General features: G+C 40.8%; 2 protein-coding genes and 2 long non-coding RNA genes across 9 annotated transcripts in view; 3 read left to right on the top strand and 1 right to left on the bottom strand.

Annotated features, from left to right (window-relative positions):
* Positions 1-1,946, bottom strand: part of LOC148184719 (uncharacterized) — a 4,491-nt gene extending 2,545 nt beyond the window's left edge. For both annotated transcript variants that reach the window (XR_015772260.1, XR_015772261.1), the window contains exon 1: positions 1,522-1,946. This is a non-coding gene — a long non-coding RNA (uncharacterized LOC148184719). The remainder of the gene's footprint in view (positions 1-1,521) is intronic.
* A 19,925-nt stretch (positions 1,947-21,871) lies between these two features.
* On the top strand, positions 21,872-28,452 carry LOC106628129 (uncharacterized). Its single transcript, XR_001331407.2, has 4 exons — positions 21,872-21,912; positions 22,186-22,426; positions 22,554-22,715; positions 28,024-28,452. It is a non-coding gene; the product is annotated as an uncharacterized LOC106628129 (long non-coding RNA).
* A 6,368-nt stretch (positions 28,453-34,820) lies between these two features.
* On the top strand, positions 34,821-112,520 carry CD2AP (CD2 associated protein). Of its 3 annotated transcripts, XM_014251489.2 has the most exons (18): positions 34,821-35,046; positions 57,182-57,342; positions 73,043-73,196; positions 76,752-76,852; positions 80,880-81,000; positions 83,384-83,568; positions 86,930-87,038; positions 90,380-90,471; positions 92,017-92,121; positions 94,448-94,484; positions 94,849-94,911; positions 98,198-98,357; positions 100,182-100,324; positions 106,388-106,503; positions 107,305-107,391; positions 108,015-108,199; positions 108,944-109,007; positions 110,214-112,520. In XM_014251489.2, exons 1-18 carry the CDS (start codon positions 35,043-35,045, stop codon positions 110,253-110,255), a joined length of 1,929 nt encoding a protein of 642 aa, XP_014106964.2. In that variant the 5' UTR covers positions 34,821-35,042; the 3' UTR covers positions 110,256-112,520. The 3 variants fall into 3 exon arrangements, with proteins under 3 accessions (XP_014106964.2, XP_087909708.1, XP_087909709.1); XM_088053582.1 differs by lacking the exons at positions 34,821-35,046; positions 57,182-57,342 and adding an exon at positions 61,925-62,176; XM_088053583.1 differs by lacking the exons at positions 34,821-35,046; positions 57,182-57,342 and adding an exon at positions 63,207-63,227.
* A 2,038-nt stretch (positions 112,521-114,558) lies between these two features.
* On the top strand, positions 114,559-126,655 carry ADGRF4 (adhesion G protein-coupled receptor F4). 3 transcript variants are annotated; one of them, XM_014251411.2, is made up of 10 exons: positions 114,559-114,646; positions 114,731-114,856; positions 118,122-118,223; positions 118,615-118,651; positions 118,772-118,932; positions 119,929-120,204; positions 120,911-122,275; positions 123,142-123,183; positions 123,263-123,322; positions 125,546-126,655. In XM_014251411.2, exons 3-10 carry the CDS (start codon positions 118,143-118,145, stop codon positions 125,549-125,551), a joined length of 2,028 nt encoding a protein of 675 aa, XP_014106886.2. In that variant the 5' UTR covers positions 114,559-114,646; positions 114,731-114,856; positions 118,122-118,142; the 3' UTR covers positions 125,552-126,655. The 3 variants fall into 3 exon arrangements, with proteins under 3 accessions (XP_014106886.2, XP_087909985.1, XP_087909986.1); XM_088053859.1 differs by lacking the exons at positions 123,142-123,183; positions 123,263-123,322; positions 125,546-126,655 and having other exon boundaries at positions 120,911-122,576; XM_088053860.1 differs by lacking the exons at positions 123,142-123,183; positions 123,263-123,322; positions 125,546-126,655 and having other exon boundaries at positions 114,731-114,981; positions 120,911-122,576.
* The last annotated feature ends 11,535 nt before the right edge of the window (positions 126,656-138,190 follow it).

Here is a 138,190-nt window from a genome sequence, read left to right as displayed (position 1 = left end):
TGATCCAGCTGCCACTTGGAAGCAAAGTAGCTGTCTGGAAAATAGGAATCATTTTTGCACAGAAGGGCTCTTCCACCTCCTCCAGCTGTGCTTGCACTGTCTGCAGTTCCTCCAATGCTTTAGTGACCTGCCCTTTCTAGGAAACTGCAGGCAGGCACAGAGGACACTGTCACAATAATAAAAATATTAGTAATAATAATAATGATGATAATGATTAAGGCAAATAGCTCCTGATTCTGGGACACCCCCTGGCCCAGGCACACCAAATCAACAGGAACAGGCTGGTGAACTATTTTGCCTTTCAGACACCGGGGTTTTGGAGCTAATAACACCCATCCTTTACCAGGGAACTGCTACTCAGAGCCTTAATTTGTGTGATGAATGGTCTCTGCTGGGAACAAAACACTGCTGCAGTTGTAGCTGACAAGTTTGGTACAGACAGGCAGGACCACACTTCTTATCCTCTATATTGTATCTCACAAAATCACAGAGTGTTTTGGGTTGGAAAGAACCTCAGAGATCATCTAAGTCCAAACCCCTGCCATGGGCAGGGAGACCTACCACTAGACCAGGTTGCTCCAAGTCCCATCCAACCTCATCTTGACCACTTCCAGGGCTGGGGCATCTGCAGCCCCCCTGGGGAATTTGTTCCAGTGTCACACCACCCTCACAGCAAAAAATTTCTTTCTTATATCTAACCTAAGTTTCCCCTCTTTCAGTTTGTAACCTAATATGGTTTTACATTTGCTGTGGCAGTTTGGGTGTGCAGCTCAGCCCTTACAGACCATCAGTCCTCTGTCCCCTAACCCGGGGTGAAAACCTTACCCACCATCTGCGTGTGTCCTTCCCAGGGGAAGGGGTAGGATGCTCCACACGTACCTGTCTGGCCTGAGCACAGCCCTGGGGGTCTCCAGCTCCAGGCTCAAGACCAGCTCTGGAGCTGATCTGTGTCATGCTCTTGGGCAAACCCCTGGTACAGGGATCATCATGCCCAATGCCAGTCCCTGAGGGGAGCACAGAGGCTTCATTAGCTGACATTTATGAAAGGCTTTGGGCAGGAAAAGTGTATTCAGTGTTAAAAATGAATGAGCATCAGTAATGCCAAAAATGTGTGTGATAGAGGGAGAGAAAGACAATATTGGAGGACAGAATGCTCAGGGAGCTGGGAGCTGGCCCAGAGAGAGCCACAGAATTCCTAGTGCCCAGGCAGAGGGCATGGCTGCAGCCCTGGCTGTGGCACAGTGTCCTTCAGGGACCAGTGGCCCAACTGGCTTGCCCCACCTTGTCCTGGCACATAGAGCAATGGAATACTCAGTACTCCCCTGGGGAGTAGCAAGCAGGAGATTTTCCTTCCATCATCCCTTCATCCCAGTCCTCAGACTTGTTGGGCTGAAGACACCTCCCTTTCCCTGAGAAATGTGCGGTCCAACAAACTTCTCATGCTTCCCTCCCCACCACTGCCCAGTTTTACATCTCCAAGGCCACACTGAGGAATGACAGTCACACAACAGCAATGGATACCTTGAAATGGGGATACAGCCCTCTGTCCATCCTCTTCATTGAGCAGATCTGCTTATACAGGCTCTGTAACAAAACTGCCGAGGTTGCAGCAGGTCTCTTACAGGGAGCAGTCCTGGGAAACCAGACTCACTCCTTCTCCCTCTTCTCCTAGGAATGAATGGCATCCTTGGTCCAGATGAGGAGGCTGCAATTTCCTTGATTACAGGAGCAGGTCAGCATGGAGACCCCACCAAAGGGAGATGAGCCACACGTCTCTGGGCTTTCCCTGATTTTTGTGGTGACATTGGCTCAGGCTTTGTGCTGAAGAGCTGGGGGTGAGAAGGCATGTGAAGGAGGAGCTGAGAGCATGAACACAGCAATGACTGAGAAGCTGAATTTGCTGACTCACATGGTTTCCCTGCTGCCCTCCAGGGTCCATCTCACACTGCAAGGAACCTGCTAGCATCCCTGTCCATGGCTTTGCTCCCTGGAGCAGCTCCTGTCCCTCCCAGGCAGCTCAGTTCTTGGCCAGCAGGAGCACAGAGGTTCTCTGCAACTCCAGCAGAATTCCCAAAGGCTTGGATGGGAAAGAACCTTATAACCCTTCTCTTCCCCGCTCTCTAGTAGAAAAACATCTTTGATCTCTGGTGTATTGCTACGATATCTCCCTTGTGATGTGTTTCTGTAAGAGGGAAGGAAATGTCCCTTGGTCCCATCCCCAGGTGAAGGTGCAGCTCTCATGCACACATGCTGGAAGTACACTGTGCCTCATGCTCGCGGGGAAATGAGGACACTTCCTCCTCCCTCCCTGAGGAGCACAGCTGAACTGCTTGCAGGGAAAGTGCTGCCAAGCTTCCAGATGAACCACATGTCACTTCCCACGTCCCTGGTGGAGCAGCTCTGACATTGAGTTAACGAGTGCTGCCAGCACACCAGCAGCATTCCTCCTTCTGCATGTTTTTCCAAACCAAATCCTAGCTCTGAGCCCATTTCGCTGGTGACCCACTGCTGCTGCAGGGCAGTGAGGCAGAGCAAATTATGTGAGAACCAGGACAATTATAGCAGGGACCAGGAGAGCCCTTGGAGCGAGACTGATGTTTCACATGGCAGTGGGTGCAGTGGGATCTGCAAAGGTTCATGCTGTAGGATTCAGGCAGGATTGAGTACAAAGTGCAGCCGGACAAGGTTGTGCTGTAATCAGAATTTCTGCTCAAAAGCAGCTTTCCCAATACCAGTTCTGGGTGCAGCCTTTCACAACCACAGCTTTCCCAGCCAGCCAACTCCAATCTAAGGGAGGAAAGAAAGGAAAAGCAATGAAAACTGTTTGATATTTCTTATTCAAGAGAGAGAAAGATTCAGAAGATGGATGTTGGCCACAGGGCTTCACAGACGTCTTCAAATTTCTTTTTTATGATAAATATCACGTGTGACCCTTGGCAAATCAAAAATTTACACTCCATTGGAACATCTCATTTGCTTTCTTGTTTGACACAGAATTATAAGATGTAACCAGCTCCTCCTGTTGAGTCCAACAGCTTGTGTTTGACTAAGGCACAGATTTCCCATCTGTTCTTCAGTCTCAGTCCTTTTTTGCTGCAACATCACACTGAGAGCTGGTACAGATGATCCCCCTAAATCCCTCAAATCCTCTCCTAGACACAGTGAGTCCCCATTCTATAGGCACTGCCTGTGTTTCTTGTTCTCCAGTACATCCCACTGCATGGAGCAATATTCATCCTACGTTGTTGGAAGAGAGACAGGCCATGGTACAACTGCTCTGTCACTGATTACTGATTATCCCACCAGTCTTTCTGCAATCCCCAGCTCTTAAAAGCAATTATATTAATTTTTTTCCCTCAGACTAATGGCAGAGTTGATCAGTACTGGAATTAGCAGCTCTATCTCCAGTTTCCAGTTAAGGAAACGAGAGAATTTTATTTTGCCTGGGACTATCTGCACCATTTCAGGCTGACTGGGTGTTGCAGTGGTTATTGCTTTCAGTAGGTCTGGATCATCCTACACCCTGTAAGGCTCTGACACGTGGCTACAGCCCTGCAGCAGCCCCTCCAGGGGAAGGCCTCAACAAGAGCTCATCTTTAACAGGGAAAAGGGAGGAAGCTTCTGGAAGCAATGACATAGAATGATATGGAAAGTCCTGGACTTTGGCTTAGTTTAAGACCTTGTTTTTTGCTCTTCTGGAAAACTGGCAGAGTGTTCCCTAAAACCAGCACAGTGGTGCCTCCAAGTCTCAGCAACTGGAGGCACAACAGAGAGCAGGTAAGAGAGGGCTGACAGTGCCAGAGCTGACTGGGAAGCCCCATTTCCTTGAAATTATACTGGGATTTACAGAATTATTTTCATGTGGGATTAGAAGGGAACCTCAAACAACATTAAAGAAACTAAAATCCTGCAGTTTTGTTTTGAAAACACTGGATTTTTTTGAAAGCAAATCTGGATTCCAAGATACCTGGCAGCTTTTGGATTAAAATAACAGAATTCCCAGGGGTCTCAGGGCTGCTCAGGGGATGGGCAGCTGCCAGGAGAGACCATGGCAGATGCCTCTGTTCAGTACTACAAGTACATGGAGACTTTCTACTGGTTGCTGGGTTATTTTATTGTAGAGATCCTCAGAATCTGACGTGGGATTTTGAAGAAGGCCAATGATGGAGGTTTTGGGAGGGAAGGAGGACTGGTAGGAAAAGGAATAACCAATTTCATACCCTTCAGTGTATTTAGCCAGGCACACATGAAGTTATCATGATGCTTGCAGAGCACATAGGTGCAGAGAAGGCTGGGAATGAGACTGGTATGGATGAACAAACATTTCATCCCAGTGTGTTTTTATCCCTTTCATTTCTGCACTCATGGGCAGCCAGTCTGAACCACATAAATACTCCCACTTCTTGCTGCTGAGTGTCTCTGAGACATGTCAGGTTCCAATCATCCAACACAACAGGAGCTGCTGTGAGCACAAACCCAAAACCTGCTACCCCTCCTCCTGCTCCTCCACCCTCGCTGTGCACAAGCCCAGGGTATCCATCCCAGTGCTAATTTGAGACTGGGGGCTCCTGCCAGGAGTAAATGTGGCTGGTTAAGCAGAGACAAGGGTTCTACTGCTGAGAAAGCAGCTCCTTACCAGAACTTAAAATCACAGCCATGCACAGCTGTGCTGGTGCTGCTCAGCAATGAAGGAGCTGATGCATTCCCCGCTGCTGATGTGAAGATTATGCTCAAGGAGGGAAATGTTTTAAGGAAAGTGGAGGCTCAGCAGAGCTTTTGATTACAGATTTCAGTCCTTGATTTATAACACAGTGAGGGTCCTGAAACAAATTGACACATGAAGGTTTTTTAGACACAGGCTATTATCCTTCAGGGCTGATTTGAAACAAATCTTGGGGGCTAATTCTAAAATAGTGAACACATTGCACATCAGGGCACAGCAGGCATTAACACGTTAAAGCCTAGTCATAAAACACACCTTTCACTCAGAAATACCTGAGAACTTTGCCTTTTACCAGTCAGCCCAACCCAGGATGGATTTGAGATGCCTTTGTATGCCAGCCTAGGGCCCAGTACAGAGAGCAAGGCTCGTTTTCATTGCTGTGAGTCATGAAGGCATCCTTAGGCAATAGATCCTCCCAAGATTTTAGTGCTCTTCAGGCTGGCCCTTTACAAGGTGTCAAGCATCTTCCTTGTGCAGCCTTTACCCTGTCCTATCCTGCCCAAGCTGTATGAGTAATGATAAAACCCAGCACAGGGGCCAGCCACTGTTTGCTTGGATTTTCAACAAGACTGAGCCTGGGGAGAAGGGCCCCAGCACAGGTTTTGACCAAGGTGTCAGTTTGGAGCCTGCCAAGGCAAGGGGAGAGCAGTGGTTTGCAGCTCAGCTCAGTGGGAAGGAGATGGGAACCAGGAAAAGAGGAAAGGGTGGCTGGAGGGCACATGGAGATGGAAGGGGAGAGAGGCACTGCTGTTCATTCCTAGTTGGCCACTGAAGCACTGCCCTCACACTATGCAGGCTGTCCTGGTTTGAGTTATGGGGTTATTTATTCCTCCTACACCCTGATCCAATGGCAGGAGGATGTCTCCTTCCCTGTGCTCAGTGGTGAGGAAGTGAGGCATGGGAAGGCTGAGGATCTCAGGGAGCAACAGCCCAGGCAACCCCAGCAGCTCAGATTGCTCATATCTTGGGCAACCCTTTTGGAACTACAGGGCTGCTCTAGAGATCTTGGGGCCTTTTGCAAATTTTGTGGTAAGAGCAGAAATGTGAGCAGTCACTGAAGTCCCCTGGTGATGGCTGCAGTGGCTGAGTGGCTTTTCCAAATGATAACTGTATTCAGGGGATGGAGTTCCTGGGATTCATCCTGGAGTCTGGACTCTTGTGACACATCAGCTGCCCAATCCAGCCATGGTGCCTGTCCCTGTTGCTGTCCTACTCTGATGTGACCATCTGCCAAAGCAGAGCAGGTGGGACAGAAGGGAAGGCACCTGGTGCCTCTCTTGCTGTAGTTCACGCTCCACATTTCCGCCAAACTGGTCCCTGAAGTGGTCTGCACTAAGATGCCTGGAGCACAGTCCTGCCCAGTAGCGGTGTGGACACAGGTTCTGCACAGTCAGATCTGTCTGGGAGCTGTAGCTCCAGGGAGCTTGTGGGACTGAGTTGAAAAGCAGGGCAGTGACTCTGTAGATGGATGTAGCTATTTTTATAGTGCATATGAGCTGGAGCTCTTTACATTTCCCTTCCAAATGGTGCCCTGCAGTGCCCATGGGACATCCCCTGGAGAAGCTGACCCTGCTGAATGCAGGGCTCTGGTGGGCAGGTGGGAATACGCAGAGCATGGTTTGTTCTGTGTGCTGGGCAGGCTGTTCCAGCTTCCCTGAAGGAATGGCTTTCAGCCACTGTCAGTCCAAATGAGCATGCTCTTGCCTTGATTTGTCTGGAATTTGTCAAGGGAGCCAAAGCCCAGCATTGCTGAGAGAGAACATTTTTATTTCCATTTTGAAGCATCATCACTTTCAGTTTTATCTTATGAAACTCTTCTTTTCCTCTGACCTTGAGGTTGCATGGTATGATAAGGCTGCATCCATACTGTTACACTTCTACCTTGTAAAGGAATGTGTGCATCCAGTTTGCTGCTGGGGGTGGCTCCTGTGTTGGGTTAAGTCCTGAATCCACCCCAGGAATTGCTTGGACGGAGCTGTGGCCAAATTTGTGTCTAGGGCTGTCCCACCAAGACAAGCGTGCAGACAACTGGGCACCAGTGCCTGTATATTGCACTCACACAGATGGGGCCTTTGTGTCCCTCTTTGGGACCAGGCACGCTGCCACCATGCACGGATCTTCTCTGGCAGCTCAGGGTCAAGGATTTGCCTTTATGGAAATTCAAGTGGGAAAGTTTCTCACTTTCACTTCTCCATGGCTTTTATCTTCATAAACGAAAACACTCAGACATAGAGGAAATAAATAGAAAAGTGTAGGTAGTGGGAGGAAAGGCAGCAGGGTTTAAAAAGGAACAACAAAACATTGATAGCAGGGTTGTAGTACCAGTTTGAGGCTGAGGTTCCAGCTGAGAAATGCTTTGCACAGGCAGAACAACGTGTGTCTCTTGGGGATGCAAGGGCTTTGAAGGGGCTCAGCATGGATAAAGGGGGGATCTTTTCAGCCCAGATCCAATGACATGACCAAGCCCCCCATTCACAGGCAACCTCCTTCAAGTCAGCTTCAATCCTCTGAGTCAAAATTTTCTTTGCCTCTTCAGTGTAGAAATGGTGCCATCCCCTGCCTAAGCAACTTCAGAGACCTTTTTTAATCATACCCTGTGTGGTGAGGGAGAGAACAAAAAACACTTTTACAGTGTAGTACCAGATTCCTGAAGGGCAAAGGGGTCCAGGAAGGCTGGTCATTCTTCAGTGAGGAAATCCTAAAAGTGCAGGAGCATGCTGTCCCCATGTAACGAAGATGAGCTGGTGGAGGAGAAGACTGTCCTGCCTGAAAAGATAGCTTTGGCTGGAACTCAGGGGAAAAAAAGAGTTTACCAGCTTGGGAAGAAAGGGTAGGCAACTCAGGAGGACTACAAGGATGTTATGAGGTTATGCAGGGAGAAAATTACAAGGGCCAAAGCCCAACCAGAAATTAATCTGGCTACTGCTGTAATAGACAATACAAAATGTTTCTGTAAATATATTCACAACAAAAAGAGGGCTAAGGAGAATCTCTGTCCTTTATTGGATCCAGGGAACATGTACTGGGAAAGGCTGAGGTACTTAATGCCTTCCTTACCTCAGTCTTTAAGTCTTTTAAGACCAGTTGTTCTCCAGACAGCCAGGCCCTGAGCTGGAAAACAGAGGAGCAGAATGAAGCCCCCCAAATCCAAGGGGAAATGGTCAGTGATTGTGATCTGGTACACCATTTAGACAAATAGGAGTCTCTGGGGCTGGATAGGGTCACTACTCCTGCAGGTATTTAAAAGATGTGTAAAAAAGATGTGGCACTTGGAGACATGGTTTAGTGCTGGCCTTGGCAGTGCTGGGTTAAAGGTTGGACTTGATGACCTTAAGGGTTTTTTTCAACCTAAATGATTCTATGATTCTAATTTTCGAGAACAAGCTCACTTTGTTTAGATAGCAGGTAAAGCTGCAGCCCCTTTTGCCAGCCTGGATGCTGCTGTGTAGGTAAAAATCTGTTTACATAATTTAAACAACCCAGGCATTTGTCACCCTTGACAAATCTCCCTGATATCTCCATAGCAATCTGCTCTAGCTGGAAAGGATGCACTTTTCCCTGACTGCTCCAAGCCTGTGCCGTTCCATAGGAGTGCTTTTGGCTTGCATCCCCAACCTAAATGTGTTCTCTATGAAATGCAATTTTTGACTCTGCACCGTCACAGGAGACAAACGCCAGTAAATTGAGTCGCCAGATAGGAAAAAGTCAAGCAGATTGGACCTCTAGAGGCTTCCAGCATTAGGCACGGGAAGGGATGATACAAGCCTCTGTTCCGAGCTGTATTTTCCGCAGTGGCGGATGGCAGCTGCTGGCTTAACCCGCTCAGTGCCCGAGGGTGTGCTGTGGGCAGCTGCGGTGCCTCCAGCGCTCCCGGGGATGCGATGAGCGGCTGAGGAGCCCGGGATGCTGCAGGCAGCAGGGCAGGGCTGCCGGAGCTGCTGTGCTGAGGTACCCACCCTGCCAGAGCCACCAGCGCTCAGCTAAGGACCTGGGAGCAAAGCTGAGATGGGCACTGATGGAATGACTCTGCTCATCCTGGGCTCCGGAGCCAGCAGGGTGGGATGGGCATCAGTTAGAAAAGAGTAAGGTCAGGTAGGGAAAGATGCCAGGGAGAGCGGTGGTTAGGCAAAACCCGTGGGTTTTTGCAGGTTTTGGGGCACCTCCAGGCAGAAAGCAGGAGCTGCATCCCGCCCATCCTGAGCCTCAGCTGGGCACAGCTCAGCGCTTAACCAGGCAGCACCAAGGCTTGCAGAGCCATCTACTGACAGAGCGATGCAGCTCAAGAAGGGATTTATTTATTTTTTTTTCTCTCTCTCCTGTAGGTTTTTTCCAGCTTTGTCCATGCAGTTGAGGGTTTTTTTTTTGCAATACAGTCCATGGGCAGCACAGACGGTGTGGTCTGGCTCCTGCACACAGCTCAGCACAGGAGCTGTTTTACTCTGCCAGCTTGATACCTGCTCTTCTCTCTAAGAAATGTTCCAACATTGCCCCATCTTTAGCTATGGATCTGTTGTGCAGGACAGAGAAGGAAGAAATGAAACATAATTTGAAGCATCCTTGGAAGCCAGGGGACAGATCCTTCCCCCTTGAACAGGAGCTCTGCTTGGAATCACAGCACTGTGAAATAATACATAATGTGAACACTGGCCTGGAAGATGCTCGAGGACACAGCAGCATCTGGAGCAAGAGGGACAGGCTGAAGAGAGCTGTGCTGAGGCCATGGGGCTGCAGTCCCTGAGTTACCAATGAGGCAGGGGCACATCTGCTCTAACAAAGTTTCTTCCCATGCCTTTTCTCGGGGCAGTTTTTATCTGCTGTAAATGTACAAAGCTCCAGCACTTCTATTTTGCATCGGATCATACGGATGGCTGCCTTCTCTCTGATAGACGCAGAAACAAACCTCTTCTGCCTGACCTGGGTCTGCAAAACAGATTGTGTGCTCATTCCATGACAATGCCCACTTCTTTAGTTGTGTGCAAACAGCAGGCTTCAGAAGCAGCGTAATTCTCCTTTGCAAAATGCTCTGTGCCTTTGGGGTAGAAATGCACCTTTCCTTTGAAGCTATAAACAAGTGCTGTGATTCTTGGGTTTGCAGGGTGGATGCTCCACAGAAGCTAGAAAGAGCTGCTTCTGTAGCAAAATGTGGACATTAGGATGGAGTTTGAGAGGATCATAGAATGCTTTGGGTTGGAAGGAATCTTTAAAGATCACTTTATTCCAACCACACTGCCATTAAATTTTTCACTGGATCAGGTTTCTCAAAGTCCTGTTGAAGCTGACCTTAGGGTGACTGTCGCTCTCCTGACTGCTGTAGTTGGTGCTCATCTTGTCCAACAATGGGTGGCTCATCTCCTCCCTGCTCCCACCCTGGCTCACACTGTTGTTTCCAGCTGTTTGTGACACCAATCCACTGCATCTATCTGTATCTAAGAGCCTCTTTCCCAGCAGGAGCTGGACTTGCTTTTGCAGTTTGGAGGACCCCTGGCAATTCAATTTGTGACACTTTGGCAGAGGTGAAATGAAATCAGAAATAAAGACGAAAAAAATAGCAACTAAGCTAAAAACATCATGATAGCCATTTCCCTAGGAAAAACAGAGGGGGAAGATGAAAGCTTTTTAAAGGAAGGTGGAAGAAGAAAGCTTTAAAAAGGAAGGTGAGAGAGCTGAGTGTTTGTGCTATTTTTGGCTTGCCCAGAGTGGTACAGGGTGGAAGGCTGCTGCTGGCTTATTAGAATGTGCAGAAAAGGTGAAACTGGGTCATGATACTCCTGACACAAAGACTCTGTCCATGGCACAGGGCACATGTCTGGCCTCTTTGCCCTGAGCCTGGCTTTCCTGCTGGCATATTTACACTTCTGGGGACAGGGGCTGAGATGCATTGAACAAATATTTCAGTTCTGTGTCTGCACAGAATATTGATAGGAATGGGCAGGTGCTATGTATTGCATAAATACTAAATATGTTAATTCTCTCAAAAAAACCCAACCATGCATGAAATAGCATGTTACATACTCCAAAAATGAGCCTCTACTTTGTCCATTATATTGAAATGCACCTTCATTTGTGTATCATCAGTGCATTTCAAGACCAAAGTGCGAAAAATGCCCTTTATGTATTTGTTACTTACTTATAACATTTTATTTGTTTGATTATAAGGATTTTTTTTATGACCCAAGAGCAAACCTGGGCTGAAACATGGTATTTCTGGAGTATTTTCATTAAGGCAGCTGTGGCTGGAGTGCTTTTTTTGCCTGACTGATGTGAGACATCTGTCTTTTGCACCACATTCCCTGTAAGACTTTATTGTCTTATTTGGTGTTACATTGAAGAATGTTTGCAAGTCAGAGACATTCTTCAGTGCTGTGTAACAGCAGTGTGACAGTGCTGTTCTCAGCCTGCTGCCAGTGCAAGACACCCACAGGGACGCGGTGCTGCAGATAGAGAGGTGCCCTTCCTTGCTGGATGATAAGAACAGTCCTTCGTTCCTTTCTGGGAAGACCTGCATGGCTTAGGAGAAGAGGGAGATGGTAACAAAATAGGCTCAGGAAAGCATTGGGGCAAATCAGACAGCAGATCATGGAATCGTTTAGGCTGGAAAGGACCCTTGAGATCTAATCCAACCACTGACCTAACACACCAAGCCCACTACTGAAGCGTGTCCCTGAGTGCCATGTTCTACACATCCTTTAAATACCTCCAAGGAATGGTGGCTCCACCACTTCCCTGCTCTGAGCTGGGCCAGTCATCTTCATCTACTTTGCACCAACTTGGTCAGAATTCTGAATGCAGACTTGTTTTCTGTTTTCACTTGACATCTTTCCCAGAACTGCTGCATGTCAAAGACATCAGGTGACAAACCCTTGGCAGGTCCACCTGCTTCCCTCCAGCCCTGCTGAGACCTCCCTGCACTCCCAGGAAAACATCTCTGAAAAACATCTCTGAAAAACTGCCAGCGAGCATTGCAGGCTGGGTCACTGTAGGCTGCTGTGACATTTGCAGCCTCCTGTCTCTGCTTTGTCCCTGACAGAATGCAGTGGAGAGCACCAAGATCACATGAAGGTAGCACTGGTCAGTGTGGGAACCACACTGAGGAGAAGGACATCTCTTCAAACAACCTCCTACACGTTTGTTTTCAGCCAGCCTTGCTCAGCTTTCGTCTTAGGTCCATCTTCTCCATCTAAAATCCTTTTTGAATGAGTGCTATGACCAAGACACCAAGGAAAAAGATGGAGGTTTTTTTGCCAAATGCTCCTTTCCCTAGGGGACTTCTTGTGCGATCTTAAGTGTGACCTGGTTTGGGATGTGTTTTTTGGAGTAATGTGACATCATCTTAGGCAATGAGCAGACTGAACTTTGTGGACCAACCCTCCTGCTGGATGTGCAAAAATGGCCAAGTGCCCTCTTAAGTGGGGCTGTGATCCCATGGAAATAATTTTTGGCATAAGGCTAACTCTGTGCCTTTAGTTTTGCTTGGAGAGCTTTCCTAATATTTACACCTAGGAAAGGATGCACAGAGAGAAGCACATCCCTCTAGGGAGCAATGCTGGAAGGCAAATTATTCATGCATTTACTTAACACAGGATCTTTCCTACACTATAGTAACTTTAATATTCCTACAAGAAATTTCCCATTTAAAACATCAGGTTCTGTAAAATCTCCATGGTTAATTAAGGGTTGTGCATGCCAGTGTTAATTATACTATGTTAGATTATAGTTAAAAAGGGTTTAATTTCAAAAATTATGTAATTAGCGCAATTTAATCTTTGGCATGACTTCATTAAATCATTATGAATAGGAAAAGTATTTGAAAATTAAAAAAGAATAATATTTTTAATGCTCTTTTGAGGTTCATTGGCTTCCAGCTTTTCTTGACTGTTTTACCAGAACATATATGTTAGAAAGATTTCAAAATTTCCATAAACTTGTAAAAGTGAATTTCTATGTATGAATCATAGCCCAAGTCATCCTGAACTGCTGCCATAGGTAGATGAGTAATAGGTGCTTTTTTTTAATATCATCTAATCACTAAACCAAGAATTTTACCAGTGTGTTTTCTGTATGACAGGACTGTCCAATATATGGCTGAAGAACAACCTATGCAGGCTTTTTGCAATATATATTTGGTAAAAAATTTCAAATTAAGAATGAGTCTTGCGAAATTTCACTTTGGTCACTGAGGAAAAACTAGGACAAGGTTTTATATTTTTTAAAAAAATATTTTCTTGAAATAGTTTTCTCCCCTTTTACATTATACAGTAAAGTATTTTAAGCATACTGCTGAAATGAACCCAAATACACACCTGCCAACAGCTCCTGCTGTAACACAGGGGGCTGAAATGCTGCTTTAATCTCAACATTGACTAGTTTTTTTTCCAGTGGTCACACAGAGTCAATTCATCTTTTATTAGTTCTGCTTTCTTCAGTATGTCAAGCATTAGTTGTATAATTCCCCATGAACTTTTCTCCACTACAGAGTGGCTTTCCAGAAATATAGGTCTAGCATGGTTCTTCACATGTCCAAACTTCACCTTTCTGTATCTGCCTAAATTAGATCAGCTTTATTCTTCCTCTCTAGCAACTTTCCTATACAGGCTATTTCCTTTGTTTGCTGACAAAGTTTATTCAGTTTATTCTGAAAGAGACATGTCCATTCATGGCCCCTCCCTGAATTACTAGAGAACATGTAAAACTTTAGTGATTTTCAGGGTCAGCTTGTATGTAGACAAAGCCCAAGATCTGCTGAAAAGACTGTTCCTTGCTTCATGAACATCTTATGCAGATAAGGAGAGCACAGATGCCTTGTATAATGCAGTAAACACCTTATTTACAGAAATGGTGATTGAATAGTTCAGAATTCAAAGTCAGCTCAGATCAGAGCTCTTGCTAAAGCTGAAGCTCAGCAATCCTGTAAACTCTGAGTGTTGCACGCCCTAGATGAGCTTCATGTAGGGATATGTTTCTGCCAGAGAGGAGGGACAGTCCCAGAGACACGGCTTTGTGATCCTGATCCACAGAGCAGCTGCAGGAAAACACAGCTCAGCTACTCCCATCAGACATCTCAGAGCATGAGTGGAGAAGAAGCTGGAGAGTGGAGTTTGGGCATGGGGATCCCACGGTTCTCCTCCTCCTTCTGCATCATTTCCCTGGTTCAGGAGGTTCTCAGTGTCAGCATGAGGAAACACTCCTTCTTCTCTGGGGTGAATTCAAGGAGGGGCTGCATGGTGGGAATGGATCAAGCTTTGCCTGTGATTAACAGAACTCCAGGCTTGGAAAATGCTGAAATTTTCATGTTCTGAGTCATGTTTGATTCTGAAAAGCACAGGGATTTATTTCTGCCAGGTGATGAAAAACTGGCAGTTAAAGGGTTAACCTGGACACCCCTGAGATGTTTCATTACAGAGATGCCAAGCAGGTGGGAAATGACTCCGGGTTAGCAGTGAATCCTGCAAGCAGAGATGAGGAATCACTTTTCTTGGCTCAGCCCATGCAGAGGTGCTACAGACCCAGGAACAGAGCAGTTCACCCCCAAGCAGAGACAGACCATATGCACAGACCCAGCACCACAAGTTATTACTTATTTTTTAACTTTTTCTGTTGGTTTTAAGGTTTTTTTGTTTGTTTGGGTATTTTTTTGTGAAACATTAGAGTACTTACATTTTATCTTCTGCCATATTTATTTAGTAATGATGCATCCAAAAAGGAAAGGAACTATCAGCTGGTGTTCTTTAGCTCAAACAATATATTTCTTGTAAAACCTCACAAGCAATTCATATCTGATTAAAGTTGGGCAAAACACTTTTCCCCCCTAACTTCAGACCTGCCTTTCTATTATGCTTCTCATGAAGGAAAATGTTTGTTGTGAACAATAAAAGGAAAGTCCCACTTTCCTGTGAATAGCTGTAACATCAAACCTCAGGCTTTCATATAATGGGTTCCTGTTCTCTCCCTGGACTGAAGGGCAGCCTAAGTGAAACATTCCCAAGAAGAAATGTGGAAAAAAATCCCCTAGAAACAATAAAAAAAATTCCAAATAACCAAACACTCGGACTTTGTCTTGTGCCAAATCTCTCTGCTTTGCTTTTAACCTGTCTGCCAACAAATGCTCAGATTATCCCAGAGCAAGACACAGGATCCTTTTTCCTGCACCACGGCTTTCACAGGGAAAGCAGAGACCAAGCAGATGCAAAAATAAAAAGGAGTAGAATTTCTCTGTAAAATGCAAGAGGACAAAGATATGTAATGTAGATGTGAAAGAGATGGATGACTCATTGACTAAAAGGGAAGACGCAGCCATTTTTACCATCAGGTAAAGATTAATTAAATCATGTTCTGAATGGGGGCACTGATGGGGACTCCCTCTGTGCCTCTTCAACTCACTGTATCATTTTGTCTCTTCCTGCCAGGCAGGAAGAAAGAACTTTACCTGCATTGCTGAGCTGTGAGAGATCAGTTAATGATTGAAGAGGATTTTGAAGATGGGAAGTGTGCGGCAATAAAACTGGTAAATACCAGGTGGCTCAAGCTTTGCCCTCAGCTCACAAAGGCAGTCAAGCATCTGGACTTTTACATTTTCATTCTATTTGGAACATGCTCAGTTTGTGCTCTGAATCACACTTAGAGAAATGTTGCAAAAAACTACTGTCAAAACTCTTAATTCTGTTTAAATAAAAACATATTAAACCGTAGAAATAAGAAATATCAGAGAAAAACAGCATTATGGAAACACTTCAGAACTGTCAAAAATACTGTTTCCTGGCTAGTGTGGGAAACATTCAGAAAATACTCAGAAAATATTTGAGTTTGGGTTTATCCAACCTTTGCTAGAGCAGCTGTTTAATCATACAGTTAGGTTTCGGGTATTCAAACAGAATAAAATGTGCTTTCAGTGGTCAAATTGTTCCTCTTTTGCATGTCTATTTATAAAAATGAAGCAATATAATTACAAAAATATCTGTGGTATTTTAGTTAAAATGTCTTTGCTTACTGTTATCTGTCAGAGAAAAGCTAAGCCACCGCCCTGCATGACAGAAGTCCTGAATCAAATGGGTTTGGGCATGATGAATTCTTACGGCTACTATAAACATAGGGACAAAAATGAAGAGCAGAATAAGATACAACAAGGAACTGGAATGAAAAATAAGATAAGGATGTTCTCCAAAGATATGAAAGATAAGTTTGTCTAACGTGATGGGAAAGGAGAAATAATAATGGGTGACAGGTTTAAGGCCTTTTTCCCTTCAGTAGTTGCTTTAAAAAAGGAAGTTTATTTAAAATGGTTAAGTAGCTGTTGTGAGCAGGATGAGATGTTAGTGATCCTCCCAGAGAAGGCAGTAAGGACAGATGAGGTTCCAGGGTGGAACAGGAGAAGAACAATCAGGGTGACGCTTTCAGAAAAGAAGGAAGGGAGGTGCATTGAATTGTCATTAATCAACCTGATTGCATTTTCTGAAAAAAATAACAGAACAGTGTTTGTAAGATGCAGGAAACAGCTAAATAAGAAAAGTCAAGGCAGGTTTGCAGATAATCAATTCCACCAGTAAGATGCTGAAATATCCTTGCCTGTCTAGATAGCACTGACAAGGCTGCAGTCCTTGGTTTGGGAAAAATAATTCAGAAATGATAAGCCAACTAATCCATTTCTAGAAACTTCTAGACATTTCTAGAAAAGAGAGCAGCTGGAAAATATTTTAGCAACCCTTAAACACAAAATGACTCCTGAAAAGAGGAAAAGGTTTGTTCTTCTTGTGCACTTTGAAAGGAGATAGAATAATCAAATTACAGAAATTACACTTGCACTGATATTTTGAAGTCCCAAGTGACTGAAATGTTCCAGCTTGCATTTGCTGCAGTAAATTCTGTCCTCTCTTGCACTGCAAACAGTCCTGTCCCGCAGTAAGTGGTCTGTTTACACTAAATGCTCTCCTTTGTGGGAAGTTGATCTGGCAAAAATCATTGTTATACCTCAAACAGTGAGTCACTGAGCTTCCTCTGTAGAGGACAAATGAAATAACTCTCACAGTCATCCAAATAATCCCTGCAGATCATGAATTCAGATGGTTGGAAATCCTTGCAGACAATCATTATAAAATTTCCTTCCTCTGTACAGAGGCTCCTTCTGAATAATAAATAAATAAATAGAGTGCAAGAGAACCAGGGTAACCATACGGTGCTGCTCCTGGTCAAAGAATATTTGCCTACGATATTTTTAATTTGAACCTATGTACAAGAGGGTGGAAGATGGCAGAAACAGGGGCAGTTGCCTGGAAATCTGAAGATCTTTTCTTCCTTTCCCCAGCAGGTTCCTAAGACAGACCTGCAAGGCAGATGGTAGCAGCAGACAGTTCAGGAGAAGTCACAAAGCCCAGATTCCCCGTGGGCTGAATGGAGAAGTTTCCAGACCAATGTTGGCATGGTGGCCACTAGCAGGATGCTCACAAGGGTAGGAGCTCCCTGAAGGTCTCTCCTTGCTTTTTGCCAAATTTTGGCTTTACAGATTCTCATAAAAAAGCCAGCAGGCAATTCCTGCAGGGGCTCTGGCCCCAAAGAAGCTTCCCAGTCATGCCATAGATGTTTATGGGTCCGTAGGGGCCTTCCCTTAACAGAGGTGGAGGTGGAGTCTTTGCTGAGACAATCTTGCTAGAGTACAGTACAGTGGGGATTCAAAGCATTTCAGGAAAAACTGCAGCTGTAATATGTAGTCTTCCTCCTGGGCAAGAGATATGGGCAGTGGGGTTCCTACAAAAGGTAGGCATTGCCCCTGGCTATGCATGTGGGATCACAACATTGTGTATTGTGTATGTTACACAACTGGAATGAATCAGACCAGCCAAGGGTTGCCCAGTTTCTAAATTCTAAGCAGCCCTTGGCCAAAAATGAAGTCCAGAGAGGTTTAATCCAGACCAGTGTTTACTGCAAAATATGTAAACATTCACATGTACCATGTTCCCACTGAAAATGCTAAAAGCTCCAAAGCAGGCTGTGTGCTTCAGATGTTTTCAGTGCTAGTGAATGATTTTTTAAGCATCAGAATTTTAACTGAGCTTGCTGTGATATGGAGCCCCTGCCAGTTAATTTTAAGTTGTGCTTTTGTGAACAGAAATGTACCATTCTGATGCAGCATGTGTGCAGTGTAGATATGGGGCAATTATTGCTATGGCCTCCTGCCATATCACCATATTATTATCCCTTGAGAGGGAAACAATGTTGATTTATGCTTTGCTTGAGTTCTTTATTTTGGTTATTTTTTCCTGCCTGGTTATTTTTAGTTCAAAATTGTTCCAAATTATGTCAAGGACACGAGAAGTTGAACTAAAACCATCGGAAGTGCTGCTGTCTGTGAGGGATGTTTCTGTGAGCAACAAAAGCCAGCAATATGTTCCATTGCATAACCCTAAAGAAATCTTTAGAAAGCAAAGTGCTGCCTCTGTTATCTCCTGATAGTCTCAAATCCAACCCGTCCTGGTGTGAAGAAGCTGGCTGTCAATTTTAGCAGCTGCAGGATCACAGGCTCTGATGTGAAACAGCCACTTTCAAGAAAAAACATGTGTCTGTGTAAGGACATAAGTTAGCTGGCACAGTCCCTCCACTTCCACTCCTTTTGAAGAATACACATTATTTAAACCCTGACATCACTTGCAGGTTTATATCCTCTGCTCAAGACATTTTACATCTCCCTGGGCTATTTGCTTTCGGAGACAGACCCATGGTGTTTCCCAGAAATTAATAAACAAATTCACAAGCTCTTTTTCTGGCATGGGAAACAGCAGTATGGATGAATGCTCCACTGATAAGGTTTTAATGTTGAGTTGTCAGAGGTACAGGTACCTGACAGCTCTTGAATATTAATAATGGAGCACAGCTTTCTCTGTTCCCGTCTGCCTGCTCTGAAGAGACAACTGTGTTTCCTTCCCTTTAATGAATGTGTGTTGTAATAACAGCTTGCAAATATTTTACCCCTGGAAGCAATTACTGAGTTTGTTTTAAAAGCTGAGCTAACACTGAAGACATGTTTACTCTCCAAGTAGACACCCTGTATTTGAGCTATTACATTTCTTGTTACTATTTTTAAACCAGTGTTCTGCAGTTGTGAATGCAAGTTGCTTCATCTGCTACAGCAAATACCCTAATTTGTTAATAAATTAGCAAAAGGGGAATTGAGGGAGAGGTTCAAGCAAAACAATGTGTTGAGAAATCACCTCAATTCCAAATTCAATTAGAAGTGTGTGATGCTGCCAGACTTGTGGAAGCCATAATGAGCTGTGTAATGCTCGCAGCCCCTCTGCTCCCCTCCCTCTGAATGCTTCTCCACTCCCTGGTGCCTGCAGCTCCTGCCCCATTGCTTTTTGTCTCCTGTGAGAAAACAATGGCAGCAGCCACGGGCAGGGCTGGGACATGTTGGCCTCCACTGTCACTTCCTAAATCCTTTCTATACCACTGTAAACCTTTATCTCAAACAATCTGTACAGATTAGGGCCAATCTCCATTAGTCTGCTCTTGGAGTAGCCTCAGACGATTTTCTTCTTGGTTAATAATTGCCATGTCAACTAATTACTAATTTAGTGGAGACCACCTTTGGAAGTGATCAGGAGGTTGGCAGGAGTCTGAGTCACAGAGTCAAATTCAAGGCAAGTTGTACTTTTCTGAATATGAGGGAGCTCAGGAAGATGCAAACTGGACAAGTGAAGTTACAATTTTTCTGTGTTATTTTTCCTTCCTTTCCTGGAGGGAAGCTTGGTGTCAAAATCCGTCTCTAGCAATTCATAAATGTAGGCAGTGTATCACACATCTTGTGTTCATGGCTCTCTGTGTAAAAACTAACAACACACCTTTGAGAAGAAGGAGGCAGCATTATATCCACAATGGGTCACACTGAATTTTGGGAAGGGTATCCCATTTCCCCTCAAAAATACTGTACTACAACACCAGCACAGTGTGGGAGGCATCAGAGCCACCTCCTTTCTGCCACCACCATGACACATTCAAGGTCAGGTTGAATGGGGCTTTCAGCAACGTGATGTAGTTCAGGATGTCCCTGCTCAATGCAGGGGCCATGGACTTCAAAGCTCCCTTACAACCTAAATATCTCTAAGAATTTATGGTGTTATTTCGACTCAGTGCAGCCCTCTACCCCCATCTTTCCTTTGCTCCTTCCCCTTGTACCTCCACTGATCATTTTTGCTCCATTGCTTGTCTCCTTTTGGCATTTTGGTGAAGAGAGGAAAAAGGACAACAGACGGAAAATTTCTGCTCCTCCTGTCCCTGGGAGCAGAAAGCCAGTCAACACAGACCTGGTTCTGCTTCCTTCCTATACAGAGGAGTTTAGGATTCCATCACACAGTGAGAGTACAAAACTGCCTCATTGTCCCAAAAAGCAATGTAAGAATCTAAAACAATTTTTTGCACAATCAAAGTTGATGAGATGTCTTCCCACCAAATTCACAAGCAGCAGGACCAAGTCTGTACAATTAAAATGGAGCTCAAACATCAAAGGCAGGAAAAGAAAGGGCACAGCATGAGCTCATGGGATTGTTTACTATGCAACTGTGCTCTCCATATTTTTAAACCTTTTGCTTGAATTTCATTTTCCTTTGAACTCCAGACATGTTAAGGCCCACTAAAATACATGATGTTTTCTAACAAACTACAATGCAGATTAGATCAATTCTTTAATCTCATGTTTTCCTCTTGAATGCTGCAATCAACCATTTTATGCTCAGTTGGATATAAAATTAACTCAGGCTCTTTAGCTTTATTTCAGAATGTTCTGTAACACACTGCAACAGTTCTGTATTCTAAACTTTCTAATTTTGCTGAGAATATGCCAGGGTCTTCCCATCGATAAAGGTGAACATAGCCCAGATCTAAACAGAAGGTTCACAGTTACTTTATCGTGAAAAAATTGGGTGAGGTGGAAGCACACAACATTTTGATGGATATTAAAGAGAGGCCACAATCACAGTCCCTTTTGTCCAGGGAAAATGAACAACGTGGAGTATGCTAGTGAATTTGAATAAATAACTTCAAAAGAAAAGGCAGCTCCAGAGAACATGTTAAAGTTCTGAAAATCCCAACAATAAAACCACAACTGGCAATGTTACTTTTTTAACATTTGCAGTTACTACTCCAGCTACTCTCTGCCAGTGACTGTCTCTCCTACAGGCAAGTTTTTTTCCTTGAGCACATGGATGGTAACAGTCAGAGAGCTCTCTTCTGTTAAAAAAGGTCTCAAAAGTATTGGAAAGCTTGTGAACAGGTCCTTGTGATACTGGAAGGGAGACAGACCTTTATGTAATTTACAGGAAGTGCTTTTAGCAACTTTATGACTACAATTTCTATAAATATCTGTTGTAGAAAAAACACAAGAACACAAAGAAGCTTTCTCAGAAAAACAATGAACTGTTATAGGCTGACTGCGCTTTGCAAAAACTATGTTCAGAAGCTTTGGTTTATATTTTGAAGAAGTAACCTGCAGCCTTCAGATCCTACTGGGCTAAGCTACATTTTTCTAGAATCTGCCTGTTGCTAGATTTCTCTCCTTCCATTAAGTCCTTTTGATTCTCTACCTGGGCTGGACTAGCATTGTTTTCTTGTAATTCTTGGAATAAAATTTGATCCTGGGCAGAATTGTGGACCATATAATTTCCCATATTTAGGACTTTTGGGAGCAGGTTTTTTGGGGACAGGTGTTTCACAGTACTTAATGCAGCTGCAGCCTTTTTCCAACAGCCAAGTAAACCATAAAAGTGTTCTCAGCTTTTCTACAATATTTCTGGAGGGCCCTGGATGGCAGCCATAGGGGATGGCTTTGATTATCAGTGAAGGACTGTTGGGAAGATTGGTTTGAGTCCCAGCCCAGACACCTGAGATTTCTTTTCCAATCACGTTAAAGAATCACTGTGAATAAAATGATGGAAATTTGTTAAAGGTGGAGAAATAGGATGTAATGACCAGGATTACTTGTCCTATTAAGCAATATTAAGCAATTAACAAAGTAAATATTATTAAGCAATAAACAAAGTAAAACAATTTGAAGTCCCCTTCTGTAATTCAAGGGTTTGTGTCTCCAGTACTAACACCCCACTGGGCAGACTCTATGCCTGGTCTCTCCTCCCAGGATAAAAAAAGCTGATGACTCAATTCTGAGCAACCCTTCAGCCAACCCGAGCTCCTTCTCTCTTTTGGCTCCTCTAGTAAGTAGTCCCTTTTTGACCATTATTCCTCTTCTTCAATCATTTCTACCCCAAGACCCAATTTCCCCCAAGACCCTCCTTACTATAATTCCTTCTCTCTCTTGTTTATTATGTATTTTCATGTCCTAAAGCTACAAGCTGTGAAAGATCAGACCAGTCACTCCAGGCCTGTTTTGGCTTGCTGAATTGGCTGAGGTTTTTCTTGTGTTATAGTAATTGTGTAATTTCCTCCCCTTTCTCATGTTTTTTTACTATCTTTATTTTTTTCAACAGAAATTCTCCAAATATGAAGAACTTAAATGAAAATCCAACATTTTCCAGATGGCTTCCTCAAACACAATAATTAATCCATTTCCCTAGGTGCCTTGCCTGCTTCCAGACTCCAGCTGTTTACTCCCTCTATCCAGGCTGCCATCCTTTTAGAGCTTTCTGAGTGGAGTTCCCTCCTGTAGACCTCAGGCTTTTGTCTCCAAGGCTCAGCTCAGATCTATCTGATACAAATCCTTTGTGTGAGGTAAGCTTCCTCTCCAACATTTGTGCTCATTTCCTGGAGAAGGACTTTTTTTCCCTGGTCTGTGTTTGCTGTGTGGGCTACAAGTCCTTATCAGCCTTTTCCTCCCTCTGATCTCCTGTCTTTTCAGCTTTTCTGGTTTCCATCTGTGCCTGGAGCTACTTTGCCTTCCCAGACCATGGAACTGTCTATTCTCCTGCTCTGGTATTGCCTCACTGCTGCTTGGATCAAGCTGTGCTCCCATGTGCAGACTGTCTGAGATTGGGAGTAGAAGTTACTTTATGAAAACCAGGTGACTTATAAAATTAGACAGTCAAAAATACAGGCAGTTATAACACATTTGTGACTGCTATAACCTCTTTGGGGAATGACTTGAGAGGGTTTTTAAGGCAGCAGGTGAATATCTGGTGCTTCAAAGACAAGTATCATCCTGAAGCTTATTACAAAAATCATCAGCATTTCCTACAAATGGCAAGATACGCAGAACAGACATCTGCATTAGATATCAACTCCTTTGTAAATGGTTTTGCAGAAAGAAATTAAAATGGATACGCAGTTTAAACAAATGTGAATAGTGTATGTGGAGGCGAAGAGGAAAAGGAGAAAAATGGTATGGGCAAAGGGAGATTAAGCTGTTGAAAAAAACCCCAAATACACATGAAAGGCGAAACAGCAGAGGAATAAGAGACTGAGGACTGCATAGGGCAGTGCTGTTGTACTGACAAAAATAAGCAAGTAGAAGGAATAAAAATCTTCTCATTTTCTAAGAAAAGAAGTTACCATGTAAAAATGACATAATGGCTTTTGTTTTGTTTTTTTTTCTCCCTCCCTACCTCCTTGAAAATGCAGCCTAGGAGAATGTGATTACTACATCACATGCATCCATTTCCTAATGGAAGTTACAGTGCTGTTGCCAGATACTGCCATGACTCTCATCCCACTACAACTTTTTTCAAGGACCTTGTAGAGCAAAACTCCAGAGTGTAGTAAAATTAGACACATTTTGTGTCTCTTTCCTGTCTTTGGTAGGGGTGAAATTCAACCCTCTGCATATTTTATGTGTCTTGTAATAACACCCACTCCTTTATTGCAGAAGAGGTACTCTGTTGTCCTCCTGTGACACCTCCTTGGGATTGCAGCTGGAAGATGTGTCACTGGGACTTGCCTTTGCTCCCTTGCTCTGAACCAGACACTTATGGCAGGTGCTGGATTGGCGATGTCACAGAAATAGATACTCTTGACCACAGCTTGCACAAGTGGATACAATTTAAGTGTCTGGCTTGTGTATAGCAGGTATCACTGCTGCCTGAGCAAGGAGGTTAATCAGCAGCTGTCAATCAGCACTGTTCCAGCTCTCCTGGGCTGGGGTGGTAACTCAGTGCTGTGGGACCACAGCCAAAGCCGAGAGATTTCAGTTCTTGATTTCACCTGTTGTGGTTTTTTTTCTTTTAGAGCAGGAGGGAGTTGTAGTCATTACTGCAGGTCTGTGCCTCTAGCTGCTCCTTTAAGGATGCCCTTCTGGCAATCTGAAGACTGTCCTTCCTGGGAAAAAGAAACAGAGGGAAAGTGGGATTGTGATAGCACTTTATTAAACCCAGTCTGATGAGGAGCAGCTGAGGGAGCTTGGGATGCTAAACCTGGAAAGAGGGAGGCAGAAGGGGGACCTTCTCGTTCTCTACATCTCCCTGACAGGAGGTTGTAGCCAGATGGGGGGGTGTTTTGTCCTCTCAAGTAAAAAGTGACAGGACAAAAGAAAATGGCCTCAGGTTGCATTGGGGAGGTTTAGATTGGATATTGAGAAAAAAATTCTTCCCAGAAAGGATGTCAAGCATTGAACAGGCTGCCCAGGCGAGGGGTTGTGTCACCATCCCTGGGGATATTTAAAGGATGAGTGAGTGTGGCCCTTGTGGACATGGTTTAGTGGTTGTGTGAACTTGGCAGTGCTGGGTGAAGGGTTGGACTCGATGATCTCAGAGGTCTTTTCCAACCTAAACAATTCCATCCATCCATTCTATGACTTCAGACTGCAGACTGCCCAGCTTGTTGAGATCTTTGCCATGACTGCTGTCACCAGGACTCAGATTTGGCACTGCTAATCTTGCTCTGGACCTGTGTTCTGTGTTGGAGTTACTCCTGGATGTTTGGATGTCAAAGGCAAAATGGGAATAGTGAAAGCCACGTCGTGCATCCTATCAGCCTATAAAGGCACACAAATGCCTGTGCCCTTTGTTTTCCATGAGCTGGCAAAAACTTGACCGTTTTGTCCAGAACTTCTAAAAGTGAATATGTACAGCACACACACACATATAAATATACATTCTATATGTGTGTATGTTATTACATGAACTTAGGGAAATAATGTAACCAAGTCCTTTTTCCTGCTACTAAAGCAAATCACTGAATAATAATCCATTATATAGAAGGAACAAGCTTCATCCTGAAAGCCATTAAAGTCACTTCTCTCCAAACTCCTGTATGAATGTTGTTCCAGAATATCATGGCAGTGTTTTGCCATAATACCTCTTTTCTAATTTCCAGTCTAAGCACATCCACCATCATTTTGTGTGTATTGACTCTGAACAGTGCTGCTTGTAAGCTTTAGTCATGAACTAAATCTAATTCTGCATTGTCCAAACTGCATTGTTGATTTTGTTTGCAAGGAAAACAGGTTTAGCAGTACCTAAAGGCAAAACTAACACAGAGATACTGCAAAAGGAATTTGTATGATGGCATTTGCTTTATCAGACTTCAGTCACCAAAGTCTAAGGTGGTTGTGTGTTTTCCCTCCACAATCACCAGAAAGATGCTGGCACCTCTCCAGGGTTTTTATCACTCAGGCACATATTTCATGATCTGAAGAACTATTTCCCATCAGTGTCTGCTTCTTTCTTTCACAGAAGTGAATCTGTATCAGCAGAGTAGCTGAAGTATGTACCTAAAAGCAGATGAAATTAACCTCTCTTCACTGTTGATCCTAAAATCTAAAAGAATATTCCAGTCAATGACACTTGGATTTTTCACTCATTGAGAGGAAAAGGGATCACAGAGAAATCACCTGATATGTCAGAGAACTGTTTTTAAAGAACTAAACTCCCTTAATCTGGTCTTTATTGACATGTTATGAGACAAACACTGAAAGAAAAACATGGAATGTTTAAACCGTTTTTCTTTCCCCAGAAGCAAGTGGCCTTTAGAATATTCATTACACAAATTGCTCTAATTACAAATTGGAACAAGAATAAGTTTTGGAATTCTGATTTCACATGACAGAGTGCTGATACTATGGTGTTAAAAATGGCTGAAATAGGAAATTTCCTCCCTTCGATCCTAGGTTGCTCTCTGCCCTTATATCAGACCAATTCCATCTTCTAGGAGCTCACTCTGAAATAATATGATCCTTTAGCAGACTAGTGTGTTTAAACAAAACTATTGTTCTCCCTCTTGTTTGTGACAAAAGGTAATGAATGGAGACTGGGAGTTCCTGAGTACAGCAAGAGCTCTGGGATAACTATTCACATGAACTTCTGAAAAAGAAAGAATTTGATGTGAAGGGCCAAGGCATAAAGACAAATTAGATAGAAGAAGAGATGCTGATTTTCCAGTCTGGGCTGGAAATAACACAGATGGAGAAGTGAACAAGAATAGTAAACATTGTGTCTGCAAACTGTTCTCTGAGTACGTGTTTTTGGGAGAATGCCAGCTAAAGGTTCAACTTTTGGTAGGATAAGTATGTGTTACCCATGCCCAAATTTGTGGGTAATCAACTCAAAAATCAGCTGATGAGTTAGTTAAATGTTGCTTCCTTAGAAAAAACACTCAGGTTTGCAAATACCTTTGATAATACAATTTTGGCAACTCGGGGACATGCTGGAGCACGTTCCCCTTCTCTGTTGCACATCCCCCCTGCATTTTCCAATGGGCAAATGCAAGTCCAAAAATGCAACTAACTATTCTGTATTAACTTGATGGTGTTTTCCTCTGCACACAAAAAAATTGCAGTTCTTTGCATATTTATCAGGAGAAGTAGCAATAATCTCAGCTCACCATCCCACTTAGAATGGGAATTCAGAAACATTTTACTTGTCAGGCCATAAATACCATCTTCTGTTTGTGTCTCTAACTTCATTGGCTCTGAAAGCAGAACAGGAGCTGCTTTTCCTCTTTCAGGCTGAGATTTTGGTAACAGTTAAAGCGGGAATACAGAGTCAAAATGTACACTTGTAGCCAATGAGTGAAAAAGAAAATTCATATTCTGCTGCTTTTGTGGGAATACACTGTGGTGAAATGAATAATCCCCAGTACTTTAACTTCCTAGAAGGGAAAATATAAGGCAATCAGGTGCTTCTTAAGTGCTCAGTCTGTTGTGCTGTTGGCTCAGTTTGCTGCCCTTCTAGAAAACCTGATGTGTATTCTTGGCAGCAGGCATCAGTGTCTCGAGGGAGAGGATATACAAGCCTGCAGGAATGTAGATAAACATCTAAGTTCTTACTATACATAACAACAACAAAAAATAACCAGTGAAAGCTTTCAAAGTGCTGCCAAGGGGCCCTTCTTCATAGTCACAAGTACCTTACTAAGAGGAGAGCTTACACTTCTAATTGAAAATATTTCATATTTAATAGATTCAATCATAATTCTGACTTTTTTGACAACAGCAAAAAGAATAGTCTATAGGGTTTTATTTTTCTGGGGCCAAGTAGGGAGAGATGTGTGTCCTTTCTAGCACTGGGCAATGTTTTCATTGTAGAAATGTCTAATGGTTTTGTCGGTTGTTATTTACATAATAATTTTCAGAACCAAAAATGCAGGAAACATTTTTTGGTAAAGTTCAGTAGCTTGCTGGAAACAATTATACACCACACAGAAGCATCTACTGACTCTAGAAGCACATACAGTTCATCTGGTAAAACTGAAGGTGAGGGTGTGTGACTGTCAGGGGAAATAGTGTTTTATTATAGAATTTTCTAACAGTGGTATTTGGTCAACTCTGGCAATTCCACAGACGTGCAGAATGACTGCCCTTTGGGAATGCTATTTATAAACTCCAAAGGGGCTGAACAGCACTCACAAAAAGGCTGCCAGTTTCAAGAAAATTAACGACAATCTGACATTGTTGGACGATGAAGAGAGAAGAGGCTTTGTGCTGAGCTTAAGGCATGAAGTGTGTTTGCACTGCTTTGTCTTGGCCTCTCTGTGAAAGCCTGGGGTATTGATGGGATCACCCTGCTCATGGCACTGTCAGCTTAGGCAAATCAATACAGAAAAATGTAAACTTACAGGTAACTTCACATCCCTTTCTCCTAAAGGCTCTCAAGAGAAAACTGTGCCTTTGTGTCCTGGAGCCTTCAGGGTATGTCTTTGCTGTACTTCCATTAAAAAACAATCCACAACAAAACCACAAGACGCACCCCCAAGACAATCACACCCAAAATAGTACCCTGAGTGCAAGTAGTTTGTGCAGAGTTTCTGCACCTAATCCAGGCTTTTGGTGACAGACTGGTTTTATTTGGAATTTTAAAAATTCCAGTTAGACATAGGTCAACTACAAGTCCACACTGATCTAAAGACTAACAATTTCCTGCTTTAAATCTTCCTGCCAGGTATGGAAACTGAACTTAACTAAGCACAACCATCAGATGAGCACCAGAATTGGCACAGGATTGAGAGAGCCAGAAAGAGAAGTTCAGGGTCAAACAGTGACACATTCCAGCTGCTGTGCCAGTGCCTCAGCTGCTGTTGGCAGCCACACTGCCAGCACAAAGGGCCTGTACGGGTATCCGTGACTGTCACTGAATAAAAAAAGCACTTTCAGTTGATTCCATCATCCTGCCTGTGGCACAGGAATGCAGGCATATATATAACATGTGTGCACTTACTGTGATATGAGTATTTCTGTATCAAATGTTTTAATAAAACTCACTGACTTTTGAGCAAACTTTGTATCTTCTGGTCATTTCAAGTTGGACTACACTGCTGTTACTGACCGAGTGAGGGGAAAACTACATTGCTAATTCTGTATGTTTTGTGTGAAGTCATCTCTGCAGAAAAAAGGCTCTGTATCCTGCTCCTAGAGCATGTGTGAGAACTGTTACAACAAGAAGCAGCTTCCCCTTTTATTTTGGAAAGACAAAATGGCTGAAGGCCACAGCTGTTGATTTATTCAGATGCCGAAGGAAACCATTAGCCCATTGGACCCTGAAGATGAGATTCCTTTGTGCTAAACGTTAATATAAGGAAATCCCAAACCGGGGCTGCCAAAGGGACATAATACAAATGCAAAATGCCAAATGCACCTAGAAAGGAAGGAGGTAGATGGCTGTTTATTAGAGAAGAGGGAAAAAAAGCCAGTGAGAAACAAAGTTTTCTTTTTTTCTCTTTCTTCCTAAGTACAGTGTGATGCACAAACTGTGAGATGAAAACTCTCCTGTGTTTAAATCAAACAGAATATCTTTGAAACACACAGTTCTACCAATGGTTGTACCGTTAATGACTGCATGTCCATGTGAACTGGTTTTTATCAGCATAATGCTGCTCCACACATTCCCTGCTGTTTGCAGCTTTGTTTTAATTAGTTGTAATAGCCCAGTATAAATGAATTGCATCCACAGAAGAGAGGTCACAGAAAAAACATAATAGCTGTCATCAGGGTAGGCAACTCCTCTTTCAGACTGCTGCTGTAATGGCCTCATGGCAGAAACATGATTAATCATTGCTGGTACTTAGCCTGAATTTCACAAACATCTCCCTCTCTGCCAGTTCTTTTCTTTCAAGATTCAACAGTTCCAAGTACTTTATTTCGTACCTGTGCAGAAGTGACATTTCTAATACTTCATTCAGAACTTTAAAAATGTTTAGTACAGGACAAGCTGTCATCTACAACAATGGTTAAATCAAATGGAGTCCTATTTAGTGGATGTATTTTTATATGTCACAATGAGGCCACAGAATTGAAACCTGTCCTGGCTCCCTGTCTTGTTCTCAGCCCAGCAAAATGGAGTTTTGGCATGTGGCAAAGAAATGACAGGAGGAAAAGGAACAGTACTCTCTAGTCAAGTGTGAACTGAATATAGCAAAGAGAACATCATTGACTGAGGAGGTTGATAATAATGGAGGAAATAGACCAAGAGTGGTTGAAACAAAGAACAGAGGAATTTGTTTCCGCTGGCTGATGTTCCTCCACTTTTCCAACTAAGATTTTAACCAATAAAAAACAAACCACGTTTGTGCTGTTGCCATGACAGCTTCCAGTCAAAGACAAATCAAATCAGGATAAACTTCAGCGTTCATATAATTTCCCTCATTTTGGTTGGTTGCTTGCTTAATAAGTGAGAATGCAAAATATGATTGGTTTACAAAGTCATTTGCAGTTATTTGCACAGCAGTTCTCATAGAGTTCTTACAGATCAGCATTGACCCACATTCCATGGTTTCAAAAATATGGCACGTGATTCTTTCAACACCCTGAAAAACAGCCCCACCAATTCCTTAGTGTCACTGGCTGTATTCTGGGGATCTTTGCTGTGTCCAGCTGGTTACAGTTTTTCATCCTCCTTTAGCAGTCAGCTGCACGATGGCCTGTGACCAGTTGCTCTTGGCCTGGCTGGAGGGAGCTGTGCGGTATCCAAAGGGTCCAGCCTGTGACCCAGTGTAGCTGCTAAGGTGTCCCTAATGGAGTGTCTGCAGTGGGTAGGAAGAACAGGAAAAACAAAGTTTGCTTTGCTTCTTTGAATAATGATAGAATCTGAAAATCATTTAAGTTGGTAAAGACCCCCAAGGTCATTGAGTCCAACCTTTGATTGTGCGTCACCATGCCAACTAAGCCAAAGCACTGGGTGCTGCATCCAGTCTTCCTTGGAGATTTCCAGGGATGGTGATGCCACAACCTCCCTGGCAGCCCATTCCAGGGCCAGACAGCCCTTTCACTGATGAAATTCTTCCTCATGTCAGTCTGAACATCCTCTGGCACAGCTTGAGGCCATTTCCTCTTGGTCTGCCTACCCCCCACCTGGCTGTCCCCTCCCGTCAGGGAGTTGTGCAGAGCCAGAAGGTCCCACCTGAGCCTCCTTTTCTTCAGGCTGAGTTTCCCCAGCTCCTCCCTCAGCTGCTCCTCATCAGAGCTGTGCTCCAGACCCTTCCCCAGCTCCATCCCCTCTTCTAGACACGCTCCATGCAACCACCTCCACAACAGGTAAAAAATATCCAAAAACCAGTTCAATATTATTATGCAGGCTTCTTTTTTCCCCTTGCTTGAAAATCTGCATTTTGACACAATTTTTATTTACAAATGAACTGCTCTGTGGTTTTATATTTTCTCCCTTATTTTTTAAAATAAGAGTCCTGCCTCCTTCTGTGGAATAAACAGATTCACTCTTCACTGACTGTGCAGTGAAGGGAAAAGTACTGTATGTGTTGAATGAGTATTTTCCCAGTTTGTATGTTTTAAAATGAAATATATCTGCTGCTGCTTCAAACCAGCAGAGGGAGTGTGCTCATCCAAATAATTTTTAAACTTTTCAACACAATCCTATTTTTTCAGTACTTTTGTTACCTGGCGGGAACTGCTGCTGAAAAGAAAAGGTGAAACTTTACCATCCAGATTGTTTAACTCCTTCGTGATAGAGGCTGCTTGCTTCCAGTCAATTTTTATGGATATAATTGTGCAAGAAGTTGCTGCAATCAAAAATGCATTAGAGAATTAAAAGCATAAAAAAATCAGCTCAGCTGGAATGTTTGGGAGCAAACTATTTGGTTAAAGGGGAATGTACAATTATTACAATGCATGTGCCACTCAAATGTGCATGAAACCACTGTGTGGTAACAGTTGACACAGGTTTTTTTGGAAAAAAAAGTCAGTTCCTTTATTTTTACACTCTAGAGAGAAGCTTTAAAATTCCTGGTTTAGGTTTCTTTATTTGGAAATACTGGAGTAATTTTAAGATGACCACAGTGGCAAAAAAGGTCAAGTGAAAAGTTCACTGTAACAATACCAGGGAAAAATTCTCATTATTACTAGTTTTTTTGTGAGAGAAAAGAAATCAGCTCCAGTGGTGACAAATTGTATCATTCTTATCTTGTGTTATAAACCTGCATAGCTGGAACTATACAATGATCTGTCTTGTAAAATGAAATTATACCAGTTACTGACGTTAACAGTGGATATTATCTTGATCTGCAAGTATGTCACAACTCTTCCTCTCTCAAAAGCTAAGTAGAAATCCAGATATTCTATTTGGCTCAATCATAAAACACTTAAAATGCTAATCTTTCATTTTAAAAAGTTTTGTTGAACAAATCTGTGAGACGATTGTGTTATTTTTGGGAACCTAATTGGATTTGAAAATACTCTGAAACAAAAATGCACTTTTATAATAACACAGAGTATCAATTCTCTACACCTTGAACTGAAAGGAGGGTCTGAATAAAAAGCAAGAGCCACTGTTCCTTGTATATCTGCCCGAATATGAGTAAAACTATTTTTAAAGGACTACATAAATACCAATTATTGACTAATATCCAGGGGAAAATGGCTTATTTAATTTTTCAGCTTTTACTGAAATGGAAAACGAGGAAGGAACTCATTGTAGGTGATCTAGAAGGTAATTTTTGGTAAATAAGCATTTAGCACATGCCACCAGACATAGAGCATAGAGAAAAGCAATGAAGTAGTCACGTGATTTTGTGATTTAACAGTTGAGTGAAAATAGTCAATAGCCTGGCACAGATGTATTTTCTTTACATGTATTACAATTGCCCACTCACATGAGAATGCTAAATATGGGTCCTGATGCTGCTCTGAGTCACACATGAGCACACTTGCACTTTTGCAAACCTCAGTGCTGTGAAGTCTTTTCAAACTCAACAAAGCGTGGGGCAGACACAATTGCCAGGGCCACACACCTCACGGGCCACAGCCCAGCTTTAGACAGAAAGCTGCTCAGGCTGCAGGTGATGGATTCAGCATCATCACAGGCAGACACCCACAGGGAAAGAGACTCGGGCTCAGCAGCCACAGGGGCTCGCTCCTCTCTGCCTCACTGGTACTGGAAGGAGGATGGAGACTGAAGCACAGGACCAGCGGATGCTGGTGCATTATCACTGGAGCAGATGGGCTTTGAATAAAACTCAGTTTTTTTACTCAGACTGCTAAGAAGCTTTGAGCCAGCCCTGGCCAGAGTTATCAAGGCATGTTGAAATAAAACAGAATTTCACAAAGCCATTTTTTTATCTGTCCACGATATAAGAACCAAGAACCAGGGCTTTGCTCTCCAGCCTGTTCTAGGATGAAGGGAGGGGCAAAGGCAGCTTTATGTCAGCATGAGTGAATATGAACTGCAATAAAATTTGGCCAGCTTCCAGAAAGAAGCTTCCAGAAAGAAGGCTATATGGTATTCCTTCAATGCTCTGTAAAAATGTACACTATTGATATTTATTTCTCACCTCTTGTTTATGCACAATTAGCTTAGTGGCAGAGTTTGAAAAAGTAAAAACTGCTACAATCAGATAAAATTTATAATTCCCCTTATCCTTTATCATTCTTTTTTTAGCACATAGCTTTACAAAGGAAGGGGAAAAAAGTGATACTTTAGACAGATGAGGATAATTAATTCTCACGGAAGTTATTTTCTGAATTTTTATTGGAAGCGATTTCAAACTCTAAGGCTGATGTTTCCTTTCTGTCCCAAACCTCCTCTTCTTGTTAACTACTTTAAACCTGGGGTGCAGGAGGGTTGTAGTTTTATAAAAAATAAATTCTCCTTTAAAGGGTAGTATCGTGGGGCCATTTATCAACAAAACATAGCACCTGCATCAAGGAATTTCTGACTATGACTTGTACATTCCCAGTTCTGCAGTTGAAAAAAATTGAAGCACCTGCCTCAAAGTATGGTGAAGCAGATAAAATACTATAATAAAATGTGATATATACTTGTTCATACACTCAGACTCCATGTTTTGTCTTTGGTGCTCATGATCTGACTCATTTTCCCTTTCTGTGCCATGAGAAAGATGCTAAGCAAAAGCTGACTCCTGGAAATACTTGACATTCTTTTCAGGCTAATTTTGTCCTGAGCTTGGCTGAAACAGCTCATTTGGAACCACTCATAAAAGGATGTCTGCAACAAGGAAGAGGGAATATTTTCATTTCAGAGAGCCCTGCTGTGTTATATTCCCTGATTTTCATCAAAACCAGACCATGTTTACTTGTCCTTTTGGCCTCAGGGTCAGGGTTTTCTCTTTAAATTGCTTCAGTTCTAAGTAGTTGTTTCATTCATTCCTGAGTTTCCCACAAAAACCTTAACAGGGGCAGCCCGCTATAGCTTGAAGCACTTTCCGACATGCATCTGAAGTAAAACCCCACCCAACAGAAAAGACCCCTACCCTATAAACTCTTCAAAAGCAGTGTACAAGCCCACAAACACATGCATGATGTTAATGACATTGGCCAAGGGGATGGTTAGGTTGGAAAAGATCTCTCAGATCATCCAGTCCAACCTGTGACCAGACAGCACCATGTCAGCTAGACCCTGGCACTAAGTGCTACATCCAGTCTTTGCTGAACATCCCTGCAGGGATGGTGTCTCTGAGCTGCCCATTCCAGTGTGCAGTCACCCTCCAACCTGAGCCCCCTCAGCTCCCTCAGCCTTTCCTCACCTGTTCCTGGTGTGAACAGAAGAAAGGCTGAGGGGGCTGAGGCTGTTCAGCCTCGAGGGGAGCCCCAGCTGAGAGGGGCCCTCATCCCTGGGTGTCCCTGTGAGCAGGGAGGGCTCAGAGCAGGGCCCAGGCTCTGCTCCATGGGGATCCAGCAATGGCACCAGAGGAATGGGCAGGGTTTGATCCCAGTAAGTTCCACCTGAACAGGAGGCAGAACTTCTTCCCTGTGCAGTGACCAAGCACTGAACAGATTGCCCAGAGTGTGGAGTCTCCCTCACTGGAGATATTCCAGAACTGTGGACACAATCCCATGCCGTGTGCTCTGGGTAATTCTGCTTGAGCAGGAAGGTGGAACCACTGTGGTCCCTTCCGGGCTTGACCTATTCTGTGATTGCATGAAGGAGGCTGTGAGGGATGTGAGGGATGTGAAGGGGGTGATGAGGGGAGTGATGAGGAAGTGGATGAAGGGGCTGTGAGGGGCGGTGAGTTATGAGAGAGCTGTGAGGAGGCTGCCTGGAGAGTGATGAGGGAGCTGTGAGGGGGTTATGAGGAGGGGGTTTGATGAGGGCGGTGAAGAGAGGAAAGCTGAGGGGGATGCTGAGGGTGTGGCGAGAGGGCGGTACCGGGGCGGTCCCTGCCCTGAGGGGCGGGTCGGGGGCGGGGCCATGTTGGTGACGTCATCACAGCCTGGCAACGGCTTGGGGGCGGGGGCGGTGGCGGCGCGCGGCTCTCGCGGGACTTGGCGCCCCCCGCCGTGGGCGGGGCGGAGCCGCTGGTGCCTGAGTTCGGCTGAGGCGGCAGCAGGAGCAGCGGGACGCGACGGGCGAGCGGCCCCTTTGCTCCGGGCCGCCTGCGGCTTGGAGCCGCCCCTTCCACGCCTGTAGCGCCACGGATGGAGCCGCAGTGTCCGGTTTGAGCGCGTCGGCGAGACCCGGAGCCGCTCCGCCGAGCCTGGGCGGGCGGGCGCAGTATGGGTGAGTGCGTCGGGGAGGGCGGCGGGACCAGCTCCCTCTTCCCACTTCTTCGGGGGCGCCTTCGCCGCCCTTTGTTTGAGGGGAGGGCTCGGACCCGTGGGCCCCAGGGAGCCCCCGAGGTGCCCGGGGCGGGAGCGGTGCCGGTACGCAGGGGCCGGTGGAGGAGTTGCCGGGCCGGCGAGTGCGGCAGGTGCTCGGTGAGCGCTCCCTCCTGGAGAGGCCAGGGCCGCTCCGTCCCGCCCGGCCGGTCCCGGGGGCTGCGGAGGGGCCCGGGCTGGGAGGAGGCGCGGGGAGTTCCATGGGTTTCGGTGGGGAGAGCGAGGTGTACAGCAATGCCTGATGCTGCTTGGACGAGTGGCTTGGTGAAGCATAAAACTTTCTGGTTAAATCCAGCCCTTTCGCCTTTTTTGTAAAATTTTTTTCCACTGAACGTCAATTTGAGCTACGTCTTCGCTCATTTCCCCACCAAGGCGAGAAGCACTCACTGTATTTTAAAGAGAGGGAGCGTAGAACTACTGGAAGCGTTCCTGTGTTCAGGATGTGCCAGTTCACGTTCACACGGGGAACAGTAAGTTGTGATGGATCTAATTTTTAGTGTAAGCGTCGGTATAGGGAAGTATGAACGAGTGACTTGGACACCACTCTTGAGACCCCTCTACTTATAGCGACTTCCCTTTTATAGAGACTTTGGACCTCGCTGGAGTCGAAAGCGGTGCGCGGATCATTTTGTCTGTCTCCGGTGCTTCCACCCTGCTGTGCTGTGTAACACTGGTGTACTCCTGGAGGGTGTGTGCAGGGGCGCGGGTGGCAGTGGCTTCAGTGCCCTGTGTGCTTATGCTGTTGTGTGCAAACATGCTCCATCAGAACGGGAGTAAAGCTTTTGAAGTGGAAGGATACCTCGGTTTTGGATAGCTTTTCTGCCTCCCTGTTGTGCATAAAAATGAAGAAGTGCACGGGTTGCAGATCAAACGTGCAGTTGTGAAGCAAGAAGCACTCCTCCTGGCTGGTGTTCTGCTAATTATCAAGATAGGCTTTCTGTGGGTTCATCTCAGTGGAAGCTCTCATATGGAGTCAAAGCAGACTTTAAGTAATTTTAAATGAAATATGAAAATATAAAATGAAATTAGTGGTTTAAATTCTGGTAGAAACTAAACATCTCACTTTTCGAGGCTTTCTGTGATTATTCAGAATAGGTAAGATTTGATCTTCATTTCTTTTCGGGCTGCATTGTTTCATTTGGAAGTGAGAAATGTCGGCCCAGGTCATTGTAGTGGCCTGTGATGGTAGTTCCAAAAGCATAAAGGCTTAGTGTGCTAATTAAACGTATTGAACTCAGGCTGTAATGCTGAAATGACAAATACCTCAGGATTGACATATGGTAGGTTTGGGTTATTAAAATCCTTAGTATACTCAATTAGTATAGTTAGGAATACTGTATAAGGGCTGAGTCCAGTTTATGATTGTATATGATTATTCTATGACATAGTTTTATGTATTTTTGTCCTTAAGTTTCCTTTTCTAAAGGAAATCCTCTTCTGATGACCATAATGAGCATGTTATTACTGTTCTAGATATGAGTGAACTGAGTGGGTGCACACATTGTCAAGTATTGCTGTTGTGTGGGTTATTTGTTAACATAACAATTTGTATGTATGTGGAGTTACAGAGCAGTTCCTGCCAGCATGGTGGCCAAGCTCTAGAAAGGATTGTATGATAATCCCAGAGCCTTTTAAAACAGATTTTCTCTGAAGGTTTTGTCCTTTATTCAGATTTCCAAGTATTTCTTTCATGTGGTCAAAAGGAATGTACAATAGAACATCACTAAAAATAAGAGTGGAAAAAGAAGTAACCGTAGCTTGCTCTGTACTCACTGTAATTAGTAGTTGCCTCACAATTTACCTTCAGAATACATTAGCTGATTATTTTAGTACTGGCGTCATGGTAGAGCTGGCTCTTGATAATAGATTGTCTTCTATGTCAACTTGTGGAAGAGATTTTACATATAAGAGATAGCTTAGAGGGGAGTGTTGAGGTATCTTTGATGAACTCAAGGATTTTTGAGATTTATGAAGTAAGAACAGCCAGTATGACTCTGGAGGAACCAAAAAGAGAAGGGCAGAAGTACAGAATGCCTTGGAAAACAAGTTCTTTCATGTTCTTCTGGAAATTCATGTTTCAAGAGCATATGTCATTCAGATGTCTGAAGGATAGGGAGGGGGATGTGATCAGAGGTGAGACACACAAGACCATATAAAGTTATTGGTAATGTCCAGTGACATCCTTGAGCCCTGTCATTATAATTCTCTGCCTTCTGCACCAGATTAATGATGTGTTTATGACTCTAGAAACAGCTTGATAAACAGATTAAAAGGAAAAAATATATTCAGATGTTCTAGGTAGAAAAGATTTTATTTGATTGAGTTGTCTTTTACTGTTTTGGGTTGATAGTAACTTGGAGAGATTAGCTTCCAGCTAATTGTCATATAGCTTTATAACTAGGGAGGAAATATTCCAGAAGCAGCTGATAAATTGCCACAGTAGAACACTCCAATCCACTGAACATCTGTCAGTATCTTCTTAGCTATATGCATGCCCCCAACTTTTTGCTTCCAAAAAATTTGTGCAGACTTTGATTTGTGGTTATATATTAGTATATATATTAGTATAGTTAGTATATTTGAATTTTCTGCATGTGAGCTTCAGAAAAATTTATAATTTTGGAATGCTTTAAGAAGCCACATAGACTTCTTCATTGCCAACAGAGTAAGTATAAATATTTTTGGTCTACAGAGTAAGTTCATTGAACATTAAACTTGTGTGATGCCTATTCCTAACTTCATGTTGGCAACAAAAACAATCTAGAAGGTTTTTGTAAGCAGACTTAATACTTTTAACATATTGTCATGGAGACTGTGACAGTTTCAGTATTCACCAGTAGTATTCCAAGAACCTCTTTAACATTACTTCAGCATTTGTTCTTCAATTCAAAAACAAACAAAAAACCCTTACAGAATAATTCCCCCACCAAAACCCAAAAATTTACTCTATACACCCCCAAACAAATGGGATAGCATAGATGAAGAGTCCTGCTGCTGGTATTTTTACCAAGAAATATGTAAGGTGGGATGTGCAGTTGAGCTTCAGTCAGACTTTATTGTAAAGTGACAGTCAGAAGTTCAAGTTCTTGTTAAACCCTTCTGTACTCAGGTACTTGATGAGCCTGATGTTGACCAACTGTACTTGTGGTGATCAGCAAAGTGCTTTCTCACTACCATTTTCTTTATTGTAGACAAAACTATATGGGAGTGTGATGTAAAATTGACTGGGAGTTACTTGCCTAAGCTACTGGGAAACCAAATTGAAGTAAGATCCTGACTTTGGGTCAAGACAGTAGAAATTGTATCAAAAGGTGCTAGAGATTCTGTCAGCTCAGCTGCTGCCTTTTTTGTTTTTTGGGTTTTTTTCCCCCAAGAAGTTAAGAACTGCTGTGCTGAGAGTCCTGACTGTGGAGACAGGTAGGGAGGAAAAGCATAGGTGAAGCAGTGAAGCAGGTTTGTTGTGGAAAGTTCCTTTTTTTTTTTTTTTTTTTTTTTTTTTTTTTTTTTTTTTTTTTTTCCTTTTAATAAAAACCCCTGGTCTGGCAGTTAGTGATTTATGAACTTTCTCAGAGGTGTTTGTGGTTTCACCAGATCGCTTTTTATAGATAGTTCAAGTCCGTGGTTGTCCCTCCCTAAGGGGCTCAAAAAACCCCTGTGGTTTTTGCCAACCACCACTGTCTGTGACAGTGGGAGTCCTTGTTTAACATATATAGGAATGCATGGGGGAAATACATCCCTTCAGTGTGAGTTTTTTTGCCCCAAAACTGCTCCTTGTTCTGCCAGACTCCTTTGTATTTTGAGAAATGGTGGGTGATTATTTGATGGCTTCATACTGAGAGTCCCTACATCTAGTTTGTGCCAGTCATTCCAGGTGCTGGTCACCTTTACTGGATAGTTATTTAGTATTGATTGTGTTTTCATCTTGTTGAAAAGAATTTTTCATGTTCTTTAAGAGTTAACTTCATGTAGGGGTGCAGTTATATTTGCTGTCTTGGCTTCTTCTTTCAGTTTCTTTTTTCTAGCAGTTCTTAAGAGCTTTAATTTCAGCTAGGTAGGACCTTGCCCTTGAATTATCCTCACCTTCACTGGCTTTCTCCATTATCTGCCTGTGCTTGTTTTTTTTTCCCTGAGTGGGTTTTTATTGCATAAACACAGGAAGTGTGTGGTTGGGCATGCTGCGCTGTGTGGGGCTAAGTGAGGCGGCTGCCTGCTCTGTCCCACTCTGGCTGTCACAGCTCTGCTCTTCCCGTTCATTGTGCTTCCCTGGAGATGCTGTTACATATAACTGCTGGTCTGGTAGTTCCTTAACCTGGCTTGATAAAAATAATTTGTTAGGAAAGAGCAGCAATGAAAATGTTTAAAGTGACTAAAATCATCTTGACTGAATTGGTGGGTCAGTCAGGTGAAATTTGTTGCTAGTGGGTCTGGGATGTAGCAATTTTTAGCAGCTGTGATTGCTACCTGGGCACTTAAAAGGTGTCTCTAGTCCTTGGCAGGTGTTTAACTTTTTTCTTCTACTCCTTTTAAAGTTGGTATTTGTTTGTCTTTTTTTAAACTGGCATCTTGTATTTTGTAAGGTAGCTAAATTCCATTCAGCTTTTTCTTTCCTGATACTTTTAATTTCCATGATGTTGCTTTTTGTTTCTGTTCTGAATTGTGTGAATATACTAATGATCTAAATGCCCAGTGTTTGGTGGAGGTGATGCCTGAGCCTTTGCTGTCCCTTACTTTGGATGTGGGGTGGTGAGAAACAGATTTCTCCAATGCAGTGGTGGTGGAAGTATAGCCCTGCTTGAGCATCACCCATGGCTGTCCTGGTGCACTGGTGACAGCAGGACTGAAACACTAAAACTGCCTTTCCAGTTGCCTCTTTTCTGGTCCAAACTCTTGGCACATTAATAAGTTTCCTTTTACCCTAAATTATTCCCTGTTTCCCAGCATAAATTTAAGACTTCATTTCAACAGCACTGCTATTTACTTTCTCTGAGTAATACCAACAAGAGTTTTTGGGTGGGATTGTGTTTTACTTCATTACTTCCATGTAGAATTGACTTTCTTCCAATACAATCAGAATTAAATACTTCTTTTTCGGAAACAATACATTGTAGATATTTTTGAACAAAAATTTAAGTCTAGCCAGAGTCCTAAGTCAGACTGAAGGAAAAACCACAGTATGTGTCTGTCTGCCAAATGAGTTAAGTCTTTCCACTTTCAGGGTGATGTTCACTGTAGAGAGTATAATATGAGGTAATTTAGAATATTAAAGTTCACTTTTTTAAAAGGAATATTTATTGCCTATAATATGCTTACGACCCTGAGATTGGCTCAGCTCATCAGAACCTGGTGCTGAAAACACCAAGGTTATGAGTTTAGTCCCTGTATGGGTCATTTATTTAAGACTTGGACTCAATGATCCTTGTGGGTCCCTTCCAACTCAGAACATTCTGTGAAATCTGGATTAGGCCAGGATTGCTTTCAGCAGAATAAATTAGAATATAATATTTTGAATAATTTAAAAAATTAAGCATTTTCCTTTAATTTCAGCAGTTTGCTCAGTGCTGACCTGTGGTGTTACAGGTGAGGGCTGTAGCTGCTCTGCACTTAGTGCTGAAGAGCTTTGTGATTGCAAATTGAGTTTAAACTTAACATTATTGTTAAAGAACTCAAAATGAATGTTATTGCTTTCATTGTTTTAACTAGATAAAGTGTTGCTTTAAATTATTTAAATGGTTTAAGATTGCACTGTTTCTTAACAGTAAGTAAATCACTGTAAACATGATAACTTTTTGTCATTTACAGGCAAATGGTTTTGAAATTAAGCAGTACTAGGCAATCTCATTATTTTTGCTTCTGCAGCAACTGTGAATAGATTTTTGTGGATGGGAGTTATTAATGATTTTTACTTTAATTTTAAATAAGGCAATTTTACTAGAGTTCCTGGAAACTTGCCTTACTATTTAAAGAAGACTTATGTCATCAGTTCTGCCTCTTTGATAAAATTTCTAAGTGGTTGGCTATTGTCAAATTTTTTTGACTGTGGATATAGTTTGATCTTTTTAAGCTGGCACTGAAGTTAAGTCTGAGTCTTTGCTTACCTCTGGCTGATTAGCATTGTCCTCTTCCCTTGCTTGTATAAACCAAATAATCTGAAACTTCCCTGTCTTCCTGAGTCAGCTTTCAGTCAGGCTGGCTGTTCAAAAACTGAGACTGAGCTCATGGCTGCAGGAGGAGGATGAGGATGCTACTGATGCTGATATCAGCTGCAGTACACTTTCAGCAGTTGTCAGCTTGGCCCCTATAGAAATTGTTTGTCTTTGGTTTTGGCTCTTCAATTGTGGCTTAATTGGTAACATAGCAGTATACCTTCATTCCTCTTAGTGTAGTTTTATTTCCCCAAGTTGCACTGTTTCTTCATTTTTCAGGAAATATTTAAAAGCAAACTTGTCAGAATGTTTCTAGTTGTTTCTTCTCAATGCATCTTTGACACTTAGAAAGAACAGTGTCCATCTTTGCTGCTTAAAGAAATAAAACCATGGTTTCATGAAGTGAAAGAGAATCTCATCACTTAACTCTGAACTTGTACCTTGAGCTATGAACAGATTTGTTTTAAGGCTGCTTTGCATATAATCTCCCTTGTCCCAAAGTCACGTGGTGGGTGCAGTTCCAGGCTGTGCTTCAGAGATAACTCCAGGCGGCTGCTGGAAGGGGCCCTAGCTGTGCAGTGCCTATATCTGGTTTGCCCTGGCTCCCGTGGCTGTGAGCCCTGCTGGGAGCTGATGAGCTGGCTGGTGGGGACAAACCCCTGTGCCAGCTTTGCCATCACAACAGCAAGCTGGATGGCCTCACTGGGGCTGCATCCTTACCTCTGGGCAAGAGAGTGGATGGAACTGAATTCCTGGAGTCAGGGAATGTAGAGTATTTTTCCTTTTCCATTGTAACCTGCAGTTACTTTACGCTAGATCTACGCTAAGATTTCAGAAGTTTCTTCTGAGCGTCTGTATTAATTGTTTTTCCTAAGTGTTCATGATCCACCAAACTTATTTAGCAGCATTCTTTTTCTGTATCTTTAAAGGGGTATTTTTATCCCTCGCAATCCATTTTAAGCCAGCCATTAAATATTGTTTTTAAGCTCTAACTCTAATTTGAAATTTATTTATTAATTTAATAATACCTTTAAAGAGAAAACAGTTTCTAAGCAGCTAGAACCTGTTACTGAGATGCCTTTTGTATTTCTGTAGGTGTTGGTTTTGGTTGTTCTCAATAATGTGTATGTCTTGAGAAGAGGGCTGAGCACAATATGTAAAAATATGCATCTGTTCTTCTGTATCCTGATTTTTGCAGGTGGGCTGGACTTGCCATCACTTCCCATCACTTAAATGCTTTTATGGAGTTTGGCTTATGTAGCACTATCATAAAACAGTAAATGCAACATTAAGTAGAATAAGCCTGTCTAAAACTTGAGGTAAATCACACTGCTATTTGCACTCATTTTAACATCTAAATGTTTCTGTCAGGAAAGTCATTAATTGCTAGACCAAACTGCCAGGAGAATGCTAAATCCATCATTTCTTGGTATGGTCAATCCCTGGATAATGCAGATATCAGTGTGTTCTTTAATCTCCCCTTTTGGCAGGTTTAATGATCATGTGTCCATCCAATGATCTAGTTCAAGACACTGGCCACGGTTGAATCCAGCTGGAAGAGAACCAGCTGGCAGATTTGGCAGCAAACTAGACTGACACACCCTGGAGCAACACAGCTGTGGGACCAGCACAGGGAAGAGGTAATAAAACGAGAATGAGTAGAGAGAGACCGTGCAGGGTCTTTCCCCTTTAGCCTCAGGTTGTTGGGAGTCACTGTAAAACTCTGGTCTCTGTAAGTGACTAAAGCAGTTCCTGAAAAGCAGAGCCTGTTTCCCTTTCCTAAGAGGTTAAGTGAAGAATATTCTTAAGAGGTTTTGGTACAAGACTTGACAAAATTAGCAGGATTTCCAAGCGGCATGAGTGTCTGCAGGGTGGGCCATGGGCTTTTCGTTTGAAACCCCAGTGTCCCAAACAACATTTTTGCTGTGTTCAGCTGAGTTGGTGCTGTTCTGAAGCCAGGTGGAATGAGATGCTGTGCTGCAAGTGGGGCAGTGGAAGTGCTGAGGTGAGCAAGGCTTTTGAAGCTATGAGGATAAAAGCAAATATGTTAATCCCATGTTAATCCCAATGTTACGGCATGCTGTCGTGGATATGGTAGTTAAGGAGGCAGCAGTTTTTCTTGAAAAGTGCAAGCAGCAGAATGTAGCCTTTTAATTAAGGATAAATTACCGTGAACTGTGCTGTTTTGCTCTTTAAAATCAAACACAAGTCTTCTTTGCCTGACCCACAGGTTACTGGAGATACATCTCATCCTTCAGCACAGGGAAGGAGACTGTCTGTGAAGTGGAAGATTATAATAAAAACTTCTTTATAAGAAGCCTAAGTATAACAGGGTTTGCTTTTACAGCCTACCAGTATCTGAATAAGGATGCGGTGCAAGGAAGTAGGGGAATTGCAGACAACCTCAGCTGATACCCTTGGCAGCTTGAGGAGAGCTTGAAGGCATTTCTTAAATCATGGTGTCTGTAGGGCTATATGTATAAATTAAGTGTGAGGTTGTCAAGTGAAAGCACAATTAAGAGTGTATAAAATTGCTTCCTCTTGTTTTCATGTGCTCATCACCTTACTAGATGCTTATTTTGTGGGAATAGCTTGCTCTTTCAGTCTTAGTGCTTCATCCTTAATGAGGGAGAACTCTAAGGCACATGTATGTATTATAATGTAAATGGCTTCTAATATGTAAGTTGTCGGAGAAAACCTGCCCTGCTAGATAGACAGAAAGCCTCAGGCTGGATGAACAGCAGATGAAATAGAGCTGTTTATGAAACAGGAGATGTGCTGTCGGTAGAATAAGACACAGCCTGCCATCTCCATGCAGTAAGGAGACTGTACTGATTTCCCATCAACACCGAGTTGCTGGGTCCTGCTGTTTGCTGCTGTATCCTGGATTTTCAGTTCTGAGCAGCAACTGAAGTGGTGACTCTTGGCCTTGGTGTTTGAAAAAGCCAAGGTTGTATTGCTGGCTCTTCTCTCCTGATTTCACTTTTTTTTGTGTGTATGTAGCTGGGTCCCCGGGATTATGCCTGTAGCTGTGAATATGTGGGAACAATCAAGAGTATTTCCTTTGTGTTTCTGAAATCCCAACTACTCCTTCAAGTGACTGTGTTGAGAACAGTTGAGGTGAGAGTTGGCTTTCTATGAACTTGCCTTTGGGTGCTTTGTTTCCTGATGGCAGCAACTGCTATCCCTTGCCCCAGGCTGCTTTCCATAAACTCTGGTAAGGCCTCTGATCCCTTCTCAAATTCTTCAAATACCAATCGTGGTGCTATTATCAATTAGCTCTGCAAGATGAAGCACATGCTGTAGCTGCTTCCAAGCTGCATATTTGGTGATCAGCCAGCCAACAGGTTAAAAGGGCAAGTGTTGGGGCAGTCCTGAAGTGTTTTCCTTGGGAAGAGCTGAGATTTGAGTACTTCAGTGCTGGCTCTGCAAAAAACCCTAAAAATAAAAAATATACAGCTCTTATTTTAGAGGTACTGCCCTTCTGGCATGTTTCAGCCAAATGGGTGTACAGGTGAAGAATTATTTGGAGTGAAGCAGGAGGACAGGCAGGTAGGGATGCTCGCATATTGCTGATTTCTTCAAATGGTCAAGATTATGACCAGTACCTAAAGAAAAACTCCACAGTTAATGTGGTGGGGGATGATTGATGTGCTGCAGTAGTAATGGACTGGACTACCTTACTGTCTACCAGGGGGCACGAGCAGGATAGTAGCCAGGAGGTCATGGGAGGTGGTTGGTCCCTACTCCCTGGCACAGGACAGTCTCTAAAATAGAGACAGGCACAGGACTGTCTCTAAAATACTGTGTCCAGTTTTGCTCCTCTATCCCCTCAAATGCAGTGGGAATGCCACTGAACTGGAGAGTTGAGGGTGGTTGGGAGAGTGGTGCGTATGGTGTGCAAGAAGTAGGTGTAGCCTGGAGAGGAGAACAACCTACTCTCCTTGGAGGCACAGTGAAAAATTGTGAACCAATGCCTGAAGGTTAGGACAGTGGTAATTCCTACTGAATATAATGTGGAAAAATTATTATGAGGATACAGTATCAGAAAAGGTGCTTGGGGTGGTTGTTTTATCTCTTTCAAGACTTGTAACATTTAGCTGGCCAAAGCCTTGAACAACCTGATTTGACTTTGAAATTAATCTTGCTCTGACCAGTTTGGAATAAATAACCTCTGGAGTCCTTTGAAATGCCATTTTCCTGTGAATGGAAGTGTTGCAAACCATGCAGATGGAAATAATGATCTTAATAAGAATTACTTCAATCCTTCTAAATACCTGTAAAAATAGATATTTAAAGGACTTGATCTCTGAACTTTTAGAACATGATTGACTAAATGAAACAGTTTTTCCTCCTTTAAAACTGTCTGATTGAGATTGTAGGGTACCCTTGAGTGTTTGCTGTTTTGACTGGCTTTTGTAAGAATCCATAAGGATTTCTTTCTGTGCTCTTCCCTCAGAGGTTCAGTTTGTCTTGACTAAAATGTCCACACGAAAATGTAAATGAACTTTATGTCACAATTAGTATGCCCTGACAGCATGCAGTCAGATACAAACACTTGTTCCTGTTGTAATGCTAAGCATATTTTGTGGTTTTTGCAAGATTCCAATCTGGGACCATTCAGACTCTTGCATCATGTCTGTTTTTACAGATGAAGGGAACACTTTGTGCATGCTCCAAATAATGCTTATAAGTTCCTGTAAATTTATTTCAAAGCCAGATTCTTGCCATGTTTGCACAAGTACTAATTGTCATTCAGAATTAGAGATGTGCCAAATTGTAGGCTGTCTATCAAAGCATTTCTGCATTTCTTTGGCGTGTAAAAGGAGTTTTCATTTAAACCTGAGAGGCTTTCAGAAATTTTCCTATTTTCATAACTCTTGAATTCATAACCTGGGGCTATGATCATGATGTCCTTTTTGGCTAGGAGAATCCTGGAAAAAAAATCTGCTGGAGGAGGAGCTGAAGCTTTTGTAGTAGTGTGGAGTCCTGATAGAAGAAAGGAAACTTCAAATAGAATTTTTTATTTTTCAAGGGAATGACTTTGTAAAAAGAGTTCTTAGATAAAAGCTTGAAGCTCTTTTGCTTGTGAGCTAATTATCTAGTGAAGGCTTTAAGGGAGCACCTATAAACACAGTGTTGACCTCATGGTACTTTCACTGCTTAATTTGGTGCTTTGGGTTTGAACAAAACATAAATGAGGTATGATTCTTTTGTTCTTCAGTGCTTTTTGGCATGGCTTTGTTTTAGCAGAATTTGTAATTCGGTGTTTTGTGACTCACCTTGAATGTTTTGCCAAATAGATGTTATAAAATTAACTTAAGGGAAGGAACAGAGGAAGAGGCATAAATCTATATATGGAATAATGTCTGAGTCATGGCATTAGAAAATGTGGTGTTTTTTAAAAAAATACATTCCCCTGTGACCTCAAAGATCTCTGGTTTTCTCTGCATTGTGAATTAGTAGCATTTTTTCACTTCTGCTTGTGGAGACATTTGCTGCCTTTCCTGCGGGTGTCACCTCTCATTTCCAGGCTGGTTTCTTGCTCTCAGCTCTGCTCAGACTGAGGGAAATAGCACGTAGCACAAACCATCACTTTCTGCTTCATGTCATTTCCCAGGTGAAACGTTTTGACCTCCTCTATCCTTACAAGGTATTAAATAGCTGGAGGTGGTTGAGGTTTTATTCTAATACTTCCTGTTTAATGTCTTGTGCTGTAAATGGAAGAGCCCAGCAATTCTACTTATGGAAGTGAAGGGGTAAATTAAATCCACAATTGTAACATTTATTAAATTTATGACTGACTTTAAGGGAAGTATTTCTGATAATATTGGAGGAAACATGATGGGGTACTTCTAGAGTTGATAAATCTACAGTGAAGTATTCTTAAAATGTTTTTCTTCCCATCTGGTTGGAAGTCTACCATCTACATGGCAGCCTGTCATCTACAGAATGCAGCTGTAAAATTATGAGGGGATGTGTGAAGACAATTTGCTTTAGGTAAGTGAAAACTGACAAACATTCAATTTTCAGGTGTATTTTATCTTACACAGTATTAAGTGCTGTAATGCACTTCAAAAAATTACAGCAGCCTGGAGTAGGAAAATGAGGCATATGTGGTTTGTGTCTTTCAGGGCAGGGTTTCTGCTATACTGTTTAGTTTCCTTCTCAAAGTCTCTTGCTAATTGCACCCAAGCCAGCACAAGAAAGTGACGTTTGAGGTGGTTGCTGTTAGAATGTAGTAAGTTTCTCATTAATTGAAATAATTTAGGAGGAAAAGCCTACATTTTTAACTGTTTTCAACTGTTTGTTTCCCTAATTATTTCAGGCATTCTTACTGGGCTGTAAAATTCAACACAAACTTTTTATTAAAAATGCGTGGTGAGTCATATCTTGGAGAATGCACCATTGCCTTACCCAATCTAAAAATGCCAGGCGGATCTAGGGCGGCTTCCAGATGGACGAGTTCTGTGCTGACAGAACCAAATCTCCTGGCTTCAGACTGTCTCAAGGGTAGACTGCTATTTTTGTTTTTATTATCCTTTTTTTTTTTTTTAGGCAAGCTATGGATGTAGAGGAATTGTTGCTTTAAGTAGAAAATATTTGTGCTAGAACTGGGTGATGCAGCACACAGCAAGTTACAAAAGAAGTAAGGAAAAATAGCAGATACTGCAGGGTGGACAGAAAAAAAAGGAAAAAGAAACTTTATTTAAGTTGCCTTGTCACAGACTTGAGACACTGACCCAGGCTGCTCAGAAGCAAGCTGCAGATCTCTCAGAGAAGCTGCAGATGTGTCATCCCTTGAAGTGTTCAAGGCCAGGCTGATGGGGCTTGGAGCAACTAGGTCTGGGGGAAGTGTCCCTGCCCATTGATGATCTTTAAAGGTCCCTTGCAACTCAAGCTATCCTGTGATTCAGGCACAAATATCTTTTATGATGTTTTTTCTTTATAGACCATACAAATAAATGAACTAATCCCTGTCATTAGTGTGTTCTTTTTCAGAGATATCCTGTACCTTTCACAGATTTCTTATAATCCACAAGATCTCTCATATCACTCATGGAAGCTTCTTACTTACACTTGTGATTTTACCTTTACAGCTGACAGGAAATTCTGCAGAAGCTGGCCAAACTGAAATTAGTTTCAGCTACTAAACACTCCTCCCAAAAATATCTTCTTACTGCTATGCCACTGACATCTGAATCACGAACTCTCAGACAGTACAATCCCCAGCCATCTCCAGGTGCTGTCTAACCATCTGCAGCAGCAGGAGCTCTTTCCTGAAGTCTAATCTAAATTTCTTCTCTGTCAGTTTAGAACCAGTGCCCCCAGTCCTGTCACTACAGACCCTGGGAAAAAGTAGATACTGAAAGGATGCAATAAGGTACCTATTATCATTAGAAAGTAGAAAATGTGGTGAGACCCCATACTTCAGGAAAATAACAGAACTGCCTTTGTGCCATCTTATTCCTTCCTCTCTTGCAATGGTAGTTTTTTCCCCTTTAAGCTCATAGTACTTAATCAATGTGGGAAACTGACAGTAGCTGGGCTGTTGTTGCTCTAGTGTGTGGAAGTAAAGGCTTATGTGAGATATTGGATATTGTGAGAGTTTCAAAGTTGCTTTGTTGCCATTTGTTGGTTTGCTTGTTGTTGTTTTTCTCCGTGGTGGGTGTTTATTCTGACTTCAGTCTTTTTTTTCCTAAAAACTATCTTTATAGCAGTTTAAAGTATCCTCAGTGTAAGCACTGGAGAGTACTTAGGAAGTTTTTAACAGGTCTTTTAAACTATCAGATATCCAGTTGCCTTTTGGTAGTGACTTGGGATAGTTTAATTATTCCAGAAGAATGATATATTTTCTTGGTAACAGTGCAGTGAATTTTTTGATTGAGAAGACTCTTATATTTAAATTCCTGAGTTTTTTTAGTATCTGATAGAGGAATGGGAGCTGCAGCTGAAAGACTGAATTGCCCAGGCACAGCACTTTGTCGTGGGGTGTATCAGGCACAGCATTGCCAGCCAGACAAGGGAGGGGATTGTCCTTCTCTGCTCTATGCTGAGATGGCCTCACCTTGAATATTCTGCAATTGTGGATAAACAGTGGAAATAAGATACTGAACTATTGAAGAGGATCCAAATGAGGGTAATCAAGATGGTGAAGGCTCTGGAGAGGAAATCCATATGAGGTCATTTGGCTTATTCAGCCTGGAGAAAGAAGAGACTGAAGGGAGACCTCATTGTGGCCTACAGCTTCCTCATGAGGTGAAGAGGGAGGGCAGACATGGACCTCTGCTCTGGGGAGACCAGAATGGCCTGAAGTAGTTGTCAGAGGAGGTTAAGGTTGGATAATAGAAAAAGTTTCTTCAAGTAGAGAGTGGCTGGGCACTGGAACAGGCTCCCCAGGGAAGTGGTCACAGCAGCAGCCTGACAGAGTTCAAGAAGTGTTTGGACGATGCTCTCAGGTACAGGGTGTGACTCTTGGGGATGGTCCTGTGCAGGGCCAGAAGTTGGACACAATGATCTTTGCGGGTCCCTTCCAACTCAGCCTGTTCTGTGATGAATTTGATGTTGGCTCAGATGGGGGATGGTGCTCTGACTGGTCAGCCTATGTGCTAAGGAAGTGGAAAGGGGCTTATTGGGAATTTAGCCTGACTGCAAGAGAGTGTGTGGTTGCCCTCACTCATCTAATGCTGCTTTGAACTTGCTGAGCCTTCTGAGATGGGGTGTGTTGAATAGAGTGAAAGCTCATACTCACTTCGACATGAAGTTGCTTTAAACAGAGCAAATACTGTTATCATCCAAACTGAGTCGCCAGTGGGTGACAGCAGGGTGTTTGTAGTGCTTCCAGACAACTGGGTGGACATAGCTGAGCTTGTTTTGTGTAGAACCAGCTTGGGTCCAACACTGTGTTTGTATGTATTAGAGGCATCTTTAGTGCTTGAAAGGATTGTCTGTTTGCCCAGCAACATGAACTAATAAATTGTACAGATTTAAGTTCTCTGTCTTTGAAATAATCCATGACTGGAATAATCAGTTTACAGCAAATTGGGAATTAATTGTGTATGCTTAAAAGAACATGTATATAGAATGGCATGAAAGTCTTTCTATTTCATTGGCATTATGTTGTATTATTATAAACTAATGAAAGAATATTCATGGCTCTGGGCATTTTGCTTTAAATAAGACCATAAGTAAATATTTGAATAAATGAAGTCAGCATTATCTTAAACTGTAGAGAACCTCCTCTGCAACATCCCTTCCTTGTGGCAGCAGAGTTTGCTTGGCTGGCACACGGGATCAAAGCTTCAGGAGCGGGAGGAGGTGCGAGTGCTGTGGTACGGAGCTGTTTGGCTGGACTGGAGCTGGAATGACTGGTGTGGTTCCCTTGGGAGGAGGCACAGGTAGAAATGGCTCTGCCATGTGTCACTGCCACTCCAGGGGCCTTCAGGAGGCTCTTCTGAGCTGCTGTGAAGGTAAAACATCTCATTGGTGAGGTTCAGTGCTTGCAGTAGCCCTTGTGATGCAACTGTTTACAAGTCCTCCACGTGAAATGTGAACGTGATGGCTCTGCATGGCTCAGCTCAGTGAAATGTCTGCTCTTCTGTGTGGTGTGGCTCAAAATCAGTGACTGTACTGTTAAATATGTGTGTATTGCATGGTCTCCATTAGCTAATTACACTTGCTCAGTTTCTTAATAGCATGGAACTGCATCCTTACCATGAGAGTTGACAGAACTTGTATCAAAAATGTGTTGTGTTAGGATGTGGTTTCATGGCAGATATTGGCTTTGAGCAAAGCAGTAAGTGGTGAGGGGCAAGCTGAATGGATCTGTAGGGGGAAATTTCTTGTGTGAGAGACCATATTCAGGTTTCAAGTTTTGGACATTTTTATATCATTGTAGTTTTAGTCTTGTCCTATGGGCATAATGCCTGTTAAAGATTAATGTGTATTAAGTGCTTTCTTAGGTTTAGTTTCAGTGAAAATTCCAGATTACTTTGTGAGACTGTTCCACACTGAACTGAACACCACAAATGAGGGTGGTTGGGAGCTTCACTGAGCAGTGTGATCTGGACTGTAACAGGGATGTAGAGGTTGACCTAAAGTGGGTTTGAAGCAGTCCTTGTCTGATCCTGCAGTGAGACATCTTAAGGAAATAAACTTGCAGAAAGTTGTCACTACAAGCTTTCTCTTGGGCTGTTTTCTTTACCTGATTCACTTGTATTTTAAATAACTACTAATTTAAGCAGAGAGCAGGGGGAAAGGACTGGTGAATGCACACAGAAGAAAGCATGGGATCACAACATCCTCGAGTTAAGATGTCTTGGAAATACAGCTTTGTGGGTTTCCTACTCACTGTTGATGTAGCTTTATTGGGCGCCATAAGAAGGAAGTAAGAAATGCTGAGTATTTCCATCTGTTCAAGGTTCAGTCCCTTGTCTGCTTTTCAGTTGGATGGTTATTGGGGTGTGAAAGGAGGGGAGGGACTTTTGCACAAGACTAGTGCTCAGAGTGGTTTCCCTGATAGTGGGAAATGCAAGATGCTCCCCTATTCAGACTGAGGAAGAGCAAACCTACATGTGTACCCCAAAGGAATACTTGGATCTTTGGGGAACTGGTTATTATGGTAATTTGTAAACAGGAGTGTGAAACAGGTGCAGAGCCTGGAGGAAGCCTGGCTGCAGAGCAGTGGGAGCTCCTAGCCAGGAGGGATTTGTCTTTGGTTCTCAAACCCTGGTGCGCACCTTGTGTATGTGTCTTTACAGGAGAGCTTTCTAGACAAAACTCACAGTTTTGGGAGCAAGAACTAGATTATTAAGAGCAGTGGGAAGTCTGTCAGGCCTTTCTATTTAAGCATCTGGGTTGTCATCAGTGACTCAGATCAGGGTGACAGGAAATTATATGGTATTGTAGTGGAAAGAAAACATCCTTATAACCACTACTTATGTTTAACACTTACAAAGGTGTTTTCATAGTTCAGCACTGAAGCTACTTTTTCAGTGTTAAGGTCTGTCTTAAGTGGCTGAACATATTGTATTATATTAGTATTAAACCAGCTGGAATTCCTATAGCTCATAAATGGTAGAAACATTTTTGTGGGAATGCAGTTGTAAGGATCATTCTCCTTAAGGTCAGCACCTGATTTTGAAATAGTTGTGAAGAAAAGTATGGTAGGTTAAAAGGGTAAGATTGTGTCCTCTGGGGTCTTCCTAGTGGCAACTTGGTCTGCTATAAAATGAAATAGCTTTGTAATTCTATTCATACATAATAACAAAATGGTTAGGCTTTGTTTTATAGGAGACTAAACTTTGAAGGTTTTACATGATTAATGTACCAGTGGAAATAACAGTACTAATGAAGTTTGTTTTAGGCATCTAGCATCTATTGTCATAAATTGGAAAAGCAAAAGGTCCGTTTCTAATGTAACTGCAGATCTGCTGGCAAGGTACTTCTGGAGGTCACACGACTTTCCAGGGTTGTTGTTCCAGTAAATGACTTTGAACTGGCCTGAAACCTGCCTGAAGAGACCTTTGTGGAGGACTGCAGCAATTCTTGCTGCTTCCCGTTGGACTCTGTCCTTCCAGGCCTGAGCAAGTTTCAGCAAGTCTTCCCAGTATATGCAAGGATTTCAGGTATCTGATGAATCCCTCTCCCCTCTTTAAAAAAAATATATAAGCTATTAAAGTGTGTTTTTCATGGGATTTATTTTAAATCTGGTTTGTCTTTTTTTGGCTACTACAGAAAGGTCACTGGGTTCTGACAGTATTGTAGTACCCTAAACAAAGTACTAAGAATGTGAAATTGTGCTCTTTGCTGGATGAGTGTCTCTTTCTATTGAAGATACAGGCGTGCTATAATTTTGATATATTTTCCACTCTTTTTTTAATTTATGTTTTGATTTCTGCTTTAGGGCTACCAGAGGGCCTTAGTTACCTCTAATAGGCAACTTCAGAAAGAGTTTGAGTAGCTGAAAGCATCCTTTGTTTACAATGAGAGAAGATGGGTATAATATGGCCATGCTTGTTGGGAGACTTGGCCTCTTCCTTGGCACTGGGCTGTGGTTGGCAGAAGAGCTGGTTGTGGAAGGTTTTGAGAAGTGGGGAGTCCAGCTATGCCAGCAGTGACTGAATGTGTGGTGCAGGGAGTGTTCCTGCTTTGGCTGACAGTGGGAGCTGTTTTGTCAAAGAGGTGCTAGGTAGGACAGTTTGTCTGTGTTATGGGGAATAACGTAGTCTGTAGCTGCTGACTGGCATTGATGTGTTCGGTCTGTTTTATCACAGAATCTGTCAGGTTGGAAAAGAGCTCTGAGATCATCAAATCCAGCCTGTGACCACCATCATGTCCACCAGACTATGGCACTAAGTGCCACATCCAGTCTCCCCTTAAACACCTCCCTGGGCTGTCAATTCCAGTATCTGATCACTCTTTTCACCCTTTTGTGAAGAATTTCTTCCTAACATCCAACCTAATTGTTTCATTCTTGTTTTGTTAGTGAGGTTGTTGTCTTACTAAAAAGCAAGAGCTGAGCAGACCCTTCCCCCAGAGCCATTTTCCTCCAGAGATGTCCTGTCAACATTTTTTTTTTTTCTGTTGATTTTAATCAGTTAGTTGCCCCTGAAAATGGGTCAGAACCCTCAAAAAACACCATCTGGAAGGTTCTCTAAGTATGTTGGAAAGCTATCATGGCTGGATGAGACAGTGTGTTTATATATGTTTAAATGGCATTTGTTTGATTTCATTTTGTCCCACTGCATCTTGTGTTTTCATTGGGCACTGCTTGGTCTTTTCCACACCCTGATTGATGAGATATCTCTGAGTCTTTTTCCAGCTTTTTCAGCCTTTCCTTGTATGAAGATACTGTGAAAACTCAGGAGGAAATTGTCTCCCCCTCTCAGGTGAACTTTGGTGTTTCTGGATGTGCTAGAAAAGCACAGTAAACCTCACAGTGTACCTGCTTAAGCCTAAGATTGTTTTTCATTTGAGACTTGATCATTAAGGACTTTAAGCTACAGATAATTCATCTGAGTGGGGTTTGAAATGGCAAAAGCAGTGTAAAAAAAAAAGCAGAGGGGAGATAGCTGGTTTTGACAGCTTGTGTTGCGGAGGAGTTCTGCTGCATCTTCTACCAGTTGAGAAGTTTTTAAAAAAAATTTAGACCAGCTTATATTACTGAAATCCACCTCCTGACTGATTGCAGTGTATCTGTTCTTGAGAAAAGCTTTTAAGTGAGAACCTGAAGTGTTCAGAATGAGTACAAGCATTAAGAAGTATAATCAGTAAACTAATGTAATTTCATGTAAGTGTTATTGTAAGGAGTTGTGATTCCTTAAAAACATTTTCTGTCATTGCTGGACTCTGCTTTTACTTGGGTAAATATTATACTTCAGGATGTTTCAGAGATTTATTTAATCTGGACTGTTTAGGCAGTATGGAGGTTTCTTGCGCATCACCTGGATGATTCAACTAGTGCTACTTGCTTGTATTTAAAAGCAAAACTTCTGAGTGTTCTTCTTGAGGATCACATAGTAGCAATACATGGGACGTGTAGCTCCTTGCTGTTCCTCTGCTATCATATGAAAAAAAATCTGTGGGATGAAACTATTTTAACACTGCCCATGGTCCCTTCCACTTTACAGATGAGGCAACAGAATTCATATCTGGTTTGTCTATGTATCCATGAGAGCGAGGGTGGCTTTGGGTATCACTGACAAATACAAGAGGAAATTCAGCACTTAAATTTCAAGTGTAAGAAGCTGATGTCTGTTTACTGCTATTTGTCTTTGGAACATAAAGACATATGGATGATGACTGGGAGGTTCTTCCGGTTCTCTGTTTTTTGTTGGCATGACAGAGTCAATGTTTTATAGTCTGGAAAGGTGACCAGATGAATGTGCTGTATATTTCAAACACAAATACAGAAAAGTTCTCCCAAGGTAATAAATAAGCTTTCAATAGAATTGGTTCATGTTGACACAGTGTGAGTGTGATTATCTACTGCTGCTGTGGAAAAAGGACCAGGTGTTCAGTAGTTCAAGTCACTGCTATGAGCATTTGCCATGACTGACAGTCTGTTGTGATCAATTTTCCATGTTTAGCTTTGTAAAGCTGTCCTATAGTGTGTATTTTGAAATATGCTACCTGCTAATGTACTTCAAAACAGTGTATCATGAGAGAAGTATGTGTCATGGAAATTTCTTACATTTTTCTACATTTATAAGTTTCCAGAATAGCTGGGTTGAATTGGTTGGAAGATGATGTTTTCATTTCCAGACTCTTAAGTGATGAATGGCTGTTGTCTTTATGATTTGTGACTGCCAGAATTTCCTGTATGTTTGGCAATATTTTATGTCAGCTACTCAAGAGACAATTCTGTGCAGAAGCAAGACAGAACTATTCTGCTTGCTGCAGGCAGAAATGGGGGAATATGATGCTTTGAAACAAACATAGAGAGTACATTTGGCAGAAATAAAAGTCTCCAGTACAAAAAGTGTGTGCTAGAAGTTCCAGGTGCGTAACATAGGTAACTCTTGTGATGTCTTCTGTTCATAAAGAAGAAAATTATTTCTTTTGTTAAAGGAAAAAAGCAAAATTAAGTCTTTCTGTATGCACCTGTTCCTTTGTTAACAGGTGCATACAGAAAATAGTTTGCCAGACATATCATTCAAGCATCTATTGCATCTGTGGCACCATCACATAGTTCTGTTTTTTACTAAGGGTTTTCTGGCTTCATCCATAGGCAGCAGAGGGATAAAGGCTTAATTGCAATCACTGCAGCTGCTCTTGTGATTAAAACTGCCCACAGATTGGAATTACACATTGGTTTAATGCAGCTGTAAGTTCAATGACAAATAATACTTCTTCCCATTTGATTCTTTTGTTTTTTAATTAATTGTTGGGTATTATTGTGCACTGATAAAATAAATTAACCTGGGAAAGAAACTTCTACAACCATTCAGGATTTTCTGTCTTTAACCTTGTTGTGCTCTTCTGCATTGTGATCTGCAGAGGAGAGGGAGGTTTCAGTGAGAACAGCATTTTAACATTTGGCAGTGCCTGGATATTTGACTGAATTTGATGAGAGGGAAGATTATTTGATTGCTGCAGGATTCTGGAAATTTCAGGCATGAACAGAGTTTCTTGATGAACAAGTGGGTCTTTATTGCCAAACAAGCCTTAAGCTGTCAGTGAGCAACTCTCGTGGATCTTGTGCAACAGATTGACAAGTATGTGAATACACTGCTGAGCTTCACTGAGTAAACTTAAGTGTATTAAAAGTAAAGCTCACTTGCTTATTCTACTTCATACAAACCAAATTACTCTGAGAGAAGGTGCTTTTAACATCTCTGTAATTTAAGTTGTATGATACTGTCAATCACACACTTTCTGGCTATATTGCATTTTTTGGATCAAACCTGCAGAAATTAATGTGCAGCAGTTAATTTTTTTGCAAACATAGTAACAGGCTGAAGTGTGCGAATTAACAAAGCATTACTGTACACACAGTGTCTGATCCTTGCCCCTACTGGGCACTGAGTGAGAAATACTTGCCCTGTGGTCAGTGATTCATAATTGGTAAATCTTCAGCTGGAACTTGGTGGGGGGAAAAAAAAAACATTGCCAGCAATTCCTTCCACCGGACATGAACAAAAATCTGCCAACCACCACCAAAATATGACCCAGTGTCATATTCCTAAATTTATTTTATTCTAATAGCTGACTATGCAATTGTTTCTTCCTCCCAAAAATACATGGGACTGTCACAAATGAGCACTGCTGTGAGGGAAATGCCTTTTGTTAGCAGTCACTGTTAGGTTTGTCTTTTGAACATGCATAACTTTCAAGTTGCATTTCCCAGTCTGGGTTGTACTCATTGTGCATGGTTTTTTTTTTCCTTTTTAGTGGACTATATTGTGGAATATGACTATGATGCAGTGCATGATGATGAGTTAACAATCCGAGTTGGGGAAGTCATCAGGAATGTGAAAAAACTGGAAGAAGAAGGATGGTTGGAAGGGGAGTTAAATGGCAGAAGGGGCATGTTCCCTGACAATTTTGTGAAGGTGAGTATTCTGCACTGGCTTGATTTTACTGTGATGGTGTGGCTGGGTCATTGTTACTGAAATAGTCAGAATACACAACAGTTGTATTTGTAACAGGATGATTTTTTTTTTTTTTTAATAGGAACACATTCAAGGTGCTGACAATTTTTTTATATGCTTTTGAAGGTTTTTTTTAAATTTAAGTTCTGCTGTCTGTTCTTACTTTAGCATTTCTTTTGGTCTGTACCCTTGCATTATGTGTTCTGTGTCACTGTCTTCTGCAGTGCACCAAGTTGTCTGTGGCCATGGTTACCTGCTTTAGTGGGATGAACTTACTTAAAAAACAAGAATATAAAAAACCCTAAACCTACCTCTACAGAAGACATCCAGTCATGAGAGGGTTGGGAAAGTGGGGTCACAGGTCAGTCAGCTCATCTATAATGAGAAGCTGCATCCTCAGGCTGTGCTGATGTGTATTCTTCAGCCTGGATCAAGCTGCTTTATTTAAAGGGGCAATTCTCCTTTATCCTGGACTCTGCTGCTGGCACTGCCTTTTTTGTGACTCTGCGAACTCCTTGGTATAACACTTCCATATAGTCCAAGTGAATGTAGATACTTCCGCCTCTTTTACTTATTTAAATTAATTCTTTGCAAACCAGAATTATCCAGTGTATTTTATGGTGATACTTTCATGTTGTAAAACCCAAGGGGACATTGGTCCAGTGCCATAAACACTTTTTTACACTTGCTTATTTTAAATTTGACAAATTTTCTGAAAAATTGAAAAAGCAAAATTATTCTTTTCAGTTGTGTGACATTTTCAAGTTATTGGCAGTTAGTTTGAAGTAATTTTTGGGTTTTGAGTCCTGTATAAATAGTAAATTGACCTCAAGTGGTGTTTTGATTGTTGTGCTGCTGTTCTTAATTAGCCCTCAAGTGCTGTGTAGGAAGAAAGAATCAGACTCTGCTCTTTGCTGGTTTGTGTGTCATCAGTTTGTCCTGCTGAAGAGCAAAGATGGGTCAGATATGACATGTTTCTGTGTTAATTACCATACTTATTGGTGCTTTCCTGCCCTTCTGCAGCTGTGGCTTTTATAAACTTTGTTTAAAATTATTTCCATCCTGGCATCTCAGCTGCAGGTATTTCTAACTTTCCGGCTGTTCATATGCACATGGCATGGTTGGATGTCCTGAATTACAGGGGGCAGTCAGTTTTCTAGAAGGCCTAGGCATTTAGAGAAGTGGAAGGGAAGTTGTGTAGAAGAAAATTATCACTTTTGTTTCATGACAACAGGGGTGGCTTGCCTTCTTGGTGCTGGAGCTGAGTTCAGTTATGAGGCTGATCTTGGGAACTTTTCTTCAAGAAGGTGTGTTTAGGCTGGAAGGCTGTTGTGCAGTGGTGAGATCATGGGAAAGCATTGATTGTTAAAAAAGTGAAAGTTGTGTGCTTTCTTCATGGTTAATTTGATTATAATTTCTTTGTAAAAGTTAATTTACAGGTAGTGATAGTTTTGAGAGACTGTTTCTGGGAATGCTGTTGCAGAAGAGTGTTTTGGTGGTTTTTGTTAGTTTTTTGTACCTCCTCACAGACCATTCTCATTTGCCACTGTAGTAGGTTGTTGGATCATGCTGCAGGATCTATGGGATGCTGCTCTGACCAGTCTGCTCCAAGTACCAAGTCTCAGCAACTAAACTCAAATGCCCCTTCTTAGCCCGGTGTGCTGTTAACACCTGCAAGGTGTGGGTGACCTGCTGGAGGGAGGTGGAAATAAGCTCAAACAGGGCTGGACTTTGGCCCTGTGATCAGGAAAGTCCCTCAAGAAATGGATTTATTTTTTTGCTGCTGAGAGCAACCCTCCACCATTGGGAGTGATAAGAACAGTGAGGATACTGACAAGAGAAGAGTGTTGTTACTTCTCATGACACACATGAAAGGGAAGGAACACAAAACTCTGGAAGAGGACAAAAATGTGACCAGAGAGCACAAATTGCTGTGGACAGTACTAAGGGTTGCACCAAGTTTTACATATTTGGTTGCAAAATTCTGGGACTGTTCTTAAATATTTATTACTTCCTCAAAGGATCATCTTACTCTCCTGTTATAATTCCATGCATTAAATGAGGATCTGGCCTGAATGCATTATGTGGTTAAATTTGTGGTAGCTTTTTGGTGACATATATATACACACTGGTTTGTTAAGGAATGAACTGAGTCCAGGATATAGCCTCTCCATGCAGACTATGGATGGTAAATTATAATCTGTGCTGATCTGGAAAAGATTAAAATTTGAAACTGAAAGTGCATATGTTATCCACTAGATTTGCCTTCATGTGTAAAATTTAAAAACAGTAAATATGACAGATGAAACTTGGTGACGATAAACATGTTTTCTTGTTCAAATGTTATATGTTATTAGAGAAGATAAATTATTTTTTTAAAAATAAATGAAAGCATTTGATTTTCATCAACTGTAAGATAATTGGGAGGAAGGTTCTAATTCTAGTTTGTTTTTGCTAATTTTGTTAGTTTGTCTCTTCTTCATCCTGTGTGAGGGCAGGAAAAGAGCTTGTTGCCTTGGTGCCAGCTGCACAAGGCTGCTTCTTGCCTGTTTGAAGGACAAGAAAAATTTGGACGGAAGGATTATTTCTGCGTGCTGCCTGAATATGTTGTATGCCCCAGATTCAGACTCTATCCTCACTGCTAAAGCAGATCAGTCCCCTTCTGTTCCCCCCTTCTGGGCTCTGCCCATACGTTGGATTTACTGACATTTTATGCCACTTCTCATGCTTTGACAAATGCATCTTTCTGTTTGAAGTATGACTAAGTGCTGTCAACTTAATTTTGGGCTGTTAAAACAGGAAATAGCTTTTTGATCGTCTTCCTTTTATTTCTCAAGTCTTCTGAACACTGTAAAATAATTTTAAATTGCGATAGTAGGTCTGTTTCATGTAGTGGTAGCAGTTGGGTCTTTGCTGTCAGAAGTGCAGCAGAGGAAGCTGATACTGTGTTTTTAATTTGGTTAATTTGTTTTTTGGTGTGGGTGAGCTAAGCACTATGTGACTTTGAAACACTCCTACAAAGAAGGGAATTTATGGAAGCTTCCTGTGGATACTGATAGAATGCTGATGCTTGGTACCTTATAACATCATCTAGTAACTTTTTGGTTGGGTTTTACTGGCTTCTACCCAAGGCTTTTGCATATTGATGGGGAGATCTGGGAGCATAATCAGGGCTTGGTGATGTCTGGTTCCTCGTGCCAGCTGGGGACAGGATGTTTTCTGTGAGCCCACCACTTGATGGGTTAATGAGCAGTCTGAGATTGTCTGTCCCAAAAGGTGAAGTTCTTGGTGCTGACTTGCATCATTTTGCTTTAAAAGAAAGAGAGCTGGTAGTCTCAGCTGAGGGCAACCCCATAAAGGCTCTGAAACATCCTCAGATACTACAGTGCAGTGCCACTGCATGGGGTGGGGAGTGGGAGGTGTTGTAAAGATTGGGTGGGAACTCGATGTGTGGGTTGTCCAAAGCAATCCTAAAACCAGAAGATGGTGGTAAATGTACAGTTGAAGACAAGTAGGTTAAAAAAAAAAGTGCAAGCAATTACACTGCCTACTTGTGAAGCTCATTTCCTTGAATTCACTTTTCAGTGCTGTAGCTTCTTAAGGATGTTCTGCCTCTATTGCAGAGCTGGATTTTGGAGTGCACAGGTTTCCAGTGTTACTAGCAAAACCTGGTGTGAAGTTCCTGTTTGAACTGTGTGCATATCCTCTTTGAAAGGAGTTGAATTAGAGTTCTTGTTTCTGACATTGTTATTGCCATTTATGTGCTTCTTCTTGTATGGGCAATTTAAAATAAACAACTTCATGAATTTCTGAAATGAATTAGCAATGGAACCTAGCAGACTTTTATTGTTTTCTTTGAGAGCAGCTTTTCCTTTCTAAAATCCATCACAGTGAAAAACGTGCACGTATTTGTTTGTTTCCAGTGTGATTTAGAGAAGTGCAGTAATGCTGTTTGATGTAATGTGTGAGATTTTTGGAGATCTTAAGGTGTGTGAAATGTGGAAGAGTTTTTGGTTTTGGGCTGGGGTTTATTTCTGTTTGCTTCTAGACTTTATATAATATACAGGAACAGTTCTCTGAAAGTAAAGATTAAGAGTCCAGGCCTTCCCTCCTTCAGGAAATCATCCCAACCTCCCTCTTTCTCTGACCCAATGAATCTTAACTCCTTTTTTTTGCATTTACTTTGACAAGATATGGACTAAGATTCATTTTTGTTGATTTATTCATTTTGAGTAGTTCTATTCACTCTCCAGACACCTGTTGATAACTGAAAGTGATGATTTGGTATTCATCCTTCTGCTTATTTTCTTAAGGTTTTTGTCCCTACATAGCTGAGTTTTTTTAAGAACTGAAGTTCCTGGTTTTATTTCATTTATTGCTATCAGTTTTGTAAATAGCTGTATTGTGAGTAATAGGCTTTACATGGTAGTAAAACCAGTTTGATCATAAGCTCAAGGCAGTAACTCGGATGAGGGAGGAGCAGTGGATAGATTAATTAGTAGCTTTCTTCTGTCAAGGCAGAGAAGTTTGCCAGCGGGCTCTGGGGACATTCTGGTGAGCGAGCTGGACACTTCTCTGAGCAAGTTTGGGACATGCAGCCCCTCAGCCTTGGAGCTGGTGCAGGGACAGCTTCCTGCCTGCACAGGTGTGAGCAGCTGCTGCAGCTCTAGCGCCCAGCCTGGATCCTCTCCAGGTTAACACGTGAACTTTGCTCACTGTGACATTTTTCTTCCTTCCCCTAAATAAAAAAACCTGCAACACTGAGCGTGTTCGAACAAATATGTCCTTGGAAGTGGTAAGCTTGTTTTATTTTCTGTATGTTCTTAACATCAAATGTTGTAAACAGACTTCGTGTTTCAGGGTGGTGAATGGAAACAGCATGAATTTAGAAGTTATGCTTGCAATATGATTTTGAGAGTTTATTTAGTATATGGTGTAAATTCTTGGTTTAAGAATTGTTTGTGTAATAAAATTTCTTGGGGTTGGTTTAGCTCGTGTCCCCTTCTGTAGTATAGGGAGATGCTTAGAGATTGCAGACAACTACTGTGCTTGCAGAAAGAGTTCCTTTTTAAAAGGATGATTTGTTTCTAGGTGGTTCTGTCTGTTCAACTTCCTGGTCCGTGTGTTTGTGGAAACAAAACACAGCCCAAGCCTCTTTTCTTCCCTTTTCATCACCCCTGGAGGAACACTTTAGAGTATTAGCAAAGCTGACCTACCTTCTTAAGCCTGTCTTTTCTGCCTATGTCCTGTGTTCTCACTGGAGGGATGCTGTTGTACACAAGTGTGCTTTGAGCCAGGGAGAGAAGTTTTGGCTGAAAGCTCCTTCAAGCGTAGCATCTTCCTTATTTCCTTTTCAAAAACTGTAAGTTGACCTCATCCAGAACTTTAAACAGGAATCATGGAGTTGTGAGGGATTGTGACAAAACAGACTCTTCTAGATTAGTTCCAATCTGGGCATGATTAAAAAGTGTAGTAACATTAGTTAAAAAAGCAAATTAATAAATAAACTTTTAAACAATGTATATAGGTTAAGCCATACTCATTAGTTTGGAATAAGTAGGATGTATTTAAGGAATAGAATAAAATGCCTATTTCCCAAATGCTGGTGTCTGCTCCTTGAAGTATTCTGTCCAAAATCTTTGCATCCAGGTAAGGCTTGGAGAAAACAAGATATACAGTAATTTATCAGTCCTGTTGACCAAATTACATTTCAGTTTATACAGCCTTTTCCTTTGCTTTATTATTGTTTTGAAGGAACTGTCCCCACTAGCAGTGGGTTGTGCAAGGAGGTGACGCAGAGTGCTCGGAGCAGCGCTGCTTCCCAAGCAGCATAGGCAGCCCTGCTGGTAAGAAGGTGATGTTTGCTTCAAAGCTGGCAGTTCTTGTTTCTCAGAAGCAAAGATTACATGCAAGATTGAAAGCCATATTAAGTAATTTTGGTTTCAGTGCTGAGTATATGAGAGAAGCGCTCTTTGTCTTCAGGCAAGAAGTGAAGCTGAGCATTCAGGCAGGTGCTTTAAGACCTGTTGCCAATGCTATGGTGCCACCCATTGTTCCTGCCGATTTTAATTCGGGCTTTTGGGGGAAATAGAGCCATTGGAGGAGAGTGTTGTATCAGGGGGTACCTTGTGCAGCCTGAGCTGCACCTGCTAATTGCATCCATTGGCACATGTCTGGGATTTGTGAGAATGGTGATGATGATTCCTGTGCTTGTGGGGTGAGAGACAAGTCTCTGCTCTCCAGCTGTTTTGGCCTGAATAAACAAGGAAACAGTTTTTTTCTAACTGGAATGTTGGTAATTGGCTTGGGTGGGCCTTGCTTATGATGGGGAAACTATTATTTCTAAAAGCAATAGTAAAGAAGATTAAATCAACTGAAATCATTGACATATAACCAATGGCGCTGATATGTCAACATTTTCACTGTCTTTGAGCTCACCACGATTTATTCTTATTCCTGTGACTTTTCCAGTTTAATCACTGGATTGACTGCTTGGATTCAGACCAGCTGGGTCCTGACCCTGTGAAGTCCCTCTGTGCTGTGACTGTATCTGGCATGAAGAGGGGGCATCTGGAGGTGTATTTGATTTAGCACTCTGGAGCTGCTGTTGCTGACACAGCTGGGCCCACACAGCCATTTGTGGGCACCTGTGTGTCAGGTTGTCTTTTCAGCTGTCACCACGTCCACACAGGAATTTCCTTTGTCAGTGTTGGTTGGGGATGTGTGAATTATTTCATATTCCGAGGCAGTATAAGCATCTTGTTTGGAAAGAAAGAGCATGCAAGTGAGTTGACTATTTGAAATACTTATCTTGATAGACTGTTAGATCTGAAATGTCACAGATGCTTTCCTCAAAACTATTTAACTGCAGGAAATTCGTTGAAATGATGTGGCCCTTTCTCTGTTCAGAGTGAGCACCTGTGCTTTAAGATGTTGAAAAAAATCACCTGAGAAGATTTCACTTTGCATTCTCAAACTATTGTTTCACTGTAAGAGTGAAAATTTGTGGCATTGTTAAGTCTTTGGTGGCTGAATATGAACACGGAATGGGGAAAGCGCTGGTGGTTCTTGCAATATTTAGTATCTTTTCAAATATGGAATATTATATATGTTGATACTGTGTTGTCAAGAGCATGAGAGAAATGGAAAAAGCTTCTAAGTTTTGACTCAGTGGCAGCAATGGTATGGAACTTTAGGGAACTTAAGGTGCTGTTCTGAAGTACAGCAGGATAAAGTGATTAATGATCTGTGTGAATACTGCTTAATATGCTAATTATTCCCTCTGATTTGAATTATCCATGTTTGTTGATCGTACCTGTGCTTCTTGCTTTTCTAAATGCCATATCAGCATGTGATGTTGCTCTGTGGTAACTGCACACTCCTGGGTAGTCCCAGAGCTTCTCTGATAGAGTGTAATGGTTTGTGTGGAAGCAGCAGGTTTATACATGTCCTTATTCCTGTAATCACATGAAGCAGTCTGCTCCTTTGTCTGTCCTTATTTAGTTGTTACACTTGATTTGTGTGTAATTTTATAGCTTCCTCTCCAAGCACAGGAGCAAGGCAACCGTTCCCTGCCTGGAGGCTTCAAACAGGGTGTGCTCCATCAGAAGGTGTTTGCAACCACCAGAGTAAACTGCACAAAGCATTGCTGGTGTCTCAGGCAGCAGGGACTGTGTGGGCTTGTGCAGGAACATGACTTTTAAATTTAGTCTTTCCCTGTATACAAAAGTCTAAAACAGAGCTATAAATATGCACCCTGGAATTAGCATATGTAGTATAGACCAGAGAGATCAGTTGTCCAGGTGCTGTTTGCTGTAATGTTTGTTACAGCTTGGGAGGCTCTGGCTGCACGTTCCAGCCATGTAATTGTAGTCCTTTGCCATATGTCTCATAAATCAATGTTTGTGTCCACCCAACAGAGTTAATATTAAATCTCTTCTTTTGCTTTTTTATGAGGTGAAGTAATCTAAATGAATTTGAACCTCAAACTTTCACAAGGGTAGTTCATCTCTGTCCTGTCATCTCTTAACATTTGCACCATTTGTGAATTTTTTTGGTAGCTCATCATTTTGGAGGGGGAAGTTAGCTCATCTCTACTGTAGTGCTTTCAGTATTGAGTTTCAGATGTATGTGTTCCTTGAACACTGGCTTGATTCTGTGAGCTGATCTGAAATTTTCTTGTGGTAAATATTTTCTAGATTTAACAATCTTTTTTGATGCACTTCACTTGGTAAAAATATATTTTGGTGTATGTATGTGAATTCATTAGCTTTGCACTTGGTGTAATAAGCTTCTGAATTCTTTGAAACTGATGGTGATAAGCATGTTACATAGATGTTTTCAAAACAGGAGCAGAAAGCAAGATGCTTTTTCAGTTAAAAATGTTATTTAATGTATGAATCTTAAAGGTAACACTTCATATTTAAACCTTTTCTAATCTACAGTGAGATTCCAGATTTATAATTTTTTATATTATTTGACAATCTCTTAAGCATTTACTTTTGTGTCCTAGGCAAGACTTGTGAAGGGATGTGGATGTGTCAGTGTTTTAACTTGTGGCCATGAGTGAAGTGCTGCAGGTTTCACAGGGAATGCAAAGAAATGGTGCTTTGGAAAAAGGATTCAGGGAAGAAGAAAGCTGAGTGTGGCAGAGTGGATGCATCAAGACAGGATGATGGTGAGAAGGAACAAGGGATGTTCCGAGTTAAACATCAAAGTGAACCTGTAGTGGTTACTGGATCCCACATTTCTCTGGACCAGCAGTAGAGGCAATTAACTGGAGAAAGGAAAAAAATGTCTTCCTGCCTTCCCCTGTGGGGGAAGCTGATAAAACACATGCTGTGGGAGCTGGAGCTCTGTCTTGCCCTCTGCCATGTGTGATTCCTGCTTTCATTGATATGAAGCACTATTTTGTGGCTGGTGGTTGCCAGGACATTAGCTGTTATTCTGTAAAACAATTACAAGAAATAGAATTAAATTAAATATATATGTATTAAAAAATATAATAGAGAAGAAATGCAATCAGCATTTTAAAATGGTTTTATCTGGCTATGAACATGGCAACACCATAAAATATTCTTAAGCTATTATTTTCAGAAGTATTTTAAAATGAACTTTTTTCTTAATTAAATGGTTAGGAAACATTGATGTAAAGATCTGTGCTTCCTCTAGTTACTCCTGTTAATTTAGGATTCCTTGCTCTGCTGTTGGTAGACCTGGTGAGCTGACTACTGAGCTTTCCTGCATCTGGGCTTTCATGTTTTGTTTGAGGGCTCTTGTGTTTTGCCAATATTGACAAGACTTTGTGTCAGATTCTGTTTTGACACTTGCTTGGTGCAAAGTTTGTGTATCCAATTCTCCACGACAAAATTGAATTATTTTGTATATAAAAACTATATGCATGTCTTTTTATAATCTGTATCAAATTCTGAAACTTCAAGCCTGCTTCTACATTACCTCCCTAGAGTGTTCCTTGTGTAGGAAAGTTCAGCTCTTTGTTCTTGACCTTCAAGTATCACAATTATTCAGTGACTCAGGTTTTAGTTTGTAAATCTGCAGCAGTTAATTTTTTATGCTTCCTGGAGATCCCACTTACTCCACATGTTGCATATTGTGAGGAAGAAGTGGTACCTTGCCTGATTGATGATTGTTTTCCTCCCACACAAGGAGACAATACAGATCTTTTAATCATACTTAGCATAGATTGCCAAATGTGTAAAAATGCTGTTAACTCGTTAAACCGTGTTATGAGATGTGGGTGTGGTTTTATGGAAAGCAGCAAGTCAGACTATGAAGGGGCAAAGGCAGGGAGTGATGCTGCCTTGCTGTTGATTCAGCCTGACTGTGGGTCAGCATTTAAACACAGTGATTCGCTGTTAAGCATTCCCTACTTCAAGCATAAATTGAGCCCCCAAAAATCAACCCTTGACATGTGTTACACTCTCCAGGAGGTAAGTTGTCTTGCAAAACAAAGGTTATCCATCTTGTCTGTTCTTGAGATGGTAGCTGCTTTCATCTTTAGGTGATTTGTTTTTATTTTCAAAAATAATGTTTAATCTTCTGGAGAGTCAGGGGCAGCCTCTGACCTCTCTCTCCCAGTCATGCTCTTCTCTTGGGAGGTGGAGCCTGCTCTGATCTCCTGAATGCTCCAGGGAAGGAGCTCAGCAGCTTCTCAGCTATTTTGGTCCATGGATTTTCTTGATGTTTCCCTTTAGTTCATGTAATGAGACAGATAGGAATAGCTGCACATTACTCATCTTTCTTTCATTGCCTTTATTAAATATTGTGCCTCTGGGCACCTACATTGAGGATGAGAAATCATGTTTTCTACTCAAGGAAGAGACTCAGGAAAAATGAAAGGGTGTGGGATATCTAAGATTTAAGGTGACTGGAGCTGTTAAGGCTGCCATATGCCTGCCTCTCTTTTGCTGTTACTAAAACTGTAAATGTGGTGTCTATATAATTAGTTATGTGAAGATATTTATGCTCCAGGAACTGAAGTTTCATTGCCCTTGAACAGGTTATGGATGACAATTACCTCCTCTGTAGGCAGCTGTACAGATTTTTATATGTGTTTATATACAGTCACACTTCTATGTGTTTTTTTTTTTTTCAGGAATGGGATTTTGCAGGCTGTGAACTTGTATAAACAGAACTATTGCCTGCTTCCAATCCCTCCCTCTCCCCTAAAATGACAGGTTCAATTCTGAGCTACTTATTTTCTACTCAGTAAAACATGAATCATTGACTTAATTTGCCAGTCCATGGGTTCTTTATTGCTCTGATGGGGAAGAAAAGAGACAAGATAATTGTATGTGTAGGCTCAGACATTTATCTTTGTGTGTTCTTTATCTCAGCCTTTTTAGAGATTGAGACCATTATCTGCTGCTTGAGGTCTTGCTTTAAAATGTACTCAGCTACTAAGAGTAATGCACATCATTTTTTCACAAACTGGTGTTACAGTGGAATTAATATAAGAAGTCTAAAGATGATTGTGTAATGGCACATATAGGAGGAGATGGCAGCTGAAGCCTTAATATTTATACTTGAAGAATCTAACTAAGGATTTAGATTTCCTGGATAATGAACTTCCCTGTGCCCTGTAATTCAGAAATAGACTTCGTATTTCTAACTCCTGGCCTTTCAGATGCTCTGACCTGCTTTCTGCATCTCCACTGCCTGGCTGATTAGAGTGCTCTTGGCTTCTGGCGAGGGAAGTGGGGAGGATCCAGCTGTCCCCGCTGGAGCCGTGGGTGGGCGAGCAGCTGATGGAGGGGAGGCTGCTCCTGCTCTCCTCAGAAGTAGGTCAAGAGCACCCGCTTATTTTAACAGCATCATGAGGCTGTGCATGCATTTACATGTGTTGCATTTGTGTCTGCATCTAAAGAATAGTTCTTGCATGCACTTAAACGATTTTGAGATTTTTATTTTTAAACATACATATTTCCTTGAGGGGTTATTAGACTGTGACAGATGCAATTAAAGCAAAAACTGCTTTTTCTTTTTCTTTTTTTTTTCTAGTTAAATTTATGTACTTTTCGTTTGCCTATCAGGCTGCAGTGAGTTTGTAAGTGTTGCAAAATACACATTTAGTGGAGATTGTGAAAACTTCAGACCTTTGACTATTGCTGTAGTTCACAGAACAAGTGGGCGCTTGCTTCCCAGCGGAGTGTGTTTTACACCAAGAGACAGTCTCTATTGACCTTGTACTGCCAAGTCATAAATTCATAAAATCTGTGCTGCTCATGGAAACACTGACAAGCCTTGAACTGCAGTGGACTGACAGAATAAGAATAATAAAATTTCCAGCTGCAGTTAATGTCAGAGTTTAATTTTGGTTTTGCTGGCTGGCAGTGGCCTCATGGTAGAACAAATGAAGTGTCCTGGAGCTTTTTGTTGATATTGTCACAACACAGATTCTCTCTGATAATTTGGATATATGAGTCTGACCTAAAACCAACCCACCAAAAACAAAGAAGGAAAACTGCCTTGTGAAACCCATGGGCAGGAGTCTTGGGCATGTTCAGGTTGGATATAGGGCCTCAGAGGTGAGACCCATGGGCAGTGCCATTTTCCAACCACTGAAGTGCAAGCAAGCTGTTTGGAAGAGATGTAAGAATTGTAAACTCTTATTAATGTTATTAATGGGGCATGAATTAACATTTGCATCAATAACTATCAGTTTTGAGATATCCAATCTGTCTTTGTGTAGAAATTACTTCCTTTGTGAAAGGAGTAGTAAGGATGATGCCCAGGATGAAGGTGCTGGCAGGGGTGATGGGTGTATATGTCAGAGGATCCTGATGTGTGCTTTTGAAAATGAATCTTGGAGAACTTCCTTACTGTTAGAAGACTGATGTGAACTACAGGGTTGTGGCATAGTGGGCCACATGCAGGTGTGGACACCAGAGATTCCTGAATTTGCTAGAGCTTGGTTTAATTTTAATATGATTTATAATGCCACAAGGAAGGATAATTAATGTTGCAATTCTTCTTTAGCAATGAGAACAAAAAAAATAGTTCTTGCTTTACAAGAATGTTACAAAGGGTAGAGAAGGTTAAATATGAAAAAAGCAGTTGCTGGCCCATTTAGGCATTTCTTACTGATGCCTTCTGTAGTTCTTTGTCAAAACGAGATTTATTCCTTGCATTTAGTCTAGATTTATTCATAGATTTATTCTGCTGTGGCAGAACTCTCTCATGTGTTTGGTTTTTTTTTCCTTGTTGCAAAGCAGCTCCATGTGATGCTCCAGTGCTGCTTTCTGACAGATAAAGTAAAACATCATTGTCTGCTCTGATTCAAAACTGGCTGGTACCAGTCCTGTAGCCACATCTGCTCATTGCAGATCTGACAGATTTGCATCCTCTTGGCTTTTGTGTGTCTTGGATTAGGATGATTTCTCTTAACTGTGTATTGAAGTGTTCACAGCTTTCCTATCCTGGCTGTGGTAGGAAGGTACAGAGAGTACCTTCCTGGTGCTACTGCACTCTCCCACTGGCTGTTCTTTTTGATGTCTGCTGAGAAAAATCTTCATCAGTTAATCTTCAGCCATTGAATCGGGAAGCAAGATTTTCTGCATATAATGACTGTACACAGAATTATTTTAGATCCTGTTTTTTAAATGTAATTCCACTATACTTCCTGCTAAAATTTGCCATTGCCTCATGTTAGACCTCTGAGTATTTTCTACCTGTCACTATTTCAGGTGGAGACTGAAGCCTGGCAAGAAAGCCGCTCAAGCATTCCTCTTTTTGGTTTTGGCTCTTTAGTCTTCTGTCTGAAATAGTTTCCTATTATTTATAACCCATCCATTATTTTGCTGCTTTTGGTGCTGGACTTGGAAGCATATTGTCTGTTTAATTCAAATTACTGATTTAGCTGGTGTTTATCTCACACCATTTTCTAGCATTTTGAAGTGGTGTGTGGTTTTTGTTCTTTTTTCTTTCAATAAATAAATTAAAAAAAGAAGAAAAAATTCATGTTTTTGACCAAACTGCCATGTGGGTCTTCTCCACTGTGTTTTTGCATCTCTGTGCTTTTGCAAAGCAATTGAAGCAGCTGCTTCTGAAGTCTTGTGAAAAGTGCAGACCTTGGGAAGGAGCCTGGAGCTGACTCCTCATTGGAAAGTGTTACAATTGAGAAATCTGGGGAAGTACTAGTTCCTGGAGTGGCTTGGAGATTATGGAGCCTGTTTGAAATGTTTAACAAAAAAATTATAATTTTAAAAATCCAGGGGCAGGCAGAAGCACTCTAGGCAGATTTTCAAGTACCAGTCTGTTTTTAAGGTGAGCAGAATGGCCTTGTCAGCAAGGCAGCTAAAAAGGTGTTTTGGAGGTGACAAACTTTTCAGCTGTAGCCAAATTTAATTGCTTATGGTTCTGTCAGACTTGTAAGTAACAGGCCAAAAAACAGCCGTAGGCCTGAGAATGACAAAATCTTTGAAATGTGAAATGTCTGCTCAAATGGGAGGTAGACAGGATGCTGTTCTATTCAAGAGGGGTTAGTTTTTTGTTTGTTTTTGTGGTTTTTTGAACTTGGAAGATGGGATAGATTTCAGCAGAGCTAAGATCTCCAGGGCAGAAGTTACTGTGGAGGAAGGAGAGTAACAGCAGGAACTACTCGACTACTTTTTAAAAAGCCTTTTTTATGTAATGTAGATGAGTGGGAGGAAAAATCCTGCTGTCCTTAGTCTTGCTCTGTTCTTTTGAGAAATAGGAAGATAGTTTGGTCTGTTTAACTTGAGGTTCATAGTACATTCGAAAGCACCAGTGGCTGTTCAGACCTGCTGAGTTTCCCAGCTGGACAGCTATAAGTAAGAAAGCTGGGCTTTAATGGTCCAAAAAGCACCAGACAGACAGGTCCTGGGGAATATGTTTCTCATATTTTTGGCATTTTATCAATGTGTGTGCTTTGTTGTCTTGAAGCTCATGTTCAAGAGTTCACATGAGTAAGTGTATATATATGCCTTGCCAATTCTGTTTTCAAGTATTAAATATTTTATTGCAGCTAGAGCTGCAATAGCTCATGGATCTGTTAACCAGTGGCTACTGATGGTGGATACAAGAATTATTCTGAAGTGGATCACAAAAAGCTGCAAGTACTTACGGCTGTTTGCATCCCCAAGAATGCTGTGGAGGCAGACAGGACCGTGGGTGCAGAAAGGGATTAGACAGCTCCAGCTGCAGGCACAGGAGGGAGAGTAGGTGATCCATCTCCCTGATGGAACCCTCATGGGTGTTCTGGGAATGTGGGAGGATCTGAGCTGCAGGAGCTCTAAAGAGCATCTGGGATTTTGGCTGCTGGAAGCTGTGTCTGCAATTGATGGGCCATTGATCCGACTTAATGGGTTTGTTCTTGTGCAAAGTGATGATTTCCTTCTTTCAGAATATCTGTTCTCCAGTGGAATCCCATTTAATGAGCTGATGCAGTAGAGTGACTGTTGCTGCTTGGCTTTTTTGTCAAGAACTGGTGCTTTCTTCTTTATTGGCTTTTCAGTCTTGTTTGGCACAATGAATTTCATGCTAGTATTCTAATTTAGAAAGATTAGAAGAGTGGAAGACATTAACCAGAAAAATGGTATGTCTGTTATTTTCCTCTTGAATCTTTCCCTTCACTTGCTCCCATTTGTTTCTTGGAGCTCACTTTCTTTTCTACTCATATCTTTCAGCAGTCCAATTGCATCTCTCATCTATAAACACCTTGGAGCTTTCTGGGGCAGAGATGATCACCTGATACAGTTTTATATACAAAAATATTTTAGTACCCTCCCCTGTGGTCTGTTGTTGAAGTAGTATTTATATTTTTAAAAACATTTCCAAATACGAGCTGTTACATAAAAGTTGTAATGTGAGACTTCTGGGCTCAAAGCTCCTTTTCTGAGATTTAGAGTAGATGGCTAAAATGCTACCCCTGTTTCTGATTTTTTTTCAGCACATTACCTATTTACTAGTATGGAAAAGTTTACTTGTATGGAAAGGTCAAGTTTATTACAGCCTTGGGTGTGTTTAGTTGTAGGATGAAGTCCATTATTTTTGAGTATATGTCATTATACCACGAAAGGTAAGTACTTGAAATGTGTTAGTCTGTGGAGCACCTGTTTAAAACCACTGACCTCTTGGGTGATATAAGTGGCCTGTGAGTGTTTTAAATCTCTTGTTTCAGGAAGTTAAGAAGGATGTAGAGCCCAAGAATGATGCTGTGCCACTCAGGAGGGAGAAATCTGGCAATGTGGCCAGCCTTGTGCAGCGTATGAGCAGCTATGGGCTTCCAGCAGGAGGATTTCAGCCTCATCCCCCGTCCAAAGGCTTCAAGAAGAGTATGTGGTCTTTCCAATTCCTTCAATTGTGCATACTGCTGACATGCGTTTTTCAAATAAACATGAACTATTTAATTCATTACTTAGTTTTAAGGTTACATGGAAAATTAGAAACAGAGGAGGAAAAGCTGATTCTAAGACAAATTTTGATCCTGTATTTATAGGCAGAAAGCTTAAATGTAGCTTTTAACACCAGTAATAGGGATGAATTTTCCTGTGAGCAGGATTTAGACTCCTTCTAGGTATCAGAGAGCTCCGTAACTTCATTTGAGTATTGTATTATCAGGTACCTGAATGGAGAGCTATAGGCCTGTTTATGATAATAAAAAATTTTCCTGTGAAAAGAACATTTGAAAGATGAAAACATCAGGTTTTGCTACAAATTCAGGGTTCTGACAAGGAAACACTGTGTAGTTCAGATTCCTTCTGATAGACTTGCTTCTGGTGTGAAGTAGGGTGCAGTTGGGGGTGTTAACAAAAAGTGGAAGTTTTCCTTTCGTTGTAACAGTGACCCTCAAGATGGCAAGGAGTTTAGCACTGGTGCTTCTGTATCTGTGTTTTCTATGTTATAATGCCAGATTTTATATCAAGGTGACTATAAAGCCTAAAGCAGAAAACTTACCTTTCCCTGCATCCAGAAAATGGGTTTGTGATTTGTATTTGGACACACCAATCTCTTATAAGATACTGCTTTAAATTTCTGTGGCTTCCTCTGTCTTACAAGGTTTTGAAGGCATTTATGTTTAAGCTTGCTTTTTGGAAAAGAATTCAGAACTTACTGGTTCTGGCATGTTTATGCTTTGAGGTTTTGCCTATAAAAGAAGAGCCACTAGTAGTCTTTTAAAACCCTGAAATGGGACCACCACCTTTACAGATTTGTTGAGACTTTGTTCCGGGAAGCTACGGGTTCAGAATCACTTTTTAGTGACTGATCTGTGTGTGTATGTTGGTGACAGCGTGTAGGTGTCTGTCAGATGTTTACACAGCAAGCTTTGGGAAAATCCAACCTGAAAGATTAATGCTGTTCCTAGATAAATACAGCCAGACTCTAAAAGGGAATCAATGTGATCCTTATGGGTCTTCCCAACTGGAGATACTCTAGGATTCTGTGAACATGATCTGATACCAGTTCAGCTGTCAGCTATGGTTCTGGTCACCCTAACCCTGGAATGTTCCCATATTTTCCATGTCACATTCTCATGCTGGTGGCTGTTAATCACTACAGGCCAGGGTAGAAGGTACAGCTTGGTCTCAAACTCTGCAGAGCTCTGGCTACTCATCCTTCTGGAGAAGATTATATTCAAGCAGTTCCCGTTAGGCACACAGCTGTTTACCTGCTGCAGTGACAGTCTCTGCATTTCCATTTCACTTGCTGTTCTCTTTTTCCTGGAAGACTGTTTAAACAGCTCCTGCAGATCCTGTTTGCTCTGTGCCTGGGCAATCACTTGCTTTCCAGAGCGTAGTTGTCTTTGTGTTTCTGGTTTTTCACTTGCTGAAATGAGGTTTACAGTGTTAAAAACAGTTAAGTTTCGTTCATCCGGCTCTCCCCGAATTCAGGTATTTTTGTGTCAGGTGGGTGGTAAGCTGCAGGCAGAATTTGAATGTCTGTCAGTTAGATGTCTGCCTTTGTTCAGCAGAAGGAAAATACAGAAGGCGTGCTAAGTGAAGGCAACAAAGAGCTAAATTTGGTTTGCCCTATACGAAACAAACAAAACCTGAAGCCAGACAAGTTGTTTTGGAAAGGGACAGAATTGCCTTCAGGCTGCCAGCCCATCAGTCCTACAGCAGCACATGAAGCTGGAGTGCTGTTCTCTGCAATGTTCGGTTCCCTTCCTAGATTATTCTAAGATTTTCAAAAGTGGGAGGCAGTACATCCTAAACTGTGTCACTGGAAACAGACCTCAGAGGAGAGGGAAGTTTCTGGATGTGAAATGCATCCATGGGTTTCTCTCCCATTTAGATCTAATTACACTATGAAAAAGAACACTGAGATCAGATTTACACCAAATGGCAGTGACTTTTTAATTTGCCTTTTTTTGGTATCAGTTAATCTCCTACAAAGCAGAAGCCTTGAAAGCACTGCAGGAGGCAGTAAAGGCCATTGAACCATTTATTGCAATTGTTCTTAACTGAACAATCCCTCTGGGGTCATGCATGAGTTGATAAAAGCATGAGTGGAGGTAAAAGCAGGGTGTATTATGTAGGCAATTATGTGTTATTAGAAATAACCCATGAAGCTCCATGTTTCTGGTTTATTTGTTTCTTGAATAAATCATACATCAGCGTGTAGAAAATTCTTGATTTGGTAAGCACACTCTCAGAAATTTTAGATGCTGAATATTACTCTGATGCCTGGCCTGTTTTGTAGTAAGGATGTTGGGTGTGGTTTTCTAAATGCCTTGCTCTGGACTTTGAACATTGCTATAAAAAGACAAGGATCAAGCTTGGAGGCAGTATCTGTGTTTTGAAATGTTTCCACACAGCCAGTCTTAATTGCTAAAGGTTGAGTGTCAAAGGAGTACAAAGTATAAGAGAGAGCATGGAAATCACACAGCTCCTGTAAGCTTAGGCTTTACCACTTCAAGCTTTTGATTGATATTTTCATTTAAACTGTGGCAGATTGTTTTTGAGGAGGATAGGGAGCATATATGGGTCATAGCTCGAGATAATAATTGACTTCAAAAGCCTGCTGACTGCTCTGTTGTGGAAAAGGTCTGAAGGCATGGCCTCTTGTTTGAAGGAGAAGTGCATAAATCGTCTGGGTTCAGCAGCAGCAGCAGCAGCAGCACTCCAGGATATGTGCAGTGATTAGGCAGTGTGGGTTCACACCACTGTGGCTGCAGGGCTTGGGTTGTCAGAAGCCACTTCAATGCTCTCTCCTCTCAGGATGTCATTTTGCCTTTTTAATGCCTGTAGAGCTTTAATGATATAAGGCAAACAGCTAAAGACTGCACTTGATTTTAATCTTGCTTTTGTCAAAGACTGCTAATTGACAGTTTGAATTACTAGATGCCATATTGGCACAGAGAAAAAGGAGGGATTTTTTTTAAATTCACACTTAAAAATGAGTTCAGTTTTGAAATATGAGCCCAGCAAACATTGGCATTACCTCAGAGCTGTGGTTAGCAAGGTCCTTGTTAGAGGCCAGAAGAGCTGTAAGCTCTCCAGCATGGTGCATAACAAAACATGCTCCTGCTTTCAGGATTATTTAAGGACTGGAGGCTCAAACTTGCACATTTTCTTTCAAGTAGGTGCTAACTGGCAGTGATTGACATTCCTGCAGATTTTGGTTGGGGAATAGCTTGAGAAATTGCTGTAGTGGGGATTTACCTGGCTTGCTTGTGTCAACATGCTTTTTATAGCAGGTTGATAATTAATATAGTGTTCATTTGTCAAAACTATGGCTCCCTAGCCTAAGGTGACTCAAGCAAACCACAAAAACCAGGATCAAAACCTACATAGCTTTTTGGGATGGTTTTTGGGTCTTCAGGAACAGAGGAAAGATGAGTTCTCCTTTAATGAGTGTTCTTACTTTTGGTGTTTCTCTTGAATCAGGGTCCAAGAAGCGACAATGCAAAGTGCTGTTCGAGTACCTCCCTCAGAATGAGGATGAGCTGGAACTCAAGCTGGGGGATGTGATTGACATCATTGATGAGGTAAGCTGTTCTACAGAGCAGGCCATTCATGTGCTGAGATTCAAACTACTTTTTTGGCTGTTTAATTGTATTACAAGCATGTTGGGAAAATAGCATGTGAGGTAGTGTTTTTGCAGCTAAAGTTAATTATTTAGGAGTTTTTTCTCTCAGGATCTAATACTAAAACAATGAATACTAGGTGTTTGAAAGAAATATTTGATCATCACAGTAATAAATTGTGGTCTGTTACACAGATTCATTATTTGAAGGCATTTTGCAGTTCTCTGCCCTTGTGTGATCCTTGGCTTTAGGATGTTTGTGGTAAAACTGTTGGACTAATTTCTTTAGGCTGACAAACTCCAGTTTTGGACAAACTCCAAATTGGTATAGGTGAAAAACGTTATTTGACTTGATTTGTCAGTTTCAAGCTCTCTTGTAAACTCATTGAGTTGGAGTGGTGGTTTCTTACCTTAACATACCCATGTGCTTCCTTTGTATCTGTTACATTCAATAGCAGTTGTGGGAAGCTTGTATGTGTCAGAGGAGGGTCTCTTCCAAATGTGAAATCTGTCCAGGAAGCTGTGGAGAAGATCAGAATGATTGTGGAAGAAACCCTTTTAGAACTGGGTGGAAAACTTCTGCACAGCAGGCTCTGACCTTCACTGGTGCCATCTCTTCCTCCCTGAGGCTCTGAGGAAGGGGAGTGAAGCTTGCTTTCTAGCCATGTGTTATTGGTGGTGCTTTTTAAGTAGTTCTGTGAGACTGCTTTTCCGGTGTATGACCCTCTTTGGAAGACAGTGCTAACCTCTGAGGGAGGGCTCCTCATTTTCCTAGCAAAGAAAAAACTGTGCCCTTAGATGCATTTGCACTAATACTTACAGAATTCAATATCTGGGAGGAAACGGAGCAAGTGACTTGCAAAACCTGCTCACTAAACTCAGTTTCATAAATACCTTTGTGCATGGGTGTTTTTAGAGGAATGTTCCTGGGTAATCTCAGCAGTTTAACTTGTAGATGGTGCCTGCACTGGCAGCTGTGACTGGATGGTCCAGTGGAAGCACTCATGAAGGAGCACTTGCAGTGAACTGTTGTGGGAGCTGCTGTTTTGGTTGCACCTGTCAGCATCTGGAATTACTTTCACAGGGGTGCGTGGTATCATGTATCAGAGATGGCCAAGTAGCCAAACAGAATAAAAAGATCAGAGCATTTCCTCATCTAGTTTCTTAAGGAAGTGTGGATTATATTTTATTACTTAGATTTTTTTTGTTAGTCACCATGCATTAAAAAATCCTTTTTTAATGATTTGGAAATATGTTTTTGTAGTACCCAGTCTTTGCTACTTACATTAAAACTCTTAACGAATTTTTATGAAAATGCTACCTGGTAGAAAAATATTGCAGCTTACTATGGTCACAGAGCTGTTTGCACACTGTTCATGGTGATGTAGAAGAGACCTGACAGGTGTAGACTACGTCTGTCTGCTTCACAAAACTGTACTGATGGGACCAGAAATGTAAAGAATAGTGGAAAATACTGTCCACTGGTTGTGCAATATGCTGGGATAACTTGTCTTATGTAACTTGTTCTCACTGCTATGAGATGGTTTGCTTCTGTTTATATATAAAAGGTGCTGTTTCTGTACATGCAGATGACTTTTAACAAGGAAAGACTGGTCACCTCTTTCTGTGGGGAAAATAAGGTAAAATCAGCTCTGTGAGGGGATCAGCTCTGTTATTTACTTGAGAACAATTCAGTATTTAGCCATTGAGTGGTTTTTGTAAATTGAGTAGATACAAATGACACCACTGGTCATGAAAGTAAAGGTGGCGGCAAATGGGTTCAGAAATGAAATGATTGACATGAAAGAGAGCAGAAGTTACTTTTTGGGAAGAAAATCGTGCTATGTGCTGGCTGAATCCACGGGGCTTTTTGTTTATAGAACGTCATGTAGGTTTTACACATGAAGAACATGCAGAGGGTGCACGTGATGACTGTGTCATTGCTCTAAAACCTTTGTTTCTCCTTTATATCATCCCCTCTCTCCTGTAAGGAGCAGCACTAAATAGCAGATTTATTTTTGTAGTATTATATTTTTAATATTTGCATACTGCTTTTTCAAGTGAAATAAAATTTCTTATAACATCATTAGGGAAGTTTTTAGTAAAAAAACAAAAAACAAACCAGATTGGTAAAGCTGCTTATTTTAGCCTTCCTTCCCATTTTTTCTTTGGAAGTCTGAGTTTTTCATAGAAAGAAGTCGATGGGATTCACACTGAAAAAAAAGTTCTGGTGTGTATACCAGGGCTGTACCTCCCTCTTGTGGAAATTGGATCATATGATAATATTTTGGAATGGAAGAAAAGGGTTATGAAACTGGCATCTGTGTTGTTTCTGCTAACAGATGTGAAGATGTCCTCCTCCAAAGTATGCAGAACTTCTTTAGTCTGTGTCTTAATGCTGATGAAAGAAACCTTTTTGGGCAATACAGTTTGTGTATAATCAGGGGTTTATATAATGGCAGTATGGGGAGGAGGCTAACAGGAGCGTGCTCAAGAAATTTTGGATTTGTTCCTGAGTGCTTCTGAGTTGGCATCACTTTGCTGTAAAGTGCTTTGCTGACCACATCTCTTGGCAGAAAAATAAATGGATGCTCAAGTTGCTTTCCGTATTGTAACCATTAAAAGTCCCTTTTTCATGGCTCCTGAGTGAGTGGTGTGTGTGAGTCAAGGCATTTGTATTTTAGTTTTCTGTTATGTGTTCCATAAAGCCTGAGGTGCCAGAGCCTGGGCAGCACTTGCCAGTAATCTGTGCTTAAAATTTGTTTCAGAGAACCAGTCTTGAGTTTGAACCATCCACAATAAAGCTGTATTTTTGTATGAGGATGCCTTTAAAAACAAGTGCTCCTTTCATTGCCTGTGTCTGCAGCTGCCAGGTTCTGCTTGGGCTCTGCTTGCCTGGAGGTAGGCTGGCATTTAAAAACTGTGCCTGTGTGTCAGGCATAGTGACCTACAAAGCCAGGCTAAAAAAAGATTATGCAAACAGCTGCTGCTTGGTTTGTTTTTTTCTTTTCCTCTTGCTTTCCTTTCTTAAAAACAGCTTTCTAGCCTCAAAACAGGACAACATAAACTGTTCTGAAAATTTATCTTGATTATAGTTTTTAACTAGTGCTCATCAGATAGGCTGAATTTATTTAAGACGTTTTGAAAACTGTTCATAAATTGTAAGAGCACAATTCTTAGTCCTTTGGCATCATTATACCCCATCACCTCTTCCTACCTAGCTTTTGCTTGTTCTGCTTTAGTCCATGTGGTGTATTCCTGATAAACTTTACAATATATTTCTAGCCTTAGGACTGCTGTGTGCCACCACAAAATCCTCATGGACTCAGTGGCGTTGGTCAGCTCTGATGGGCAGGTCCCTGCCCCTGTGGTGCATGTAAGGACAGGCTTTGCTGTTCAGTCTCCTGCTAGAAGGAGTGGACAGTTTAGCTTTGCATTACTCTGAGGTCCTTAAGGACTTTCCTCTGTTCTACCCAACATTATCTGTAAAAAATTTCTTTGAAACTTGTCTTTTGATCAAAATTGTGTGAGTCCCTGAGGATATAAAGCCAGTCAGGGCAGGACTGGTGGAAATTGGACAAGACAGAGGAAAAGATAGATGGACAGCAAGTTCACATAAAAATTTCCATGGAGACACAGACTCAACTTTTCATCTGTATTTTATGAACAATTTAATACTTTCTTGTTGTGTTAAATGTGCAATGCCTCTTATTCTGTCTTGAGGAAGTTGATGAACATTTTGCTGCTTTTCATGATTAACTGGCATGGGGGTGATCTCCCGTTCCAGGATCATTGCTGTAGTGATACAAGTAACATTAAATTGTTTTCTTGCTCTTCTCTTTGGCAAATGCTTCTACGTCTTTGATAGGTTTCTTTATAAAGAAATCATGATCATTTGAACTTTCCCCAAAGTTGGTTGTAGAGTTTGTATGGAATTGGCAGCAATTTTCTTTTACTCCATTGGTAATGTGCAAAATATTTCTATACAGGTAGAAGAAGGATGGTGGAGTGGAATACTGAATGGCAAGGCAGGGATGTTTCCTTCCAACTTTGTGAAAGAACTGGAATCAACGGATGATGGAGAAACACAGGATGCTCTGGATGACACAGGTAGTGTTCTGTTTGTTGCAAACTCTTAGCAAAGTAATTTTTGATTTCTGGTATAATTGAAATATTACAGTTAAAAACAACGAAGTTGTTTCCGTTTCTTTCTAGAAAGTGTTGATGCTGAGTATGAAAATACTTGTCTGCTCCCATTTCACTCATAATAAAATTGCAAGGTCTTAATCTTGCAAACGTGTGTTCTACACTTTATCACAAGAAATTTTATCATATTCAAAGATGATATTTTTTAGAATTGGGTATACAATTATTCTTTTGTTTGGTAGCTTTTTTCAGTCTTACTCTCATAGACATGAACTCCCTAAAACAGAAAATTTAAGTATGCAATCAAGTCATTTGAGAATCAAAACAATGTGGAGAGCCTCAACTTAAAATGAGTCCAGGGAAGGAGACCCTTATGGTTCTGATGCCTCTATGCCTAGATTATATTTTGATCTAACAATAAGATTTTTTTAAGGCAGAATTGACATTTGACCTTTTTATTTACAGAATTTACGTTTGTCCTTTTCTGGCTATGACTATGTAGCTGGGGCAGAAGCAGATGCTCTGTGGCTGAACGGTAGCTGAGTGGTACCAGGCAGGTCTGTGCTTTATAGGCAATTACTCTGTTCCCTCGAAAATGCACTTCAGAAACATTTCAGTCTCTGAAGATCCGTTTGAAGGGGACTTGTAATATGGTATTGCTGAAACAGGAATGTTTTTTTGGAACATCATAGCAGGAGTTAATTGATTTTTAAAAGACGGCAGTGTAATGTTCAAGGAAAACAGGGGAGGTTTTTTTTGTTTGGGTTTTTTTGTTTTTTTTTTGTTTGTTTTTTTGTTTTACCTTGTGGTAATGTGCACCCTCATTTACATGATGTCTGGTACTGATTGCTTCAAACAAGGGCTTGCTCAGACACAGGAAAGAGCCTGGCTTGGAATTTTTTTCTGGAAATCTTGGAAATCGCAGTAGCATAAAACAAGAGTTTGACTTGAGCAGTCCCAAATAGTTCAGTGGCTGTTTCCTTAGAGGTTGGGTTCCCTGAGTTTAGTGGGGTCTGGTGCAGTGAATTTACAAATGGGTATGTGTTGGCCTTAATTAGTGAATACTGAGATCAATGACACTGCACAGTAATTTGAAGTAATTGTATTTTCTGTCAGTACCTAACAAGTTGATGTGTTCAGCCCCTCATCCCCCAGGGGTTATATTTAATACTCAGTACTTTCACAGTCAGGGTCTGGAGTATCTTTTGGTTCCCTCCTTACCCTTGGGAAACAGTAACTTCCTCTTTCATCACTGTGGTCATTCAAAGGCACAGCCTGGACTTTGCCCACCAATGGGATGTATAGCTATGCTTTTGAGATACCTGAGGGGATATAACTAAATAAAGAGCATCTGGGTAGACAAAAGGTGAGCAGCTGAAGTCAAGAGCAACTTAGCTTCATGGTACCATCAAAATATCTTAGACTTTTGACAGAAGGAAGTGGCTTTAATCTTTATTGCAGTTCATAGGCCTGCATGGGCTGGAAAAAACTTGACCCAAAGGCTAAAAGATGCCATTTTGACTTTGGTTTGTAAAAGCTGTTTTCACATGAATCCTGGAATTCTGCATGCAAGAATTGCTTGCCTATGTATACTGATCTGTGGGCTTTAACAGATCTAACCATAATTTAAAAACTTAAAGAACTTAAAAAAAAAAATAGTTGCAAAGCTCTTAACAACAAAATTGTTATTCTTTGAAATACATTTCTGGGGGTGGATAAGTGCTGTTCCTCAAAACTGAAAGATTAAAAGAATTTTAAATAGCTGAATTATCCAGCAATGTTTAATTTCCAACGTCTATATCTGGTTTGAATGCTTGGAGTGCTTTGAGCAATAGGAAGATGTCACTTTGGTTGCTTGAGGGGCATCACTCTGCCACTGAAATACACTGTTTTCCTGTGGCAGTTGAAACATGTTTGGATTCATTATGGACTTTTATTGATTATCACTTTCTGTGGCTGTTGCTGTTCAAATGAGAAGCTTTTAAACGTTGGTCTAAAATACCATTTTCAGAGAGTGCGTAAGCAGTGTTTCATAAAACTAATGGAAAACACTGACGTTAACAGGCTGTGGAGCCTGAGTGCTAATTGAAATAGTACGAATATTAGTGAGCTGTTGACTCAGTTGCCAGAATAATCAGGGAAAAACTGGTGTAATTTAAGTTGGTCTTACATTAAATATAAAATGAGAACAAATGTGAGGTGTTACAGCTACAGTGGTGCTCCTAGAAAAGCTATTTATCAGGAGCAGTGCACAAAGCTGTGCTGCTCCCACTTTTTTTTTTCCCAGAAGAGCAAATAAATAATTTCAGCTTTTAAAATAGCTTTCTCTTTCTTATTTTATTTTCAGAGCCCGTTTTCAATAGTCCTACCTCACCTGTGACCTCTCCAGGAAATGGGAGTGAACCTGCACTGGGACCAGCACAGCCAAAGAAAATCCGAGGTGTTGGGTTTGGAGATATCTTTAAGGAAGGCTCAGTGAAACTTAAAACAAGATTATCCAGTAATGAATCAGAAGATAAAAAGCAAGATAAGGTTTGTAGTGGTATATATTGTTCTTTTGGGGTTTCCTTTAAAAATAATTTAGGAGATGTGGAATCTGACCGTTATTCTCTCTTAGGACTCCTGCCTATAAAACAAAACAAATCCCCTCAAATGTGTTTCACAGTAAGTTGTATTTAACACCGATTCCAAAAGGTGTATTCAAATGTCTTGGTATTTAAACCATTAGAGGCTGAGAACCAAGCTTATACGTAAATTGTCATTTCAGAGTCACATGGTAAAAGACAAAATGACATCTTGAACACATCTGCAGTGTGAGGTCAGACTTTATATAAAGTCTGGGAGAAGATTAAATCTACTTATTCAAGTTAAACTTGTCTTTTAAAACAAGGAATATTTTGGCATTTCTTTGTGTTTTGGCTTATTTGGGTTTTTTCCCTCAAGTTTTGGCAGATGTTGAGATTGCTGTTCTAGGTGTCAACTGTCATTACCTTCAGTGAGTGCTGCCAAGCTTCTGGCTTCATAAATTACTGTTGTGTAAGCCTGTAAGCCTGAAAAATGCAGTTCTAGGATTTTGCATTTTCTTTCCCCCATTTTTTTTATGAGTGAGAGTGAAAAGGAGCACTTTTATTCTTTGTTGTTTGGATTTTATTTTGATCTCAACTCAAGAGCGCTCTTACCTGTTGGAAGCACAGCAGTGATGCTCAGTCCTTTTGCTTGAACTTATTATTCCAAGAGCTTATATATGGATTTTCAGGTGTTAATAAATTAAAGGTAGCTGAGATAGTCCAGAATTTCAGTTTTGACTCAGGTGATCAAGAAAACTTTTAAGCCTTTGTCCATTTCAATTTTTGTTTGTGGGTTATGGTCATTAATGATGTTTTGGTGAGTGTTTTGTTTTCCTCTGCCATGGTAATTAATAATTGTAATGGTGTAGGGCAAAAAGTGAGGTGAGTCCCTGGGAGGAGGGAGGGTCAGAGGCTTCCTTGAGCATGTTTTCCCTCAATAGCAATGCTCAGAGTAATGGCATGGTGTGTGTAGTGTTTGTTTCTGGTCTGGCACCAGATGATTTGGAGAAGTTGCAAGTGTGTTGCCTTCTGTGTGTTGCTGGGAGAATGTTGCCTTCTAAAGAAGGTGTTTAGAAAAGGAGATCAGTGGCAGACCTTACTGCAACCTTTCAATATATAGATTGAGAGAAACTTCTTACTGTGGTCTGTAATGACACGACAAGGGGCAATGGCTTAAACTGAAAGGGGGGGGATGAGGAAGAAAAGAGGGGAGATGAGGAAGTTGTTCTTCATAGTGAGGGAGGTGGGGTGCTGGAACAGGTTGCCCACACAGGTTATGGTTACCGCATCTTTGGAATTGTTCAAGGCCAGACTGGATGGGGCTTTGAGCAGCCTGGTGCTATGGGAGGTGTCCGTGCTCATGGCAGGGAGTTGGACTTGGATGGTCATGGATGGTCCCTTCCAGCTCAAACCTTTCTATGAGTCTGTGAAGTGACATGGATTCTCCTCATTCCTCTCCTTTGTCCCTTGATGTGGCAGTCTGTGATCACTGCATCTTCATGTGAATGCTGTTAGAGTAGGTTTTCAGCACCTAGCTTCCAGCTTGCTTTCTTGTCATGAGATTGATCATTCAAAAAAGTGCTTCCCTAGTGTCTACCTTGTCACTTGGGAATATAAAGAACCTATCCAAAATTGTGCTATTGATATGACGTCTGCTCAGACCTTTTGAATTGTTCTAATTGACTGTGTATAAGCAATAAAATATGCTGGTGCTGTGCAATTTTGGTTGGCCTGTCTGGAAAGGTCTTGTAGGTCTTTTCTCATCAAGAGAAGAAGTGAAGTGAGAAAACAGTTTTGCATAGCTTAATGTCAGAAAAATAAACAATTTAGTTTAGCACTTAATATTCCACTTACACTTCTTGCCAAAGTCATCCCAAGATGGACAGACTTAAAGAACAGCATGGAGAGCCCAAGGGAAATAATTCTCATGAAGCTCTTGTGAAAATATATGGCTTCCTTGGATTTGTGTTTAACTTGCTTTGGAGTTAGCTGATTAAATGCTTGGAGAGCACTGTCAGTCTTTTAAGACAGTAAGGAAAAAAAAAAGCAAGCTGTGTAGAGGAGAGAGGGCTCTCTTCCTTTGGAAGATTCAGACTGTTCTGAATTCAGCACAAGAAGGCTGAACACTGATGGATCTGAAGGGCCCAAGAGTGTATATGCTGCTGCAGGAGATCTTTCCAGCTCTCTCAGCATCCTGCCTGAGCTGAGGCTATTTATACCCTGTCTGCCTAAACTTCCTCTCTTACTTCTAATTGCATCTCATATTGGAAGGGGGAAATGCAGAGAACTATTTCCATGTTGGAGGTGTTTAATCTCAGAGGAGAGTTATTTTAGTGCTTCCTTCATATACCATTCTGGAGAGAGCTAAATTGCATAGGTACTGCAGGAACATCTCAAGTGACCTTGGCTTCTTCTATGGTATGTCAGAGGCATCAAGCACCAGCCTACAGGCATTGTCTGATTCTGAGGAGAGTAATTCCAGATTCTCTGACAGTAGAAGATGTGCAGAGTTGAACTGTAGATGAAAATGAGCCGAGTAACTAAAGGCAGTGGGATTTTTCACATCAATTGTGCTGTTAGGGCTGCTCAGGTAAGTACTGACTGTAAGATCATATTCCGTATATGTAGCTCTTTGGATGTGAAGAAGTTGATGCAGCTGAAGCTGTCGGAATCTGCCGGGCAGATCAGAAAGTTTGAGGTGAAAAATGAAATATTCTGTAATTTATTTTGGTTAGGTGTTAACTCTGAAACTTGTGGCAATGCCTCTGTTTTTTCATTTAGGAGAAGTCTCTAGTGACACTTAACCTGTTTTGTACAAATTGGTGAGAGTGAAGGGAAGCTGGGATAGGTTTTCATTTTCTCTTTCATTTGTCTGAGTAGTTAAAAACTGCTTGTCTGAGGTGGTGTATGGCTGCTGAATATCCCTGCCTTATTCCAGTGCAAAGTAAGCATTGCCAGCGAGTTACTCTGAGCAGAGTTGTTAAATAACTGCTTCTATTATGTGCTGTAGGAGGCAATATTCAGGCTAATGGGAGAGTAACACCTGGAACTGCTAAATACAATTGCTAAAGTATATTTGGCCATATCCTGAGATCAGCTTCCAGTTTGAAAGATGTGCTCTGTCTTTAATCAGTAGACAAACTCTAATTGCAGTGTCTGTAATGAAGTAAATACAGTAAGCTAAGTGCTTAGTGGGAAAGCTCATTAAATCTCTTGGAGATGATAATTTTCATCATCTCAGCTAATGAAAAATTGTGTTCTGTAGCCTAATCAAAAACACAACTCTGAAGAATTTTTGTTAACAAACTCCTTTTCTTTTCATACAGCCATTACCTAACCATCCCCCTGGAACAAAGTTAATTCATTTTCCTAGTATAACAAAAACTGAATGCTCACCTGAAGTAATAAAACCAGAAGCTGAAAGTAAACCAAAAGGTAAGGTTGATGGATATTTACATCTATTACTTGGCAGTCCTTTCCTATGAACTATTTTATTATCAATTTGTTTTTTGTGTTAAAATCTAAAATGTCTGTGTGTACTGGAGTTTTATGTAATGTTCTGTACCTTTGAGGAGTTGTGCAAGTGCAAAAAAATATAAAGAAATTATTGCTTATATTTCTGTAGAAAAAGAATTAAAAAATTTTGTAGGGTTGGCTCCCAGAACAAAATAAGGCTGGGGTTTTTTTTTTGTTGCAAGAGTCTTTTTTGCATTAATTTTCTGTTGATGGGTTGAAAGGGATTTACTTTCTGCCTAGTTTGATTCTGATGGGATGCTGGAGATGTATTCCCATGGAATAGTGTCCCAGCACAATTTCTGTCCCCAAGTTTCACATGTTCCTTTGTAGGCTCAGGATTTTCTCTGGAGGTGGCAGTGTGCATCAGAAAGTTGCTGTTTATGTTTCGTTGTGTTGTCTGTTCCCTTGACAATCCAGTTTCATTGTGTTTCTGTTTATACTATTTTTTTCTTTTTTATTATTTCTTATGAATTGGACTTAATTTAGCTGCCAAATTGCAGTTTTATCAAGAGAGATATTTTTAAGCCAACCCAAAACATCTTGTGGGAGTGCCAACCCCATATGAAAAGCTGAGTTTATGTGATGTGTGGACTGCTCATTTCCCAGGTTCCAGAGCAGGCTTTTTGTCAACTTCCGTATTGTAATTTTAAGTATATTTTTGTTTTATGTGGAAATACCTTATTTTGGTGTGTTGTTTTTTTATGGAATACATAATTTGCAGAAATAAGAGAACTGAGACATCTTGTTTTTACACCATTCCAGTCCTATTGCTCTAAGAACCAGCAAGACAATGTGCAGCCCTGACTGTTGTGAAATTTGACTTGTCTAAAACTTTGCATAAAAATTAACTGCCTAGAAAAAATCCCAACATTCAGTGCTGGCACCCAAAATGTTCACTATTTAGTTCCTTTTATAGTTCAGGTGCATCTCATGATAAAGGTGTGGAACTTGGACTAATCTTCTAGGCTTTCTGAGTCTCTTTCCCAGAAGAACAAATATATCAGAGAGGAACTTAAATATGAGAGTAATGGAAGCTGTAGGGGAATATCAATAGGTGATACCTATAGGCACCAGATAAGAAAATCTTAAGCCTTAGGAAGAAAGCTTGTTTTTCCTCCTTAGTGTTTTATTTAAATAGAAACTACACTATGGTCTATATGTCTCACCCTCAGTTTTTAAAGACCAGGTTTTAAAATAAACTGTGTTCATCTGTTAGCAGATAAACACAGATCTCTGAAATGCTTTGGCTGGGGTGGCTTATTTTGCAGTGAGGTTCTTCTTTTGGAAGCTTGTTTTGGCCTCTGGTACAAGTATGTAAAAATACTTTCTTTAAAAAGTGAAATAATCACAATTTGGCCTCTCTTTCCCCCAATTATGTTAGGATACATTATCTATGATTCCTGCTACTCTATTGCTAGCCTTGAGACTTTGGGAAAGACTAAGTTATTTTTAAAACATTTACTGAAATTTAAATGCTGCAAAGTTTAACTGCAGTCTTTCTTAAACTTACTGGCAGAATACCAGGCTCACAAAATAAGATACTAAAGGGGAAATTGTACAAACTCCTCTCATATGTTCGGGTTTCTTGGTGGTGCTGATGCTGGGGATCACAGCCTGGCACATGGGGACCTGGGCTCCCTGTCTCCACACTTCTGGGAGCTGGAGCAGCGTGAAGTATCCCCTTTCTGGCACTGCTTTTTGTCTGCTCTGGTCTATGTGAGGAGGGGAGGTAAAGGCCAACTCCCCAGGCAGTAAGGAAATACATCTGTTTCCACAGAATCAGGATGTAGTGAAATGTATTACAGTCACTCACTGATAAAATCCTCAAATTTTGTAGTGTACCTGTTGAATTTTTTTTTAGAGTCATGAATTTTAGGCTTTGGACCTCAATTTAAGCATTCATCTCTTTGACGTGGTTCTTGGGTTTCTGTAATTATTCATGAACCCCAATGTATCAGGCTGTGGCTGAACATTTTTGATTACTAGATAAGACATTGAAAAAATGCAAGTTCTTGTATCTAAGATTGCTCATGTGGTTACAAGTCTATGTACATACATACCTATATCTCTCTATATTATCTCTTTAAGCTTGTCATACTTTGGCATTTAATATAGTGGTTATCACTAGTTTTTATTTGTGAATACAATTTGTGCATTTTTAAACTAAAGATGTCTGTTGATTAAACAAAATACAGCAACAGCAAAAAGGTTTGACTGTAACTGATTTATTCTCTTACTGCCTGGCAAAAGCTGTCATTAAAAATCACAGATGATTCTGTGGTTCTGTCACTTGTTCTGCTGCTCTAACGGGAGGCTGAAGCAGCTGCTCATTGTGGTGGCAGTGCCAAACACCTGATAGGTTATGGCAGCACCTAAAGAGTCCTTTTTGTGCTTCCTCTTTCTTAGTGTGTCACATACAGAAATCCAACCTTTTTATCTGCTAAATTATTTTAAATGTGCTGGGGTTAAAAAGTCTATGTTTATGTAATTTGGCCTTTCTCATGGTTTATTGTACTAGTGTGAGAAAGGAAAAAAAATGCTCTTGCTTTTTCATTTCTTACCACAATTTAAAATGGATTAGTATTGAACTCTACTAAAGGAAAGAAAAGAATTATTCTTTCTGCTTTTGCAGAAGGGGCTGTGGCCGAGTTGATGGCTCAGATGAACTCTGATTTCGGGTGTTTAGCCAAGCAATGCTTTTGCTAAAGTTACTTTGTTTCACTGCACAATTTCTGAAGTCTGCTGCTTGAAATTTCTGTAGCTGTACACATTAATAGAAGATGTCATTTGAAAACAACTGCCTGTATTTAATTAGGATTGCAAATTTGAAATTTAGATGAAATTAGAGAAAATACATATAAACTCCAATAAGCTTGAAACCATTTTTCTACAAAGTTGCTAAAAATTGAATAAATAAATCCTGTGAGGGAGTGGGGGTTAGATGGGCTGTTACAGTTTCAACTGTTATACTTCTAAGGCCTCTTTTCTCCCTCTGAAATCAGAGGGCTTGAATTATGTTGCTGTTGGGAAAAAAATCTTTTGGGGCTTATACTTCTAACTTCTCAAATATTTATTTCCTTTTCTCAATAAATATATAATCTTATTTTTCCTGTGATTTGAACACTCATAAAGCAGTCTCAGGTCTAGAAGGAAAGTGTGATTATAGTGTGAATTTCTCAGCTCTCAGACAGCATAAGTGAGCTGTTACAATGAATGTTACTACTCATGATATCCAAATTAATTGTGCTTCTCTGTTCCAGCCAAGGAATATTGCAGGACAATATTTTCCTATGATGGCTCAAATGATGAACTCAGCTTTAAAGAAGGCGAGATCATTCAAATAATCAGTAAGGTAAGAAAGTTTGGTCTGCTCTGACCATGTGTATGGCTTTGGTGAATTTTGTACAGGGGACCATGTATGAATTGAGAACCAGGAAGGTCTCTTGGAGCAGATATTCCTGTAGACCGATTTCTCTCATGTGAGAGTCAACTCTTTGCTTCTGTGCTTGATGGAGGTACAGATGACTTCAGAGGTTCTTCCAGAGCAGGAGCTTATCTTGGGGTCCTCAAAGGCCAGTGAGATCAGTGTACACTCAGTACCAAATGCCTTTTCAGTGGGGAAATGGGAAAAGCTTTGCTAACAGCCCCTTTATCTTCAGAAACTGTTCTTTTTCCCTGGTGATTCAGAATAATCAGACAGAAATTAGTGATACTTTCTCTAAAAGAAACATCATTATTTAGTTGAATGTTCTCATTTGTGTTGAATTCTGTTGAATATCTTTTTGATCATTTTGTTGCAGAGATGCTTCTAAACAGGAAATAAATTTACCTGTAATTAATTTCCCTGCAGCATTCTGAAGTCTTTTGTTAATTTATTTGCTTGCTATGTTAAGGAATAACGACTTTCCTAAGAAAGTGGAAAGTTTCATGTTCAGTTTTTGCTCAGTTGCAGAAGGAAACACATTTTTCATTATCAAGATTTTAATTTTGTGGAATTAAATAATTGATGTTATGAGCATCACTGATCATAAGTACAATAGAAAAGAGTAGTTACGGAAGGCCCTTTGGTAAATACAGCAACCCTTGCCTCATCTACACTCAATCTCTTTCCTCTCTGTTTTTTTAAACCAATTTACCCCAAGCACACACGGGTCCAAATTGGAGCGAAAAAAGAGTTGTCCAGACTGAGTGTCATTTCTGCCCATGGCAGGAGGTTTGAACTGGATGATCTTCCAGGTCCCTTCCAACTCACCCAATTGTAGGTTTGTGTGATTTTTTTGGATCTGAGACACAGAGAAAAGCTGTTATTTCTGCTGGTAAAGTATAACATCAGACTTTCTGTTACGGACAAAAGCCTTGACCCAGTAAAATCCTGTAATGGATTTCTCTTCCACTGGGTTAATTATCCAATAGTTTATTTTCTTTTGTCATAGTATGTTTATTTTTTCTCTCAGTGGGGTATGTTCTTTTGCTTCTTTACCCTTTTTAGACCAGTGGAGCTGATCCATCACATCAGAATCACTTTTATTTGGTAGAATTGTGCGTCATGCCAATAACATTTGAATTATTTACTGAATAACTTGCTGGTCAAGGAAGCTGAGAAGATCAAATGTTGTATGTTAGGTCATAACTGGCGTTATGTACTTTCCTTCTCTTTGCAGATCTTATCCTTGTACCCTTATCTTATATGATGTAATATAATTTCATTTTGAGTTTTAGAAAACGAACAAAAACTGACCAAACCTGATCTGGTCTGTAGCTGTTTCCCCTTGTTAAGCTGGCCAATTTCAGACAAACCATTACTTTGCGTTGTGTGTAAAAGGGAAAAAGTTGTTGTGTAATTGTATCTGTTCTGGGGAAGAAGTAAATATTGGTTGAAATGACCTGTTTATTTTAGGATACTGGAGAGCCAGGCTGGTGGAGAGGAGAGCTCAATGGTAAAGAAGGAGTCTTCCCAGATAACTTTGCTGTTCAAATACAAGAGTCTGATAAAGACTTCCCTGTAAGTTCTTACACCTATTGTTTAGTATCACAAAAACACTATTGATGAAAATGCACAGAATAAAAGAGGTCACAGCACATTATGCTGCTTAAAACATTACAATTGTGGTTTTATCTTGACCTAATTGTATAAAAAGAGATGAAAAGGTTCATCTTTGTGTTTAACTTGTCCATAAATATTAAAATGAGGCGTATTTTTTGAGATAAACTCGAATTAATGAGGATGATCAGGTCATTTAGAAAAGGGTGTAGTTCTGATAGCATGGTGTTACATGTTACTGATTACTGATTAAACCCTTACTGTTTAGAAAGGAGATAAGCTGTTGGTTTTTTCCATCTCAAGTCCTTAAGTAACTGTAATTACAAAATGCTGAGTGACCCCTGTGGGTCTGACTGGGATTTTTCTGTGTGAAGTAGGCTGCAGCATATGAAGGATATTTTTTGGGTGGGATTTAGAAATATTTTTTCACCATCATGTGTAGTAACTTGTAGAAATTCATGTTTTTATGTGTTATTCAATGATCTTATAATTTTGGTCCTTGTTTTATATTTTTTTGTTGTTGTTGTTGAGATTATTACACTGTTTTGGTTCTGTCACATTTGTGTAGCAAAGATGGTTGTGTTAATTCCCAAATGTACATCAGCCCCAGGTGGAATGGTTTCAGCTCCAGGTCAGGAGTTATTAATTTATGGTTTATCCTGAGTTGCCTCACCTATACAGGAACCTACCTACCTACACCCAGTCAGAATTTTCTTTTCAGATGGAGTCTCAGCTGTGCAAGGGCAGCATAAATGCCATAGAATACAAGAAGAGAGGGTAGGTAGGGTTGCTGTTTCACAGTACAGAGTTGTTTCCTACATAGAGGGGGTAAAAGCCATTTTTTTACCCTATGCAGCATTTCCCTGCTTTGATCCTTTATTCTGCTTTGTGTGCAGTGTCTCAGGACAGGGATTCATCTTGCACTGAGCAGCTTTGAGGTTCAAGGCATTGGATGGCTGGTGATCATAATCAGCTATTTGATATTGACTTCATGAAAACACAGAGCAGAACTGTATAATGGCAAGTTGATGTTGAACTCTGTTTAATTGTTTTTGGTGTAGGCAGCAATGCTGCACATCTGGATAATGTAGTTACGTTTTTGGGGAAGAAGGAAAATAGTGTCTTGTTATTTAGGTTCACTTGTTTTTGTGTCCTCTGAAACCAGAGAAAGATATTGAATATGGGTTCTCCTGCTTGCTTGATTACATTTCACATGCTAGAATAAAATCTAGCTGTGTTAAAAAGTGCTTATTCAGTAACTGTAGGGGCACAGAATTGAGATCCATCCATAGCAACTGTTTTAAATATACCCACTGCGAGGCTTTTTTGGAGGGGTTGTGTTAGACTGAGCCTGTATGGTTTCAGCAGTGCCTCTATGATGAACAAGTGGTTTTGTTGGCTTTTGTATCATTTTATCAGGGAATCTGTTCCTTAGTACAGCCAGAAAGAGCCCTCTTCTAAAGCAATTTAATGAGTCACATTCTCAGGATGAGTGGTTGAGATCTCTCCTGAGAGATGCCAGTCTCCTTTCAGCAGGAGAGAGATGCAACTTCAAGTGTATCAGAAAGTGGTGAATGACTGACTGTTTCAAAATAGTAATTTCAATGTACAGACTGTCACATTGTGATACTTTGTACATTTTTGATGGCTGGTGTAGTTTGTCCATCTTTCCCACTTAACTATAATGATAAGGGAGCTCAAATCAATATTCTTCTTGTAACTGTGTTATTTGAGACAAATGCTACCAGCATCTGTTTGTTTTTTCATACACTTGTATTTTAAAAGTCAATTAATTTAAGCCATTCCTCTGATACTTAATTTAGAAATCTATTTTTAGTGGAAGTGAATGCTTTTGTTTCAGAAAATTACCTGGTTGCCCTTCTAAACTGGCATTGTACTAAGATTGAGGTTTACATATTGAAATTAAAATGAGTGTGATCAGAGCAATTCTTTGGACTAAAAAAGGTGGAATTATTGGATTTTAGGGGTTTTTTTCTCCCCTCTGTTTATGCACATTGCTGAAGCACTGATTTAATTTGAAAAGATCTGAATTTTGTTCCTGATTTTTTGTAACTGGTTGTCTGGGAGATATCAGAGGAATTGTTCCAGGTCTTTGTGTTTCCTGTCTGAATTGATTGCCTCCTTTGTGAAATACTTTGAAATCAGCTAATAAACAAGCTCCACATTACAGTATGCAAAACAAAACACAAATAAGGCTGTCTTGGATACAGAGAATATCTGTTTGCTTGCTTGTTTGACTTCGTTTTTTTCCCCCTTCATTTTGCAGAAGCCAAAGAAACCTCCACCTCCAGTTAAAAGTCCAGGTAGGTAGTATACATGTTTTGTGGTCTGAGAAAATACTGAATTTCAGAAGCAGTGCATGACTTCAAAAGAAAATTTACAAGTAGCTTTTGACTTCCTAGTAATGCAGCCATAGTCACACTTTGAGCTTACTTCTCATACTTTATATATTTTGCTGCTGCTGTGTATTTTTAAAATTATGATGGATCCTATTTTGGAAACATTTTAACAACGGCTCACCATTTTCTGGGCTCAGGTGAGGTTTTATAAATGGTATTACACTCCTTGCAAAAGAGAAGACACAATTTGGCGTGAGTCTTATTTTTAGTTAGTGACAAGATAATTAAAGCTCTTTGAGAAATGTCTGTGGTTTGCTTTTGCATTCAGCTGCAAGACCTGAATTGCCAACTGGAGAGAAGAAATTCCTTTCTTTGAGGCCTGAAGAAAAAGGTAAGGACAGTTTTCTTCATGGTGACTTGGCTGCTCTGGGAATAGGCTTTCTGTTCAGCAGCCATCATACAAACTCCCTTGATAGCAGCTACTGAAGCTGTCATGTCTGTGATGTTACAGAAATATTTTTGGAGTGGTTAGAGGAGCTGCTAAACTCTATTGAGATGTTTATTTCTTATTGCATTACATTCTGAAGACTGGCTGTTGCACTGCACAGTAACATAGTTACTGTTAAATTCATGAAGGGGTAGTTCTGTGACAGTGGCTGCAGTTTTAAGCAGCACTAGTAAGTTATTACAAAGGGAAGGGTTCACTCCTGCAAAAGTCTGTTCAGAAGTATTTTGAAAGAGCTGCACAGAACAGGTACAAGGCACCTTAGATAGATGTTATGGTCACAATACTCAGAAACAGAGATTTCTTGTCCTGTTAATTCTTGCTATATTCCATATTTTCAAGTTTCACTGAATTTGGAAACATTTACTGCTTTATTCTTAAAATTTAAAGGACACTTTTTTTCAGAGGCAAAGCTACTGTAGTCACCCAAACAGATTCTAAAAGGCTTCTTTCCGTGTTAGAAAGACTTGCCAAGTGAAAATGTTTGATTGTGTTTACAAGTGAGCAGCTTAAACAAATGTGTTGGTTGGGCCTTGCAGAAGAAATCCTGATGTTCCTGCAGCTTAACTAAATAACAAAACCACTCTGTGCAGTGAATGGTGAACTGTGGCTGACCAGCATTTCTACCAGTGAGGCTGCTGATGGGTTTCTTGGCTTCCCTGCACAGTTTTTATTACCCCCATTTTAATAAGGCACCTTCTCAGGTATTGAATATGAAAAACACTGTTTAAAGTCCTGTTTGTTCTGTATGTGAGCAAGCAAGTAATTTTTATCTGTTGGAGCAGTATCTTCAGGTGTGAATTGACATAAACTGTATGATTCCAGAAAAAGGAAGTTTAATTTTAAACTGGTTCTCTTTAACCAGTTTAACTTTAAGATTAACACTGGACTACAGTGTTAATCTTGGCATAGTAGAACTCAACTGTTCATGGAGGAATATAGGAAAGAATATTGAGTAACACCATCCAAAAAACAGGAATTTGAAATCTACAAAATTACGTAAAGTAAAATACTAAATATTCCTTACAGAGCTACAGGAAATGAAGGAGGAAAAATTTTTCATTTATTCAGTTGCAGATCAGGTCATAAAAATTAATTTTTTAGGTAGCACTAGTGTTTTACTCCAAGATATGCCCATTTATCAGTGCAGTTGTACTTGTGGAAAACAGCTCTGTTATTACTACTAATTAAACCCATTAAAAATGAAATTTTTCTGTAACTAGTTCTCAGAAAAAAATATTGAGCAGCTCTAATCAGAAGCTGTCAAACCATGTCATTTTTTATGCCTATTGGGAGACTAATAGATCTGCCTTTAATTGCAGTCAAAAATTGATCAAAAATGAAAAGTAGAGTTTCTGTGAGTATTTATCTGTATTTATATTGAAGGACACTTAGTGTTGTCATGTAGACTTTTTTTTCCACTGTAAATGTCTTCAGATTTGTATATTTCCATTACTAAACTGTTCATTTTTAACCAACACTTTCATTGAGGAGCAGAATCCAAAAAAGGCATGTCATTTTTTCCAGCAGAAATGCCCAGTTTCTGTGCTCATGGTGAACCTTAGCCTTTGGTATTAACTTACTCCATTTAGCTATAGAATTTTTTATGTTCAGATTGTGAGTGTGAGTATTAGAAGGGAGAACTGACAGATGAGAGTTCAGGAACAGGGTTCACTGACAGCATTTTTTTCTGCCCTGTTTATGAACTCACTTATTTTTAAAAGCCAAAGAGGTAATTCTCAACTTGTTCTCAGCATAGCTTCAATAAAGCCAATTGATCTGCAGTTAGTACTGGCTGGTGTTGGGTGTTAAAAACTGGAAATGTGTTTTAGGTGGGGAGGCAGGAGTGCTGGTGCTGCTGATGTGCTGCTTTACAGAGGGCAGGCAGCCCCACCGTGTGGCAAAGCCTTCCGCTGCTTCAGCATCCTGCATTCCTGGCTCCATGCTGAGAGACGCTGAAAGGAGATGCCAGCCAGTTTGGTTTCTTGCCCATATCTCCTCCTGATGTTCAGGTGTCCCAAAGCAGGAAAACACTTCTGCTCCTGAGCAATGTTTTTGACTGAAATATCTCCAGGATCTGTTTGCTTCCCAATATTCCTCTGAAAGAACATCGGCTTCTTCTCATTTTAGGGTTGGAGGGGTGCTCAGTGGCTGCAGGACTTGTTCAAAGGAAATCAGTCCTAGACCGGGCAGTTCAGGCACTTTTCTGGCATGGAGCTGAAGCAAACACCCAGCCCTACTCCCAAATCCATAGCATATGTAAACATTTTACAGATCAATACTTGGTTAAAAGCAAAAAAAGGAGGGGAGGATGGGGAGAATCAAAGCTGAAGGTCAGTCTCTCCATCCCAGTTTACTGATTTACTGCCCTATAAGGGCAGTAACTCTAAAGAACTGTAACCCCTTGCTGTAACATAACAATTATGTTTGTGTATACTGAACTATGGCAGTTTTACAGGGAAAAGTAGAAGCTTTGCTCTGGCTATCCAATAGGGTAGAGTTAGGACACATGGGTTGAAACCTATTCAACTATTATTTGTGAAGCAGCTTCAATTTTTCAGTGTCCCATATGTTGTATGTCAGCTCCTCTGGACAGGATTCAGTTAAGTCATGCAGTCACTGAACAAATAAATACAACTTTTTTTTTCTTTTTTTTTCTTCTTTTTTTTTTATCCATATCTATTTTTGATCTCTTCATAGGAAGGTAGACTTTAGATAAAATAAATTCAGCTATTCAGATAAAAACTCATTTTTCTCCCTCCCCCTTCTTACACAGATAAATTACACTGCTTGTGTGTGTAATAGGTCTAGTTACAATAAATAAAAGAATCTTCCTCTTTAAAAGAAAATCAAATGCATTTGTAGAAAAGACAAAGCAGTACAAAGATTTTTGGTTCTTAGCTGTCTGTTGCAGTGCAGTAATGTGAGTCCATACTTTATTACTACTGTTTTCATGTCTGTAGGGAGGTTTCTCTTACACTGAGATAGATCTTTATGAGCTCAGGTAAGCAGTTTGTGTGTTTTGATAAGGTGTCATTTAAGACACTTGACTGTGTATTTTTCATTTTGATCTTCAAAGAAGGCATTTCTGACAGCAGGTGCGTTCTAATTGATTAGCAGTGTAGGAATTCTAGGCAATGTGGCGTTTTTAAAGTGTGACTTCTTTTGTCAGATGAAAAAGGAGCTTTGGATCAGAGGCCTTTGAAGCCACAAGCTCCTCAGGTACCACCCAAGAAGCCTATTCCTCCAAGCAAGACCAACAGCTTACTGAGAGCAGGGCTCCTGCACCCAAAACGTCCAGACAAACCTGGTTTGCCATCATCTGCATCCAAGTCAGTATACCTTAAACTGTAGTCACCAAGTATATTCAGTTTGATTTGTTGTTTGATCTTTCTTCATGGATGAGTTGGGAGGAAATGTGTGCTTTAAGGGTGAAAAGGATGCAAGGATAAGTTTTGCCTTACACCTCCCAGTGGCTTAGTTCTCCAGGTCTCTGTCAGTGATCTTTCAAGTCCTTTGAGATATTGAATCCATCTAAGAGTCAATATTAGAGCATAATTGACCATGGGGCAGATGAAATTGCTCATCTGGGGGCTGCTGTAGCTACAGTAAGAGGGTGGAGTGAAAGAATGTGGGCATGGGCCTTGGGAATTATTACTGTGTAGAGGAAAACCCTGAGAATTAGATCTGCCTCAGTATTCAAGGCTTGAGCCTGTCTTACCTAAAGGGTAAGATAGATGGAAAGGAAGAACTGAACACAGGTACCTGTGCTAAATGTATTCACTGTGGCTCATGTCTGCTCCTTGGGGAAGGGGGAGGAAGCACTGACTACAGAAGCACATTCAGATTGTCTGCTCTTGAGCCTTCTCACTTGAATTTCTGCATAAATAGGGACAAATACTTCTTCTATGTCCACTTAGATTTTTATTTTTTTTTTCCTCATGAGTTTGAAACTTTCACTAAGACTAATTTTGCATCTATACAATCTCCCACACAGAGAATTTTCCTTTCTGTCTCCATCAAAGTAGTTTATAGGCTCCTCCTACCCTGAAGTGTAAAGCAACAGCTGACTGGTAACTGTCCCTTTGGGATGTTCAGTTGGCTTGAAAGAGCCATGAAAAAGTGAGGTTGTGATACACTTAACTTTGTGGAAATGAAGCAGAAGAGCTTGCACCTTAAATACCTTTCCAGTATAGAATTGTGTTATGTTCACTTGGTATTTTGGAGACTTTCCCAATAAAGATTATTTTTTTAAAACAACAAGTCATATTATTTTCCAGATTAGAAAATAATTATTATTCTAAAGGGATGCACATGTGCAGTTAAATAGAGGTCTGTAGTAAGCTGTGGACCTTTAATTACTGAAACCTTTAAATCCTAGAGATATTTAAATGTCTGAAAGTTTTTAACATTTTTTTAGGAAGATCAGACTGCTATCTCTTTTTCTGCTGCAGTAAAACTTAAAGGCTTTGGGAACTGAATTAATGAAAGGGGCACAGTTTATAGCATGTACAGGCCAACCAAATGATCAGGCCTGGTCAGCACGGGTTTGTGATGGGAAGAATTGTAAAGGAAAATGAAAATGTTGCCTGTTCTTTTTTAATTATTTTGGTGGGGGTTTTGCTACTTCAGATTTTTTTGGGATTTTTTTGTCTGTTAATGATGTAAGCAGATATGTAAGGAGTGCATGGTAGAACAAAAGCCACAAGGTAGCTTTTTCCATATCCTGCAAGAAATAACTTGTTCTTGTCGAGCCTTTTTTCCAGTACAGAAAGATTTTTTTTTTTTAATGTCAAGGAGTCAGTTTTTGGATTACTTCAAGAGGTATTAGTGAAAATGTTATTCAGCTCACCTGTTATTTGAAGTGTAATATTTTGGACTGAAATGTCAAAGTGTGTCTTAAAGTTCTGGATTGTTTTCACATGGGTTTTGTGCACATCTGACAACCCTGCAAGAGCTGGAACAAAAGAAACAGTTTTCACAGGTAGAATTGATCTCCAGAAGCCTTTATTTTAAAAAAGATTTTAAAACAAGGCTTTAGAAAGTGATAAAATTTACCATAATTTTTCAGTTTGCTTATAATTCTTGGTATGGTTCCCTTTTAAACTATTTAATCTCTTGACTAGGTATGTTTTATTTTTTTTTTTTTACCACAGAACTAATGGAGAAGTTGTTACGCTTCGACCGAAATCTGAAGTTGAGCCAGTAGCAAAACCAAAGTTAGACTCTGAACCATTGCCACTCAGACCAAAATCAGTAGAGGTAGATTCACTTGTGATAAAAAGCTCTAAAGAATCAGGTAAGAAAAGAAATGTTCTTTTGGGCCTTTCTGACTGGATTGCTGTGTTTTACAGGGTTGGAATAAGCTTTTTGAGTGATTTACTCAAAATGCCACTGAGTGCATTTATATAAGCCTGTGTATTTTTTCAGAAGTGCTGTAGGCAGCTGAAGGCAAGAGTCAGGAGGGGATGAACACAATTTCAGCAAGGTATTTGCAGGTAGCTGCTGAGCTCTGGGTTGTGATAGTGGGCAGGAAGGGAGACAGAGATAATGGTTTGTTCTTCTAATTTGAAAGCTTTTATTTTTTTTTTTGCTGCCACTTTCATCCTGAGTTTTATGAAGTTGTTTTCTTAATGGCTGGTTCAATTTGTTCTGCTCTTGCAGTTCAGATAACTTTGCTTTTTTAGCTAACTTGAGAATTCTTAGTAATGCCATTACTTTCAATCTCTTGTGATTTAGTTCAGAGCTATTCTAGATTTTGACTTTACCATACCTTAAATTGGGGCTTTAAAAAAGCATGGAGCATTGTACATTTGAATAGAACAATTATGGCTTTGCTTAAAGCCACCTTGAGCCAAACTTGGTGTCTCCTTAATTCTAAATATATCCAGTAAAACCTTTGATAGTGGTTAAAAAACCCACATTTAATGATCAGAACCTCTGAACTACTGTATTGGTACCATTAGCCCTTGACTGACAGTGCAACTGATACCAGACCTCTGTGTGTCACTTAAGCAGAGATCAGCTGCTGTGGGCATGTTTTTCTGAACTCTAAATTATTTATATTTTATGAATAAAGACTTCAGAAAAAGCTGTAGTGAATTATGCCTACAGTGTTTGTCTTTCATATCTCAAATGCAACTTTTTGTCTCAGAAAATATTTTAGTAATAATAAATTTAAAAATTCTATATATTTATTTATTTTTAAGGCAAATTATAACATTCCAGTTGTAGAATAGTTGGTCCAAAATATAATAAATTCATCTGGAAGACCAAAATAATTATTTTTTAGAATAAATTATAATCTGCATTAATTCTTTTAATCTGCATTAAAAGAACTGAAGCAATAGAAAAGAATACTCCTGACTTTTTCTCATTGAGCGTGTTAAAATACGCTTTTTAAGTGTAAATGCTTTGTATGAGGAAAGGTTAATTCATGTGTGTCTTTAGTACAGATGCTGTACTACTCACATTAGATAGTAGAAAAAAATTCTTTAATATGAGGGTGATAAGACCCTGGCACAGGTTGCCTAGAGAAGCTGTGGCTGCCCCATCCCTGGAAGTGTCCAAGGCCAGGTTTGGCAGGACTTGGAGCAGCCTGGGATAGTGGAAGGTGAAGATCTTAAAGTTCCTTTCCAACCCAAGCCATTCTATGATTATCAGCTTTCTAGCTAGTATAATAAATTCTGTGATTATCTCTAGGGTCGTGCTTACCATATAGCATAGTATCATTTAACCTCAGGAGAAACTCCTCATGAAAACAACTGGAATATCTCTTTTTATGTTTTTTTTTTTCCCTTTACATTGTTACCTTGACATTTTTAATAACCAGGGTGGCAACATAGTACCTTTGCTGTCAGGTGTCCATGTATATACTACAAATCAGAATATTATGTGATAGAAAAAGAATAATTTTACACAGATTGAGGGGAAAGCAAAAAAAAAAGAATATTTTTGCTAGTGTAAGATTTTACAGGCTTATGGAGAAATTAAAGATTTGAATGAGGAGGGCACAGGGGTCACAATGGGCTCATGGGTGAGGTCTGTTCAGCTCTGTTTGGTGCAAGCAAATGAAGGCTCAGGGAGTTCCTGTGGGGCTGCAGCACAGAGAAGGGTCAAGGAGTTGCAATTGAAGGAAAGTTTCAGAGCTCCTGTTTTGTCAAACTGTCATTCTTTAAAACAAGCTGCATAAGTCACTCCTATGCTCTTGTGAAAAGGGACTGATCCAAACTCCTGGCAGTAAAATGTAATGAATCTCATGCTCTTAATTCTCTACATACTGTGCTGCTAAAGACATAAGAGCCTATGCAGCCAAGGCCATATAAAACTATAAAAGAAAAAGATATTGGGTCCTTGTATAACATTTAAGACTGTTTAACTTTATAATAACTAGACTAGGTATTAATAAAGATAAGGGAAAATGGATGGCTGGGGCTGGCAATTGCCCACAGTCTTTTTTTTTGTTTTTTTTTTTTTTAAATATGGTTCCTGCTTTTTTTCCAACTTAGTTTGATCGTGAAGTGAGGTTTAGATTGTGCCACTTTCAGTTTAGCATAAGAAGCTGTAAATGTTCTGTAATGGAAAAATCCACCCCATGTCAAAATTATGTTGCCAGCCATCAGAAAAGGATAAATAACCAGAACCATTTAGAAACATTGGTGACATTGAAATAATCCTCTTGAAGTTTTATTTGAAAAACTGCATAAATGTTTCTCTGTTTGATTAGAATCAAATACTGTAAAAGACTAAAGCTGTAATACTGGTGTGCTGAACATGTAAAGCAATTCTGTTTCTTCTACAAATGTTTCTTTTTCCTGCTTTGTAAAATAATTTTTTTGTTCAGAATCTTTTTCTAGACATTCCTCTCCTTGACTTTTCTTTCCAGATTTTGTTTCCTATCCTGTTTGCCATGTTTCCCTTCTTACGTGTCAGGAAATTACCCTACCCTTCTCCATTTTGGTAAGATAACAATCTCTAAGGAAATCCAATTGCTTTATTCCATTCACATATCCTCTTCTTAACATCGTGAGCGTGGTTTTCAGTTGCAAATATTGGCACTAAAATTTTGGGGTTTCTATTAATGCACTTTTTTTTTTTGTTTGTTTGAATGCCTATTTTCCTTAGCAGTTAAAGAAATTACTTTAAGTAGGCTTTTCCATCAGGAGCTGGTGGGGACTAAAAGTAAGAAAAAATTTATAGTTGAGCTATTGATAAGCCAAACTTTGTGTTTGTTTGTAGTGAAATGTGTTCAGTACCTTTAGCACGTCTGGTGTATGTAGGTTGGCTTTATCATACTGTACACACAGAGAACACAGTCATGAAGCTTTTGGACAATTAGATATTTTATAGCTTATAGCTGTCCCCTGAATTTTTGTGGGGAAATCTCAGCAAGGTGAGTAATAGGAGAAAGGAAGCCATCTTTTTACTCCACAGATTAATGTGAGTTATCTTCTAAAATACTGGATACATTTCACTTGTATCAGGGATATTTAAACCCCAGCCACATGAAATGGTGGAACCATAATTTCTTCAGCCACCCTTCAGCTTTGCTTCTTTTTGTGAAGGCTTTTAAAGACAAGCTGCTATGAATACACTTGAAGCATTCACAAATCTTAACAAAGCCTCTTGTTAATTGTACCTCTCAAAGCTCCTAACAGCTGTGTGGTGGATCCATGGTAAGCTTGTAGAAGAGACATTTCTAATAATCCCTCCTATGTAGCTTTAGGCTTAGCTCATATTCTTAGAAAGGTGCTCTCACTCAGTCATAAAGTTTGGGTTTTTTTTGACCCAGATTATCTCCAGATGTGTATTGCTCTTCTGACACTATGATGGGATTTCCTTTAACAATTGCTCACAGACTGTCTGTAAGAATCTTATTTGGTAAAGCATTTTATTGATTGAAATGTGTGTAGACTCTGAACTTTCAGTGGATATCATCAGTATCTCTATTGGTTTAATGGTTTATTGGTTAAATTTTCTCTAAAATAACTAAAAATGCTGTTTAAAAAGAAAAACAAATCAATCCCTAAGCCTACAGTAAAACCAATCAACCTATCACCACCACCAAACCCCAATCTCCACCAACCTGTGTTTTAATTTCTTCCCTATACCAAAGGAATAAATTGGAAAAATAAAAACAAAAATTCAAGTACAGTCAGAATTATGTCTGACTGGAATCTGCTGACAGAATCTTAATGTTGAGCAGTTCTCTCAGGTGTAACAAATTCCTTTAGAAGCTCTTAGAAATATGGAAAAAATCCTTGGCTTTTGTATCATTCCACCATCTATATTTAAATAGTACACAGTTCAGGACTGTAGCAGTCTTCCAGCCTTGTCAAATATTGTGAATTTTTTTTTCAAAGTTTACATTTTTCTCAATATATTCTTGATATGCCTCATGTTTACTGTTTGTGGAGACAGGAGTGGCATTACAATCAGAACAGCAGCTAAATTTATAATTCTTACTTAAATTTCTTACAAAATGATTTGTCATTTCTGTGGAATGACAAAAGAAGGATCACTTAATGTCAGAAATTAGTGAGATGAGGGGAAAAAGGCATAAAAGTTTTTTCTTGTTACCTTTTTAATGATTCCTGACTAACATAAATCATAATTTGTCCTTTGGTAACCTGGTCTAGTGGAGAGTGTCCTTGCCCATGGCAGGGGCTTGAACGGGGAGATCTTCAAGGTCCCTTCCAACCTGAACCACTCTGTGACTCTGACAGCTTCGTACTCTGGGGTTACTAATTGAGTAAAGACCATAAAGATGACCCTGTGCTCACTGTTGCTTGCAGTGCATTAAATGAAATATTTTATTGGCACAGACTAGAACAGAAATCCCTTCTCATTTATTTTTCCCCTCATCCTCTTTTCCGTCAGCTGCTTGCCATTCATCATTCTTCTGTTTCTTCCTTCTTTTTTTTCTCCCCCGCTTGTTTAATTGCAGGTATGATTGCATGTTTACAAAAGACTGTTTTGACATTCTGTTCTCTTGAATAGAAGTACAAAGCAGTAGAACTGATTGGTAACAGTGCTATAAAGGAATGGGTGATGAAGTAGGTCTGATCAGGGCTGTCCAAAGGAGCTGAAGGTTCTAAGGCCTTCAAGGATATTAATGCAGAGAACAGATTACAATCAATTAAAACGTTCAGTGGAAAACTTAGTACCTACAGGTATAAATTAGCTTTGACAATGTGTGTGTAAAACTTGTATTAATCAGATGATTTTAAGACATCCAGAGCCTGAAGGGGTATGAATGGTTTTCTTGTCTGTCCTGTAATGGGAATGTAGGAAAAGAGATACCATAGGTTCTATTTACTAAATCATAATGTCAAGTAAGAATCAGAGGTCATGGAAAAACATCAAACCCAAAATCTTGAATGTTGTTTATGGTGCCTGTAGTAAATACTTTGTGGCATTTTAGTTACAGTCTATAGACTAACTGATTAATTTGGGTTGTAAATTACATATAATAACTGTAATCTTATGTCAATGCTTAAGTAAAAAACACCACTCAGTCTCACTAAACATCTGTTGTCAGGTAAGTATATTTATTTTTGTGGAGAAAGGGCTAAGTCCTGTTGTTACTTAGGTGAAACACTTAGGTTGCTAAGACTAGCTGTGGTCAGTTTTTCCTATTATCAACTTTTTTTTCCTGAAGTTGCCTGTTCTCAGAGGATGTAAAGCTTTTCTGCTGATCTGAGAGAGTTTACCTAGAGGTGTGAGCATGAAGAGAGTAATGAGCAAAGAGATCTGTGTGATTGAATAAAGTAGGAGCATGGAGTTTTGAAGTGTTTTATTAAAGACTATGAAGCTGTGTATTATCTTTAGATACTGAACATGAAAAAACTACCCTGCACTGGCATAGGTGCACTTAATGTCTTGTTAGCTTTCACCAGCATGTGGAGTACACAACTATGTACTTTACCATTTTGCTTTAATTTTTGTCTTAGTCACTAAACTTGCATTTTCATGCTTTTTATGCAAGTTCAGCAACAAGAAAACACGCTTTTAAGTAGTTGAATATGGCAGCTCTTGAAAAAAGTAATAAATATATTTTCTGCTGATGCTGTCATGTTGCTAGAGCATTTCTTCTGTTCACACAAATTAACCTGAATTTAAATCCTAGTTGAATTAACTCCTTTTTTTTTTTTTCAAGGGGGAAAATGCAGTTTCCCAGATATGTCAAAGTCATGCAGTTGTTTCAGATATCTCATGTGTTGTATATGGTGAAAATCCTCAAAACAATAAGAATTCTGATAATTATTTTTTTTGTATCTCAAAAAAAAAAAGAAAAAGGATAAAAAGAACAAAACCAAACCTTCTGGTCTTGATGGAGGTCTCTGTTTTCATCTTTTTGTAGATCTGTTAAGCTTTGATGATGTAATAGCTACCTCAGATAACCTGTCACACCCGACTGCGAACCGGCCCAAGATGCCTGGTAGGAGGCTGCCCTCCCGTTTCAATAGCAGTAGTCCTGTGAGTATTTTGGGGGTGTTCTCCTAATAGGGAACTAGAAACTGGCTTTCCAGGAAACAGGACTGCAGTGGGGAGTATTCTTCTGAGCCGTTTATCTGTGAGCAAAGTGTTACAGGGGTGTTCAGTTCCTGGAGGTTTTATTGCAGGGAGGTCCATTCCCAGCAGGGAAGTGAATTTAAGAGAAACAGCTGGAACTGTGCTGCAGCTGAAGGAGTGTTTATATTCCATGGGGTGTTGCTGCAGGAAATGCTCAGCTCTTCTGGCCTCACAGATGGTGAAATAGGTGTTGTACATACACACAGATTTGAAAGTGTCTTTAGTGACTTTCACAATTGGCCACTATAAATTTGTATTTTAATGCTGCTGTAACGTAGGGCTTATGATGTTAGTGCTGATGTGAGGTTGGCAGACAGGTGCAGAGTCCTTGAAATCAGTTTTTGTCACTGGATGCTGCGTAATTAGTCATGCAATTGCCACATACAGTTACTGCCTATTTGTGTTTTATGGAAGCACCTACAGGCTCCCAAAAGCATCACAGGTTTAGGTATTGGAAATATGCTTGAAAATCCTACCCAAGATTCCCGTTTCCGATTTAAGTTCACATGAATGTGGGGAAGGAAAATTATGACTGTCAGGGACAGAAAAGTCTTCTAGTGTAGCAATTAAAGTTTAGTTACTTGGTTTTCCCCTTGCTATTGCATTTTCAGACAACTTTTTTAATTTACTTTTAAGTTTTGTTTTGTTTTGTTTTTTTGTTTTAAATTCTGAAAACCTTTTCATTCCTTATGAATGGTTTACCAGGCAAATCAAAATGTGGGTCCAGAAAAAAGTTTGAAGGTGCAGAAAGAAGAAGAAAGTGCCAAACCAAAGCCAGTTGAAACAAAGAAGGTATGATGCTACCAAAGTGCCAGAGGAGTACCAGGCAGCTTGGTGTTCTGTTCATCCTGTTTGCATTTCCAGTACAGATTCATGCAACCATATGAATGCCAGTGCTTGTATTTAAGTACAAGTGAGCTGAGTCATTTAATATAAAGTTCATAGTAAGAAATTTAGTACTGAAGCTTATTTATACTTAAAGAGGGCATGACTTCTGATGAGAACTGTTGTGTCAGGTGGTATTCCCCAATTAAGTTCCATATCTACTCTGCCTTCAGTCTCCTGACAGGCAGAACAACTGAGCAGATCAGCAAAGTGCTCAAAAGCTCGTTTATAACAATCCAGTGGGATCCATTAAATCACTTTTGTTTTAAGTGTAAAGGACTTTGTATGTGTAACTACATTGTTCAGTGGCTACAGGAACCTCAGGCAAATCCTTAATTAAGAGCTGTGTAAAGTAACTATCTCATATAGTCCAGTAATCCATTCAAACTGGACATAGTTTTTTACCTTTTAGGTAGAAAATTAAGGGAACTTAAGCATGTTTAGCTCCCACCCTGGTACAGCCTGTGTGCTGTAAGCATTCAGTTCATAAGGATTTCACTTCTTACCTTTATACCAATTTATTTTTTTAGCCATCTGCATTCAGCCCACTGATTCCACCTTCATCTCAGAGACCAAGTTCTGTCATACTCGACTTCTTACCTGGAGACCTCCAACTTAAAGGAGAAACAGAGGATGAAAAAAATTCTGTGGAAGACCTCAGGTCTCAGATTAATGATTTAATGGGTCTAGTAGACGCACTGAAGAAAGAGCATGGGTAAATATTTCCTTTGTCAATCTGCAAAGGGTTATATAAACATCTTATAAGTGTCTTCACTGCCAGAATAAAATAAGAAAGCTATTCTATGCTAATAACATACTAATACAAAAATTCAGATGTTTTCTACTGAAATTGATCCTATTAAATGTCCTAAATATGTACAAATTTGATGTCAGAGTATTTTTGGAATTCTTATGCTTTTCCCTCCTACTTGCACTTCTAATGTGCATCTAATGGAGGCACTTCTGCATCCATTACATATTTTGGAAAGTATTTCTTAAACAGTTTATGCCTTCATTGTAAGGAAAAGTAGTTAATTTTTTGTGGTGATGACATAAGTGCATGTGCAGGCCTTGTGTAACCTTTTACACAAGAACTTGCAGTATTTACGTGACTGGTAGGAACCTTATATTCTAAGTAATTTATTCTCTGTGTAGAAGTAGCCAGGTTTTTTGAGGTTATTTTAGCTTGAATTCAACTTAAAATATTAAATAACAGCACAGACTTTTAAGTAGCCTCCTTAAAATTTGGATTAAAAATTAGGGATAGGTGAATAGCTGTAGGTAAGAAGTGTTGAGTGATGGTGGAAACTTGTCCAACAGATGAGAGTAACAATTCACTGGTGCCTTGTTTTGTGAATCCCACTTGTAAAATTCAACAAGGCCTGTGCATTCTGTCCTCAGTAATGTGAAGTTTCTTTTTCCCCCTGCTAACTTCTGTTTCCATCTTAACTACTATTAGGAGAGAACTAGAAAAACTAAAGAAGGATTTGGAAGAAGAGAAGCTGTTGCGAAGCAATCTGGAGGTAATGTTACCACTATGGGAGGGCATGGGGAGTTTATGGGTGTGTAGGCTTTGTTCTGGGATTTGATGTCACAGGAAAGTCTTAACAAACCTGTTCAGTCTCTTTTTGTGTTGCTGTTGTATTTGGTGATTGAATGAATGCCTCAAGAGGCATTTGGATGTACAGAGAAGATCCAAATTCAGATTTCTTTTTCTGGAATGTATTTTTAACAATAATTTAATAACATAAATAGTAACACTTGTGGAAGTTGGGATGGAAGTTCAGTGTTGCTGGATTTTGCTCTTTGCTAGAAATATGTCCAACTGGACAAGTTCCAAGAGAGACAGTAAATACTTTGCATTTATAAGATTGAAAGACCTATTTCATTTAGGTAATCAGAAGAAAAATAGGGCAAAAGCAAACGTCTCTAAATTTTTGATTAATGGTTTTAATATTAAGTGTGGATGATTTGCCAAAAGAACAGAATGCATCTGAAAAATTTCCTTATGAATGAATGCCACTCCTCAGTTTACTGATGAAGAACACTACCTGCAGTAGTAGGTAGTAGTATGATGCCGTTAAGTAGTTAATAGGATGAGCTCACTGTAGGAAATTATTTCAGTCTGGTACAAAAGGGCATTTTATTTGTGAAATAGTACAGCTTGCTGGCTACAAAACTACTGGAGACACATGAGAGAAACTTCTGGTGAGTCTCTCTTTTTAATGTGACTCTAAAGCATTTAATGAAGATGCCTTAAATATGCACTGGAGCTGACGAGGAAGTAACTCCAGGTGTCCTCTAAGTCCGTTTCAAGAAATACAAATTAATCCAGGCAGTGTTTTGCATGAAAGGCTGTTTTAGAAAGTTATTCTCAGGTGATGGTGCAGCATTACATGGGGACATGTCAGGTGATTCCATAACCCAGATTTGACTTCTTTTTTCAGAGAGTTTATTCAGATAAACCCATTTCTAAAACAGACTTTTTTTTTTTTAATTTTAAAAAGATTATACCAGAACTGTAGTCAAATCTGTAATTATTTTAAATTCCTGTTCATTTAGCAATACAGTGGTACAAAATCAACTGTAAGTACTGAGCTGTCAAATGCTTCTATGGTGCAATACATAAGTGTCTTTGAAATGCAAAGATTATAACTTTGGTGAAAGCTCTGAAGACTTTATACCTACTTTAATACTGACTTTCTTTTCAAAATATCTGTTTTTTTCAGCTTGAAATAGAAAAATTGAAGAAAGCAGTGATGTCTACATGAGACAGCTATGGACTCAATGTTTTTAACTCACTAGGAATTCAAAGCTGAACACAAGGAGAACTGACTCTTATTTCGTTATAATGGATGCTGGTGTTCTACAGTCTAAAGAAAAAATATAGTAGAAAAAAAAGGAATATAGTCTTATATTCAGAAAGACAAGAAAACAAAAAAGAATAACGGTGTAATTTTTTTGCCAATATAAAAGAGGCCTTATTTCTTACTGTGCTGGAATTGCAGACCTTATTTTTTTGGTTTGCTTGAAAATACTACTGAATCTGTATAGAAAGGAGAGGGAATTCTTAATAGATTTTTATTGAATACCTGTAGCTTAATTTTTAAAGAGATCTATACAATAAATAGGGTGATCTGTCTTTGCAACTAATCTGTAAAATAGTCCATTGGAAGGGATGGAATAACTGTATCCTAATTGTAGTCACTAGTTTTCCCCACCTGCAAAAGGGAATATGTGATATTTGTATAATTTTGGCAGTCTTACCCAGGGTTATGCTGATGTGCCTGTCTGCAGTGAGAATATTAATACTATGCTGTTCATGAGTAATGAGATAGGAATTTGTTACTGCAATGAAGCAGGTGAGACTCCTGTGCATTGTAGAAAGATTGAATGATCTAATCCGAGTAGTTCAGCAGAACGGTTTGTCTCTTGCACTATTGGATTAAAAAGGGATTTAAGACTGAATTGTGAAATCATGACAAAATTAACTGTTAAACCACAAAATGCAAGGAAATCAGAAACAAAGTGAGAGCCCAGTCTTAACTCAACCTGTTGTGCCTAAACTATTACAGTATACAGCATGAAAGAGTAAACCTTAAGTCACAGCGTCTGTACTTCTGTGTTTCTGAAGTCATCAGTCTTTCTAGTTGTTCAAGTATGCATCTTGATCTGTTTTTAAAATAGTCAGGTTTTGTTTATATCTCCAAATAAATCCCTTTGGAACTTTGATACTCTCAAAAGCTCTCAATATTTATATATTTATGCCATAAACTTTCTCAATATATTAAGTACCTCTAAACTGAGTAACGTCTTTGTATTTAAATGAGTGATTGGAGCAATTGCTTTGACATCATTGTGCTGGTGTCCAGGATGGTGTCTTTACTTTATGGAAAAGAAGTTGAGCTCTTGTGGATTACCATTATCTTTAACCCCTGGACTCAAAACTTGCACCAGAATAATACACAAATAACATGCAAAGTGATGTGAGACAATGGTATTTATTGTTGTGTTTGTCTGATTAAAGAATTAAAAACATACAGCTTTAGAAAATCAGTCAAATTCATTAGTTCTGTTAATCAGCTCATTTCCTTTAGGTCTCCTATAACTTAAAAGGCAAAAACATGCCATATAGTTTGGCAACTTCATCAATAAAAGAAAGTAATTAAGTTTTTCTTCATGGGAGTAGTCATAAATAATTATTCAGTATGTCACTTGTTCAAGTGACATGCAAATGTTAATTCTTGAGAGTAATCCCACACTGTGGGATTCTTCCACAGTTGATGTGTCATAAAATACAAATGTCAAAAAGTTAGTTGGGGAATGTTTGTCCATTACTGATTCAGATAATTCATGAAATCTGATTGAACCCTGATCAATACACTATGCAGTTACTGAGTAATATTTGCTAGTCAAATTGCTAGTAAGGTGATTCACTCTTAGTGCTTTTAACCTTGAGTTGCCCAATTGCATCACAAATGAATTAAGGAATCATGTGTTTCTCGTCGGACACTAAACTCTTGCCTGGAATTCGTACCTGTAAAGCAGGTGATGAGGGACAAGAGTTGAGCCTAATGGAGGACCCAGTTTTGTTATACAAGCTCTTCACTGTGATTGAAGCAAGAAAGAAATCTTGGAAGGGGTCGCTCTGCAGAAATTGTGCCTGTGTGTGAGCTTGCAGAGAATGAACAGAACAAGACAATCAATTAAAGCCACAAATGAAAGGTGTTTGTTATGTAATGGCCTTTGTTCGCTATAGCAATAAATGACCCAAGTGCAATGACTTGATTTAATAAACCCTCCTTTAAAAGTCGCTGCTATGAGTATTTGTAGCCATAAGGAAGTTGCCCTGATGTGTGTCTGTCTTGTTTTCAGCTAGTGTTACGTACTGGAGTGGAGGGGGAGAGGGTAATGGTTTTGGAGACATTCCACAGTACAAGTTCCTAAGAGCAGTGTGCTTCACTGACTTGTCTACCGGTGCTGTAAAATGATGCATGCTATCCAAACTCAGCAAATAAAATGAGTATAAAAACCTCTTCAGGTGTCTGCTCAGTTCTGTTCAGGAGTGTTTTGTGTGCCATTACATTCTTTGCAAGGAGGAGTATGAGGAGTGGAAGCAAAGTATTTATGATAGTTCCCCTTTAAAGTTTTCAGATTTCCATTTACTCACGGGGATGCTCTGGCTCCTGACTAACAGGATGGCTTAGGATCCAAACAGTTGGAAAGCTCAGTTTTTATTTGCAATTATAACTGGGAATATTTAACTTCTCAGGATCTATTCATTCCCCCTTTTTTTCCCCTCTTGGCCCATATTGAACTGACCGTACTGTGAATCATCAGAGGCTTTATTTAAGATCCCTATTGCCACTCAATAACATGGATAAATGCATGGTTGAGTCCCCTTCTTAAGTATATAGTGAAGAACTGAAGACTGAGGGTATGGCATGTTTAGTAAGGATATGGAAGAGGGAAAAGGCACATAGAGAAGAGAACAGCAGAAGGGCATTTTTAAACTGCCAGGTTTTCATTCAGTCTTGTCTAAAAATCTTCTGGTAGCACACAAGGTATAGTTAAAAAAAAAAAAGCAAAATTATAGGTCTACTTACTTGATTTTTTTCCCACAAAGATGAATTTTTTCATTAATGTTAGTGGAAGTGAATTTCTGATGGACCTGTGATTACTGCAAGGTTTGAAGTGTATAGCAAAGTATCTGTTGAACTTTTAAATAAATACCTGGTATTCATTAAATTAGCACAAGTCTGTTGTTAACTCTTTCCAAAGGAAATGGTAAACCCAGGTTTCCACAGCTGCCTTTTGGCTGCTGTAAAAGTTACCTGAGATGTTTCTGATCTCTGAGAAAGCAGGTGGTGAGCACAGCATTGAAGCAGCTGGTTGCAGGTCTTGGGTAATTGGATTTTGCAAGAGCTGTGAAGACAAACCCCTCCCTGTTTGTTCCTGAGGAATGTAAACAACCCCAACCAGCTTGCGACTGATGAGGCTGATGCTGCTGGGGTCAGGGCTTGGAGTGCCCTCTTTGTTGGGAGTCATGGTTTCAGTCTCTTTCCAAGCCCCCCTGAGAGCCCAGATTCACACACCTTCCTCCTGGGAGAAGTGTGTGGGTGCCTGAGGGCTGCAGGATGTTGGGTTTTGTGTCCTTCAGAGAACTCTTGATGTTGAGGAGATGTTGAGAATCAAGGACCATTCAGTTTTGCTGTCAGAGTAAGGGGTCAGGGAGTGTGTGGAAGCACAGCTCCAGGTGATATGGGCAAGAAGCCTTTTGAAACATGTTCATACCTTGATATGATACGCTTTTTAGCCTTAAAGTTTTTTTTTAACTGATCTCTATCTGGTTGTGTATCAAGTACAAGGAATAAAACCTTCCCAGGTGGCTATACTTGATTGTGCCTGGCTAAATTCCTACTTGATGCTGATGTGAGACTGGCTATATCAAAGCAGAACAGTAAATAATACCTATCTTTAGGTTAAAACTGGAGACATGACTGTGGCTGAGCACAGGCTGGAGTTCTGACAGTAGACAAAATGACAGGAAACCCTGTAAGCTCCTGACTAACACACTGCAGGAATGTAGAAAAAAAATTAGTGATCAGAGCTCTTCCAAGTCAGGCCTATGTGGAGGAGTGTTAGGAATTGCTCTTCTCTAGTGATAAACTACTTGCTGTAAATTTCTGGCTATTGGAAATCTGGTTCTTGGAGTTGAGGTGATATTTAGAGAGCCAATAGTGACCATGGCACAAGGTTCAGCAGGTATCTGTCACCCTTTATGATGGGGTAGCCCTGAAGAAAAGATTATTATTTGCCCATTGGGCTTTTTAGATGCACAAGGTGCTGTCAATAGTGTGCTCTTGCATTTATGAAGGATAATGCATTAACTTGACCAGATTTTGATAATTAATGTTTTGAGGTCTTTAAGAGATTGTTGTTTAGAGGAGTTACGGATGCTCCATCCCTGGAAGTGTTCAATAATAGGTTGGAGGGTGCTTAAAGCAACCTGTGACAGTGGATGGTGTCGCTGCCCGTGGCAGGGGATTGGAACTGGATGGTCTTTAAGGTCTCTTCCAACCCAAATCATTCCATAGTTCTGTGAAGTGCAGGAGAGCAGAAGCTGCCACCTGCACCCAGAGGAAGGGCACCAACCCCTCAGGTGTGACTCATCCCTGTGGACTCCTGGCAGAGGTGGCAATCTGGATTTGTGGGTGTGTTTGTAACGTGTTTTGTCATTTTGCAGTGCAATACCTTCATCTGCAGGTTCCTCAGCCTTAATCCAGTCAGGCAAGAAAAGAAGCAGCTGCAGCCCAACATTATTTCTTCATGGGAAAACTCCAAATGAATCGGAGCACCAAGACAGGGCTGGGTAAGGCAGAGTGAGACTGGGAAAGGATGGCAGCACATGAGTGGTTAGACAGTCACATCTGAGACCTTGGGGGATCCCTGGCTGGGTTAATTTTGCTCACAGTATTCCCTGGACTACTGAAAACAGTGAGTACTTCCACAGAATGTCATTATTCCAGAGCTGCTGGAGAATTATCAGTAGTCTGTGAAATTGGTTCATTCATAATCTGAAATGCATTTAATTGCTAAGGCTGTTTTTACCTTGGGCTTCTTTCCTTAATTTTATATTCTTTTTACATCTGTGAAAATAATTAGATATTTTAATTAACCTCTGGGGTTTTTTTCTGCTAGTTTTGTAATTGGTCTCTAATCAGTGTTGTCACTTTGAAGAAAATTTGGAGTTTTCTTACAGCTATATATAAAGATAACTTTCCTTTTAGAACTTGCTTCACTTAAAGCTACACTTTCCAACTATGATTCCTTTAAAAATACAACTAATACCATTCTGAAGAATATAGAGCTTTACTTTTTATCCTTGGATGACCATGTGAACACTGAAGCCTCCTGCTGCAGCTTAACTTGCTTGGTAGCAATGGCAGGTTATCATGTTATGGTGATTTATTGAGTTTTAAACAAGCCATGCAGCCATTCAAGCCCTAAAACCAATAGATTAGGTCCTGTAATAATGGCTTTAATACTTCTAATGAATGTTAAAGTTGCGAGTTTGTAATATTTCAGAAAACATTTCTCTAGCAAATTATTGCAAGATCAGTATAAATCTTAATTTTGCAAAAAGTGTGCCTGTAATTTTTTTGTGCGGAACATCTTTGTAAACTTAACTGTAGTTTGTTTTCTGGAGTAGTGGAGAGCGGAGAGAAGTGACTCAAGGTGATGAAGGACCCTTTGGGCAGAGCCTTTGGGCCCAGCATTGGGAGGGGTGTAAATCCCAGTTGTCATTGTTTGAACAGATTCCTCTGTTTGCTGTGCCCACATAGGGCCAGACTGCTGTGCAATACATCCTGCCAGTAGTTAAAATTAAGAATATGCGTGGGGTAGAGGAAAGGAGGATAGTTCTGTAGAGTTTTACAAAATACTTCAATTTCACACCAACAGGAGTCAGAGTAAGGGATTTGAATGTAAGGCTGTGACCATTAACCAACATAGGAATTACTTTTTAAATTTACAACCAGTTTTGTTTTGTTTTTCTATTTTAAGAGGTCTTTTCTCTCTTGTAACCCCTGCCCATCCACTCCTTGCTCTTTCCCTTCTGTTGAGGGCTTTGAAATGAACTGGAGAAGGAGGATCACCAGCTTGTGACAATCTCCTGAGCTTGTGGTGTGGAAGTGTCCCCTTACTAGAAAGTCCTTTCCATATGAGAGGGTATTGACACCTCAGCTGCTCATATGCCTGTGTCCTGATACATGGATGGAGCAGAAACCTCTGGAACAGAGGAGTATCATGTTTACAGCTTCTTACAAAGGCAGGGGTTATTGGCAGTAGATAGTTCATGATAAAGAGATAAATCATCCTCTCTCTGTTTATGCTTTCATGTGGCCCAGTGTCACTACATCCATGTTTTTTCCTAAAGTAACAGTGACTTGCTGCAGTCTTGCTTGTTTTGCCCTGAGTTTCTCCACTGCACAGTGGTTGCCTTGGCAGGTTGCAGTGCTGGGACTGGGTGGTTTCCAAGATGAGTCAAACAATGCAGCCGAGTGAGCTCAGTGTTTCACTGCTGGCTGGGGCCGGTCTCTCGGTGAGCCCGAGATACTTGGAGATGTCCCAGATTTCTCCCTCACTCAGAGGTAACAGCCTCAGTTAGGTGGAGTTGCACCTGTGATTAAATACAAAATGAATGTGAATTAATTAATGGTGAGAAACAATGAGCTCAAGGATTCCGAGCTGTGTAATGGAATTAGGGCTACGAGCTCACAATAAGCATTTAATGACTGCAGAAATCAGAAAAGAATTTGGTGCAGCCTTTCACCCCAAACCTGTAGGTGTTTCCCAGCCACCTCCCGTTCTTTGGCAATATTGATCTGAATATTCTGCTTCACTTCTCCTGATTCATTTTATTTCCTCAGAAGAGCTAGTGGCTGCTAGCTTTTAACTCAGAAAATGCTTTTCATATTAACAACTGTATTCTGAGACTGGCATGAGGTTTTCCTTAAGAGCTGCCTTAGAAATTCAGTGCATTAGTTGAACTTTTATGGCAATTTCATGATTAAATAAACCTCCAAATCTAAGAACATAGCATGGTGACCAAACATCACAGATGAAAGAGGCAGGCAGCTGTGTGCCTGGGCCTCTGATTCTGTCAGATGGGAGAGCCTGGAGCCTCTGGATGGGAAAACACATCTCTGCTGTCCCAGTGCAGGACTCCTGCTTCTGATCAGCATCATCTGTGTTGATCTGTACGTGTCGGGGAAAATTGAGGGGCTCCTCTCAAGGCTTGGTAATTTGGTGAGGTTTTTCATGTTGCCTTCTCTTGAGATCCAGCTGTCATCCTGTTTTGCCACTGTGCCATTGCTTCTTGCTTTAGTGGTTTAACTCAATGACTTTTATGCATTTTTTTTTCTTTTTTTTAAAATTAACTGAATCTACTTGTGGTGATAGAAGATCAGTGTCTCAATTCTTCTGAACTAACAGCAGTTGCTTTTGCCTTGGACATGTCTAGCATCTAATAATCAGACTTGATGTACATGTTGTTTTTTCTTCATTCCCTTTCTGGATTATTGTTCTCCCACAATTATACCTGCAACAAGTTGCATCCCAGGATATTTAGCTTTCATTAAGGATTGTGGGCAACTTCATGGAGGGAATAGAGGTCTGAATCCTTCTGCAAAGGAAATAGCTCTTCACTCTCGCCCTTGTTGGTCATATTTCGATTTCTGGGCTCTGAGTGCCCACGTTTCCTACTCATGTGGCAGGAACTGCCCAAGGAGAGCAGAGCATTGAACCCAGTGGAGATGAGACTGTCTTAAATCACTTCAAAAGGGACCCACAGGCTGAACTGTTTTAATAAGCTCCTCAGCTTACAGTTTAGAGTAAATTATTAATGCAGTAACATCCAGTGTTGAAAAGATTTTTTATTTTTTTTTTTTTAAGAAAGGGTTCACAAGTCATTCTCAGTAAAGGTAATGAATTATGAATGCCCAAAAATCACCTTGCAAGCCCAGTAAGGACAGTCTCTGGCATAGGTTTAGCTTCTTTTTCACTAGTGAGTAATCAGCCTGTGTTCAAAAAGTGGAAACAGAGATGTCTAAACTTCTTTAACATCTTTCTTCCAGGAGGAAATCAGCAAATGAGTGATGATGGATGTGAGGGTGATCCACTGCCTGCTCCTTTGGGCTGCACACTTCTTCTTGGCCATGTCACACAGCACTCCCAGGGTAAGTTTCACTAGACCAGGCTGCTCAAATCCCCATCAAGTGACCTTGAACACTTCCAGGGATGGGGCAGCCACAGCCTCTCTGGACAGCCTGTGGCAGTGTCTCACCATCTTCATCATAAACAGCTTCCTCATCTGAGATCTCATCTGAGATCCTGTGCACAAGCTCAACAGTGTCACTTCAGCAGCAGGGTCCAACTGAAGGCTTCATATGTAGAGGCAGACCTGAAGTAGAGAGTTCTCAGCTGGTCTGTGTGAGCAAAGGGCCACAAAATCTGCATTCTGAACCTCAAAAGGACTATTTTCCTCTTGAAACCCTTTCTGATTGGTACCAAGGAGTCATCTTTTACTTATGTAAACATTTACTCTACATTCCACTTCTTATTTTTCAGGTTCTCAGTAACAAATCAAAGACTGGTGATGAGCAAGGTACAGTGCCTTGGTTAATGTTTTGTGAGATGTTATCAATACTTTACACCCCTGATACATCACAGACCATGGTATGCTGTCTTTCACCTTCTAACAGTGTCTGCTTGGTTTATTTTCCAGATGCCTGTATAAATCTCATTCCCTGCCAAGATAATGGAGCAATTTGTATTCAGCCTTGCTCTCCCTCCTTCCATGGGGAGACAAGTTTTGTCTGTCAAGACAGAAAGTGGCAGCTGTTGTCAGATGCTTGTGCAAGCCTGGATGTTCAGTCCCTTTTTCAGGTGAGGATGCTGTTGTGCACCTACTTTGACCTGTGCTTTTAACTTCTTGCAAAGACAGACCCTCCTTCTGTGTGCCTTCAGTCCTGATCAAAGGGAGATGAGATCCTAAAACACAGAGTAACAGGCTTTGATAACAGGCTCTGACTTCATGGAATCAAAGAATTGTTTAGGTTGGAAAAGGCCTTTAAGATCATTGAGTGCAACCATCAGCCCAGCACCACCATTTCACTGCTGAGCCACAGCCTCAAGTGCCACCTCCACACCTGTCCAGGGATTGTGATTTCACCGCTTCCCTGGGCAGCCTGTTCCAACACCTGACCACCCTTTCAGAAATTTTTCCTAATATCCAATCTAAATCTCCCTTGGTGTGTCTTGACACCATGGCCTCTTGTCCTGTCACTTGTTACCTGTGAGAAGAGCCTGACCCCACTTCACTATTACCTCGTTTCAGGTAGTTGTAAAGAGTGATAAAGTCCCCCCTTGAGCCTCCTTTTTTCCAGGCTAAACATTGCCAGATCCCTCAGCCACTCTTCATCAGACATTGCTCTAATTCTTTCACACTCTTAAATCAGGGGATAGGAAATAAATTTGGGAGATTCTTATGTGGGAACATAATTCAGAAATGAAGTTGCCTTGTTCACTTGCCTGGTGTTCCTCACCAGTGGATCTAAACTGAGATAAGAACACAGCAGGATGAAACTGAGGAAAGAACAACACCAATGTGTGTAATAATCAGATTATTTATGATAAATTCACCTCAGCTGCAAGATCCTTATTCAAGTCACTTCAAGAATAAGATACTGCATTTAGTTCTCGCCCCTTCCTTCATGTGTGTAGTGTAACCATGATATTCTTCTCAGGTCAGCTCTGGTCCTGAGATTCAGTCCATCTGGCACCTTCTCTGCACACCCAGGGTTGCATCTCTTGCCTAGTTGTAGCTGTGGATTAATTTTCATTCTTTTCACTGATTGTCTCAAACCTATTTCTTCCCTCCAGAGGATATCCCAAAGTGAACTCCTCCCATGCTCTGGAGGACACAGTGCTGGAGCACATCTTCCTTTTGGAGGAGGAGGAAAGCTAGGGCATGGGAAGCCTGGAGATGGAGCAAAGCATTTTGGTGCTGGGAATCAGAGCTGCCAAGCTGATTTTTCTTGCATCATCCCAGATATCCTGTCTTCACCAGCCATCCCAGGAAACATTGCTGATATAGTGGAATTGCTAAAGAAGATTTCCCTGCTGCTATCAGAGAATGTCACCAGAGGAAAAATGCAGGTATTTACTTTTATTGGCTTTGGAGGTGCTTCTGAGCTTTATGGAGCATCCACAAGTATTTTGTCCTTATGGCCACTGTCCAGTGAATTGGTGGCTGCAAGTCACATGGAGATCACCTGGGAAGAGTTTCCAGAGTGGGATATCTTGTCAGAGAAACTTTTTGACTTACTCATGTGTGATGAAAATACTGTGGAATTAAATTTCTTTACAAACAAAGGTTTCCAGGAACTGCTGTCATAGGCATGGGATAACAGTACAAGGAAGAATTAATTTCTAAAGTATGACACTATAGGGAAGGCAACCTTGGAGGTGCTGACCTGCAGCTGTGTTGTCACGTGTAGTACAACAACAGCCGAGATCTTTCCCCGATGAACTCAGAAATCGGAGAGTGGGGGAAGAAATAGAGGGAGTGTGGTAAAAACCAGACCTGCACTGTGGGTCAGCATCTGGAATAGTACTAGGGTGTCCTTTTTGCTTTATATTTACTTCTCCAATCACCTTTTGATGTAGGATATGAAGAGGATGGGACAATTCTAGTAATGAGATGTTCGGGTTTGACTGGGATGGATCATGGGAACTTATTCATTGTCAAAGGATTATTCTTTTATAGAAATCACATGAATTTTTTGGGGGCATTGCCAGAATAATAATATTTGGTTTCTTGTAACATAAAACAAATAAATTCTATTCTGCTTGTTTGTTTCAGAGCTACAGCAGGATAGCAAACCATATTCTGAACAGCTCCATCATTTCCAACTGGGCTTTTGTAAAGGACAAAAATGCTGGTTCAATATTACTGGACTCAGTGAATTTATTTGCTGGGAAGCTTCTTCTAAGGAATGAGTCAGAAAGTATCCAGGAGCCCTTCATCGCTACCAAAGGCTACAGCATACACAGAAACACTTCTGGAAGGAGCTTTGACTTTTCCATGGAGTTCAACAGCACAGGCAACATCACTGGGAATGTGGTGATTCCAGAAGAAGAGCTTCTGAGGTTACCCAGGGCTTCCAAAGCCATCAGCGTTGCATTTCCAACGCTCGGAGCCATCCTAGAGACCAACCAGCTGGACCCTGCTTTTGTGAACGGGATGGTGCTGTCGGTGTTGCTGCCAGAGGAGCTCCAGAACGTTTTGCTCACCTTTGAGAAGCTGAACAAGGTGGAGCAGGTGGGGGCTCAGTGCGTGGGGTGGCACTCGGGCGAGCGGCGCTGGGATCCCAGGGCGTGCCGGCTGCGCGCGCACAGCGTCACCGCCGTGGTTTGCGTCTGTGCCCACCAACACCGCACCTACAGGTCCTTCTCCATCCTGATGGCCCCGGCCGCGCCACGGGGCTTGGTGCTGGATTACATCACACGGGTGGGCCTGGGCCTGTCCATTTCCAGCCTGGTCCTCTGCCTTGCCATCGAGGCCGTGGTCTGGCACCACGTCACAAAAACTGAAATAACCTACATGCGCCACTTCTGCTTGGTCAACATCGCAGCCTCACTTCTTGTCGCTGATGTCCTGTTCATCTTGGCAGCCATTGTGCACAATACAGCCCTAAACTACCAGCTGTGTGTGGCAGCCACTTTTTTCCTTCACTTTTTCTATCTTGCCCTGTTTTTTTGGATGTTTACCCTGGGCCTCTTGATTCTCTATGGATTATTGTTAATTTTTTTTAAGATAACAAGATCTGTATTCCTAGCTGCAGCTTTCTCTATTGGATATGGATGCCCCTTGGTCATATCTGTCCTCACTGTTGCTATTACTGAACCAAAAAATGGGTATTTAAGGCCTGGAGCCTGCTGGCTCAATTGGTATGAGACAAAAGCACTTTTGGCCTTTGTTGTACCTGCCCTGAGCATCATTGTTATGAATCTCATTGTGGTGGTCGTGGTTGTGGTGAAGACTGGGAGATCCTCCGTTGGAGAAGGCTGCAAGTCACAAGATTTGAGCAGCATGATCCGAGTCAGCAAAAATGTTGCCCTTCTGACACCTCTGCTGGGCCTCACCTGGGGGTTTGGACTGGCGACGATCATCGACAGCCGCTCTCTGGCCTTCCACATCGTGTTTGCACTGCTGAACGCCTTCCAGGTAAACTCTGGGACACTGGGAGTAGTGTGTGTGCTCAGACCTTGGGCCTGGCATAAAGGTACCAGATCAAAGGGGAAATGGCAGCAGGTGTTGTGTGTGAAAAGCAGGATCTCAGCTTTCCCTTCCACTCGGTGCTTTCCTGCAGTGCACGCACGAGGCATCCTGGGTTGGTGTTTTAGGTGCAGGTGGGTAATGGAACAAACTGGTCTGCTTGGAAGTGGAACGAGGAATTAATCCCATGATTAATTTCTGTTAAATGTAAAATACACCAGTTCATGTCCACAACTACAAATCTGATCCTTAACAATTACACTGAAAAATTCTCCCTTCCAGAGTAGATGACACTGGCACAGGCTTCCCAGAGAAGCTGTGGATGTCCCATCCTGGGAACGTTCAAGACCAGGTTGGATGGGGCTCTGAGCAACCTGGTGTAGTGGAAGGTGTCCCTGCCCATGGCAGGGGGCTGGAACTGAATGTCCTTTAAGGTCAATTCCAACCTAAACCATTCCATTCCGTGATTCCATGGTTTTGATTAACTCATCAGCATGAACACCAGTGTTACCTGATGCCCTGCTGCACACCCAGTCTGCCTTAGCTCTCCCTGGCTCAGGCTGCACTGAGTGGGCTGAGACAGCCCTGGTGTGTTACCCATCAGTCCAGTTCATAGTCAGGAGGAACACAGGTTATATCCATTCCTGATGTTCCCAGAGAGCCCATGTGACCTGGGTGGATAAAACCATTTTGTGCATTGCTGTTACCCGAATCACAAGTGATGAGATCTCTCCTTAATGAAAAGACATCTAAAAACACTTAAGAAATATCATGTGGTTATGTTGGTTTTGTTAACTGGTTTTGCAATTTCTTAGGGATTCTTCATCCTGTTGTTTGGGACACTTCTGGACAGAAAGGTACTTATTCTGGATTATATGAACATTTTTTACACCTTGAGAAACTGGTCCCTTTAATATTTTTTATTTAAATCTGCAGACAAGAGAAGCCTTAAGGATGAACTGCCTTTCATCGAGGCGTAGGTGGGGTCTAGAAAAGGTAAAGTTTATTTATTTTCCTGTTAATGGCTAATTTACCAATTTACAAACCTTATTTGTATGTCAGAAGCAGGGAACCATCCACTGCATCTTACAGTATATAACATTTTTCACATGTAAATCCTTGCTGAAGGACAGGTACATACAGCTATCTCAAAAGTCTGCTCAGGGTATTAAGCTTCTAAATATCAGAAGTGGCAATCGATAGATTTTTGTGATTCCCACATAACCTTCTGCTGTGGTTACAAAGGTGAAAGTGGTATTTTCATCTAATCTCTTCACCTGCAGATGTCAAAGCCCTTTAGGCAGACAGTGCCAGTAACTTTTTCCCCCATATGTGAATCAGATTTACTTTAAGGTCACTGAATAAGGAAGGAATGGAATTAGGAATCAGAATTCCCAATATAATTACCTATTTGCTGCCTTCACAAAAACATGGATCTGTATGCCAGCAGGGCTGCTTTAGGACGTCAGAGAGTTGTTCTGCTTTCATCTGGGGGATGGAAACCACTCAGAGCCCAGACAGTGTGTTTGGTGCTAATTGATGTGCACTCATGAGAGCGTGAGGTTCTTTTAAATATCAGAGCAATTCATTAAAAGCAATGTTTCAACCTCAAGGAAACAAGCCGTGTTTTAGCAGCTTCCTGCAAAAACTTTGGCAAAATTGTTGACATCACTGAGTTGTTGTTTCTACCTCTCCTGCAAAATTTCTGTCTGTTGTCCTTGGATTTCTTTTGGTACCAAGGCTTTAGTGGTTTCACACAATATTTGTAAAAGTGAGTGCCCTTTAGGTGTCTCAAGAATTACCTGCAATGTTTTTGCTGCCTGCCAAAAGAAACTGTGTCAGTCCAGTTTGGACATGGGAAAAAGATTTTCTTTTTTTTCCAGTCTATTTCTCAGTTATGATCCTTGTATTGAAATCTGTGGAGGGCTTCCAGTGACTGTGTGTTCAAATGTATGTGGTTTATGAGGGGAAAATAGAGGGGTTAAGGCAACTATTTCTCCTCTCTGAAACCAGCATTTGGGGCAGAAGAGATTGTGCAGCTTTGAAATTACAATTCTTTTATCAATCCAAGAAGATCCAATAAAGATATTTCACATCTTGTCAGGTGTTAGGTCGTGGTTGAAAGTTTGAAAGTTAAAGTTCTCTCAAGACACCTTCAGTATAATAGTCTGGAAACAACAGATGGAAATGTCACTAATCCCATGACTCAGCAGCATTTGATAAAAATATTGAGTGATCTCACTGGGCAAAACTTGGTGTGGAAACCATGGCTGTGTGTGCCTAGGAATTTGGGTCGATGTTGTCACTCACCTGGGTGGAAGAAACCACGTGTAGGTGTTTACTGTGGCATAACAGAGGGGAAAGATGTGAGTCATCCACTTTTGTAAACATGGGTGTAAACATGGAGTTTGACTCATTAGAGCTGGAGAAGCTTGTCACACCTGAGATGATTGTTTAAAAAGAAATAAAAAAGTATTGTTTCAGAGAATTTCAGAATCATAGGATTGTTTAGGTTGGAAAAGATCTTTCAGGTTGAGTCCCACCAAGACTTGGCTGCCAGCACTGCCAAACCCACCACTAAACCACTTCCCCAATGGTCACATCTACATGACTTTTAAATACCTCCAGGGACTCCACCACTGCCCTGGGCAGCCTGTTCCAATGGTTCACAACTGTTTGGTGAAGGAATTATTCCTAATATCCAATCCAAATCCCCCTGGCACAAGGTGAGGCCATTTTCTTTTGTCCTGTTGCTTGGTGCATGAGAAGAGATCCCGACCCCACCTGGCTGTCCCCTCCTGTCAGGGAGTTGTGCAGAGCCAGAAGGTCCCACCTGAGCCTCCTTTTCTCCAGGCTGAGCTTTCCCAGCTCCTCCCTCAGCTGCTCCTCATCAGAGCTGTGCTCCAGATCCTTCCCCAGCTCCGTTCCCTTCTCTGGACACACTCCAGCACCTCAATGTCTCTCCTGGATTGAGGAGCCCAAAATGGGACTGTGTATCCAGAGGTTTAATGGTCAATGTAAAACACTGGAATGGCTATTGCAGGCTCTTGCTTCAGGTCTCTGAGTTTCCCCAGACCTGCAGGAGCCTTTCCTGTGGGTCCCCTTTTAAGCTGACCATCTTGTGTTTCTCACAGGATGCTGAGGCAGCTCCTGTTTGAAATGGACCCTCCACCTTCAGAGATGATTCTTGTAATCTGACCTGATTGTTTTCCCTCCTAGTCCTAGCAGTGGACTGTTGTCTTCAGTGGATCTGACCAGCGAGAAGAAAAGGAGCACTTCTTGCAGAGAGGTGCTGGTTTGAGGGGAGCAGAAGAGCCTGACCAGCTCAGAGCATGGAAGGCACTGTCCTGGAGCACAACCATGGGAAGCATCGTGAAAAGCAGAAGAGAAAAGGCCCTGAACCTGCTGTCAGGAGCAGGAAACCATCAGTGTTGCTGCAGCCCTTGGAAGAAACATGCTGAAACAAAAAGCTTGTTTCTCACCTTTGTGAAAACTGCTGTGAGGAGAGTTTGTCCTCATTTGCCATTTCAGTGCTTCAATTTCTTTCTTTTTCTTTCCTTTTATTTTTGTCAGTGAAATAAGGAGCTGTACAGTATGTAGAGCTGTTGTAAAATTATTTAATTTTTCATGTGATGTACAAATGTTGAGCATTATCTAGCTGATTTTGGCTGTCTTTTGAGTAAAACTGATCCTATTTGTTGCTACTGTATTCATCACTTCCATTTGTCCTTCCAGACTGATGGACAGCTGTTTCTGCATTGTACCTGTTCTCTCCCTCCCAATATTTGTTGTCTCCATCTCAGTTCTTGTGTGTCAGAGGAACTGTACAAAGCCCTTTTCTGATCTGTCCAGACAGAATTTTCATTATTTTTCCTGTTCTGCAAGACAATGACAGAGATGAACAAGATGAACAAGAAAGAGGACACTGCAAATTATCAGTTTCCCCCTTTAGATGTGGGAAAGCAAGCAGAGCTGAATCAGATGGATGGACATTTCCTGTGCAGTGTCCTAACAAAGGAGATTGTTTCTCCATGTCAGATGGGGTATCTGGTTTAAGTAGAAAATCTGTCCTTGTTCTGAGAAACCCTTTCTAATGAGGACTTTGATAGAAGCATTATTGCCTCTTGTCAGGATAAATTCATGGTTTCAAATGAAAATAAAGTTGAAATTTTGTCACTGTTTCTAACAAGTAGTACTTATCCTTCTCTACCAAAAACCTAGATAAATGCCCTCAGTATTACCTCAGGTCAGAAGTCACTTAAACCCAAGTGGCTTCACATACATTTGAAATATAGAAGATTTAAGCAAAATAACACAGTTTAAGGTCATCAACAAGCCTTTACTGAAGAGGGAGAAAAATGCCCCAGCATGGGAAAAGCCACAGCCAGATGTTCTGATGGGAGAAGCTGAGGAGGGTCTGGAGGGAAGAGCAGTGCTTGTTTAACATAGAGAAAAGTGAGTGCTTGACAACATAGAGAAAAACCCTGGTGGTTAAAAAGGGTTTCTAGAAGTTTTTTTCTGGTTTCTTATTCTTGTATTTTTGTTAATAAACTTTCTTTATTCCTTTTAAGTTTTAAACCTGTTTTACCCTTCTCCTAATCCATATCTCACAGCAAGAAATGAGTAAGTTTTCTAGTTTTTTTTTAGCTAATGCTTTAAAACCACAACATTGGGCCATGGGGCAGTTCTTGTCCTCAGGACCCTGTTGCTTCCTCTCTCCTCTCCCTCTCCAGACAGGAGTCCATCCCTGCTCCTTTCACACAGCCCATCTTCACATTTACTTCTATTCAAATAGAGGTAAAATTGGGTCTGTGTGCTGCTGTAACAAATTTTAAAAGACTATTACCTCAAGGTCTGCTTCTTGGTGTCATTTAATTAATGAAATGATTGGAATTTTTTTATAGCACCTGAAAATTTAAGCAAACTTGCCACAGCCCAGCAGCTGCCCTCCTCATGTGTGCAGGTTAAACCAGTTTGTTAAACAGTGGAATTTATAGATGGTCTCAGGTGAGGCTTCCTTTATTACACAGACCCCTTCCAGAATCCCAGGAAATTCAGCAGGAGTCTTGCCCCAGCAAAAGCACCATGAAAGGAATCTGTTTCATCTGCTGTTTATCAAAGGGTGTTTGAAGCATGGTGCTTATTTCAGCACCTGGCACATAGCAGTGTTTTCCCCTGTGTTTTATGGTCATTTAGGCATTTAAAAGTAACAGAGGTGGGGGAGCTTTACAGAGAGCCAGTTCATGGTCCAGGATGAGGAGGGGCACTGAACTTCTGTTTTTAATACCCCAAACTTAAACTGCAGGAGCATTTGGTGAATGAATATATTTGAGAGGTGAAAGGTGTGGCTGTCCTTCATGGGCTGTAAACTGGTATTTCTCAAAATACCATGGGCTGACAGCCCAGGTTTAATTGCAGCTGAGAGGGAATCTCCAGAGCTGGAATTCTGCCAGTTTCACAAATTAACTGTGTAGCAACAGCTTAATATGTCAGTGTTGTGTGGGACACTTGGACTCCTTGATGTGCAGGAGCTTGATTGGAGCTGTTCCCCCCTGGCAAAGTGGTGAGACCTGGGAACCCCCAGTGCCCCCCTTGCCAAGGTGTCACAGTTCATTGCACATCCCATTTCTCTCCAGAGCCCTTCAGCACTGGCTGAGTGACTGTGGGGCCATGTCCTTCCAGGGTTAAGTCTCATTTCAGGGGGAAAGCACAGTTTGGGATATGCAGGGCTATTTCACCTCCTGCCCCACAGTGAGGATGCTCCTAAAATCCCTGGTGGATGTGTTCCCAGGAAAGGGCTCCTTCTCTGGCCCATTTCAGTGGTTTTGTTTAGGCCAACAGCATGATGGGAATATATTTTAGCACAGAAATCTGTGAATGCCATCAGGTCAAAATTCCAAACTCACCAGTATTCCCCTTCCCTGCCTCCCCAGGTCAGATGTCCCATTTGTATCCTGCAGGCAGGGCAATGCTGATGATTGTTTACAATTTCTAACATATTCTGTATTATAAAGCATGTTATTTTTTTCATTCTCTGAAGGGGGATACAATCAATATCAAATTGATACTGGTGCACAGGAAGTCCCAGCTGAACTTGAGGAAGAACTTTGCTGTGCAGTGAGCAATGAGCAGATTGTTCAGAGAACATGTGGAATCTCCCTCACTGGAGATATTCCAGAACCATCTGGGCACAATCCTGTGCAATGTCCTGTGGGATGATGCTTGAGCAGGGATGTTGGACCAGATGACCCCACTGTGGCCCCATCCAACCTGACCCATTCTGTGATTCTGTAAAATGCCATTGGAGTTGTTTAGAATTTAACTTCCCTGTTAGGTTTTAACGTAATGAAAGCTTTCTATGGTTTTTCTCTGCAAATTGTGGTTGGAGATGTTTTTCTTCAGTGACTTCCATCTGGACACAACAGAGAGACCTTTCTAATGGTGTGAAGCTTGTGAACATGTTTACATGTCTGTGTTTCTGATCAGATGTGGCTGGACACTGCGTGTTCCTTCAGGCCCCTCAGTTTCCCCTGGTATCTGAAACCCAGCTCCAGTGGCACCCTGGGGCTACTTCAGCTTTGGGAAAAGGTGCATGTCCCTTCTGATCTGATGAAAATAGTTCATCTGTCACTAATTACTGCAGCCATGTGCTAAGGCTGCTCTTTTTCACAACTGGAAAACATAATCTGAGGTCTATTTATTTACTTAACTGCAGCCAGTCAATGGAATGGCACTTTTATTTGCTCAGCAGTGCTAAACTTGAAAAGCCCTGTGCTCTTTTGCTTACTTAAGCATCAATCTTTAATTATAGCTCTTCAACCCACATCTAAGACATATGTGTACCCTTTGGGTACTTTTGGTTCAGGTTGAGACCAGCAATAAATCACCTCTTTGGGCTGTTTGAGGATTAAGTGTTGAACAATGGATTGATTAGCAAGATCATTCCAACCCTTGGGCAGTGCAAGCTGAATTTTATAATGAAATTCCTATTCATGCTGCAGTGTCTCTGGGCATGGAACAGGCAGACTGTTGCAATTAGTGGGCTGTTGGAAGATGGAGCTGTATTTAGCTTGAGTTTGGCTTTAAATACCCTTGTTTAAGAAGGGCAAATTAATAGAGGAGTGAATGTTTCGAGAAGCAGTGAGTTTTCCTTACCCTGGTGGTGCTAAACAGACTTTAAGTAAACACTCATCACAGGCAGATTGCCAGCCTGTGAAATGGTCCCTGGTGGTCTCAAAACTTGATCCCTGTCCCAGGCTGTCCTTCCCACTGCAGTATTGATAGCAGCAGCCAAGTGGGAATTTCTGGGGTTAGAGGTGGCCATCTGCAGGCAGAGCTCTCTGGAAAAGGAAGCTGGGACACCTCTTTCAGTATACCTGCACCGATGCCAACCTTTTAACACACCCTGCTGCTCATCAGTAGTTATTTTTGTCACACAGACTTGCTCTTAGAGTGTTTGTCTTCCAGAAGTGCCCCACTGATGTCAATATTTCATCCTGACTTTTTGTGTTACAAAGGAGCAGAACTGGGCTTGGGGTACCCCTGGCCTGTTTAAATCCCATCAGATCCCTCACCCTGCTCTGTGCCTTTCTGATGTTTCCACAGTAAATGATCCATTTTTTCCTGGCTAATTGCAGTTACTCATGCAATGCTTGATTCTGTTGTGCTGCAGCTGAAAATCACCCACATAGCTGAGCTGGTTGGGTTGGGAGCCCTGGGACGTGCCTGGATTTCTCCTGCATTATTACAAAATGTTATCTTAATCCCTGCTCTCCCTTCTGCATAAAATACCTGTTCTCAGGTATGCCCAGGATGTCATGTGACACTACCAGGCAACAGCAGGTTCCAGCCTTCCTTCTAACTTAACATCCCCATCTCCTTATCCACTGGATCTCTAGAAAAAGACTACAAAGAACTTCCCAAGCTTAGGGCACTTAATGCCTTAAAAATTCAAACAAAATTATTTCTTATAAAATCATCTGTGTTAATCTAGACACAGAGTTGAGGCTGTTTCATCTACCCTGGTGGACACTACTTAATGCAGAAGCGCCAGTAGAGTATCAGCAGGTATTTTGAGGGATGCCCTACTTGGTACTTACTCTAGGTCACTAAGTCAGGGGGAAGTGAAGACACAGAAGTCATTTCCCTGCACATGGGGAATCTAAAAGGACTTGCCTCTCCGACGTTGTATTTTAAAAATTTTTATTAGCCCAAATGAGACCTATACTGGTAAAAAAACCTGGTTTACACACAAAAAATGACAGGTTTCTCCAGTGAAGGTATTTCTGGTATGGAAAAATGGGGTACAGGTTACACAGGCAAAACTCCTCTTTCACCTGTGTGGCTTATTGGAATACTCTGCCTGGGTTAAGGCACAGCCATTTGGAAATCCATGTGGGCAAGGTACTCGGTGTCTGTCACACATCACAGCCTGGCACCCCCATGACTGATGCTTTCCCAAGTCTGTATTGCAGACAAGGTTTAAAGACAGCTATTGTAAATATTTCTGCACTAGCATAGCTGTATTGATTCTTGGAGGGTCAATGATTCTGTTTTGCTTGTATGATTACAGCTAAACTGGCACACCTTCCTGAGAGCCCCAGGGATTTGTCTGTGCAGCTGGAGAGGTGCAGCAGAAATCCCCTGGTGATCTGCTGTGCCTCACACACGGGAGCTGTGGGGCAGAGCAGGGAGAGGGCACTGGAACAGGGGATTTTGACTTTATCAATCAGCTGAAAAGCTCCTGGAGTATGATGATGTGTGTCAGGCTCTGTCAAAAGATCTGCTGAAGACAAGACTTGAAGGCTGACTTTGAAGTGTGCTGATAAGCACTAAAATTCCCTTAAAAATGAACTGCCAAGCTCTAAGTGTCTGGAAAATGTCTCCTTTGGGGAAAAGGCTCACTGATACTTTCTAAAAGCTTTTATATTCTAAGCCAGAAGTAACTGCTGAAATTAACCAGAGCCTTCTCCTCTCTTATGTGATCAAACCACCTTTCAAGTTTCTTTTGATAGATTGACCTGTCTTTTCCTTTTCAGAAGAGGAGTTGTCATATTGAATTTGTATTGATTTCCATTTTTGGTGGCAGACAGAACAATTAATTTAGTACACAAATGCACCCATCAGGTTACAAATTGTGTTAAAGTAATAGGAATTTGGGTCTTCCTGTAATGAATGTGTGTGAAAATGTGCAAGGAAAAAGGAGCTCTCCCAGGTGATGTGGAGTGCTGCTGTGGTTTGGCAGCAGCAGAAGGCAGCCCCTATGGAGGATGCTTCACTGTGGGGTGTTTATGAGGAATAAACAGGCAAAATGTGGTGCTCCTAATGAATATGTCTTTCATTTTTTATAAAGGAATGCTTCCTATATTGCTGGTTAAAAATCTTAAATTAGAACCACAGAATGGTTTGGGTTGGAAGGGACCATAAAGATAATTTAATTCCAACCCCCTGCCATGGGCAGGGACAGCTTCCACTATCCCAGGTTGCTCCCAGCCCCATCCAACCTGGCCTGGAACACTTTCAGGGATGGGGCAGCCACAGCTTCTCTGGGCAACCTCTTCCTGTATCTCAGTACCCTCACAATAAATAATTTCTTCCTAATATGCAAGCTAAGTTTTCCCTATTTCAGTTTGTACCCATTACTCCTTGTCCTGTTGCTTCCGTGCCTGAAAAAGAAGTCTCCACACAATCTTCCCTTCTTGCAGAATTATTATTAGTTAATAATTTTTGTCATTCTGGTTGTGTTGCTTCTGGTGAAAGGGGACAGAAAGACACCAATTCTGTAAGTTTTGAAGAAGCTTTTCCCTCTGAAATATCCTGGGGAGGGTCAGTCTGTCTCACATTGCACATCCCTGTAGCAGCTTTTGGATGGAGTTTATGATTTTGTTTTCTCTAACAACATGTTTCTCAGTGTATTAACTTTTTTTTTTTTTTTTGTAAGGAGTTGTAAAGGTAGAAAGTGGTAGATCTGTTCTTTGGCTTTATCACCAGACTTAAAGGTGTGTGAATGCACATGTATCAAAATACACTGCACAGCCTTTGTGCAGTAAAAAATACATCTCTTCATGCAGTATCAGTGGAGGCTGTGCTTGGAATAATTTATTTTTGTTAATATCTTTTACAGCTTTGGATGTGTAGAGCCATTTAAAATAAATCACTGAACTAATTAAGCAAAATGCCTTTGATAGGATTAAAATTTCCCAATTTGTGGTCAGCAGCAAAGATGTGATGTCTGTTAGTGCTTGTATGGCTGGGGCCCCAGAGCAATGCAATTGTTGCCTGCACTCATCTAAGGAAGATGAGGAAAAACAAGTTAATTTTTTAAAAAAATTTATTTTATTTATATTTTTGTCTTCAAAGACACAGGCAGTAGCTTCTCAGAGAGGCTGAGGTAAAGGCAAAAAGTTTTCCCCTAAAGGCAGACTGAAGGATTTTAAAGATGGAAATAGTGTGGAAAATATGGAAATATGAAAAAAATATAGAATAGAAAAAATTATGTCATTTTGCTTACAAAGAAGTCATAACTTTTGGTTAAAAAAAAACTAAATGCTTTAGAGATTTGCTCTTTTATTATCAGCAAAAAAGGAATTTTCTGGGAGAAACAGAAGGATCCTTTGCCCTCTTCAAAATTGTCCACCAAAAGAATTGGAAGCAATCACATGATGAGTTGTCAGTGGAAACATTTTTTTTTATATCTTTTGACAGTGTTGAATTTGAGATGAAAATCTGCTTTTGAGTCCTTGTTCAATATTTCCTGGCTGTAGTGTGGACCCAGCACTGGCTGTTCTTATCCTGTTTTTGCTGCTTTCTGTCAGGACCTTCGTGGTAGATTTGAGATGGGCTGTGGTTTTAGGTTCTTCTCAGCTTGGTTACTCAATGTACCCAGTGCAGAGCTGGAAATCATCTCTGGAACACGTTTTGTTTTGCCTGGTGGGAGCTGAGCACCTTTGGAATAGGTGTCCTGACTGTCACCGTGTGCTCCTCTGTCCTGTGGACTCCAAGGAGGAGCCTGGGACAGGCTGAGCATCCCCTTGGCCAGGGAGCAGCACCCAGGTAAAACTTTGGGCTCCTTGTGTGACCTGGATAAAAGCATTTCTTAAAAGTCAAAGTCATCTTGCTCAGCACATTCACACTTTCTTTCTCCTGACAAGACAGACTCCGAAGGTGCAAATCTAATGGAATCTGTCGTTTTAATGTCATAGATTTTCACCCTCTCATCAGTGAGAGCACAGGCCTGTGGGGAATTTGCAGTGTGAGCTCTGAGCTCTCCATCCTGTGAAGAACCTAATTTATTAACCAGAGCCAGCTGCACAAAGCAAATCCAAAAGGCAGTGCTTTTTTAAACCACAAAATTACATATTCGAAGGAATAATACCCACAGACACACAAATTTGTTCTCTTTATTGACCAAATTCTAAACCAAATAACAAGTTTTTCACCCTTGAGACTGTGGCATAATCTTAAATATTTTTTTCAGATATTATCAATTTTGAAGATGAATTGTAGGTCTACATAGTCCCAGATCTTATGGAAGTTCTCACAGAAGTCTGTAAGAAAATTACAGGGAGTGTGTAAAACAATTCTCCATCTCACTGAGTCCAGCTCCTCACAGGGATAATGTAACAGAAAGCATGCATGAAATTATTAAATAGAGCCCATTTCTACTAATTTATAATCATTTCCTCTCTCTGTGTGCTCACTGCTAAGCACCTCCTACACTACCCAAATATATCAGGGATAATGCCAGAAGCACCAGCCCTTTCTATCATCCTGTGATGCTGTTGGTAGGAAAAATGTAAATTCAGCCATGTTTTACTGGGAACTTTTAGAAATCTGAACATTTGTCTTTGTATTTTCTGTAAATATTGACCTAACTAGAGCAAAGGTGAAGAGGTGAAGACCTCTAGTCACTCAGGCAAAAAATTCCCCCAGCCTTCAACCTGCACCTTGCCATCCTCTCCCTGGGTCTCTCAAACAGGTTATTGCCTTTTCCTGCAGGGAAGTTTCAAGGAAATTGAGTAATTTCCAAATGGAGGCATTTGCAGCTGAATGCTTTCCTCAGCTTCTGTCCCTCCCTCAGCTCTGAGCCAGACTGTGCAGCATTCCATGAGAAAAATGCAATTGCCCTGGAAAAAAAATCCATGTGTGTGTTTTTGTCCTGGAAGGGTGAGCCAGGAAATGCTCCAGAGCATCACTGCATGATTCCCCCGTGGGCAGGAGTGGGCACTGGGAATATCTGCTGGGACCATGGGTGGGATCAGACCTGGGCAGGGAGAAGGAGGAGAAAGGAAGTCCTGGATCATCTGCACAAGAAACTACATTGTCAATACTTGTGGATTTGATAATTTTTGGTGTGGATGCTGTCCAGGATGAGTCATGAGTCTTCTTTCTGTATCTCTCTGTACCTTTCTGTACCTTTTTCTATCCTGATTAAAATTCCTAAAAATGGCAGATCAAGTGGATAAAAGTGGAATTCTATTCTCAATTTCGTTGCACACAAATTTTAAGGAAAAAGCTGGGGTTCTTTCAAATTCATGAACATTTGGTTAAGCACTTTATGGAAACAATAAGTCAGCATTCTCCTTATGAAATCTTTCATTTCCAGATTTACTTGCTACCAGAACTTGTCTCGTGTACGGTTGTACCACAGACTATAAATACAGATAACTAATGTCATCTCCATTCTGCTTCCTGTGTTATGGGCAAGCATGAGAAGATGTTTTAGAAGGCCAGTCCATCTTTGCTCCATTTCCTTCCCCAGCCCCTGTATTTGTTCCAGGCTCTTTCCACATGGAGTCACTGATACCAGTTTGGTACCTGTCTGACTGGAGGTTTAACTGAAATTCATCCAAAGTGTGTTTAATCTAAAAAAATGCCCCAGACACACATTAGAATTAATTCACAACCCTCTCCCTTCCTCCAGGCTTGACACATTTGTCTCTTTTTCTTAGTATTAAAATTCAGTTCTGCTGATTTGCCTCTTGAACTAAAGATACTCTCAGCAAACCCTATTTTCTTAATCAGTTTTCTAGATTTTTCTGATTTGTTTGGGATTTTTTTAAATACTCTGTCACTGGAGCTGCCTGTTGCATTCTAAGATGTAATCACAGCTAGAAAAAGGTTGAAAGAATTCTCTAGGAAGAATAATGGAAACATCTTTTTGTCTTGTCAAGTTAATGCACAATTTCACCTTTGCACATGTACAATGGCTACATCAGCTGAACATTTTATGCTGTTGGTATTTGTTTTCATTAGAAATGGGAGGTGATGTGACTTTTCCTATTATTATCTGATTTTTCTTTAGGGGAAAATGTCAGTGTGACCTGATTAAATTAACATTCTTGAGGCAATTTCTGGCTGTGAACTTTTCTCAGAAAAAAGTCACCCATATGTGCTGATCATCTTGAACTTTAGCATGAATTAGGCATGCACTAATTTTACTGGCAAATTGTTAATTAAGAAAAACCCTAAATTATGCCTTGCAAAGCTGTTAAAAGTGAAGCACAAAGGCATAGACAAATATAATTTTCTTTTAGGGTTCTCTATGATGACTTGTGAACAGTAATCTTAGAAATATTTTAGTTATATTTCAGGATTCCAAAAATCTCAAGAAGATTGAATGGGTGGTATAATACAGAAAATCACTGGTTAAATAATTTTAAAATTGATTTGGGGTGTAAGGAAAAAACATTGCTGTGAAATATCTGGGATCCTTTCATCAAATTCTGTGGGAGCAAGAAAGAAAAATGTACCTGTATATTTCTGCTTAAGAGTGGTCATTACAGGTTTACAGTCTGAAGTAAGAAACAAGGATTATAATGTCATAAAGGGTTCAGAAAAAAGTAATAGTGGACAATCTCAACCTCATGTGCTTGGCAGCCTGTAGACTTTAGCCAGAAAACCTTTCCAAACTTGAAGAGTCCTGGATTTTACTGGGAGTTCAGAGAACCAATAATTCATAATTCATAATTCAGTAATGCATCAAAATAAAGTCCTAAGACGTCTCCCAGCTGTGCACATGAAGGCAGGTGGGAGTGATTCCAGGGATGCTCTTGGGGACCACAGCTCTCAGGGCTGGTGTGGAGCTGCCAGGCAGAGTTAAACACATTATCCTGGTAGAAATGGTTTAATGGCTGATCTGTGCTTGCTTGTGACACAGCAAAAGTCAATCTGTTTTCTTTTCATAGAAGGACCAGGGACCTCCTCAAAGCAAAGATCAGAATAGCTTAGCAAAGTACCTACAAATATTCATTGCTGTATGAATGCCTGTCTCCTATATAATGGTATAATTTAATTATCTTAAAGTTCTTGGGAGTGAAGGAAAAGCACTGAATGCTTCACTCACACCTGCATTTTTTCCTAGAGTTAGTTTTCAAAGTAGCTCTGTACTTCACTTTTGTTTTAATTACTCAGGAAAAAAAAAGGCTGTATAGAAGAAGAAAACTTTTCTGTTCTTATTCCTAAAAGAAATTGCCAGTATGCTGTTTCAGTTTGATCTGTGCTTCCTGGTTTTCTTTAGGCTGAAATAATGAATTACTGAATTTAATAATGGCTTTTTTTGTTGTTGTTTCTCTGCAGAAATTAATGACAAAACATTTTTTCCTAGAGAAAAGCTCAGGGACCTTGGAAATATGCACTGCACCAGCTCCTACCAGCACATTTGTGTTCAAATGTGCATCTTACATATAATTTATGTGGATGCCCTTGAATAATCTAAGCATTATCAGCAGTGGCTGGTGAGTGTGTGATTCCCTGTCATGATATGCCTGAATCTTTTTTTGAACATCTTTCATTCAACAGGAAGGTGTTAATCATTTACCAGTCCTCAAGGGATTGTTCTCAAAGTTTTAAAAAATTCCAGTTATCATTCCAGTAATTATCTTTTATCCTTCTGTGCCTTCCAGGGGACATTATTTTCAAATGCTGTGTTTGCACTTCTAATGAAGTTATTTATTAAATCATTTTCTGCTTCTTGGATAGACATTTTTTTCAAGTTCCAGTTTGTGTTCTAAGGTCCAGCCTCTGACTGGGAGCTCCCAGTATCCCAGCAGAAATCCTAATGCTGGTGTATCACCTTTTAGAGGGAGAGACTGCAAACAGCAGGGGATGTAAAATAAATAAATAGATCCTTCCTGAACATTTGGAATGGCTGAGGCGAAGGCTTATCCACCATCATGGGTTTGCATGTTTTCAAATCTTTTATTCCTTTAGGAAGAAAATGTTTTTAGAGGGTAACACTTCAGGTTGCACATTTTTGACTGGAACTTACTCAGTTGCCACGTGGGACTTTAGGCTCCTGTAATGTGAAGACTCTAAAATTAATCCACTGGGGGTAGAGGGCTCTTGCTTACACAGAATTTTCTCCATGCTGCTGATGGTATGGTCTATACTGCAATAAGAACATCATGAAAGAAGGGTTTAGAAAAAAAATTGTGTCTGTTCTCATTGACTTGTTCAAGACTGAGCCAGGTTCATTCGCTTACACAGCCATGAGCTCCATCCTCACCGCTCTGTGCTGTGGTCACTCAGTGCTCCACCCCTCCTTTGGTCTCTGTCTCTCAGTGAATATAAGCTGTTACAAGTATTTTAAGTGATTTTACTGCCCCATTTGGTTTTACTCACCTTTTAATTCGTACTCTGCTCATTTTATCATCTCCCGATTAATCTACTTTGGTCTCAGAATATCAACCATCTTGTTAAAAATGTACTATCATAGTAAAGTGATTTAAACTCATGCTAAATGGAGGACAATAACAGCATTAGTTTTGCAACACTTGGTGTAGTGTGAACAAGAATTAGTCATTAAGAGGTGATTCTTTTGCTTATGGAGAAAAAGTACAAATAATGCAACGCCTATTTCAAGAA

The sequence above is a fragment of the Pseudopodoces humilis genome, chromosome 3, assembly GCF_049639895.1.
Source record: "Pseudopodoces humilis isolate 2021_Gansu_Grassland_sample_001 chromosome 3, ASM4963989v1, whole genome shotgun sequence".
Taxonomy (NCBI): domain Eukaryota; kingdom Metazoa; phylum Chordata; class Aves; order Passeriformes; family Paridae; genus Pseudopodoces; species Pseudopodoces humilis.
Note: the sequence above shows the minus strand (reverse complement) of the source record. Positions and strands in the feature narration are given on the sequence as shown.

Coding starts and splice junctions, on each gene's coding strand:
- CD2AP (XM_014251489.2), top strand. Junction 90,472..92,016: donor TCATTCAAATAATCAGTAAG/GTAAGAAAGTTT, acceptor TGTTTATTTTAG/GATACTGGAGAGCCAGGCTG. Junction 92,122..94,447: donor AGTCTGATAAAGACTTCCCT/GTAAGTTCTTAC, acceptor TTCATTTTGCAG/AAGCCAAAGAAACCTCCACC.
- ADGRF4 (XM_088053859.1), top strand. CDS start 118,143: ATGATGGATGTGAGGGTGATCCACTGCCTGCTCCTTTGGGCTGCACAC. Junction 118,652..118,771: donor AAAGACTGGTGATGAGCAAG/GTACAGTGCCTT, acceptor TTTATTTTCCAG/ATGCCTGTATAAATCTCATT. Junction 118,933..119,928: donor ATGTTCAGTCCCTTTTTCAG/GTGAGGATGCTG, acceptor TCTTCCCTCCAG/AGGATATCCCAAAGTGAACT.